General features: G+C 45.3%; 1 protein-coding gene and 1 non-coding gene across 2 annotated transcripts; one reads left to right on the forward strand and one right to left on the reverse strand.

The window, feature by feature from the left end:
• Positions 1 to 25,932: 25,932 nt before the first annotated feature.
• On the reverse strand, positions 25,933 to 112,431 carry kcnh6a (potassium voltage-gated channel, subfamily H (eag-related), member 6a). The gene is made up of 16 exons (XM_056287517.1): positions 112,356 to 112,431; positions 109,968 to 110,198; positions 102,595 to 102,747; positions 102,298 to 102,401; positions 101,779 to 102,088; positions 98,057 to 98,259; positions 40,207 to 40,632; positions 36,027 to 36,444; positions 34,958 to 35,157; positions 31,619 to 31,871; positions 30,560 to 30,753; positions 28,640 to 28,739; positions 28,197 to 28,481; positions 27,711 to 27,894; positions 26,416 to 26,623; positions 25,933 to 26,220 (listed from the first exon to the last, which is right to left on the reverse strand). Exons 1-16 carry the CDS (start codon positions 112,429 to 112,431, stop codon positions 25,933 to 25,935), a joined length of 3,633 nt encoding a protein of 1,210 aa, XP_056143492.1.
• On the forward strand, positions 27,558 to 27,629 carry trnac-gca (transfer RNA cysteine (anticodon GCA)). Its single transcript has one exon. It is a non-coding gene; the product is annotated as a tRNA-Cys (tRNA).
• Positions 112,432 to 144,179: the final 31,748 nt, after the last annotated feature.

Here is a 144,179-nt window from a genome sequence, read left to right on the forward strand (position 1 = left end):
GTCAGAGAGGCATGTTGTGAGATTTGCTATGCTGGTGGATCTGTGGGTTTTAGTGGCATATATAATGTGTCGTCAGTATAAAAATAGTAAAACATCATGATTTTGAATAATCTGGCCAAGAGGCAGCATGTAGATAGAAAACAGAAGGGGGCCCAGAACTGAACCTTGAGGGACACCACAAATCAACTGCGCCACCGAGGAAGTACTTACCCAGAACAGAAAAAAGTTCTGTTGGAGAGGTATGAGCGTAATAACCTAAGAGCTGAGCCCTTGATGCCTACCCAAGTCTCCAAGTGATGTAGTCACATTGTGCATTTTAACTTCTGGAGTGATTCTGAATTGCTGGTTCATCTAGAATAGAGTAAGTATCATCTTTCTTGCTTAACAAGTGGCTATTAGTCTTATTCTAGCTGCTTGAGTATTAGTCCTTTTCTCTATACATCTGCTGCTGGTTCCTAGTGGGAATTAGTGGGATCTTATTCTTGCCGTAGCTGTCTTATTCTAGCTGTAACTGTTTTTCACCTAGTGGGTCCTTAAATATTTCTTGTTGCCTAGCTGTTTTGACTTAGTTATCCTTTTAGCTTATAAATATCTTCCTTGGTAACTTGCTATTTGCAGTTTTAATTGTATTGTGTGATAGAGTTTTACATAAGCGACCAATTTCTGGGCAATAGGCCTATTTTCAGTGTACCTCTTTGGCCAATTGGGTGTTAAGTGGCCAGAGTGTGGCCAGAATATCACAGGGATTTATAAGTCTGGCCTGGTTCAGTTTCAATCCAGTGTGCATTTTCACTTCTGGAGTGATTCTGAATTGCTGGTTCATCTGGAAAAGAGTAAGTATCATCTTTCTTGCTTAACAAGTTGCTATTAGTCTTATTCCAGCTGCTTGAGTATTAGTCCTTTTCTCTATACATCTACTGCTGGTTCCTAGTGGGAAGTAGTGGGATCTTATTCTTGCCGTAGCTGTCTTATTCTAGCTGTAGTTGTTTTTCACCTAGTGTGTCCTTAAATATTTCTTGTTGCCTAGCTGTTTTGACTTAGTTATCCCTTTAGCTTATAAATGTATTCCTAGGTGTTTGCAGTTTTAATTGTATTGTGTGAGGTTTGATAGAGTTTTACATAAGTGACCAATTTCTGGGCAACAGGCCTATTTTCAGTGTACCTCTTTGGCCAATTGGGTGTTAAGTGGCCAGGGTTTGGCCTGCACTCCTGGCAAACAATTAGCAATCAGTGTTCTTTAAATCAATCAAGGTGATGCTTCCAAGCATCAAGCAAACAAGCTGAGGGCAAACAGGTCTAGGTTGAACGAAGGCTAGACTGAACAAAGGCAAGCGCGACTTTTTCAAGCCAATACTTCGTCAAGCAAGGACTGTTCTTTTTAGATCCGATCAGTCATCTGTATTTTGTGTACCTAGTATAGACTATGTGTTTCCTTCGCATTCCTGTCCTTTCCTGTTCCCGGGGCCGGCATAGATGTTAGGTCACTCCTAGGTGCTGCGACCCTACCAATCTCATCTATCCCACTCTCTCCACTCACGTTGAGCAAGTGGTGATGGGAGGGCACTGGAATTGCCAGTCTGCGGTGCCAAAAGCTGAGTTTATCTCAGGCTACGCATCCTTGCCCTCCCTCAACTTTCTTGCTGTAACTGAGACCTGGATCATACCAGAAAACACTACCACACCCACAGCTCTGTCTGATGTGTACTCTTTTTCTCACACGCCCAGAGCTGGGAGGCGAGGTGGTGGTACTGGCCTGCTAATCACCCCGAAATTGAAATACTCTCTTGTTTCCATTCCACAATTTTCTCCGCTGTCTTTTGAATTTCATGCTGTTACTGTCTCTTATCCAGTCAAACTCGCCATTGTGGTTGTGTACTGCCCACCAGGCCCCCTTGGTGAGTTTCTGGAGGAGCTTGACACACTTGTCTCGCACTTCCCTGTTGATGACTTTGCACTTATCCTTCTCGGTTACTTCAACATCCACACCGACAAGCTAGATCCCCTTCTCTCTTTCCTCTCCTTCTTTGACCTTCATCTCTCACCCTCTCCTCCTACCCACAAGGCCGGCAACCAGCTGGACCTTATCTTTACTAGACACTGTCCTATTTTCAATCTCTCTGTTACTCCGCCCCAGCTCTCTGACCACTATTTCATGTCCTACTCTCTCTCCCTCTCTTCACCCCCTCAGCCCCTCCCCCTACCCACATGGTTTCCACCCATAGACACCTTCGCTCTCTCTCCGCCACTGATCTTTCTTCCTCTGTTACCTCTATCCTCACTAGACCTGAATCTTTCTCTCTCCTACCCCCTTACACTGCTACTAATCTTCTTCTCTCTACCCTCTCCTCTTCTCCGGACAATCTCTGTCCCCTCACCTCCAGGCCTGCATGCCCAACTCTACCTGCCCCTTGGCTGTCCGACTCAGTATGTACTGACAGATGGAGCCTAAGAGTGGCAGAGCGCAAATGGAGAAAATGTAAACTCCCTGAGGACCTTCTCAACTTCCAATCTCTTCTTTCCACTTTCTCCTCCTCCCTTTCTGCTGCTAAGGCTGCCTTCTATTGCTCTAAAATCCTACTCTCTGCCTCTAATCCTAAGAAACTCTTTGAAACCTTCTTCAACCCCCACCTCCTCCTCCTCCAACTTCCTCCCTTCTCACTGATGACTTCGCTAACTTCTTTGACAAGAAGGTAAACAACATCAGATCGTCATTTTCTCACCACCCAGTTAATGCTGCTTGCACTATCCCACCCTCTGCACCCTCCGTCACCTCTCCATGTCCCAACCTATCCCACCTCGCTCCCCTCTCCCCCACGAGGTCCTCAACCTCATCACATCCAGTTGCCCCACCACATGCTCCCTTGACCCGGTCCCCTCCCCTCTTCTTCAGTCTATAGCACCTGAACTCCTTCCCTTTCTAACCCACCTCATCAACACCTCCCTTCCAAGCAGGATGCTTTCCATCTGCCTTCAAGACTACTAGAGTCCACCCCACTTCTCAAGAAACCATCACTTAACCCCTCTGACGTCAAAAACTCAGACCGATTTCCCTTCTACCCTTTCTATCCAAAACTTTCGAACGTGCTGCCTTTTTTTTCTAAATTTATTTCTGATTTTTCTCCCAATTTAGTGGCCAATCACTCCCTATTTTAGCTCAAACACCACCCTCGTACGGCATGCGTTCGCCAACTGCATCTCTCCGGCTGGCAATCTTGAAGGAGACGCCTCGCCACTTTCGTGACAAGGCGAATCCAGGCGGAACCACTGCTTTTTCCGACACACACAGAGACGCATTCAAGCTGACTCCACCCCCCTCCCGAAGACAGTGTTGCCAATTATTGCTGCTTCATTGAGTCCGGCCATAGTAGGATCTGACGAAACCGGGGCGCGAACCCCAGTCCCCAGTGGTCAACTGCATTGACACAAAGCCGATGCTTAGACCGCTACACCACCGTGGACCCTTTGAACGTGCTGTCTTTAACCAACATTCTTTGTACCTCCACCAGAACAACCTCCTGGACCCCAACCAGTTTGGGTTCAGGGTGGGTCACTCGACAGAGATGGACCTGTCAGCTGCGTTCGACACAGTGAACCACCAAATCCTGCTCTCTACCCTCGAGGGGCTGGGTATCACAGGCTCTGCACTCTCAATGTTTTCATCCTACCTGACGGGTTGCTCATTCAGTTCAATTCAATTCAATTTATTGTCATTAAAAACAATGTGCAGGCACATGTTAAAAATGAAATGAGGGCTGTGGCTTCACCAAACAGTGCTAGACAGACACAGACAAACACAGCAAACACAATATAAGACATACACACATGAAGACCAGAAGCTAAAAATAAGTTAAAAAAAGAGCTGGAGTACAAAATATCTAAAATATCTACAGACATTCAGTGGGTAGCCAGGTTCAGGTGGGCAACAGCTTGTGGAAAGAAGCTGTTTTTGAGCCTGGTAGTGCAGGCTCTGAGGCTCCTGTAGTGCCTCCAAGAGCGCAGGGGGGAGAACAGTCCATGGTTGGGGTGGGTAGGATCTCTGCTGATGCTCAGACCCCTTCGAAGGCAGCGTTTGTGATAAATGTCTTTTATGGCTGGGAGCTGGGTACCGGTGATGTGCTGGGCCGCCTTGACGATCCGCTGCAGAGCTTTCTGGTCTACTGAGGTGCAGTTGCCGTACCACACTGAGATGCAGATGGTCAGGATGCTCTCTATGGTGCAGTGGTAGAAGTTGGTGAGAATTTTGGGGGGTAGACGGGCGCTCCTCAGCCTCCTCAGGAAATGCAGGCGTTGTTGGGCCTTTTTCACAAGGGCCTGGGTATTTAATGTCCACGAAAGGTCCTCGCTGATGTGGACTCCAAGGAATCTAAAGCTGGAAACATGCTCCACTTCCACCCCATTGATGTGTATGAGGGAGTGGCTGCAGCTTCTAGACCTCCTGAAGTCCACAATCAGCTCCTTTGTCTTCTGCACATTAAGGACAAGATTGTTGGTAGTACACCATGATGTAAGGTGCTCAATCTCATATCTGTAGGCCATCTCGTCATTGTGGGTGATATGGCCAATGACTGTGGTGTCAACTGCAAACTTAACTATAACATTTGGAGGGTGAGTTGGCAGGCAGTCGTGGGTAAAGAGGGAGAAAAGGAGGGGGCTCAGAACACAGCCTTGAGGGGCACCTGTGCTGAGGGTCAGGGTGGAGGAGGTGTGGTCACCTAACCTAACAGACTGAGGTCTGTTGGTCAGGAAGTCAGGGATCCAGTTACAGAGGGAGGGGTTGAGGCCAAGGGAGAGGAGTTTGGTGGTTAGTTTGGCGGGGATGATAGTGTTGAAGGCAGAGCTGTAATCTACACTCACCGGCCACTTTATTAGGCACACCTGTCCAACTGCTCGTTAACGCAAATTTCTAATCAGCCAATCACATGGCAGCAACTCAATGCATTTAGGCATGTAGACATGGTCAAGACGATCTGCTGCAGTTCAAACCGAGCATCACAATGGGGAAGAAAGGTGATTTAAGTGACTTTGAACGTGGCATGGTTGTTTGTGCCAGACAGGCTGGTCTGAGTATTTCAGAAACTGCTGATCTACTGGGATTTTCACGCACAACCATCTCTAGGGTTTACAGAGAATGGTCCGAAAAAGAGAAAATATCCAGTGAGCGGCAGTTCTGTGGGCGAAAATGCCTTGTTGATGCCACAAGTCAGAGGAGAATGGCCAGACTGGTTCGAGCTGACAGAAAGGCAACAGTAACTCAAATAACCACTCATTACAACCGAGGTATGCAGAAGAGCATCTCTGAACGCACAACACGTCGAACCTTGAGGCAGATGGGCTACAGCAGCAGAAGACCACACCGGGTGCCACTCCTGTCAGCTAAGAACAGGAAACTGAGGCTACAATTCGCAGCCTTGTATCAACGGTTCAGGCTGGTGGTGGTGGTGTAATGGTGTGGGGGATATTTTCTTGGCACACTTTGGGCCCCTTAGTACCAACTGAGCATCGTGTCAACGCCACAGCCTACCTGAGTATTGTTGCTGACCATGTCCATCCCTTTATGACCACAGTGTTCCCATCTTCTGATGGCTACTTCCAGCAGGAAAACGCGCCATGTCATAAAGCTCGAATCATCTCAGACTGGTTTCTTGAACATGACAATGAGTTCACTGTACTCAAATGGCCTCCACAGTCACCAGATCTCAATCCAATAGAGCACCTTTGAGATGTGGTGGACCGGGAGATTCGCATCATGGATGTGCAGCCGACAAATCTGCAGCAACTGCGTGATGCTATTGTAACCCACATCATTACATGTACCCTGTGACGTATGTAAGTTCCACGAGTTGCCTCTAGGAGGCACACGAGCTACAGAGTTTAAACCATGCAAACAACCGTCGACAGTAGAGAAGAGAAATACGGATATTTAGAAATACAGACAACTTTGACTATGGATACCTGAATTATTGATATTTGAACTACGGATATTTGAACTACAGGACATTTGAACTACGACAAAAAAGATCCCTCCCACGAAGCTTCCTTGGTGAGCCGCTAGCCAAAGCTAAAAAGTAAACAGCTTTCTGTGTTCCATGTAATCATAGCCATTTACGTAGGATATCTTGATTTTATCCAAAGACAGATGATCTCCTGTTGAAGGAAGAAGGAAGACTCTTTTCTCTTGTGTTTTGTACACTGCTGGAATCCTGGTGAGATAAGAGTTTAAAATCTTGAAATCTAAAGACTGACAATTTTCCATTGGTTGCTAAGCTAAGCTAAACCAGCTAAAACGTATATCTGTGATCCTTAGCAGTTCCCATATGATTCAGAGCTTTAAAACCAGTCAGGACACCCGGTCCATAGGGTTTATTTGATGTAGGAATGTTAGACATTTTAATATAATAATATGCTTGTTGTTAAAAAAAAAACTGTAAGCTCCAGTTGCCACTAGCCACCGAGCCAACTCGGGCTACATGGCATCCATGGAACCCATAGCAGCCAGCTAGACGTGAATTCACGTTGATAGTGCCGCAGCCTGGCTGCGATGACATTGTTTTTAACTGTTCTTACAGCAATAGGCTGTTGTCATTCAGCCGCATATTAGTTATATGTAGGAAATGATTTAATTCTGAGAATTGACTCTAGATTTGGGTATTTTTATTTTGTTTGTAATTGTTTGATAGAGATTGCAATTAATAAGGAATCTGTACAATTTTGTGCAGACTGGTTTTTTTAGTACCCCGAACAACCCCCCTTGCTACACCGTTTGGAACCCTTGGATACCCCCTTTGGATTGCCCCCATCATCGCCCTGGATTTGGATTCATCATCATCGCCTCTACATTAACTTGCCCCTGTGATTGTGGTAGGATCTGGACATTGCACCTTGCACAGATTGGAAGACTGAATCATTCCCCCTTTTCTTTTCTTTATTATTTTCTTTGAGTGCACTCATACTTTATTTTGGATTATTTTCTTTAATTTGTTAGTGTAGAATATGGCTGCATAAGTAATATATTAGAAGGGTATAAAATAGAATATAGATAGATATAGACAATAAATAGAATATTAGGAAGAACTTTTAAAAAGTATAATAGAGTAAAATATATATATATATATAACACATCTAATTTAGTATTGATATAGAAATAACTTTACTTTGAACTGTTGAAATAAATTGGTTTTTTTTTTATTGTAAACTATACCCACGAGTGTGTGTGTTGTCTTTGGGGTGAGTACTAGAATCTGGTCTAGAAAAAAACCTACACCAATCTCCACTGAACTTAGACATTAGACTGTAAACTGTCCCTGCGCAAGCATAGGCCCATTCCCCTGTCGTGCAGGTTACAGAAAGTTGGCGAGCCAGCCAGGAGATTGGTTAATTAGCGTTTCAGGCCATATACTACCCCACTGACCACACCTCTCTATAAAATACTTGATTATATATTTTTTATTTTGAAAATAACACAGTCAATATGGATCTTTGCAATCAGTATAAAGTCCATGGACAAAACTGCTTATTAGTTGAAGGTGTCAATGAAATGACCTCTGCCGAAACGATAATAAGCTTCTTCGAACAACATGGGAAGATCTCATCCTGCATCAGAGTTGCGGATGAGCCCAACCAACCTAATGGTAGGGTATTAATAGAATTTGAGTGTGAAAAGTCAATCACCAGGATAACCCCAGATACCCTTGGCCTTATACCTAGCCCTGTTGATCCAACTACTCTATGGAATGTCAGAACAATTAGACAAATATGTCAAGAGGAAATAGGCAAAGACTTAGCCCAGCAATATCTCGAAGAACTCAGCGCTATTGGTGGTAGTGCCATGTCAGGCTATGCCTCCATCTTAGAAAATGAACTGAGACGCATTCGGTCTACAGCATCACAGAAAACTGACAACACGTCTTTACCGGATCACAGCCCTATGCAGGACACTCAGCCTAACATTGATGTTGAGCACATGCCTAGCATGACCCCAGAATGTAACAGACGGCCATCTATATCTGACATTCACCGTGCTCCAACCACACACTCATCCGTGCGTAATTCAATGAGCCTTGAAGGAGACATCATTAGTCCCCCGAGTATCCAGAACATAGTAGTAGAACATGTTATTAAGAATGAGTCAACACAACCATACAGTAGCCCAAGTAAAATTCGAACCTTCTCAGGTAGGCTTCCAAAGCCAAATGGGGAAGTAGATTATGAAGCTTGGAGAACTCAAGTTGAGCTGCTTCTAAGTGACACCTACGTCACCAATTCACAAAAAATCAGAAAGGTTCTAGAGAGTTTGGTTGGTCCAGCTTCTGACATGGTGAAACCACTTGGTGTCAATGCAAACCCTGTTGCGTACGTAAACCACATCGCATCAGCCTTTGGAGTCGTAGAAGATGGAGAAGAGCTTTTTGCTGCATTCTTGAGTGCAAACCAGAATTCTGGAGAGAAGCCATCTGATTATTTATTCAGACTTCAGACCCTCCTCACTAAAGTCATCTCTAGAGGGGGAGCTTCACTTGTAGATTCAGAAAAACACTTAATAAGACAGTTCTGCAGAGGATGCTGGGACCACTCGTTGATTTTAGGTCTTCAGCTTGAACAGAAAAAAAATAGCCCACCCTCATTTCCTGAATTGCTTCATCAGCTTAGGACAGAAGAAGGCCGTCGTTCAGCTAAACTAGATAGGATGAAGAAACATCTAGGGAGCTCAAAAGCTTCAGTGCATGCCCACACTGTTTATGGAATCGAAGCCCCAGCCGAAAACAAAAATGAAGACACACAGAAACTCCGCGATGAGGTAGCTGAGTTAAAGAAACAAATTGCAACCCTGTCCATCAAGGAAGAACCACAGCCAAACAGAACTCAGATTGAAACCAGCTGCATGGTCACGAATGCCTCCACACCTCGAATTTACACGCCTCGTTTTCCCAAGCCATGGTTCTGCTTTAAATGTGGTGGAGATGGTCACATTGCTGCCCACTGTGTGAGTGCCCCCAACCCCGTTCTTGTCCATCAAAAGAACACCGAGCTGAGACAAAAACGTGAAGCTCACAGGAATACGCATACCTCTAGCTCCATGCCTTTAAACTAGTAGCAGCTCCTGTTTCGGGACGTTCAGGAGCTAAGTACCAGCATAAGAGTCCCAAACCCATTAATGATATTATGAATAGAACCCAGAAAAGAAAAAATAGATACAGACAAAGATACCAAAATAGCCAATCCCTTCCCTGTGAACTTGTAGGGCCACGCTGCACTGCATCTGTCTCCATTGAAGGAATAGAATGTGAATCAATCCTTGACACCGGTTCCCAAGTAACAACCATTTCAGAGACATTCTACTTGAACCACTTATCGTTCCTCCCCATCCAGTCCATTCAGACTCTTTTCCAGATAGAAGGTGCAGGTGGCCAACATGTTCCTTACCAGGGTTATATCCAAGCCCTCATCTCCTTCCCCAGCAGCATCACTGGCGTAGCTGAACAGGTCTCTTCATTAGTTCTCATTGTGCCAAATTGCCATTTTAACACTCAGATTCCCCTATTGATTGGAACCAATGTCCTTGACAGATTATATGAAGGTGGCATAGAAAAGCATGGAAGAGAATTCTTACAAAGGCCCAATATCAATAGTGACTGTATCTTGCTGTTCCAGCATGTTGCCCTAAGTCATCAGGAAGAGATTTCCGCCAATCATGTTAAGTTGCATGGCCGCCATCCTGTCACCATTCCACCAGGAAGAAAAGTGTCTGTCTTTGGAGATGTCAGAGTGAAGAAACATTTCCCACGTTCCCTTTTCGTGGTCGAATCCCCTGAGACCGTTTCCTTACCTGGTGGAGTGTTCGTTGAAAATTCCTTGATAGAAACTCCACTTCGATCTTTAAACAAGATTCCTGTCATTCTCAGAAATGTGACTGATCGTAGTGTCACACTGCATCCAAGGCAGGTGATAGCTGAAATGATGGTAGCACAGTATGTGATGCCGTCTGAATCCCAAAATATGACTGTGCCTGACATCCCTCAGTCTCAGAGTAACACCACCAACTTTGATTTGGAAGATTCCCCCATTCCAGAAGAGTGGAAAAAACGGATCACACACCAGCTGAACAGCATGCCAGAGGTGTTTGCTGTTGATGACTTGTCTCATGGTCATACGACTGCAGTAAAACATCGTATCCGACTCCAGGATGAGGCCCCTTTTAGAGAGCGACCCAGACCCATTCATCCCTCTGACAGAGAAGCTGTCAAACAACATCTAAGAGAGCTGCTAGACGCTGGAATTATTCGCGAGTCAGAGTCTCCATTTGCTTCCCCCATTGTCGTTGTCAAGAAGAAGAATGGTGCAATAAGACTCTGCATAGATTTCAGGAAGCTGAACATGAGAACGATCAAAGATGCCTATGCTCTCCCCAACATCGAAGACACCTTCTCTGCTCTTAGTGGAGCCAAATGGTTTTCTGTCATGGATCTGAAGTCAGGGTACTATCAAGTAGAAGTTGCAGAGGAAGATAAGCACAAGACCGCTTTTGTCTGCCCTCTAGGCTTCTATGAGTTTAATCGTATGCCCCAAGGTGTGACAAATGCACCAAGCACCTTTCAGAGACTGATGGAGAAATGTGTTGGAGACCTGCATCTCAATGAAGTACTAGTATTTCTGGATGACCTGATTGTCTTCTCTGACACACTAGAAGAGCACGAGGCCAGATTGACGAAAGTGTTGAACCGGCTCAAAGACTATGGCCTAAAGTTGTCCCCTGAAAAATGCCATTTTTTCCAGACTTCTGTTAAATACCTTGGCCATGTTGTAGATGCCAATGGAGTCCACACAGATCCAAGCAAAGTCTCTGCTTTGAGAGAATGGCCTCAACCCACCAACAGAAAAGAGCTCAAATGCTTCCTAGGATTTGCTGGATATTACCGACGTTTTGTGGAAGGGTACTCTAAAATAGCAAAGCCATTGAATGCTCTAACTGCTGGCTATGTTGCTCCAAGGAAAAGAGGGAAGATTTACAAGAAGGACAGGGTCAAGACTTCCATCAATCCCACCTTACCTTTTGGAAATGAGTGGACTGAAGAGTGTGATGTTGCTTTTAGAACTCTCATAGATAAACTGACTTCGGCCCCTGTTCTTGCCTTCGCCAATCCCAATCTTCCTTATGTCCTGCATACTGATGCCAGCCGCGATGGTCTCGGTGCTGCGCTTTATCAGGAACACGATGGGAAGCTGAGGGTTGTAGCTTATGCCAGCAGAGGACTATCCAGAAGTGAACAAAACTATCCTGCCCACAAGCAAGAGTACCTCGCCTTGAAATGGGCCATCTGTGAGAAATTCCATGATTACCTCTATGGAACAGAATTTCAGGTTTTAACAGACAATAACCCCCTAACTTATGTGTTGACCACAGCAAAGCTTGATGCAGCAGGACATCGCTGGTTAGCCGCTCTATCAACCTACAGATTCACCATAAAGTATAGGGCTGGGATCAGCAATCAAGACGCCGATGGGTTGTCCAGAAGACCTCAGAGTCTGTCAGAAGAAGATGAGGAGTTCAAGCAGGAGAAAGCGAGGATAGAAGAGCTGAAGCAAAGGGTTTTGGATGGAGAAAGCAAAACTGTTTCTGGTGACATAATGTCTGCTTTATGTCAACGCCACTCTGTGACCACTTTGGCTGACTATTTGCAGCCAGAACTCCCCATTCTTGCTGAATCCTTAGCTTTAGATGCTTCTGCCATCCCTGATGACTTTGTGTTCTCTGGACAAGGCACCCTCCCTGGAATGACTCACAATGACTGGTATCAGTCTCAAAGACAGGATCCATCTATCAGACGTGTGATCAGTTTCATTCAAGGAAACCGAAAACCCACTTTTCAAGAGATGTCCTCTGAACTGTCAGAAGTCAAGCTGCTCCTTAGAGAATGGAATAGACTAGAGCTTATAGATGGAGTACTGTTCAGGAAATGTCTTGATCGTGGGAATCAGATCTATCAGCTGGTGCTGCCTAGTAGCCACAGAGAAAGAGCATTGCAAGGCCTTCATGATGAAGTCGGTCATCTTGGCGCTCAGCGTGTCCTTCATCTTGTTCGTTCCAGATTTTTCTGGCCAAAGATGTTTCAGTCTGTTGAACAGAAGTGTAGGACTTGTGAAAGATGCGTGAGGCGGAAAGCCAATTCCCAGCATGCTGCTCATATGGAGAATATACAGACCAGTTATCCCCTTGAACTGGTGTGTATGGATTACCTCTGTATTGAGCCTGATAGTAAGGACACTAGAAACATCCTCGTCATCACGGATCACTTCACCAAGTTTGCCGTTGCCATCCCCACGAAAGACCAAAAGGCGAATACGGTTGCCAAAACACTGTGGGAAAACTTCATTGTACAGTATGGTTTTCCAAGTCGCCTTCTCAGTGACCAGGGGAGAGATTTTGAATCCCACACCATCAAGGAGTTGTGCTGTCTGATTGGAACCGAAAAGATCAGAACCACGCCATACCATCCACGTGGAAACCCTGTCGAGAGATTTAACAGGACCCTTCTCAGCATGCTTGGGACACTAGAAGACAAGGATAAATATCATTGGAGGGACTTTGTCAAACCGCTAGTCCATGCATACAATTGCACGAAAAATGACACCACAGGCTACTCTCCATATGAATTGTTGTTTGGTAGGCAGCCAAGACTACCCATTGATCTGGTTCTAGGCCTTACACCAGACCAAATTGGATTCAAGTCGCATTCGGAGTATGTTAAACATCTTCGACAGCGCCTCCAAGACAGCTATGCACTTGCTTCTGAAAGCTCTAAGAAGATGGGAGAGAAGAATAAAGCCAGGTTTGATAAAAAGATCAGAGCCGCAGAACTTGTTCCCGGAGATAGAGTCCTGGTGAAGAATGTCAATTTAAGAGGAAAACATAAACTTGCGGACAGATGGGGAAAGGAAGTCCATACTGTGGTGAAGAGGATGGGAGATGGCCCGGTGTATGTCGTCAAGCAAGAACAGGGTGAAGGTCCACACCGTACCCTTCACAGAGACCTTCTTCTGCCCTGCGGCTTTCTACCTGTTACAGATAAAGTCTCAGAACCTGAAACAAACTTACCAACAAGGAGGCTGAGACGCAGGGAAGCAGTCTCGCAGCAGACCAGGCACGACAATATTGTTGACCCAGATATGCCCAGCAGCGACGAGGATGAGGATTGCTATCCACAGATCTCCACAAGGTTTCCCCAAAGCATTAGGACAACCACACAGGCCACCCCTCTAGCACGTGCCACGGAACTGTTGAACCCAGTCGGGTTGAATCCAAGTCCGTCGGAGTTCTCCCAATCTGATAGTCCACTCCTTAATGAAGTACCCCATGCCCCTGAGTCTGTTCACAATCAGTTACTTGAAAAGAAACCAATTGGGTGTGAGACAGAAGTAGTCACAGATGAATTCTCTCAACCTGTTCGAAGACATTTACCTGAGGGAGACCCCGCATCATCTACTACTGTTGTACCTCAATTTGGACCTATTGAAGGACGTTCACCTGAAAACAACCCACTTGAACCCGAGAGTGCACCGCCCACTGGTGTGACAGGCCAGGCTGACCTGTCTGACGGAAACCCGTCTGAGAGCGAACCGATCAGAAGATCTATCAGAGAAAGACATCCCCCTGAGAGACTCTATTATGGTGAACTAGGAAGACCTTTAGTCCTAGCCATGGCCTCAATTTTCGAAAGTTTGGGCAGAAATGTCCCTGATTCTTCTAGAGTGCCCTCTGCAAGACCATACAGTGTTTAGACGCATGCAGAGACTGATGCGGTTTAGAGGGGGAGAATGTAACCCACATGATTACATGTACCCTGTGACGTATGTAAGTTCCACGAGTTGCCTCTAGGAGGCACACGAGCTACAGAGTTTAAACCATGCAAACAACCGTCGACAGTAGAGAAGAGAAATACGGATATTTAGAAATACAGACAACTTTGACTATGGATACCTGAATTATTGATATTTGAACTACGGATATTTGAACTACAGGACATTTGAACTACGACAAAAAAGATCCCTCCCACGAAGCTTCCTTGGTGAGCCGCTAGCCAAAGCTAAAAAGTAAACAGCTTTCTGTGTTCCATGTAATCATAGCCATTTACGTAGGATATCTTGATTTTATCCAAAGACAGATGATCTCCTGTTGAAGGAAGAAGGAAGACTCTTTTCTCTTGTGTTTTGTACACTGCTGGAATCCTGGTGAGATAAGAGTTTAAAATCTTGAAATCTAAAGACTGACAATTTTCCATTGGTTGCTAAGCTAAGCTAACCCAGCTAAAACGTATATCTGTGATCCTTAGCAGTTCCCATATGATTCAGAGCTTTAAAACCAGTCAGGACACCCGGTCCATAGGGTTTATTTGATGTAGGAATGTTAGACATTTTAATATAATAATATGCTTGTTGTTAAAAAAAAAAACTGTAAGCTCCAGTTGCCACTAGCCACCGAGCCAACTCGGGCTACATGGCATCCATGGAACCCATAGCAGCCAGCTAGACGTGAATTCACGTTGATAGTGCCGCAGCCTGGCTGCGATGACATTGTTTTTAACTGTTCTTACAGCAATAGGCTGTTGTCATTCAGCCGCATATTAGTTATATGTAGGAAATGATTTAATTCTGAGAATTGACTCTAGATTTGGGTATTTTTATTTTGTTTGTAATTGTTTGATAGAGATTGCAATTAATAAGGAATCTGTACAATTTTGTGCAGACTGGTTTTTTTAGTACCCCGAACAACCCCCCTTGCTACACCGTTTGGAACCCTTGGATACCCCCTTTGGATTGCCCCCATCATCGCCCTGGATTTGGATTCATCATCATCGCCTCTACATTAACTTGCCCCTGTGATTGTGGTAGGATCTGGACATTGCACCTTGCACAGATTGGAAGACTGAATCATTCCCCCTTTTCTTTTCTTTATTATTTTCTTTGAGTGCACTCATACTTTATTTTGGATTATTTTCTTTAATTTGTTAGTGTAGAATATGGCTGCATAAGTAATATATTAGAAGGGTATAAAATAGAATATAGATACACTACCGTTCAAAAGTTTGGGATCACCCAAACAATTTCGTGTTTTCCATGAAAAGTCACACTTATTCACCACCATATGTTGTGAAATGAATAGAAAATAGAGTCAAGACATTGACAAGGTTAGAAATAATGATTTGTATTTGAAATAAGATTTTTTTTACATCAAACTTTGCTTTCGTCAAAGAATCCTCCATTTGCAGCAATTACAGCATTGCAGACCTTTGGCATTCTAGCTGTTAATTTGTTGAGGTAATCTGGAGAAATTGCACCCCACGCTTCCAGAAGCAGCTCCCACAAGTTGGATTGGTTGGATGGGCACTTCTTTGAGCAGATTGAGTTTCTGGAGCATCACATTTGTGGGGTCAATTAAACGCTCAAAATGGCCAGAAAAAGAGAACTTTCATCTGAAACTCGACAGTCTATTCTTGTTCTTAGAAATGAAGGCTATTCCATGCGAGAAATTGCTAAGAAATTGAAGATTTCCTACACCGGTGTGTACTACTCCCTTCAGAGGACAGCACAAACAGGCTCTAACAGGTACTATTTAATGAAGATGCCAGTTGGGGACCTGTGAGGCGTCTGTTTCTCAAACTAGAGACTCTAATGTACTTATCTTCTTGCTCAGTTGTGCAACGCGGCCTCCCACTTCTTTTTCTACTCTGGTTAGAGCCTGTTTGTGCTGTCCTCTGAAGGGAGTAGTACACACCGGTGTAGGAAATCTTCAATTTCTTAGCAATTTCTCGCATGGAATAGCCTTCATTTCTAAGAACAAGAATAGACTGTCGAGTTTCAGATGAAAGTTCTCTTTTTCTGGCCATTTTGAGCGTTTAATTGACCCCACAAATGTGATGCTCCAGAAACTCAATCTGCTCAAAGAAGTGCCCATCCAACCAATCCAACTTGTGGGAGCTGCTTCTGGAAGCGTGGGGTGCAATTTCTCCAGATTACCTCAACAAATTAACAGCTAGAATGCCAAAGGTCTGCAATGCTGTAATTGCTGCAAATGGAGGATTCTTTGACGAAAGCAAAGTTTGATGTAAAAAAAATCTTATTTCAAATACAAATCATTATTTCTAACCTTGTCAATGTCTTGACTCTATTTTCTATTCATTTCACAACATATGGTGGTGAATAAGTGTGACTTTTCATGGAAAACACAAAATTGTTTGGGTGATCCCAAACTTTTGAACGGTAGTGTAGATATAGACAATAAATAGAATATTAGGAAGAACTTTTAAAAAGTATAATAGAGTAAAATATATATATATAACACATCTAATTTAGTATTGATATAGAAATAACTTTACTTTGAACTGTTGAAATAAATTGGTTTTTTTTATTGTAAACTATACCCACGAGTGTGTGTGTTGCCTTTGGGGTGAGTACTAGAATCTGGTCTAGAAAAAAACCTACACCAATCTCCACTGAACTTAGACATTAGACTGTAAACTGTCCCTGCGCAAGCATAGGCCCATTCCCCTGTCGTGCAGGTTACACTATCATGTCAATATGGACCAAACTCTCTGAGGAATGTTTCCAGTACCTAGTTGAATCTATGCCACGAAGGATTAAGGCAGTTCTGAAGGCAAAAGGGGGTCCAACCCGGTACTAGCAAGGTGTACCTAATAAAGTGGCCGGTGAGTGTATAAACAGCATCCGAATGTACGTATGTGTTGTTAAGTTCAAGGTGGGTCAGAGCAACGTGCAGGGCAGTGGCAATGGCATCCTCAGTAGACCTTTTGGGACGGCAGGCGAACTGATGTGGGTCAAATGTGGGGGGAATAATGTTTTTGATGTGAGCCAGAACCAGTCTCTCAAAGTACTTCATGGCAATGGGGGTGAGTGCTATGGGTCGGTTGTCATTCAGACATGTGGATGTTGGTTTCTTGGGAGACAGGAATGATAGAGGTGGTCTTAAAGCATGCCGGGACTTTAGATTGGGACAGTGAGAGGTTAAATACAGGTGTGAAGACCTCAGCCAGCTGGTCGGCACATTCTCGGTAGACCCAACCCGGTATGCCGTCTGGTCCGGCAGCCTTCCGTGTGATTCTCTGACCTCTGCGACTGATAGAGTGAACACCTGGTTTTCTTGGTGGCTGGGGATTTTTGTGGCTGGGTCAGTATTGTCCTTGTCGAAGCGGGCATAGAAATGATTTAGCTTGTCTAGCAGGGAGGCATCATGGACAGTGGGACTGCGATTAGAGCTTTTGTAGTCTGTGATGGACTGAATGCCTTGCCACATTCGCCGGGGATCAGAGTTATTGTGAAAGTGGTCCTCTATTCATTGGGAATATTTATGTTTGGCTGTTCTGATGCCCCTTTTGAGGTTGGATCTGGCTGCGCTGTATGCCTCACAGTTACCTGACTTGAACGCTGCACCCCAGACTTTCTGCCGGACCTCACTGGTCATCCAGGGTTTCTGGTTTGGAAAGGTGCGGACTGATTTTTTTGTTGTGACACTCTCAGTGCAAAAGTTAATGTAGGCTAGTATGGCAGATGTCTGTTCATTAATGTCTACATGGGAGCCATGGGTAGCTGAATGTGCAAAAATACTCCAGTCTGTGTTTTCAAAACAGTCCTGGAGTTCAGAGACTGCTCCTTCTGGCTGGACAGTGATTGTCTTTACTGCTGGCTTGACCCGTTTTATTAGGGGTTTGTAGGCTGGGACCAGGAAAAGGCAGAGGTGGTCAGAATGCCCCAGATGAGGGCAGGGAGTAGCTTTGTATGAGTCCTTGATGTTTGTATAGAGATGGTCCAGGGTGTTTTGCCCCCGAGTGGGGCAGGAGACATGCTGATGGAATTTGGGCAATACAGCCCTGAGGTTAGCCTGATTAAAATCACCACCTATGATGAAGGCATTGTCCGGGTGTTTGGTCTGTTGTCTGCTGGTGGCACAGTGTAGCTGCTTAAGTGCTTCCTTAGTATTAGCATGTGGGGGGATGTATATAGCGGCGATGGTAGTGGCTGTTAGCTCCCTGGGCAAGTAAAAAGGCCTGCACTGAATCATAAGGAGCTCGAGATCAGCAGAGCAATGCCTTTCAACGATCTTTATATTGTTGCACCAAGAGTTATTGACATAAATACTCAAACCCCCTCCGCGGATCTTGCCGGAGTCCGCTGTCCTGTCGGCATGGAAGGCTGTGCGGCCCGCTAGCTCGACTGCCAAGTCGGCTATGTTGCTGTTGAGCCAAGTCTCCGTAAACATCAGCAGACAGCAGTTCTGCAGCCTTTTCTGAGAGGACAGCCTGAGTCTTATCTCGTCCATTTTGTTAGCTAACGATCGGACATTAGCCATGAAGATGCTGGGGAGGGAAACTGAGAAGGGAGCGCTACTTAGCTTAGCATGTAGCCCGCCTCGTTTCCCCCTCTTCTGTTTACGTTGCCGACAGGGGCAGCGTTTCCACTGCGAGACCGGTGAGCGGATCATATCGATGGGGAAATTGTCCGTGATGGTGGAGGGAAGTGAGTAATCCGTTCTGAGGTTTAAAAGTTCCTGACGGTTGTAGAAGAGCGCATGACCTACACTTGTAAGTAAACTTAAAACTAACGTGTGAATAACAAAGAAAACATAGCACTGAACAGGGAACCGTAGCCGCTGCGTCCAGCGCCGCCATCTTGGAATCCCATACCAGGTGACATGAAGCGGATCTGTGTCGGAGCCTCGCAGACTGACTACAGGCATTCCACAGGGTTCGGTTCTGGGTCCTCTCCTTTTCTCCCTGTACACAACATCCCTGGGTTCTGTTATCCGCTCGTATGACTTCTCTTACCATTGTTATGCTGATGACACCCAGCTTATCTTGTCCTTTCCTCCCTCTGACACACAAACAGAGACACGCATTGCTGCGTGCTTGACTGACATCTCGGAGTGATGGCGACACATCACCTGAAGCTCAATCTGGACAAGACAGAGCTGATATTCCTCCCGGGGAAAGGTTGCCCACACCGAGATCTGGCCATCACCATTGACAACACCATAGTGACGCCAACTCGGACTGCGAGGAATCCTGGACGACCAACTGTCGTTTGCTGCAAACGTTGCATCGATTGCTCGCTCCTGCAGATTTCTCCTCTATAACATCAGGAAGATTCGCCCATTCCTCACCGATGAGATGGCACAGGTGCTCATCCAGGCTCTGGTCATCTCCCGGCTGGATTACGGCAACTCCCTCCTTGCTGGCGCCCCGGCATCAGCCATCAGACCTCTGGAGCTTGTTCAGAAAGCTGCAGCTCGTCTGGTGTTCAACTCCCCTTCTCATGTCCCTACACTGGCTCCCAGTAGTTGCTCGCATCCAGTTTAAGACTCTGGTGCTAGCTTACAGGGCAGAGAAAGGAACAGCTCCTTCCCATCTCCAGGCCATAGTCAAGCCCTACACCCCCACCCGACCACTTCGCTCTGCTGCCTCGGGACGCCTGGTTGCCCCTTAGCTCAGAGGCCCTTGCTGCCGATCGACCCGGTCACGGCTCTTTTCTGTCCTGGCCCCACAGTGGTGGAATGAACTCCCCACTGATGTCAGGACAGCGGAGTCGCTGCCCATCTTTCGGCGCAGGTTGAAAATGAACCTCTTCAATAACGACTACCCTGTTACTTGTTCTTAGCACTTATTGTATTCACTCATTTTAAAAAAAACTCTTTCTTGCGCTTTACTTTAGCACTGGTTTTGCGCCTAGATGCTTGTTTAGATGCACTTATGACCTCTGATGACTAGTAGTTCTCCTGATTTCCTACGTTAAATGCACTTATTGTAAGTCGCTTTGGATAAAAGCGTCTGCTAAATGACTGTAATGTAATGTAATGCAATGTAAGAGGATACTGTGATCGACTGTTGTCAAAGGCAGCACTTTTAAAGAACTAAAATCGAACAGTCACCTCTGTCTGGAGTCAGCAGTAGGTCATTAGTAACCTTAACTAGAGCTGTCTTGGTACTATGAAGTGCTCTAAAGCCAGACTGGAAACTGTTAAAAATGATAGGCTCCAGTATCCCTGCGACCCTGATAGCAGGATAAGCGGTTCAGTTAATGGATGGATGGATGGAGATGAAATTATTTTCTGTCACTAACTGACGTCCACAGGGGCAGATTGCTTTCAATTTTGGTTCTGCAGTAAACCATACTTATTCAAGTCCTTTGTTAGTCCGATCCATCATACTAGTGACTGTCACTCTGCCATACTAATTCCTGTAATAATAAACCATAGACACAGACCCCGTAATCTCATACAGGGATCTAAACAATTTATTGCCAGTTCAGACTTCAATTATCAGTCCCCCAGAAAGCCATGCACTTCGGACAATAAAAATGGCTTTATTGAACATCAGGTTGCTAACTAATTTGTCATTTTTAGTTAATGATCTTATGAGTACCCATAACATGGACTTCACCCTGTCGTATTTTCTATAAAATATGTGCACGTGAGACAACTGTTAACTGAATATCAATACTTTATTTTAGCGTAGCAGCAACATGACCATAGCGTGGTGCAATCTAACTTCATGCCCTGTATAGCCTAACCTTATTCCGACTGGTCCATATCACATAAGGTTTCCTATTGGTCAAAACACATATCAATCAATATATTACGTACTAATGTATAATGATACCACATCTGCCCTTTCCAGAGAACAAAAGGTAGACTGCCTTTGTCTCATCAGACCTTAGAGGAGGATTCTGCCTCTCTTTGAAAGGTCTGTCTCTATCTAAATCCTGTTAAGAAAAACAGCATTAACATTGGCACTTGAGTGATTCTCCAAACTAAACAATTACTGTTTGCTAATTCTCACAGCATTAAAGTGCTCAAAAATAAAACCCATAAACATGAACATAGGCTAGCTTTTCTTTTCTTTTCTGTCTCCATAAAACAGTACCCATACCTTTCACATAGCCTTTTCTTTTCCATAAAAGTTACATCGGTGTTCTTTTTTTCCCCACGTTTTTTTTTCAGCTCTCAAGTTCTCTTTTTTTCAGTTCACATGTTAAGTCTACTGGGTTTAACTTTGGCTTTCCCAGACCTAGTTCTGAGAGTGGGAGACTCTGCAGGTGAGACGTAGGGTGCCACAGCAGGTGACATGGAAGCCTGCTCAGGAGTTAGCTCTAGTGTTTGCTGCTGTGATGAGAACCTCTGTCGTGTGTAGGTGTGTGTAGAGGTATCAGGTGCTGGCGGTTGTGTCTCACCACCCCCTGAAGTAGATCCACCAAGTAGGACCTTGGAGTTGAGTGGTTCTGAAGCACAGTTACAGATGACCTTGCGTTGGTTACCCATACCCGTTCTCCTGGTGACAGGGCACTGAAAGCTTTGGCACGGTGACGCCTGCTGTAGTTTTCAGCATATGATATTCCTTTCTTCTTTTCTTTCAAAGTGAGAATGATGCTGTCAGACAGTGCAGGATCCAGCTGAGAGGGAAGGGTTGGCCCTGTACTGCGAAGATGTCGGCCCATAAGGAGCTGAGCTGGGCTGTATCCACTCTGGAGGGGTATGGCTCTGTAGGCAAGTAGAGCCAAGTAAGGGTCTCCTGCTTTTTTCAAGAGGTTTTTCACAGTCTGGACTGCCCGTTCTGCTTCACCGTTACTCTGCAGAAACCTCGGGCTGCTGGTGATGTGCCTGAATCCATATGAGGCTGCAAAGGAAGTGAAGGCTTGTCCAGAAAACTGTGGCCTATTATCAGACATCAGGACCTCGGGAAAGCCATGGCGGGCAAAAATTGACTTCAGATGAACAATGCCATCAGTGCCTGGTGTTAGATAACTGTGCGAGCTCAACATATCTGGAGAAGTAATCGACGACAAGCAGGTAAGTTTTGCTTTCCAGGACAAACAGGTCCTCCCCCAACTTTTGCTATGGTCTTTCAGGGCGTTCTGATGGCATGAGTGGCTCTTAGTGGTTTTGTCGCTCTTGTACGCATGTCCTGCAGTTGAGCACCATTTCCTTCACTTGCTGGCTGAATCCAAGCCACCACACAGACTGATGAGCACGCTCTTTGCACTTTACCAATCCTTGGTGTCCTTCATGCAGTTTGGCTAGAACATCATTCCGCATTGCTGATGGTATTACAAGCCGTGTGTCTTTCAGCAGTAAGCCATCTTTCACTGTGAGTGTAGCGCGCTCTATCCCGTAGCTTTTCAGCACAGGTTCTTGGTTTTCCTGCGCTGGCCATCCTTCCATGCACAGTGCCATGACATGTGAGCAGACATTGTCAGCTTTTAGCTGCTCTTTCAGGGTTTCCATGTATGTGGGACTGACAGGTAGACTTCCTACGACGCAGTCCGCGTAGATGTCGGTGCTCTCCATCAGCTCTTGTTCCTCTGTAGACATGCATGTTTTCATAAGTCACCGCGACAGTGTGTCTGATGTCCAAAGTGACTTTCCCTGCATGTGCACGATGGAGTATGAGCAGCGCATCAGCCTCATCCTGAAGCGCTGGATTCTTGGTGGCAGTAGATTCAGTGCTTGGGCTCCTAGTAGGCCAAGTAGAGGTTCATGGTTGGTCTCCAGGCAGAACTGTTTTCCTATGAGGAAATCCCAGAACCGTTCGCAGGCCCATGTGAGGTCAAGGGCCTCCTTTTCCACCTGCGCATACCTTTGCTCAGTTGGAGTAAGCGACCGTGACTCGTAAGCCACAGGCTTCCATTCATCCCCCCACCTCTGGAGAAGAACGCCTCCTAGCCCATACAATGATGCATTGGCTGACACTTTGTGCCTCTGTTTGGGTCATACATGGTGAGAACAGGAGGAGAAGACAATGCTTTCTTCAGCGTTTTAAATGCCATCGCCTGGTCAACATCCCAGACCCAGCAGTTTCTCTTCAAGAGAAGGTCACAGAGCAGCTTGTCTTTTTCCGCTAGCTGGGGAATGAACTTTCCCAGCTGATGGACCATCCCGAGAAAACTCCTCAACTCGCCAACGTTTGTGGGCTCCTTCATCTCCATGATGGCATCTGTCTTTCTTGGGTCAGGGCAGATGCCCATGGCTGTGATGATGTGGCCCAAGAAGACTACCTCGCTCGTGGAGAGTTCACATTTATCCACATTCAGTGTGATGCCTGCTTTTTCCAGTCTCTGTAGCATGGCATGGAGTCAACTGTCATGCTCTTACTGGTCCCACCCCCACACCAGTAGGTCCTCGACGCGGCAGACCACATCGATTTTGCTGCTTTTGGATCTCTGATTGTCTTGCCATCTTAATGGCTTTTTCCAGTTCTAGGTCCTTTTCCCTCTGCATGCATTCTGAGAGCCGTGTATCTGCCAGCCCTACCACTATCCTGTCCCTTATTAGCTCGTCATGCAAAGTCCCGTAATTGCAGTGTTCTGCTAATGCATACAGGGCAGTGACAAACGCACACCATTCTAGACTGACTGACCAAATAAAACCCAATATGTGCAATTCAACTAACAATCTATTCTGGCAAGTTGGGCAATTCCCTATATTCTTCATTTTCTTCATTTATATTCTGTATGTGTTCATATATATCTCCCTAGCCTTACTTGGCACATACATGAGTTGCACAGTTGAGAGGTATACTTTGAGGGTGTTAACATTACTTCTACTGTCATATGGTACGTCTCATGTGCAGCACTTGCAGGAAATTGACTCATCAACCTCTGCACCTGGTGTGTTGATGCTGTGTAATGTACATGGACAGATACAAGCAATTTTGACAGTGATTCTGTAGTGTTGTAAATAATCTTTAATCTAAAAAAGATAAATGGTTTCAGAATTTGTGCTTCAAGAAACATTTGACAGAATTATAAATGCTTAAAAAGGCCTACAATTCATCAGATACCTGGAACTGTGACACGTCTCGACAGAGGACGCCAAAGGCGCAGCCTCGCAGTGTCAGCATGTGAATGACAGTCATCATTCACATCACTTGCTGCTCAGCTAGACCGTTAACAAGTCCAGCTGTGTTTCCCCAAACTCTAGGATGGAAAGATCCACTTAAAAATGAAAGATGATTTTGTAAGACCAGGCCCTCTTTTGTTGGCACCTGTTGTTAAACAACAAATTATTCAATGGGCAATTAACAAAGTTACCCGATTAGTTTAAGTACAGCTGTCAACATGAGAATCCGAATCAGAGACACTTTTTGTCATTTCATTTCATGTACTCACACACATGAAGTGAATGAAACATCATTTCCCCCAGCCCACAGCAGTGCAACACAAAGACAAAACACATACCCAAAAACTACAAGAACACACATATCCAAACTACCACATATGTCTAAACTAAACAAAGATTTAAAAAAATCACTGTCCAGGAGAACGAACACCAGCCAGGATGACTGTCAGAACTGCCGGTCTACATGGGCTAGCAGTTAGCTTAGCCTGCCCATTTCCGCATCCTTTCGCATCCTGTCAGACTGTCCTCTTCGGGTGCAGCTCCGGTCAGGGCCGTGGTCCTTGGGCCCACAGGATGCAGCAGACCAAGCTCTCCCAGTCGATCCAGCACCAGCTCTTCCAGCAAGGCACATTCGACACACCTCCTCGCACTCCACACGATGACACTAAAAACAGTCAAGGTTAGGTGAGGCTGCCACCAGACCGCCCTCGGTGTTACCTCTTCGGGCGCAGCTCTGGTCAGGACTGTGGTCCCTGGGCCCACAGGATGCAGCAGACCAAGCTCTCCCAGCCATCAAACGAAGATAAACTTAGACATGGACAAAGACACTGCATGGACGGTACTGGGTGAGGCTGCAGCAAACGTGAATTTGCGCCATCCTCTTCCCACACTGGAAGGGGAAATTTCCAAGAGATGGCCTGATCTTAAAAAAGTATCTTTTGACACATCAATAATAAATATCTAACAGTGGGACCACATAGCTTTGTTAAACAGTTTTAACAAACATACAAACATCCCTTCCTTTGAAAAACAGATGATACTTATTCAAGTGTAACAGCACAGATACAGAGACACAGACATAGGGAAGGAAGAGGAGCAGCTAGGACCAGAACAACGCTGTTCTAATGGTCTGCGAGGGCTCTCCATCAGTCTACCAGGAGCTGTAAGGTCTCTTTTGTTAAAGTGACACAATAACCCAGCAGTCATTTCATGCCCAAGTATCAGAACAGAAAGTACAAGATGAAATTACACTCAAGCGATCAGAGCGCTTTACTGACATGTCATCATCTAGTGTGTGCCACACACATCTAGTCAGTCATGTTGATACAACCCTTCCATTTTCACCAAACAACAATACTAGTTGTGACAGCTATAAGGTTGTACACTCAGAGCTATGGCATTTACTAAACATGTGCCTCCTAATGTAAAATACATATCTAACACAGGAAAAATACAATTTCAAATCCCAAATAAAATTATTACATTTTTCTATTCATCTAAATGTGCGATTCCTTTATACCGTGAATGTAGATAATGCTTCACTCTTGAGAGAAACATAGAGTCAAGTCTGACATTTCAGCTCTCTTCAAGGAAAACTTGGGTGTCATTTTTTGTAGCTTTGAGATCCTGCAATTTTATGACAAATGTGTGCGTACTTTCAACTCAACTGGTCAACAGCGTCCCCCCCGCCCCCGTCAGACAGGAAGGAGCCCTCCACTGCTAAGGATGATTCAAGTGAGGGGATGCTAAACCACAGAAGCTTGAATGAGAAGGGGGCCCTGTGTGTATGTGTGTGTGTGTGTGTGTGTGTGTGTGTGTGTGTGTGTGTGTGTGTGTGTGTGTGTGTGTGTGTGTGTGTGTGTGTGTGTGTCTGTTCAAAAAAGGGGAAGCATGACCTCAAGGCAGCCCATGCTCGTGCAGCAGCATCTCAACAGTTTTTCAGGGGCATTTTGGGGAGGGGTAAGGAAGTGTGTGGAATCGGGGTGGCAACAGTGTTACATCAGACCAGGCTCTCAGGAGTTTGGTGTGCAGTGGCATTAGCTGCCTGGTAGGACAGGGTCAGAGATGTGCCTCTGGATCTCCTGCATCTCTGTGGAGGCCTCCAGGTGCTCCGGAAGAGAAGGGAAGCGCTGGCTGCTACATAGCAGTCCAGGAGCCTGTTGGGTGTTGGAGCAGCACAGCTGAGGAGGAACGAAGCCTACGGAGGGCAGATGAGGTGGCTCAGCTTCTGGGGACATGAACATGGTGTCATCAGAGGCCACCATGAGGTGGATCCCGCTGGACAGGGTGTCCTTGGACTTGTGCTTGAAGTCGGAGTCTGGACTCTAAGAAGAGAGAAATTAAATGAGAGTGGGAGACTGATTACCCACCTCCATTTGAATCCTTCCATTTCCTCAGTGCTTCATCTTCCTCTCATTGAGCAAAGAAATCAACAATTGAGCTCAGACACGAGCCTCTGTGAGAATGGTGTGACACTAAGGCCAATGAGAGGAGAATGACAGCGCAGCAGCAGCACTCACCTGCAGTGGTGAGGAAGTGCTGTCCATCTGTACTGGTGGGATTGGAGCTACTGAGTGGATTGTCGGAGCACCACTACTGTACAGGGTGGTCTGGTGCGGAGGGTGAGGGCTGGGGGACACAGTGCTGTAGGCAGGGGGCACTGGAACAATTTGCCTCTGCAGCAGCTGTAGGATCACATTGATGTCTGCTGTCATTCGGGTCTCCAGTCTGGGCAGGATAAAGAAAGACAACATAATAAGAGATATTGTAAGGAACACAAACTTCTACCACTGCACCATAGAGAGCATCCTGACCAGCTGCATCTCAGTGTGGTGCAGCAACTCCACCTCAGAAGACCAGAAAGCTCTGCAGCGGGTCGTCAAGGCAGCCCAGCACATCACCGGTACCCAGCTCCCAGCCATAAAAGACATTATCACAAACGCTGCCTTCGAAGGGGTCTGAGCATCAGCAGAGATCCCACCCACCCCAACCATGGACTGTTCTCCCCCCTGCGCTCTGGGAGGCACTACAGGAGCCTCAGAGCCCGCACTACCAGGCTCAAAAACAGCTTCTTTCCCCAAGCTGTTGCCCACCTGAACCTGGCCACCCACTGAATGTCTATAAATATGTTTATACTCATGCTCTTTTTTTTACTTTATCTTTAGCTTTTGGTCTTCATCTGTATTTATCTTATACTATGTTTGCTATGTTTGTCTATGTCTGTCTTGCACTGAAGCCACAGCCTTCATTTAATTTTTAACATGTGCCTGCACATTGTTTTTAATGACAATACATAGAATAGAACTGAACATTAAGTAAATGTACAATAACTGTACCGAACAGTTCAGCTAACTTATTGATTGACTTATTAAGCCTCTTTGTCCTGCATTTGTGCTGTAGGCTTCCTTCTCTTTCTCTCAGTCAGGCAAACACACACACGCACACGCACACACACACACACGCACACACAAAAGTTCAATGGTTTTCTCCCTGCTAGGTCTCTGCCTCACACACGAACAGTACAAGCACACGCCTTCCTGTTGGGAAGTGGAAAAGCAAACAGAGCGATGGGAAGGGCCTGCTTTGTAATGAGTACAGGACTCAACGCTGAAACTGCACATGGGCCAGACATAAATGAAAGAGAAACACTTTGGTCTCATGTGGGGGTATAGCTCAGTGGTAGAGCATTTGACTGCAGATCAAGAGGTCCCTGGTTCAAATCCGGGTGCCCCCTAACATTTACTCTTTTTTCCATAAAAACTGAATTGTATCTGTTACTTGTGACCACTTATTCTCAGTTGATAAACCTAGGCACCTGTTGAGCTGGCACTGCAGTAGTTCCAGTCTGGACTCCAGCTCACTGGGCCTGTCTTCGGTGCAAGGTGGAGGGTGGTAGGTGACCCTGACTGAGGATGACCGTCTCTGGCTGTCTGAGAACTGGCTGGCCCTGCGTTCCGGCCAGTAGCCATACAGTCCTGACATGTTGATGGGGGCTGCTACTGCAAGGCACAAAATAGACGGACTGTGAGAAAGTAACATTAATAAAGACATGTTGCTAGGCTTTGGACCATCCTTCCTATGGACCTCAGACTGGCAGTCAGTCCATGCTTCTAAAACACTACATAAACACTGCTTCCACTCTAAGGCCTTCCTGTAATTATTGGAATGTTTAATTTATTCATTTTTTGTTTTTTTGCCATTGTTGAGACTTTTTTTCTCATTGTGTCACTGATGATAATAATAATAATAATAATATCATCACTGGTTAAGTCCTTTATGCCTAAGTTCGGTGACTGTTTACCTGAATAAGGGGGACCGCCTCGGTCTACAGGTGGCCCCATGCCGGCAGAGGGCCTGCTGGGAGGCCGGAGGCTGACCACTGCTGGGGGGTAGTCCCGAATGTCGCCCCCTGAGGGATACAGCTCTCCCTTGCTGTGTCCCAGGGGCTTAATTTCTTCATCGCTGGAATGGGAACAGTTACTGGCACTGCTGCAGAGGTCCTCCCAGGGAGAACTGGGCACAGTGCTCCGGAGAGTTCGCATTGGACAAGACTGGTTAGGGTACAAGTGCTCACGGTCTGTTCCATCTGACAGGACAGACAGGAAATGACAACAGATTCAGACAATCGAGACACATGAAATGTTTCCTCATCTGGAATACATGTAAACTTATAGGCACTGAACTTTTGAGACTCTCATTTGAAAACCCACACACCCACAACCACACACAGTAACACACTCTTACCGGGCTGGTTCCGTCGATGGAGGGAGTTCCTCCTGTGTCTCGTTCGGCGATAGCAGCACTCAGAGTCCTCACTGGGGCTTGGCTGGTTTATTCGGTCCGCCTGATACACATCAGCTTCAGTAATTCAATAACATGCAGTTCACCTTATGCTTACAAATATATATAGTACCCTGCAATTTAGCTCAGAATATGGATTATTTTACAAGGGTCTATATAGAAGATGACAAAGCTGAAACTGAATGCAACCTATTACTGATTTCAACTTCTTTTTTTGGCTTATTCTGTGTTTCTCAGGGGTCACCACAGCGGATTTGACAGTTTCCATCGGTACCCTGTGAGGGCACAGCACCAATGGCGGCTGTTGTTAACCCGGGCCTTGACCGATCCGGTATGGTCTTGTCAAGCCGCATACTGATTTGGCAAAATGTTTACGTTGGATGCCCTTCCTGACACAACCACTAACCCTATGGACGGGGGCACAGGTAAAGCGCTGGATGCCATCCCAGTATTCATGGACTTACACCCATGCTTGTCGCAAGATTGATTTCACTTATTAAAGGTGCTATATATATATATATATATGTGTGTGTGTGTGTGTGTGTGTGTGTGTGTGTGTGTGTGTGTGTGTGTGTGTGTGTGTGTGTGTGTGTGTGTGTGTGTGTGTATGAGTCTGGATGCATGCTCACAGGTGAGGAAATCCCAAAAAGTTGAATCAGTTCATCTGGACACAACGTTTAGTGGGAGATATGTTTCATCACTCAACTAGGTGACTTTGTTAGTCTCAGCTGACTGCAGGAAGTCTCAACCTTATAAACAGTACAGTTGCATCACAACCGAAATGAGCGATCGGATTCATATGTAAATTGCCGTAACCATTAATTAGAGTTAAAATGGCCACGTGTATTATTCACAGAGGATTGGGGAATAGTTGCAATCACAGCATTCCAGAAGTCAATTTGCATATGAAACCCATCATTGGTTTTGGTCGTTATGCAACTGTGCTTTTTATAAGGGTGGGGATACCTGCAGTCAGCTGAGACTGACGAAGTCATTTAGTTGATCGAGGAAACGTATCTCCCACTAAACGGTTTGTCCAGATGAACTGATTCAACTTTCTGGGTGCTATATATGACACTTAGAACATCAATATAGGAGTAAACAACTATTTGCTATGTAAAGAGATTGTGGAGTAGTGGCGTTCTCAGCAGAGAACATCTGAGCTTCTCTGTTCTTAGTTTTGGAAGCCGGTGTTCTGGTGATTTATGCTGCCTGTTCAAAAAATGCTACAGCAGCGCAAATCGATGGCAGTCTAACCCTAACCTCTCCTGCACAGAACCGCTAGGTAGCACATCTTGATAGGTAGCACATCTTGACTGAACACTGGTCTGGCCACACGTAAATGTTAGTGCATTGCGCACGCATGTTAGTGCACGTGTGGTAGCTAACGTTAGCAGCATAACTTGCAAGCTAGTAATTACATTACATAGATTTAGGTCACTCAGCAGGTCGAATAAACAGCTCCTTACAGGGGTGAAAACGTTACTAATGTTAATAAAATAACTCTAAATTGTAAAATCAATATTCCAGCCAATGAAATAAGAGCCAAGAATGCGAAGGGATGGGGGAGGTTTGCTCTGCTCGGGTGTGAGATGCTGGTGCTGAATGTCGTGTATAGCACCTTTAAATCCCCCTCACTCACCAGGCAGAGGCGGTCTTAAGTTAGATTCAGCGGAGGAGTGATTTCAGGAATTTAAAGAAGCATTTTTAGGCCTCGAAACAAATGAGAGCAAAAGCTGCTGATATCATACACATCTAGGGTGTAATATGCACAAAAAGGTAACAGAAACAGCAGATCTGCCACATTATTTAATGCCGAGAGGTTCCAGAGGTGGTCATTTGTCGCCCTCTGGTGGAACTCACATCTCTGAGGCTGAACGTGATCTCCAAGTTGCTCCAAAATGTGTCAGAAAAGTCAGGATACATGTCCAATACTTCCAGAAGGTCGTCCCTCAGGATTTTGTGAAGGTCACAGTAGGTCAAAGCCCTGACGTCAGCGCTGGACTTCCCCGGCCGCCCATACAGACTGATGGGTTCACCGAAGATGTCATTTTTGCCTGTGGATATCAAAGCATCATAGAGTTTCACTGAAACTACAGGTTTTTGAAACAGTTTCATGTAAATTACTCCCTTTTGATAAGATCTTGTGACACCTCAATGTTAAGACTTTTGAAATAGTTCATTTGGTATTAATTCTGTAACTGTCCACACACTATATATAGGGTGATAATAATGGCAAATGTGAAATTACTCATTCTTATGCATTTCCTGTTTAAGATCATTTATAGAAGTTTATATTTTAGCAAAATGAAACAATTTCTGATTTTTCAATGGACGCCTCCCCAACCCCTTCAAGGAGCCCTGGCAGTCAAAAGAGAGTAATGCCAAAAGAGTATCAACTCATAACAGGTGGTGCTCAGGTAGTGCTGTGGTTCTATACACTAGTTTGCTAACACTGAGGCTCATGGCTCAAATCCTGGGATTGCTGCTGGTTTGGCCTGTATGAAAAATGATTAGGAGCCATCGAGGTTTATATACAGCTCTCTCTGTAAGTTGCTTTGAATAGAAATGTCTGCTCAACGAGAAAAGTCCTATCCATTTTGAATAGGACTTAAATTCCTAGAGTTTGCCTGTAGGTTTAGTTATAATAGAAGGAGCGGACGAGTCTGGTGGGATGAAGAAAATCTTAGCAAGGAGAAACATATCAGTGTAACGGTCATCTCAAACACAATCAAAAGAGTGATCAGAGTGAGACAAGCTGACATAGTCAGCGTGGATCTGAGTGCTGGCCCTATCTGTGATCAATGGCTCTGTCAAATAGAAGTGGAGCGGTGCCCAAACACCTCTGGCAAGACTGTACACCACCACAGACAAGTGTGTGTGTGTGTGTGTGTGGGTGTGTTTCCCATTGTTCCAGCTCACCCAGTATGGCCACCACCACGTCGTTACGAAGGATCTCTATTGAGCCTCTGGAGATGAAGTAGAGGGCAGAGAGAACGTCCCCGCTGTGGACCAGGGTGTCTCCTGGGGGGGCGTGGGTGGTCTTGAAGCGCATGGCCAGTGCCCGTAGGCACCCCTTGTTGGCCCCCCGGAAGGCCTTACAGTTCTGAAGCAGGCTACGGTTCAAATGGAGGCAGATGTCAGCTTGCAGGCACTCTGGAAAGCCCTTTAATACCTGGGGGGGGGGGGGTACAGTACACGTAAGTGAACAAGGACTTTGACGCAACCTGGTACTTAGAAGATGGAAAACAGAATGTGTCTGAAAGAAATAAAAAAGAGGAGAAAGGAATGAGATGAGAGGGGGAGAGAGAAGTGTCTAATGCTGACCATTGATTCAGGAGGAAACACAGGAGACTGGCTTTAAGTGAGTAACACTGCTCTGATTCAACTGACAGGCACGCTTGCTGCTCTCTAGTCATGTCATGTTCCTGTGTGGTTGGAGGCCCAGGGCAAGGCTCTCTCTCTTTTCCAAACAACAGCACAGCATCACTAACAAGAGTGTGACGCAAATCAGTGGTCGGATATGCTACCAAGTGTTTAAGATATGCAAGTTTTCACCCGCTAATTTCACTGTTCACAAGAGCCCACATTCACTGAGAAAGTGCATAGCTAATAAAAGAAATGGCTCTTGAAGGGTTGTGTACATACTCTTGGCAGACCATTGCACTCCATATCAGTTTACACTCCACATCAGTTTAAGAGGACAGGGACTAAACAGAATTGAAAAGGGGAAAGTCCGATTGTGAACACAAACACTTCAAATCAAATTTATTTGCATAGCCCAATATCACAAATTACAAATTTGCCTCAGCGGGCTTAACAACAACACAACATCCTGTCCTTAGACCCTCTCATCGGATAAGGAACAACTCCCTAAAAAAACCCTTTAACAGGGAGAAAAAATAGGAAGAAACCTCAGGGAGAGCAACAGAGGAGGGATCTCTCTCCCAAGATGGACAGCGTGCAATGGATGTTGTGTTCACGCAATTTACATAATACAACATTGAAAGAGGATAACAGAATTATAATGGACATATAATTTATGAAGAACATGATGCCCAGGATGCCAAGCAGTGTCCACATGCCAACGGAGCAGTCCAGGACCCAAGCCATGCGACCAGCATCATCATGTAATAAAAGAAAAACTTATATGAGGAGTGGAAGGGCAGGCAGCAGCCAAATGACGACCACCATCACCACAGAGACCCGGGAGGAGAACCGCCTGCACATGCACGCAAGAGAGACTCACATGACACCATTCAAACACAGAAAAAGAGAAAGGAGAAGACATCATTCAGAGGGACAGAAAAGGCATGTTAGAGAAGAGAACAGCTTGCAATAGTCATTAGCCATAATCAATTAAGTCATCAATTAGTCATAATCTATACTCTGTAATCTATACTCAATAATCTCGTCGGCAGAACAGTGGTTGGTAAATTCATTGAGACAGAAAACCACTTAACCACTGAGATAGTGTATAACCCTGCAACATCATCACTATCAGATCCAATTAGATAAGAGGGGCAGTCTATTCCATTGCCTCCCAACACAGGGATCTCCGGTTTGAATCCCCGTGTTACCTCCGGCTTGGTTGGGCGTCCCTACAGACACAATTGGCCGTGTCTGCAGGTAGGAAGTAGGATGTGGGTATGTGTCCTGGTCGCTGCACTAGCGCCTCCCCTGGTCGGTCAGGGTGCCTGTTCAGGGGGGCGGGGGAACTGGGGGGAATCGCGTGATCCTCTCACGCACTACATCCCCCTGGTGAAACTCCTCACTGTCAGGTGAAAAGAAGCGGCTGGTGACTCCACATGTATCGGAGGAGGCATGTGGTAGTCTGCAGCCCTTCCCGGATGGGCAGAGGGGGTGGAGCAGCAATTGGGATGGCTCGGATGAGTGGGGTAATTGGCCAAGTACAACTGGGGAGAAAAGGGGGGTAAAAAATTAGATAAGATGAAATGTGACTTTAGTGATCCCTGTTAGTGAACTGGATCGCTGAATCAACAAGTAAAAGGACACAAGATATGTTGGAGGTGTGTACTAACCAAAGTGTTTTTGCATTGTCTGATGAAAAACCGTACACAGAGGTTGTACCAGTCGTCTTCAGTATTGTACTACTGAGGGTTAAAAGCATGCAGCGTTCTACCTCAACCGAATAAGCCTGCCAGAAAAGCTGACGTCACATCTTCAACCAAGAAGTGACAGGAGATCCCCTACTGTAGAACTGGATTAAAACAAGCCCTTTCTGTTTTACTTCAACACCACTGGCCTCCATTTACATTTAGGATGAAAGGGTGCACCCCAGAGTTGAACTGGGGATCTGTGGTCAGGCTCTCTACCACTGAGCTATGCCCCTCCACACAACACACAGCGTTTTATGTGTACCCACATTTATGTGAGAGAAGAGAAGCACAGAAGGACAGTCAGAATAAGATAAGAAGGCTGGGAGAGCTGGCGTTGGATTGGCTGAGGGAGATTGGTCTGCTGCGTCCTGGGGGTCCAAGGACCACAGCCCTGACCAGAGCTGTGCCTGAAGAGGAAACACCAAGGGCGGTCTGACAGGATGCAGAAGCGGGGCAGGCCAAGCTAACCGCTAGCCCATGCAGACCCGCACTTCCAACTGTCATCCTGGCTGGCGTTCGTTCTCCTGGGCAGTGATTTTTTGCTATTTAGTTTAGTTTAGATATATGTGTTAGTTTGGATATATGTGTTCTTGTAGTTCTTGTAGTTTTTGGATGTGTTTTTGTCTTTGTGTTGTGGGCTGGGGGAAATGATGTTTCATTTCATTTTATATGCGCAAGTGCATGAAATGAAACGACAAGGTGATTCTGATGAAGCTCTTAAATTAGAAGTAAACCTCCTTCCAACACCACACAGCACCCTTACTATATGGCTTCATGGCAGGACCTTAAACTAGGGAAAAATTTCCCTCAATATCTTGGAGTACAGGAGAGGTTCTCAGATTTGGACTGACAAGCTGATGCACAGTCATAAGTTGTTGATGTGTACCTCGTAATATTAACAAGAGCGGAGCACAGTTTTTTAAATAGCTCGCTGACTTTAACGCCAGAAACAGACGGACAAATGTAATGACAGGTTATGCAGAAAAATATAGCCATTAACACTTGTCTCTCCTTTCAAGCAATCATCTTTCATTGTCTCGCAGCCTTTTTACACATTCCCCTAAATCTAATAGAACCCACTTATGGCTGTGTGTGTGTGTGTATAAAAACATACAAGTGTATGAGTGTCTACAAGACTCACAGCATTCATGTCAATGCCATTGGTGTAGGACCAGGCATGCTGGAAGTACTCCTCTAGTCTTTGTCTGAGGCTGCCTGGTATCTGGTGGAAACGGATAAACTCTTTGACCCGCAGCATCTGGGTGTGGTACCGTGCCGTGCCCGAGTACAGTCTCTGAATGATGGCTGAGACATTTCCAAAGATACTGGCATACATCAGCGCTGTACGGAGACAGAGGAGAGAGAGAGAGCAACTGTTGGAACAATCAAAAGATTAACACAGCTGACAAAAGTCCCACCACCTTAACACACTTCTTACTACAACTCAGAACACTGGACACAATCACAGCATGCTTTAAAAAGACAGTACACAATCTAAGTCTTCTGTCAAACTGGGAACACTTATAAAAAGACTTTTTTTTGTGTGATTCCCACCCCCCCCAATTGTCTGGCCAATTACCCCACTCTTCTGAGCCATCCCGGTCGCTGCCACATGCCTCCTCTGATACATGTGGAGTTGCCAGCCGCTTCTTTTCACCTGGCAGTGAGGAGTTTCGCCAGGGGGACATAGCATGTGGGAGGATCACGCTATTCCCCCCAGTTCCTCCTCCCCCCTGAACAGGTGCCCCGACCAACCAGAGGTGGCGCTCTTGCAGCGACCAGGACACATACCCACATCCGGCTTCCCACCCGCAGACACGACCAATTGTGTCTGTAGGGATGCCTGACCAAGCCGGAGGTCACGTAAAAAGAATTTAAGACTTGAAGATCTATCAAGGTAATTATCTTTTCTATTTTTCAAAGTGGGTACAGTTTTCCCCAACCATGGCCCATGAGAGGACCGTCCACCCATCTGATGTAAGTAACCTGGTTGGGCAGCACCACCCACTACTACATCATTTCTAGGGGACACGCTACAATATATTGTGTTGTGGTACAGAAAGTAAAATTTCAGTTTAAAAGCAAAACGCTTTCTCTCTCTCTCAACACACACACACACACACACACACACACACACACACACACACACACACACACACACACACACACACACAACAAAACACATACACACTTATTTCTACTCCACTCACAGCCAATAAGCATGACGCAGATGGAGAAGATCTTCTCTGGGTTGGTGTTGGGGGAGACATTACCAAAGCCTACACTGGTAAGACTGCTGAAGGTGAAGTAGAGAGCTGTAACATATTTGTCCTTGATCGAGGGGCCAGAGCCTGGATCGCTGTCATTGTACTGTTTACCAATCTGGTCGGCCAGGTTGTCCAGCCAGCCGATCTTCATGTCTCCAATGCGGCCAGAGCCATTGCGCTCTACATTGCCAATGGCGTACCAGATACAGGCCAGCCAATGAGCGATGAGGGCAAACGTGCACATGAGGAGGAACAGGACCGCGGCGCCGTACTCTGAATAACGGTCTAGCTTCCTGGCCACACGCACCAATCGGAGCAGTCTCGCTGTCTTCAGCAGTCCAATCAGAGTAGTAGTATGGGGCTGGTTGAAGGAAGTAATGATGCATAATTTTTAGTTGGTCTGCAAATGCAAAGCCATGTCATACAGTAATGCCATGTCATAGAGTGTGGTCTAAAAGTCTGAGTCCACTTCCAGGATCTGCTTATTTTCACAATTTATCAAAAACTAACACGAAATTTTTACTTGTGGTATTTTTAATTCAAGAACATGTCATGTAAAACTGTTGTTTCCATCCATCCATCCATGATCCGAACTGCTTATCCTGCTCTCAGGGTCACGGGGATGCTGGAGCCTATCCCAGCAGGTATTGGGCGGCAGGCGGGGAGACATCATGGACAGACCGCCAGTCCATTGGTCTTGTAAAAATTAATACTGGATACTGACATACTTAATTTTGTCCTCTATGTGTTATTGTCACAACTCGAGATGTTTTCATTTTGAAAAAGGACCTTTGCTTTTCCAGAAGTTTTTGCTGTTGAGGTCAAATTTTTGTCCTGAGTGACGAAGGACTGTCCCAGTGCCAAATTGTTGCTAAATTGAATGTTTCTTAAGTGGCAGCTCAATGCACAGTATAGCGATTTTAAGAAACTATGTCACTTTAATCCGAAGCAAGACCAGACAGACCTCAAGCATCCATACCATCTGAAGACGTTGTAGTGAATTCAGGGGGCAGCTGGGAACCGCCGCAGCCAGGATGCGAACCCGGGTCTTCTGCACCACGGGCGACTACGCTAACTAGTCGACTCAAGGGTTGACTCGTTAACTTAGTCGCCCGTGGTGCGGGAGATCCGGGTTAACATCCCAGCTGCCCCCCAAATTAACTATATTGGTGTCAGAAGTGGGATGGTGAGACCGTGAGGCCATCGGGAGCAGGTATGCCCAGAGGCATGAGGGAGCTAGTATGCCTGAAGGAGGGGAGGAGTGTAATGACCACAGATGACTAGACTCACTAGCCCTAGGCTAACGGGTTGGACACTTTAGTCGACTGGTTAACGTAGTCGCCCATGGTGCGGGAGACACCGGTTCATGTCCCGCGGTTCCCGGCTGCCCCCCGATTCGCTACAATAGAGACCCAACAGCATGACTACATCATAGATTCAAGGGCAATTGAGCAAAGACCGCCCTACCGCAGTTTAAAGTTTTCAGTGGTGATTGTAGGACTTATGTAAACTCCTACAATGAATGAATGATTCATGCAAAAGTGCATAAAACCTACAGTTAATGATACTGGTGGCAACATTCGGGTTGTTTTGCCTAGTCCAAAGCCAGTTACTGTCACATTTATGGGAACATTTGAAAAGTGAAAAGGCAAAACATATTGGAACATGACAACACAACCTCTGGAATACTCTCTCACTGGAATCATTTGGATTCTCAAATCCTGCATAAACTTGAAGAATGATACGGTGACTTGGTTGTTAGTGCTGTTGTTCTCCATCATGAAGGCTCTGGGTTGAAACCCAACAGGGACTATCTGGGGCTTTCTGTGTGGATTCTGCAGGTTTCCCCATGTTCATGCGGGATCCCTCCCACCCATTTGAGTTGCATATTGACCAAGACACTGGTTCAAAAATGCATTGGTCAGTGCAAAAGTCACCCACACAGGAGAAATTCTGGTTTTGTGTAAAAATACACCTGTCAAATGAATTAGCCTATTGAGAATTTTTGACTTCCTGTTTATATTAGCAAAATGTTTTGACTTGTGTTCATAAAGAATTATGTAATTTTACCACAGATATATCAACTGAGTAAGAATGTTGCGTTAGTTTTTGATGAATAATGAAAACAAACAGACCTTGGAAGAGTATTCAGACTTTTGTACCACACAACACACAAAATTATATGCCCGCTAAAACCACTTGCTTGGATCTTAAAGGTCCCATGAAATCACATTGAGAGCACTGCAACCTTTCCCGATTTGATGTATGTCCAAAGGAAACAAAACAGTTGAGTGGGATTTGTTGAGGGGGGGGGGGTTTGATTTGAGTGACACACGACAGTAGCTGGGCATTGTTAAAAGAATTTGGACATTAATATGCTGTTGGCTATGTCTTTATGCATGCTCAATAATCCAGGTAAGGAAATCACAGAAAGGCAAATCAGTTCATCTGGACACAACGTTTATTGAGAGAAACATATCATCGCTCATCTAAGTGACCTCTTCAGTCTCACCTGACTGCAGGTATCCCACCCTTATAAACAATACAGTGGCATGACGACCAAAACCAATGATCGATTTCATATGCAAATTGCAATGACCATTAACTAGAGTTACAATGGCCATGTGTACTATTCACAGAGAGGAGAAGGACAACAGCTGTCTAAGCGTAAACCAGTGGTGATTCCGTATGTGGTGGGGGTGTCAGAACAGTTGAGACGTGTATTTTCCAAACACCACGTCTCAGTTGCTTTCAAACCCCAAAACACACTGCGCCAGAAGTTGGTCCACTCCGGGGGATCAGGTCCCCCGGCACAAACAGAGCAATATAGTGTACGCTGTTAAATGCCAGGAGTATTGTCATGACTTGTACATTTGGGGAAACTAAACAGACACTGGCCAAGAGGATGGCACAACACAGGAGAGTTAACACATCAGGCCAGGACTCCACAGTCTACACCATCTACAGGCCAGTGGCCACTCTTTCAGGGATGAGGATGTGCACATCCTTGATGGGGAAGAATGCTTCTTTGAACGGGGAGTCAAGGAGGCCATCTATGTTAAAAGGGAATGACCATCCCTGAACCGAGGGGGGGCTAAGAGTACATCTGTCACCACCTTACAATGCTGTGATTGTAACTATTCCCTAATCCGCTGTGAATAGTACACATGGCCATTGTAACTCTAGTTAATTGTCACACATATTTGCACATGAAACTGATTGTTAGTTTGGTCGTTATGCTGCTGTAATGTTTATATGGGTGGGATACCTGAAGTCAGTTGAGACTGAAGAGATCACCTAAGCCCTTTTTCCACTTCACGGTACCAGCTTGATTTGACTGTTTAATTTTCCATTACTGGAAAGTACCAGCATTTGGTAACTGTTACCACTTTTCTGGTACCACCTTTGTCGAGGTTCCAAAAAAACTGGAGTGGGTACCAAAATCAATGCAGACCAGCTACACTGAGGGGGTAATGTTATGGTAATGGAAAACGACACTCTGTGAGTCGAGTTGAGTTGAGCTGGTATCATGTAGTGAAAAAGGGGCATTAGATGAGTGATGCAACATTTCTCTCAATAAATGTTGCGTCCAGATGAACTGATTCACCTTTCTGTGATGCTGTTGGCTAGTTTAAATTTGGTGGTAGAAGATTTCTACTCTTTTCTGAACATCACATCCAATCATTGGACTTTTTTTTTTTAGTCCAAGAGCAGGGTGACAAAGAAATTATTGTATTTTCAGGAAGAGAAAAACGTTATTCTTATAAATCACAAAATTAACTGTAGATAAAAGAGGTATCAAGAAAAAATATACTTTTAATTTCATGGGACTTTGAACAATTGTTGCATTTTATATTTGACTTTTTTTTTTTTTACAGTATGTTTGCGGAAATTGCGGTGCAAAATGTGAGCAAGTACTCAAACTCCATCCAAAGCTGAATTTCAACTAACTACCACCAAGCTACTGCAAAATATATTTAAATAATTATTTCAATTATATGTGGGGAAACTACTCCACAATGCAACCACTGTGTAAAACCGGAATATGAGAAGTTTTTTTGGAAATCTAAACAGTTACAAAATAACCACTTTCAACAGCTCTCCCCCTTCCTCCCCTTCTTACCTCATCAGAACCAGACCGGAATATCAGCAGGTCAAAGGGGATGGCGGCCACAATGTCGATGAGAAACCACCCCTTAAAGTAGTGCTGCGCGATGTGGCCTGGCTGGCTGACCACCTCGTCATTGTGGTTGACGTAGGTGGTTCTGAAGTTGATGAGGATGTCCACGATGAACATGACATCCACCACCAGGTCCACCACGTTTAGCGGGTTGCAAGTGTAGCCACAGGTGCGCCGACGGTCTTCCTCCACCTCGCTGAGCAGGAAGGCGGCGGAGTATGGTGTGAAGATGGCTGTGTAGATGACCAACAGCAGAATAAGCCAGTCCCACACCGCCTTGAAGGGGCTGTAGTGCAGGATGGTCCATTTGTGAATGCGTGGGGCCTGGAGTTTGTACTCGGGCAGCACGTCAGCACCCAACGACAGTACCTTGCCAAAGGAGTAACAGAATGCTGAAGATGTTAGATGTTATCATGGGAGTGATAGGTACTCTGTAATGTCTAGTGACTATATAGAGTTCATAGCTAGGAGGATAGACCTCACCTTGCATTGCTCTATTTGCCAAAAAAAAAAAAACACTGCATGGAGCTCAAAGAAAGTCGAATCAGTTCCTCTGGATACAACATTTATTGACAGAAACGTTTCATCATTCAACTAAGTGACATCTTCAGTATAAACTGACTGCAAGTATCCCCACCCTTATAAACAACACAGTACAATACATGTTTATGTCAATAAACGTCGTATCCAGAGGAACTGATTCAACCTTCTTTGATTTTCTTACCTGGATTATTGAGCATGCATCAAGACACTTCATGGATCATTCATTTCAAGTTATTTCACAACATTCTGACAAGTGAAGACATTGATTGTGAATTTAAGTGGAGCCAGATCAAAATATGTAAAACTTCATCATACTGTAGTTGGATTTTTTTCCCCCATCTTTTTAAGAAGTCTGACAGCTTCTAACTAGCTGAACTGGAGCTGCTTTTACAGGTCCCATTAAGGCAACACAAGGCCTCATTAGACCATCATGGGATACAGATTCACCCTTATGGGAAAAAGAGCATGCTTAAACAGGACTTTTGTTCCCTCTGCCGTTGAGGCACTGAACTAAACTCTCTTATGACCCACACTTGTGACTAAGACTGAATTACAATTGAACTGACTGGGCCCTGTGTTGTTGCATATGTACATTTTATGTGGGTTTATTATGTGGGTCTACCTGCATTGTTTGCTTATGATAACTGCATATCACCCGATGGCGTTATTTATAGACTGTCGACCAAGCGTTGCTAAGTGACACGCAAGGTAGGTACCTTTCAGCGTCTGTATAGATAGGCGACAGGTGTTCCACAAACTCCAATGTGAAACTTTTGGCCTCAATTCTGAATATTAATGACAGGTTAGGAAGTGGTTAAGTTTACGGTTAAGGTTAGGTAGTGATTAACTCACCTCGTCTCATATGGATGCAGAAGCTGTTAACCTACTGTGTCGCATGGCACTTGATGCATGTCAACAGCATCAATGTACGACGCCATGAGATGAAAATGGACTCGTGAATCAGTGCTGTTACTTATGTGAATGCAGCAGGGTTTATCAGTTGGCTGTAGTCATGTTCATCTCTTCTGTATTTGTGTTGTGTGCTGTGTTTAGGTATGCTGTGTTTTAAATTCTACCAGATGTATTCTGTGTAATATACACTGGTCGTGAAACAAATGTCCTCCCTGAGAACAACAAATTATCACTTTATCTACTTACATGTCAGTGTCCCACGCCTGATTTTGTTTTCATAAAAATGACCAGAAAAACGTAAAAAAAAAATAGTATGCTGGGTGCCAGAAATTAAGGTGTTGCTCTCATAAAACTATCAAATCTGTCACCAAGGCAGTGAAATATCACCATCTCCTCTTAAAGAACCACTAAAACATCCACCCATCCATCCATTATCCAAAACTGCTTATCCTGCTCTCAGGGTTGCGGGGATGCTGGAGCCTATCCCAGCAGTAATTGGGTGGCAGGTGGGGAGACACCCTGGACAGGCCGCCAGGCCATCACAGCCCCCCTCCCCACCCACACCCACACCCACACCCACACACACACACACACACACACACACATACCCCCTAGGGACAATTTAGTATGGCCGATTCACCTGACCTACATGTCTTTGGACTGTGGGAGGAAACCGGAGCCCTGAAGGAAACCCACTTAGACACGGGGAGAACATGCAAACTCCAAATAGAGGACGACCCGGGATGACCCCCAAGGTTGGACTACTCCGGGGCTCAAACCCAGGACCTTCTTGCTGTGAGGTGACTGTGCTAACCACTGCACCACTGTGCCACCCCTACAAAAACATTTTGTGGTTAATTCAACAAAGTGTGTATATGTGAGGCTAAATCAGTGGCTTGCACACATGCCTTGAATGTGAACATTTTTATGCTTGACTTGTTTTGAGATAGTGTTAAAAAAAATCACACTTCATTACAGCCATTCAAGTGCTAATGAATAATGTTCTGGGCTTTAGGGTAAGCAAAACTTTCACCAAAAAGATTTCCATCAAATCTAGTGAGGGAAAAAAAAGCCAAGTCCGTCACAACCAAGATGTCTGTAGACAACACCAGTTTCTCAATATTTAACACTTTCAGTGTTGTAAAATGAACTCAAGCAGCTGCGGCCACTGTTAACACACCAAATAAGAACATAATGCAAATCAAAACTGCCTCTAAAGTTAATTTAATGTCAATGAAAGGTAGACTACAACAAAGTAATCACTAAAGTTCGACTGACTTGACCAAAAAAGTGATGAATAACTGTATCCCACTGACCGGCATGACAATCAGAGCCTCCATGTCCAGATTCCCAAGCTCATCTTGATAAGAGAGCAGGCCTGTGGCTTGACTCCTCAGAGCCCTCAAAAGCCGTTCCTGTCTCCCATCGAAGGGCCATCTCCCCTCTTGCATTACTTTCAGAAAGAACGCCTGACCTTGCTTGGCAGAAAAACAATAGATCAGCTCTGACTGGCTTACAGACCCTCTAACTATTCCCCAACTCTAGATTCACTCCACTGACCCAAACCCCTAACTAGGGCTTTTACAGACCTTGCTTCAGCTTCACCTGCCTCTGCATGTGACTCCCCATTTCCTCTAGACCACGTGGACCCCATTTCAGTGTTCCAGTCAATGGTTGGGTAGAAATACAGGTCAATGGTGGGTCAGAGTAAATGCACTGACACATGCTGTAATCGACCGCACTCCTGTGCACAGAAGAGCAAGTTTAAATCATTTTCTTTTTTTGAATAATCTTTTTATTTGGAGATGTTAACAAGCGCAAAATACAATAGGCATGAAATTAGACTATCTCCATTTTTCTTTTACAAAAAACACCCCAACCACCCACCCTTCCCACCCACCAAACATGGGTTGCACCTGCCTAGAGAAGCAGAGAAAGAAAATAAGATAATAACATATACACAATAATAATAATAATAATAGATACATTTACATGTGAAAGAGGTCACATTTAGCCATGTTCAATGTCACTGTGTACATACATATTCACGATTGCAGTCATACATGCCTTCATCAGTCCAAGGCAGAAACAATTTCGATATCATTTAAATACAATATCCACAATATGTATATCCCTAGAATATACAATCTCTGGTAACTGGTATATAAGAAAAAAAAATAAAGACATGGGGAAGGAAAAATAAATGAATATGTTTAAACACTATTTGTGAAATGTTATATAGGCCTACTGTGGTCTGTGGTGACTAAATATCTTAGGTCATCAGGCAAAGTTTTCAGTTTGTTTAGATATGTCAAAATCGGTCCCCAGATGGAGAAAAATTTGTCACTGGACCCCCTAAGAGTGTACTTAATCTTCTCTAACTGTATGAAATGCATCAGATCACTCAACCACATAGACACTTTAGGTGGGTGTTTTGATTTCCAGTGTAATAAAATACTTCTGCGAGCAAGCAGTGTCGTGAAAGCAATGATAGTTTTATGGCTTTTCCTCATTACAGAGTGTTCCCCATCTGTGATTCCAAATATAGCTGCTGCTGCTGCTGCATTGGGTTGGAAATCAATATCAAGTGCTTCCAACAGTGATTTAAAAATCATAGACCAGTAAGTTGTCAGAGCCGGGCATGACCAAAACATATAGGTTAAGTTGGCAGGGGTGTTAGGGCACCTGTCACAACTTGCGTCTGAATTAGGGTAAATCTTAGCTAGTCTTGCTTTAGAAAAATGAGCACGATGTAGGACTTTGAACTGTATTATACTTAGTCTTGCACAGGAAGTACTATCATTCACTTTTTGTAAAGCACAGTTCCAGTTGTCCTCATCCATGTCCTCTCCAAGCTCAGCTGCCCAGTCTGCCCTAATCTTAGCAAGAGTTATGTTTTTAAGAGAAGCTATACAATCATGTACCCTTGAAATTAGTCCTTCAGAATTAAAACGGATCTCTAGCATACCATCTAAACCTAAGACTGAAGATAAGTTTGGAAAGTTGGGGTCATGGCTCTGAAGGAAGTGGTGGACTTGAAAATATTGAAATAAGCTAGACCAAGGGAGCCCAAATTTGTGTGATAAGTCATCAAAGCTTGCAAATACACCATTTATGTACATATCTTGAAATTTGGAAATACCTTGTCTTTGCCAAAAAAAGAATGCAGAGTCTAATCTAGCTAGGGGAAAAAGATGATTATTGCATATAGGACTCATGCTAAGACAATGTTTGAACCCAAAGTTCTGTCTAAATTGAAACCATATCTTGAGGGTATTGATGACGACTGGGTTGTTAGTAAAGTGTGTAATAGAAAGAGGAGAGTTGGAAGTGACCAGGGGCTGTGAGAGATGATGAGATACAAGATGTAGCCTCAAAGTCACACCAGTCTGTATCTGGCAAGTGAAGCCAATACACAATTTTTTTAACATTTGCAGTCCAATAGTAATAGCAAAATGAGAAAAAGAGAACAAATCTCTCTGACCAAGGCACTCCGCGTAATTAAAATGTCTTTATTGAAACTTAGACATATCCAAAAAGGACCTAAAAATGCCCACGCGTAGCGGCCTGTAAACTTTCTAGACTTATCTATTTCTATTGATGGGAGTGGCTCTCTACAAACCACAATATATAGAAAGAGTACAGACAGGAACACTTTACTCAGATCTGACAGTTTCCATGCCAAGGGACTTAAAGACAACATTCCCTTTGGACAGTTTCAGCGTTTGAAACGCATTTGCAGCAATGATTCAGATTTTGAAAAACAGGCCAAAGACATGAAATTGAGATTTTGTGAAAGGGGTTATTCCCCAATTTTGATTGATGGTGCAGTAAAAAAAAAAGCCCAGTTCCAAAATCGGTCTGACCTCTTAACGAAAAAGAAGAAAACTAATATGGTTAAAAACAATCCCAGACCATGCTTCATCACACAATACAGCCGCTGTGCCTCCAGGATGAAACAAATAATCAGGTCCAATTGGAAAATGATTAATAGTGATCCACTTCTAAAGGAAATTTTCCCAAATCCACCTATGACAGTGTTCAGAAAAGTACCTTCTATAAAAGACAAACTTGTCAGGAGTTACCTGCCAGGCTCAACAGAAAAAACATGGTTGCATAAAGACCTTTGGGGAACTTATAAGTGCGGGTCATGTAAACACTGTGTGGGTGTCATTCAGTGCAAGACATTCCTTGACCTGAAAACCCAAAAAGAATACAAAACCAATGGCTTTATTAATTGTAATTCTGAGTTTGTTGTAAATCGCCTACAGTGCCCATGTGGGTGCTTTTACGTAGGTAGGACAAAGAGGAAATTAAAAGAACGTTTTTCTGAACACAAATATGCAATAAGGATCAACAATGAAGATTATCCAATGGCCAAACACTATAGAGAAATGCACCATAGCGACCCTTCATCCGTAAGAGTCCAGGGTATTGAGATGATAAGGAAATCTGTACGCGGGGGGGATAGATTGAAAAAGTTGCTGCAGCAGGAAACTTTTTGGATCTGGAATTTTAAGGCAATGGAATATCCAGGTTTGAATGAGGAGATAGACTATAGGCCTTTTTTGTAAAAATGTCTAATTTATAGTCTACTGTCTTTCCAAGTCACTGTGAAGATGTACCTTTATTGTGATATAGTTGTGTGTGTGTGTACACTTAATCTGTGTTTTTGTTTTCTTTTTACAAAGAACTGTGTTTGGCATGTGATTGCTCTCTAGGATCTGTGTGAGGGGCGGGTCTTAGTAATTGGTTGCCCTAGATCCAATCAAGCAACTAACACCTGTGCTCTGTGCCTGCACAAAAACCATTCACTCCTGTTTTGTCTCACTATGCCCTGAAGAAGGCCCGAGCCGCTACGCGTGGGCATTTTTAGGTCCTTTTTGGATATTAAGTTTCAATAAAGACATTTTAATTACACGGAGTGCCTTGGTCAGAGAGATTTGTTCTCTTTTTCTCATCTGAAACTACTAACCTTGGACCAAAGAGCACCCAGCAAATATATTACTTAACTACAGAGAGGACTGAGCATGCCACTGACTCCAAACATATGCAGTAATAGCAAAGATTTGGAAGAGCTAAGCCACCCTGTAATTTAGGCCTTTGTGGTAATTCTATACATATTCTATGGATCTTATTGCTCCATATGAATGAAATGAAAGCCTTATCAATGGATTTAAAAAAGGATTTAGGAAAATAAAGTGGGATACATTGAAACAAATAAAGGAATTTGGGGAGTACATTCACTTTAATACAATTCACTTTTCCTGCCAAGGACAAGTGAGGTGACTTACACTTTTACAGGTCTAGTCTGACTTTCTCAAATAAAGGAGAAAGTTTTCCTGACAAAGACTTTGCATGTCTCTCATGATATTAATGCCCAAATATTTAAAGCCATTTCTAGACATTTGGAACGGTAAGGCATTATCTTGTATTTGAAGAGCCAAGCCATTAACAGGCTAACATTCAATTTTGCCAAAGTTGACTTTGTACCCAGAGAATGTACTGAAGCTCTCCAAAGCATGGATAAGGTGAGGTGTGCTTAGAACTGGATCTGAAACATACAATAATAAATCATCAGCATATAAAGACAACCTATGCTCTATTCCTCCTCTATGAATTCCACTTATAGAAGGTAACGATTTAAGTGTAGCTAAAGCAAATAATAATGGACTGAGTGGGCAACCCGACGGGTCGCTCTTGACAGCTGGAAGTATTGTGATTGTTTACCGTTTGTAACAACTGAGGCTTTGGGTGAGGTATACAAAAGCTTAATCCATGAAATAAAATTAGGACCATACCCAAATTTTTTTTAAACAAGTGAATAAAAATTCCCATTCGACTCTGTCAAAAGCTTTCTCTGCATCCAGTGAGATGACCACCTCTGGTACCTCACTGGATGCAGGAGAGTGAATAATATTCAAAAGCTGACAGATATTTGTGAATGAATGTCATCCCGAAATGAAGCCGGTTTGGTCAACAGATATCACTTCATGCATTGTGGTTTCTAAGCGTAGGGCAAGAGCTTTGGCTAGGATATTCACATCACAGTTTAGGAGAGAAATGGGTCTATATGAACCACATTCTGTGTTATCTTTACCTGGCTTAAGCAGGAGAGTAATTGATGCTTTGGTCAGTGTTTGTGGCAGCGACCCATGAGACAGAGAATCATTAAACATATTGAGTAAAATTATAGACAATTTGTTAGAAAATGTTTTAAAGAACTCTATTGGGTACCCATCCAGGCCAGGCGTTTTACCACTTTGCATCGCTATTATTGCGTTAATGATTTCTGTCTGTTGTAGCGGGAGTTCAGTCTCAGTCCTATGAATTGCATTGATAGAGCCATTGATAGAGCCTGGAGATTATCAAAAAAATGTTCCATATTAATACTGTCACTTGTTGCTTCTGACGTATATAGGTTTGAGTAATATGAGGCAAATGTTTCATTAATTTCTCCTGGGTTAATAGTTTACTCCCCATTTGGTTTCCTAACTTGTGGAATCTGTTGAGCAACCACTTGGCACTTAACCTGTTGTGCTAAGAGACGACCAGCCTTCTCACCACGCTCATAGACATATCCACGTGATTTTAGTAAGAGTCGTTCTCTCTTTCTAGTTGATAAGTTACATTGGGTTTGGGGGTCGCACTTCCTTTTAAAGAGCTCAGGGGAAGGGGCAGTAGAGTACAGAGCACCCACTGTATCTATAGATTTAATGAGCTGGTCCTGTTTAAGCCTTTGCATCTTATTGAATCTAGCTGAATATGACATAATCTTGCCCCTGATTACAGCTTTCAATGTTTCCCAAAGCAACAGTGGGGAAATATAATCTTTTTTATTGAATTCGATAGTCATCAATTTTTTTTTAGATATCAATACACAAAAGGCTTTATCAGCCGATAAAGTTTTGTCTAATTTCCAAGGAGAGCGTTCCAAATTGTTAAGAGGAAATGTGATATCTAGTAATACAGGGGCATGATCTGACTCAATTATAGTCATATATTCAGTTTTAGTGACATAGGGGAGAAGCGTTCTATCATGAAGAAAAAGTCTATTCTACTATACGATTGATGAACTGGGGAAAAGGAGAAGGATTGATTTTGTGGAAATAAGGAACGCCAAGGGTTGACAGCTCCTATCTGATCCATAAAGAGTGATAGTAATTTGGCCATTTTTGAAGGGGTTGTGGATTTAGGATTAGAACGGTCTAGTACTGGATTAATTACACAGTTCAGACCACCACCAAAGATCAATTGTTGCGAGTTCAAATCTGGTATTAATGACGTGACTCTTTCTATAAATTTATCATCATCCCAATTTGGGGTGTAAACATTAACCAAAATGACAGGTTTGTGGAAAAGGAACCCAGACACCATAATGTAGCATCCCTGTGGATCTGAAATAACAGTGGATGCATTGAACTGAATTTTTTTATGTATCAATATAGCTGTTCCATGTGTTCTGGAATTTAAATTCAAGTGAAACACATGTCCCACCCAACCTTTTCTTAGTCTGACTTGATCTTTAACCAATAGCTGAGTTTCTTGAAGAAATGTAATTTCACAATTTAAATATTTAAGGTGACTGAATATTCTAGCTCTTTTTACAGGCCCGTTTAAACCTTTTGCATTCCAGCTGATGAACCGTACACCAGCCTTACTAGTTCTATTTTCCATATTTAACCAGGAATGGCAGAGTAACAGTGATGACAGTGACAAGATAAGTAAGTGGTTGTAATAGAATGCACAGCCTCATGAATAACCTCTCTAAGGAAAACAAAAGAGAATACACATTGTAAAAAAAAAAAAACGAGGGGTACCCCATCCCATAACCCTGTCCCTCATCCCAAACCAGAACGGAACTAAAACTAAGCCTATACTTGTTCCTCTCTCTGAGGCAAGCTGCAGGCTACATAGCCCTATTCCCAAGTCCTTCCGGTAATAAAACCTGACTCTTTCAACAAAAGAAGGCTCCCAGCAATGAAATATTAAGAGCTTATCTGTCTGTGAATGTTCTCATTCATCCAGGTCATGGTTATCCAAAGGAGTTGAATCAAGTGCAACTGGACTTGGTATATATCCGTGAAGACGTTTCGCCTCTCATCCAAGAGGCTTCCTCAGTTCATGCCTTTCTGACTAGACCAAGCTAGTAGTCTGACTGGCTGGTGATGAGACGGGCGCGGCTGGACATCGGAGCACAGGAGAGCCACGCATATCAATAGCTCCGATAACGACGGGCGCGGCCAAACATCGGTGCACAAAAGAGTCACTCATATCTATGGCTCTTTTAGCGACGGGCATTGGTAAACATCGGAACACAAAGAGCCACGCATATCATTAGCTCTGACAACGACTCCAAAGAGGATAAATTCTGAGTCTCATCACCAGCCAGTCAGACTAGCTTGGTCTAGTCAGAAAGGCACGAACTGAGGAAGCCTCTTGGATGAGAGGCGAAACGTCTTCACGGATATATACCAAGTCCAGTTGCACTTGATTCAACTCCTTTGGATTAAGAGTTTATCATACTCAAGGAAAAAAAATAAATTAAAGATTGAACCGAACAACATCTGTAGGCCAGGTGAACAATCAATACACGTATGAAGGCACCACCTATGATGGCAATACAAAAAAAGAAAAGAGAGAAAAAAGAAAAAAAGGGGTAGGCAGCGTCTCTATAATGAGTAAGTTGAACAGAAATGAGTTAACATAGCCCAGCAATAATACAGCGAGAGTGACCATACCTTCAGTCCCAGGGCTGTTCAAATGGTAAACATAGCCCTACACATTTTCAAATCAGTCCAGGTAATCAACAATCTCCAACCGGTGTGGTTCAAAACAGCCGTTTTGCTAGCCTACTTTTTAAGCTATCTTCTGATCATAAAACTTCTGAGCTTCATCAGGGGAGTCAAAGGTGTGCGAGTCGTCTCCGTACATCACGCACAGCCGGGCCAGGTACAGTAGGTAGAACAGCACATTGTTTGGTACAGAGCTTGTTTGATGCCATTAAATGCGGCTCGCTTATTAGCGAGTGCCATGCTGAGGTCTTGATATACCCTTATAACTGCTCCTTGGTACTTCAGCTCGTGGTTCCTGGCCCAGTGCAATGCAGCTTCCTTCTTTTTTTTATAAATTTATTTCTGATTTTTCCCTTTTTTCTCCCAATTTAGTGGCCAATCAATCCCTATTTTAATTCAAACACCACCCTCGTACTGCATGCATTCGCCAACTGCATCTCTCCGGCCGGCAGTCTCGAAGGAGACCGCCTCCCCACTTTCGTGACAAGGCGACTCCAGGCCGAACCACTGTTTTTTCCGACACACACAGAGACGCATTCACGCGACGAACACAAGCCGACTCCACCCCCCTCCCGAAGACAGTGTTGCCAATGACTGCTGCTTCATTGAGTCCGGCCATAGTCGGATCTGACGAGACCGGGGCGCGAACCCCAGTCCCCGGTGGGCAACTGCATCGACACAAAGCCGATGCTTAGGCCGCTACACCACCGCGGACTATGCAGCTTCCTTCTGCTGGAATCTTGGAAAGCAAACCAGGAACGTGCGGGGGGATGTTCCTCGGCCGGACTTGAAGGTCGGGGTCCGGTGTGCTCTTTCCATCTCAGGCGGTGCAGAAAAGACATCAGGACCCATTATTTGCATCAGCGTCTCTGACATGAACTTCACCGGATCTGTACCATCCTCACTGCCTTCAGGAATGTTCAGTACATGGAGATTGGCCCTCTGAGATCGGTTCTTGAGGTCGTCGATCTGGTCCTGCAGAGACAGGTTTTGGGTTCAGAGTGTTTTGATGGTGGACTCGGCTGCAGTTAAATGTTCAAAGTTGTCACTGGTTAAAGACTCCACAGAAGTAAGGCACGTTTGGATTGAGTTCACTGTCGCCTGCAAGGAGTCCAGTGAGGCTTGCAGGGGTTTAGTGGACTCTTGGATCAGGGAAGAAACATCATCTCTAAGTGACCTCCTCTGCTTTTCGAATTCTGCAGACAGTTGAACCATGGAAATGAGCATATCAGCTGTGGTATCTCCGGTTTCGAAGGGTTGTTAACAAACGCTGCTAGCTTCTCGGCTGCGTTCTTGGAAACGTTAGCATATGCACGGTTAGCACTAGCTGGAGTTTTGTCAATGCTACTTGTTGGTTTGGCGCGTTTACAGTCGCTCATTTCGCAAGATATTGCTAAAGTAAGTCTTACGAGGCCTTATTTGTCAAAGTCTCCAAGGAAAAGCTAGGTAAAAAAAGTTTTGTCAAAAAGTAGACTGGGAGCCCTCAGCCGTACATCTTCTACCTACATCGCATAACCGGAAGTCTCCAAGTTTAAATCATTTTCATTAACACTTTTCACAAGAGGTGTGAGGTTAGTACTCATTTTGGTTGATCCAGCAGTCAGAGCTGGTGTGGAAGTGCTCCTGGCTTGCATGGCAGTAGCTAGTATGTGTTTAGGATGTACTGCTGTTGACTTATGTATCCACATTAAGCAAAAAGCCTATAGTGAAACGCTTTTCACTGTTGTTACTGCACTGCTGTCTTTCCATCGCCTAGCATGTGGCTGGCAGAACCTTTAAACACCCTTTTACATTTAACTTTGTGTTACTACAAAATAGACACCATGATGAAAGAATATGGAACAACACAGCCAACTTTTAGCTTCACACATACAACCTAAATCTTGCGAACTTAGTTTTCAATATGCAAGATGTGTACAATGAGTGAAGTGAAATTTGTGTTCTGGCATTACGACGATAGACAACTGCCAAGAGCAATGGCAGCAGTTTCTTCAATGTTTCCACCAAGCCCACAAAGGATTCAATAGGTAAAACAGTTGTGACAGATCACCTGTCATAAATACCATCTGCCACTACTACTACATTCGGTTGCTCCTGTTAGGGGTTGCCACAGCGTATCATCTGTTTTAATCTCTTCCTGTCCTCTGCATCTTCCTCTGTCACGTCAGTCACCTGCATATCCTCCCTCACCACATCCATAAACCTCTTCTTTGGCCTTCCTCTTTTCCTCGTTTGGCAGCTCCATCGTCAGCATCTTTCTCCAAGTATACCCAGCATTTCTCCTCCACACGCCCAAACCATCTCAATCTTGCCTTTCTTGCTTTGTCTCTAAACCGCCCAACCCGAGCTATCCTTCTTATACACTCATTCCTACTCCTGTCCTTCTTCGTCACTCCTAACAAAAATCTTAACATCTTCCACTCTGCCACCTCCAGCCCCACTTCCTCTCTTTTCATCAGTGCCCCATCTCCAAACCATACACATAGCTTGTTTCACTACCATTGTTTAAACCTTCCCTTTAACTCTTGTTGCAAATCCCCCCTGACACTCTTCTCCACCCACTCCACCCTGCCTGCATTCTCTTCTTCACCTTTCTTCTGCACACCCCATTACTTTGAACAGTTGACCCCAAGTATTTATACTCATCCATCTTCGTCACCTCTACTCCTTGCATCCTCACCATTGTGCTGTCCTCCCTCTCATTCACGCATATGTATTCCGTCTTGCTCCTACTGATTTCTATTTCTCTTCTCTGCAGTGCATACCTCCACCTTTCAAGGCTGTCCTCAATCTCAGTACAGATCACAATATCATCTGCAAACATCATCGTTCAAGGAGACTCCTGCCTGATCTCATCCATCAACCTGTCCATCACCATTGCAAACAAGACAGGGCTCAGAGTCGATCCTTGATGTAATCCCACCTCCACCTTGAATCCATACGTTATTCCTACCCCACACCTCATACATATCCTGCACCAGTCTTACATATGTCTCTGCCACTTCTGACTCCCTCATACAATACCACACCTCCTCTCTCGGCACCCTGTCATATACTTTTTCTAAATCCACAAAGACACAATGCAACTCCTTCTGATCTTTTCTATACTTCTCCATCAACATTCTCAAAGCAAACATCACATCTGTAGTGCTCTTTCATGGCATGACACCATATTGCTACTCGCTAATCATCACCTCTCTTCTTAATCTAGCTTCCACTGCTCTTTTCCATATCTTCATGCTGTGGCTGATCAACTTTATACCTCTATGGTTACGACAGCTCTCCAAGCACAATTGGGGAGAAAAAGTGGGGAAAATCCCCCCCCCCAAAAAGAAAAACTTGAGACATTCCACATTCTGAGGACCAATCTGCGATGCCGGAAGTCGGCACGCCCTGGTCCCTCCTTTTACCTGCCGCCAGGCCAGCAGTGCACCCTATCCCAATGCTCTTCCCCTCGTGTGGTGGGTCCAGACCGCCTTTGGTGTTCCCTCTTCAGGCGCGGCTCCAGGCAGGGCCGTGGTCCTTCGGCCCATCGGCTGCAGCAGAGCAGGCTCCCCCTGTCGATCCAACGCCAGCTCTCCCAGCCAGACAGCCTTGAAACACCTCCCCGCACTCCACACAACGACATCAAAAACACAGTCAACGCAAGGCGAGGCTGCCGCCAGACTGCCCTCGGTGTTATTGGAACTGCCGGTCTGCATGGTCTAGCAGTTAGCTTAGGCTGCCCTGCTTCTGCGTGCTGTCAACCCGCCCTTGGCGTTTCCTCTTCGGGCGCAGCTCCAGGCAGGGCCATGGTCCCTGAGCCCACAGGATGCAGCAGACCAAGCTCTCCCAGCTGATCCAGCGCCAGTTCTCCCAGCCATCAGACAAAGACACAAACTAAGACGCAGATGTGGACAAAGACACTTTATGGACGGTACTGGGTGAGGCTGCTGCAAACGTAAGGTCATGCCGCCATCTTTCCACACCGGTACTGGGTGAGGCTGCTGCAAATGTGAATTCACGCTGCCATCTTCCCACACCAGAAGCAGAAAACCATCACATCTTGAAGTTTGTTGACAATACAGTCATAGTGAGCCTGCTAAACAGCCAAGAAATTTCCCATGGTCCTGGTGTTGACTATTTTTCAAATTGAAGTCATGATTTGTTTTTAGTACTGAATGGGTCAAAGACTTAGGATATGTGTATTGATTTTAGATGTTCTTACTCCTCTCCTGTCAGTACAAGGATTGATGGCCAGAATATAGAAATAGACAACAAACTGACATTTGAGAGTAATATTGACATGGTGTCCAAGAAAAGCCAGCAGTTTCTCTTTTGTCTCAAGAAACTCTCAAAATTCCAGGTTGATCGGACCCCGGTGACAATGTTTTCTCAACCTTTTACTGAGTCTGTGCTCACGTTCACCTTTATCTGCTGGCATAAATCTCTCAAAGCAAAACACAAAAATGTACATAATAAGGTGATTAATGTCTGCAGCAAAGTAAATGGGACTGCACAGAAGTCTCTGCAGGAGTTACATAAGAAAGCAGAACCCAGCCACCGAGGATGCACAAGCCAATGCATTCTTAGTGCTGGTCCCAAACCCGGATAAATTGGGGGGGGGGGCATCAGGAAGGGCATCCGGTGTTAAACCTTAGCCAAATCAAATATGTGGATCATAAATCAGATTTTCATACTGGATCGGCCGAGGCCCGGGTTGCCAATGACCGCCATTGGTACTGTTGGCCAGCAGGGTGTTGGTGGAAACTATGTTACTGTTGTATTTATGCATACTCAATTATCCAGGTAAGGAAACACAGAAAGTTGAATCAGTTCATCTGGACAGGTTTATTGAGATAAACGTTTCTTAAGTCATCTAAGTGACTTCTTCAGTCTCAACTAACTGCAGGTATCCCCACCCTTATCAACAATACAGTGGCATAACAACTGAAAATAACAATCAGTTTCATATGCAAATTACCGTGACCATAACTAGAATTACAATGGCCATGTGTACTATTCACAGAGGATTGGGGAATAATTGCAATCACAGCATTGTAAGATGGCGACAGATGTACATCCTTCTGGTGAACAAAGGTAGATATATTGTTGTATTAAACCAGACTATCATGAGAAAGTTATGATGTTACTTAGCGACATAAATACTTATGAGCCCCTGAAACGAGGTCCAGGCTGTGGTTACAAGAAAAAGGTAATAGATTGTCCGAAGCTGTTAGAACAGGACAACGCTATTGACAGAATTTTGTACCATATATTATACCCAGGGGAAGCTACACCTAGTCTGTATGGTTTACCTAAGATACATAAACAGGATGTGTCATTACGGCCTATTGTTTGTATGGTTAACTCAGTGACCTATAACGTCTCTAAGTTTCTGGCATCTATTCTAAACCCGTTGGTAGGCAGTAATAAACATCACATTCAGAACATTATGGAGTTTGTGGATAAGGTGAGGGACATCATTATGGAGAGGGATGGTCTCTTATGATGTTATGTCCCTCTGCTTTCCTATTGATGAAACAGTGGAGGTAGTACATATAAAATTATAAGATGACCCCAACCTTAGCAGTAGAACCACCCTTAACACTGACCAAGTGTGTCTGCTCCTGAAGCTGTGTCTTCAGTTCACGTACTTCACATACAGGGGGCAGTACTACAGGCAGAGGCATGGGTGTGCTATGAGTTCCTTAGTTTCACCTATAGTGGCCAACTTGTACACGGAAGAAGTGGAAAAGAGGGCTCGGATGTCCTATCCAGGGACACCACCTAGCTATTGATTCAGATTTGTGGATGACACCTGGGTAAAAATTAAATCTCAAGATGTACCACACTTCACCGACCACATTAACCATGTGGACAACCATATCAAGTTCACTAGGGAGGATGTGAAAAATGACAGGTTCGCCTTCTTAAACTGAAATTGCAATTTGTGATGGGGGACATTTGATGTTCACCGTAAACCAATACATATTGAGCAGTACTTAAGGTTTGACTCTCATCATCCACTGGAACACAAACTAGGAGTCATCAGGACGCTGTACCACTGAGCTGACAATGTCCCCACTGACACAGCGGCCGGGAGAGGGGAGAAATCCCACATTAAATGGGCCCTGGTTAAGTGTGGTTATCCTAACTGGGCGTTTGTCAAAGCCAGGAAGACACCCAAACAGGGCAGCAGCCGATCGAAGAGAGAAGGAGAACAGCTGCCTAAGCGTAAACCAGTGGTGATTCTGTGTGTGGTGGGAGTGTCAGAACAGTTGAGACGTGTATTTTCCAAACCCTGCGTCTCAGTTGCTTTCAAACCCCAAAACATGCAGTGTCAGAAATTGGTTCACCTCAAGGATTGGGTCCCCCGGCACAAACAAAGCAATATAGTGTATGCTGTTAAGTGCCGGGAGGTTTGCCGTGACTTGTACATCGGCGAAACCAAACATGAGTCAGGTGATGTGATGAAGTGATCTGTAGTGAGAGTAGGGAGCAGGCTGAGGAGAGCCTGGAAGGATGGAGGTATGTACTGGAGAGAAGAGGAATCAAAGTCAGTAGGAGCAAGACGAAACACATATGCATGAACGAGAGGGAGGACAGTGCAATGGTGAGGATGCAGGGAAGAGGTGATGAAGATGGATGAGTTTAAATACTTGTGTTCAACTGTTAAAAGTAACAGGGAGTGCAGAAGAGAGGTGACGAAGAGAGTGCAGGCAGGATGGAGTGGATGGAGAGAGTGTCTGGAGGGATTTGCGAGAGAAGGGTACCAAAAAGAGTGAAAGGGAAGGTTTACAAAATAGTAGTGAGACCAGCTATGTTATATGGTTTGGAGACAGTGGCACTGATGAAAAGGCAGGAGGCAGCGCTGGAGGCGACAGAGTTGAAGATGCTAAGATATTCATCGGGCGAGATAAAGGAGGACAGGATTAGGAACGATTATATTAGAGGGACCGCTCAAGTTGGACGTTTTGGAGACAAAGCAAGAGAGGCAAGATTGAGGTGGTTTAGACATGTGTGGAGGAGAGATGCTGGGTATATTGGGAGAAAGATGCTGAATATGAAGCTGCCAGGGAAGAGGAAAAGAGGAAGGCCAAAGAGGGGGTTTATGGATGTGGTGAGGGAGGACATGAAGGTGGCTGGCATGATAGAGGAAGATGCAGAGGAGAGGAAGAGGTGGAAATGGATGATCCACTGTGGTGACCCCTAACGGGAGCAGCCAAAAGTAGTAGTAGTAGAGTTACGCAAGAAAGCAGAATAACTCACGTCTAATTGTTCCCATTACATCCGCAGTTTCAGTTTCTGCCACCTGGTACCCTCCTTGGACTTTCACTAGCTAAAACCAAGAGCTATAAACACTCCTTTATACTCTCTGCCATCTCTCTCCTGCACTCTAAGAGGAGAAGGTAGTTATTTGTGTTATGTTTTAACTTACTGTTTTTTTTTAAAAATTTACTGAGTATTTTCCTGTGTACTTACGTTTTTTGGTCTTAGTGTTGTATTTATGTGCCCTGTGTTTAATGTGTGCTAAATGTATGTGTCCCAGTGCTGCATAACCAACTGCCCCACCCGGGACAAATAAAGTTATTGATTGATATCCTCATTGTTCTCGTCTGTTCTTATACAAGTTCAACACCAATTTCTGTTCTTGAAAAATTGTTCTTGAAAAACAACAAGACTAACCCATCTGTAATTAAACCTCATGGTAAGTAAATTAAAGGGTCAAAGGGTAACATGGTAAAGGCTTTACAGCAAGGTTGTCAGAGGACAGCAATCAGTATGTGACAAGTATCCACCTATTTTACCATGAATATCAGCTAGCTTAACCATAAACAGATAAGATGTGGTTTATGTGCTCTGGATGATATGGTGAGAGACACACACAGAGAGCGGTAGCGAGAGAGAAAGTGAGGGAGAGAGAGACAGAGAGAGACAGAGAGAGAGAGAGAGAGAGAGAGAGAGAGAGAGAGAGAGAGAGAGAGAGAGAGAGAGAGAGAGAGGGAGAGTGAGAGAGAGTGTGTGTCTGTGAGAGAGACAGCAGGTCAGGGACCATGCAAAGCAGAAAGGTGAGAGATGAGAGCGTGAGAGGTGAGTACTCACAGGCTGAAGTTTCTGTTTGAGGCTCATGTTGAAGAGTGTCACAGATCAACAACAGGAAAATACTAAGAGAGGGAGAAGGTAATAACTCTCCCTCCCTTTCTCTCTCTCTCTTTTTTCTACCCATCCCCCCCCCTTAGCCCAATCCTCCCACCTCCCTCACAGATCCCTTCACAGACATTAGTAAATGGTCCAGGTTCAGGTTCATCAGGAGCTAAGAGTCAGGGGGGCTGCTCTACATTCACCTCATTGCTTATCATACGTATGAAACATACGCAACAAAGGAGTCTGGTGGAGCCTGTTTCATGCCATAAGCAATCAACAGCTGATGATTGCTTATGGCATGAAACAGGCTTGTACTGTCTCATAAAGAATTTACTTGACTCACTGGATTATTTTGCTCCTTATTTTTTGAGCACTTTCCCTACTGTTGAGTGTTTCTTTTAGCAAAGTGATATAACTTTGTTTATGAGACAGTACAAGCCTGTTTCATGCCATAAGCAATCATCAGCTGTCAATAAAGCTACTTGTGAAAGAACATACCGTTTACTGCCTCATCATGCACATCACGTGTCCAACGTCCAATGGGGAAGGGAGAGGTGCGACATTAAAAAATTCAAAAACACGTGATCGCTAACGGTCCAATGGGGGGGGGGGGTATTTGTCTATTGACATGATTTCTTTATAATTACAAAATAGGTGCTTATATTTATGTCTGCAACTGCTGGCCAATTCATTCCTGTTATTCAATGTGGACATTTCTGGTTTGCAAATGATAAAATATTTTTCAGTTAGACATAGATTGCACATTTTACTGCTGGTTGAATATGCCCTGTTCTTTGAGAGGATTTTCCAGGTGGTTGAATAATTAATGTTTCTGTCCGCCAATGACTATATATATAACGGCTTAAAGATGTTACATTCTTTAAACTGTTTTTTCTAAAGCTACACATGTGTGCATTAAACCTCTTTTTGAATGTTCCCTCTGTTAGACCGACGTATGTCTATATTTTGCCGTTGTCATCTCTCGTCACCGTAGCTTGGTAGATAACTCCTTTCGTCTGGCATTTTCCCTCGAGGGGGTATGAGTCGTTCCCCCAACAGTTGCAGTTGGGGGAGTCCGGTTCTGATGAAGGTGTCATTAATTTGTTGACGATTCTTGTGTTGTGGGACAATACTATTTGTTGAATGTTAGGCATACAGCTGTAACTAATTTTGATGGTATTCTTATTGAATATCTTCCTCAGTTGATGGTCCGGGGTAAAGCACTTATCCAAAAGTTAAAAAAAACTGCTTACCGATGTTTGTGGCCACGGTGTCACTGTAGGTGGGTTGTACCAAGTGATGTTTCGTTTTCTGCCACGTTTGTTGATTTGTTGGCAGTCAGTGTTTAATGGTGGATTGTACTTGTGCTTAAAATTGTAGCCGCACTTTTGTAATGCATCTTGGTATGGGGGTGTAGCTTCATTGAAAATGGACTCACTAGATGATAATTTTGAGAGTCTTCTATCAATGCTTTCTGGGATGTTCTTCAAGATGGCCGAGCGGAATAAACCGCCGTTCTTGCAATCTGCTCATCATGTGGCTGGGAGGTTCGTATCCCAGACTTGCCGTAACCGATCACGGCCAGAGCGTCCACAGGGTAAGGCATTCATTAGGCCACCCTTACCCGAGGGATAGTGGGTGTAGATCAGTGTAGTGTTCGGGGACTCGTCGTTCTCCAGCGACCCCTCTGGCCCATCCGGGTGCCTGCAGCCAAGCAACCGAAAGCATTCTCCCTACGTCTCCTTTGCGGTCTGAAGGTAATTCAATCCATGCGAGGCTTCAGCGTGTAAAATAGCGAGAGCAGCCGACACGAGTTTGAAGGAAGCTGGTGTTATAACTATCTCCTTCCTGTAGAAACATGAGCCAGGGGAGTTATTCGACAAGAGTTCCGGCCACATGCCATTGGGTTAATCAGGTGGGATAAGAGAAAAACTAGAAATAAATCTACAATAAAAAAAAGAAGATGGAGGGTGGGTGGTTGCTTTCTCTATGAACATACTGCAGCGTGTTGTTGGGCTTAATGTACGGCTTGTATGTGCTGTTCCTAAAGTCCATTGAGATGTCCAAAAAGTCAATTTGTTTTTTGTTTGCTTCAACTGTGATTGAAGCAAAGAGCGCCACAGATGCGATGTTTGCTTTGAAAATGTTGATTGAGAAGTATAGAGAAGTCCAGTAGGAGTTACACTGTGTCTTTAATCAAAGCATATGACAGGGTGCCGAGAGAGGATGTGTGGTATTGTACGAGGAAGTCGGGAGTTGCAGAGAAGTATGTAGGAGTGGTATAGGATATGTACGAGGGAAGTGTGACAATGGTGAGGTGCGCGGTTGGAATGACAGATGGGTTCAAGGTGGAGGTGGGATTACATCAAGGATCGGCTCTGAGCCCTTTCTTGTTTACAATGGTGATGGACAGGTTGACGGACAAGATCAGGCAGAAGTCTCAATGGACTATGATGTTCATGGATGACATTGTGATTTGTAGCGAGAGTAGGGTGCAGGTTGAGGAGAGCCTGGAGAGGTGGAGGTATGCACTGGAGAGAAGAGGAATGAAAGTCAGTAGGAGCAAGACAGAATACATATGCATGAATGAGAGGGAGGATAGTGGAATGGTGAGGATGCAAGGAGTAGAGGTGACAAAGGCATATGAGTTTAAATACTTGGGGTCAACTGTTAAAAGTAACGGGGAGTGCAGAAGAGAGGTGAAGAGGAGAGTGCAGGCAGGGTGGAGTGGGTGGAGAAGAGTGTCAGGAGTGATTTGCGAGAGAAGGGTACCAGCAAGAGTTAAAGGGACAGTTTACAGGATGGTTGTGAGACCAGCTATGTTATATGGTTTGGAGACAGTGGCACTGACGAAAAGACAGGAGGCAGAGCTGGAGGTGGCAGAGTTGAAGATGCTAAGATTTTCACTGGGAGTGATGAAGAAGGACAGGATTAGGAATGATTATATTGGAGGGACCGCTCAAGTTGGACAGTTTGGAGACAAAGCAAGAGAGGCAAGATCGAGATGGCTTGGACATGTGTGGAGGAGAGATGCTGGGTATATTGGGAGAAGGATGCTGAATATGGAGCTGCCAGGGAAGAGGAAAAGAGGAAGGCCAAAGAGGAGGTTTATGGATGTGGTGAGAGAGGACATGCAGGTGGCTGCTGTGACAGAGGAAGATGCAGAAGACAGGAAGAGATGGAAACGGATGATCTACTGCGGTGACCCCCAACGGGAGAAGCCGAAAGTAGTAGTAATAGATATAAGAATAAAAGCCTTAGCATTTACCACACACACACACACACACACACACACACACACACACACACACACACACACACACACACACACACACACACACACACACACACACTTCCCTTGGACAGTGATTTTTTTGTTGTTGTTTAGTTTATATGTGTTAGTTTGGATATATTATGTGTGCTTGTAGTTTTTGTTTTGTCTTTGTGTTGCACTGCTGTGGGCAGGGGGAAATGATATGTCATTTCATTTCATGTACTTGCGTACATAAAATGAAATGACAAACAAAGTGCTTCTGATTCCTGACAATACATCTGTGGTGAAGTGTGAGCATACATGTGCACAGGTGCAAACACAGGGATGTGGACATGAATATGTGTATGTACACCACTACAGGCATATGGGTACGCACATATACTACAATGAGTATGTAGGAGCCCTCGTGTAGCCACAAATGACCATGCAAACACAAATGCTCCATTCCTGCAAATTCAAAGAGCACTACTATGCATCTTCTTAGTCAATTCAAGTCAAACTTTATTTAAACAGCACATTTCATACACAGGCAACACAATGTGCTTTACATAAAGTGACAATACAATCGAAACAATCATAAAAGTGCAAAGGTAAAAAATAAATATGCACATCAACAGGTGTTAGTGCAGTTATACAGGAATCGGAGCACAATATACAAATATTAAAATATACAAAATACACACACACACACACACACACACACACACACACACACACACACACACACACACACACACACACACACACACACACACACACACACACACACACACACACCAAGAACGTAGCCATAGGCTGTTGTGAAAAGTAAGGTTTTTAACCTGCTTTTAAAAGTGTTCAGTGTGGGGGCCTCTCTCAGGTCCTCAGACAGGGCATTTCATCTACATGGGCATAATTACAAAAGGCAGCTTAGTGTGAGCTCATTCAAAGCCAGGGGGCGCTGGCTTTGAATGAGCTCTCTCTCTCTCATACATACATACACACACACACACACACACACACACACACACACACACACACACACACACACACACACAAACACACACACACACACAAAACCACTAGTCACATCACTAGTACTGGGGCTTTGCTTCAGCTACCTATCAATCTTCTACGCACTGCAGGCCAATTAATCACATAGTGTGCTTCATGTTATGCAGACAAATCAATATGAGTAAAAATCAATTACAGCCTTCATGTTCCTCTTTCTGCAAAGCACCAATCGAAATGCAATTATAAGGGCGGGATAACCAAGAAGTTAATTGTGTAATTGGATGTAACCAAAGCACAAGGTATGTGCATGCACTATGATACTAGGAAAAACTGAAATATGTAAATTCCATGTTGCTTATAAACTGAGCATTCATCCTCCATGGAAAGACAGCTCACGGCTTACAGTTTGGTCTCATGGCCGGAAGTGATGGTGTTAATGATTAGTATGACCTAAAACTTGACCTTGAGCGCCTGACACTAGTCTCTGAACTCATGACTATGATACAACAGATGATTCCATACAAGCATTTTGGAATAGGGGGAGGTCAATGAGAATGGACATCACACCAAAATAAGGACAGCATGAGTAGGGTGGGGCTTTCCTGAGGGCTCTGGTGCGATTTAAAGAAAAGGGACTGAACCGAGCTGGTGACAGAAAAAGGGAGACAGAGACAAAAAGAGTGTACCCAAGCCTGTGTTGCCCTCTACTTCCATTAGCCCTGGAGGCCAAGGTCATTGACAGCATCAACCCACCAAGAGCCGCTCGATAGCCGCTCCAACTCCCTGCCCAGCCCAACTTCAGCACCACAGTTCATAATTACATCTCCCTGTAATAATGATAATAATAATAAGCGGTTTGGATAATGGATGGATGGATGGATAATAATAATAATACATTTTATTTATAGAGCGCTTTTCAGAGTACTCAAAGTCAAGTCAAATCAAGTCAGTTTTATTTGTATAGCCCAATATCACAAATTACAAATTTGCCTCAGGGGGCTTTACAGCAACACGATATCCTGTCCTTAGACCCCTGCATCAGATAAGGAACAACTCCCTAAAACTCAAAGACGCTTTACATAAGTTAAAATTAACATAAAAGCAACACATAAAAAACATAAAACACAAAACATTAATCACACATTAAAAGCAATTCTGAAAAGGTGAGTTTTGATTAATGATTTGAACATGGACAGATCGGTGCAGTCTCTGATCTGTTTGGGGAGAGAGCTCCAGAGGAAGGGGGCAGTGAAGGAGAAGGCTCTGTCGCCCCAGATCCCGTGCTTGGTCCTGTGTGGTGGAGACAGGAGGTTGGCATCGGATGAGCAAAGGCAGGAAGGAGTAGGGTAGTGGAACAGATCAGTGAGGTTAGTCCATGGGCCAGATGATATTTCGGTACACTCAAGGTGGCAAAACTTACTTATAATTTTTGAAAGGATCCATATCTGTAGATGATATTTTGGTATGATAACCATTCCTGAGTGGCAGCTGTATCACAGTTATCAGCTCATGAAGTTAACCACCCGCTAAACTAAATTGCATTTTAGACGCTGGTGCATATCCTGGTTTAGCCTCATGGTCAGGACATTTTTCAATGTTCTATAATATTGTGTTTGGTATCATTTTAAAGGGGACCTTCTTAGCTTTCATTCAAGCCCTGTTGTGGATATTTCTCACAAATATAGAGGTCACTTGAGCTCTTCAACCCGTCAATAACACACATCTTTCTGCAATTTTCGCCTAAACTATATACTTTCTTTTAGCCCTGTGGCATCTAGGAATATCAGGGACACAAAACACAAAAACTGGAATACTCACAGGACTGTAAAGATTCAGGAAATGTATAATATACCCATACTATTTCATTGTGTGAGGTGATTGTGAGCCTTAAATGAGAACTAGACCAAAGCCAGTTAGGTCTCTATACATTTGTTTAAATACACAATCAAAATACATGATAAAAAGGAATACCATAGTGAGGTAATGAACTATTTTAATATTTTAAACAATATTGACATTTACATATACTTAGTCAATGATACATGTAATCCCATATCATTAGTGGGTATATGTAATGGTAATGGGTATATGTGAATATGGTTACATTATTGTTATCAAGCTCTGGGTAACCAAGTCCAGAATCAACATCCTGTGCATCAATAGACTACTACCACAGTAATACCATCAGAATCATCACACTGTCATTCATCAAACTGCTCGTTTCTCTCATCTGACTCCCCAAGTTCAAAGTCCAGTTCTGGACCATCCTGCTGTTTTTGGTTACTGCAGGTCTGTAACCTGCACATGTCTGTGCATGGAAGTCCATTTGACAGGCACATGCAACTTGGCAATTTGCATGAATGCACACACTTGCATGTTAGCATTTCCAAGACCACATCTGGTGCAGGTGGGGAGCGCATCCAGTAAATGGCCAGCTTGCCTTCATCGTCTGTCCATCCATACTCAGTAGGGCTTGGCACCACAGGGTTAGCCTGCAGACAGCACTTCCATATTGCTGCCTGATAGTTGGCTCGTTGAACATGCATAAAGAGACAGTCTCTACATGGTGGCAGCTGGCTGGACTCAACCTCTCCCCTTTTGGTGCAGAAGAGCTGGTAACGCAGTTTGTTCACCTCAGCAGTGCTGCTATTAGCAACATACATCCGACAGGTGAACTGCTCAATTTTCTGGAACAGCTCATCACTCACATTCCATGTCTGTCCCAGTTGACTAAAAGTCTCTTGGCAGGAAGTGTGCTTTCTCACTATCTTCAGGGCATTCAGCTTCCCTCGACCAGCGAATGCACTGACAGTGTCGCAGCCTGTGAAGGCATGTAAGCCAATTAGGCTGTCACAGATGCTGTCTCCAAGTGAACTTGCCAGTTTGGTGATGTCGACAAACCGTGTGCGGTTCTGAGTCCCACACTTCTGGTAGATGGGACAGGTGATGTCCTTCTGGAAGCCAAGACAAAGCACCATGACATCAGTGTCCTCAGCTGTGATGATAACTGACTTTGAGCCCGCATTTGCTGCATGCAATGCATGCAGGAGCAGACAGGTGTCAGCTTCTTCATGTGTGGAGTGCAGTTCTGCTGCTTCCTCACACCCATCTTCTGTCAACTTGTAGCAGGTTTCCTCACAGGTCATGTACAACACCTTGCCATGCAGCATAGCTCTGTATCGTGGGAGTTTCCACTCTTCCACCAGAAACTTGATGAGACTGGTCTTGTTGGAGGAACTGCACAGAAATTTTCTCCACTGCTGGACGTGGTGTCCCCCTGCAAGATTCTTGTACTGGAGAGTGATGTCTCCACCCCGGTTCAGTCGTTCAGCATCTTTGATCGAAGTCTGGTGATAGACATCAAAAACAACATCAATCCTCCCACTCTGTGCTCCCTCATGGAGGACCTGGGTCAAGGCTGACTCTGCCACCTGTGCAAAGGTTTTGTTGTTGCCATTCATTTTTTGGACCAGGCTCATCCCATCAATGATGGAAGTAGATGGGATTGGGATGTCTTCTGCAGGAGATACATTCTTTTCAAGCTCTCTGGCAAGTGCAGCCTTGTTTGTTTTTCGTAAGGACCCATCAGCATTTGCCAGTGCCCATGGTAGTGGGCCCAATGGGTAGGCAAGGACATCCTTCAGATTCACCTTCCTGCTTTCAGCCACCAGGATCATGTGAATGAAAAGGTTTCTATCTGCCTTCAGAACCACATCCTGTGCTTTCTTTCCATGAGCTTGTTTTGTGCTGACATTGGAGAATGTTTTCAGACTTTGCTTGGTCATCTTGTCGTGGAATTTCACAGGTGGTGGGTCTGCATCTAACCTTGTTTGCTGGAATGCTTGGTAGGCTTCTTCTCCTTTCTCAAGAGCTCTCAAGAGATCTATGGTCACATCAGGTGGAGCCATGTTGCCAGTGGAGAGGCTAACCAAATCAATCTCATCAGGGGACATAGGATTGAGCCCGTTATTCTCCATAAGGTCCATGAGAGACTGGACATCTGCTTCATCTCTCTTGATCCTTGGACTCTGTAGATCTGGATGAGACCATTTGCACCTGCCTTGACCTGTCAGGTCTCTCAGCTGTCTGAGGTACATGCTTCTATACTCAGCTGTGAGATAATATTTGGTCACAGCTCCTGGCTTCAAGCTGAATCCCTTTGTCCCTCCAGCTGTTTGGGTGTCTTTGTTCACCGTTTCTTCTATAGCTTGGTCAACAGGGATTCGGCCAAAGGGATTGGTGGAGCCCAGTTGGACTGAAGCCTCCTTCCATGAATTCTGTGTACACATCTGGGTGTGTGATGGGCAGCTCAGACATCTGGGCGTAGTAGTAGGGGAGGTAGCGTGCATAATTCATCCTGTCATAAGCAAAGCACCATGGGATCATTGCTCGAATGCTAGCCAAGTGTAGCATCCAGTCTCCCTCTCTGGATGCTCGGATGAGCCCCAACAACATTTCAACCGTGTCCAAATAGGACATCCAGAAGTTCGAGAGGCTGCCGTTTCCACCTGTAAGGAACTCACGGTAGACTTCAAATAGATCCATGATGCATGTACAAGAGCTGTTCTCGAGGACCTCCTTCAAAGGATGTTGTGAGACTTCTTTCCCAAGGCTGTCAATGGTCTTCAGTGTCTCATTCAGGTGAACCATGTCATTCCTGTGAGTTTCTTCCAACCAGGACAGGAAACCATTCAAGGTCAGTCGCATGAGAGCCTCATACAGGAGCTTGTGTAGTCGCACTGCCCTGTTGTACTTGCGGCCATCCATAACACCAGCAATTGAGCCTTCTGCAATCATGCCAGACTCAATGCAGAGGTCTTTGAGTCCAGCATCTTGGAAATGCTTTCCTATTATTGCCAGCAGTGTGCAGATGGTGTGGAATACCCCAAGCCTTCGCATACAGGGCTTGGTCAAAGACACAGACAATCTTCCTCAGGCCTAAGCACTGCATGATGCTCAGTGACTGGTTAAGCACCTCGTTGACAGTAGACATTTGTGTCGCTGGAGCATTGATGGTAGGCAGATAGCCTATATTGTCGGGGATGACCGTCATCTCTCCTCGAGTCAGGATGTTGAAGCCTGTCCAGCTGCTGACTGACTGTTCTTCTTGTTGTGACATGCGTGCTAGGACCCAAAGAAGGTTTTTCTCTCTGGCAAGCTTAGTATTGGCTGCAGTATCGGCATCTGACTTTTTGCTTTGTGGTGGCCCTACCCGTTGTCCAGCATTGTAAGTTGGTAACATTGGTGGGGGTCCATCAATGCTTCTCTTCTTTGTTTTGGGAACAGTGGGCATGGGTTGGACAGGAAGTGGGTTGACTGGCTTTGCTTGCACAGCAATCCCATTGACTCTGTGAGATGTTCCCTCACCACTGACAGTTTCTTCAAGACGGTCGATATTGTCCCAGGCTAAAGTTGTGAATATGCCAGGATGGATGTTAGCTGGAAGGGCAATGCCACTCCCTGATGATGAGAGTTTCTGGAGACACAGGGCAGTGTTGATCTCTTCCATCTGTGAATAGGACAGACTGTGACCAAGTCGGTTGAGGATGTTTATCAACTCTACATTTCCTGTCAACGACTTGACACTGAATGGCAGAACAATGTGCTTGGAAGGCTTGGTATTTCCACATGTCACTGCATATACTATGTCATGGCCAAATGACTGCAGAAGGCACTGCACTCTCTGGGATGCATGATCAGGATCATTTGAGCCTGTGAGTAGAGAGTACAGGAAGATAATGAGCGACTCTGGAATGGTAGGACATTCTGCCTCTGGTTTGACTTCAGGCGGCCAGGTTTGAGGAACATCTTGACTTTTAATGTCTGCTCTCAATTTGATGGCTGCTTTGGCTATAACATCTTGTGCACTGACACTTTTCAGGGTCTGCAGCTCCCTTTTGAGAGACTGATTTTCTTTGGCAAGTTCCCTCATGGACAAGTTATCGGGATAGAGGAGGAATTTTCCTTTCTCATCAGGGAATATCTGCAAGGCTCCAGCAAACTCACTCTCCAGGTTTCGCCTTATGTGCTTCTTGGTTGATTCCTTGACTTGGGCAATGCCTTGGGAGTTCATTGAAGCTACCAGTCTAGAAGAGAGATCAGTCATTTTCATCACTTGAGGATTGCCAAAAAGCTCCATCCTGATGAAGAGGAACAGCTCACTGTATGCCTTATTCACAGCAGCTTCATACTGGGCTGCAGCATCACCATCTTCATTGCTGGCAACCTCTCCTTTGGAAACCTCTTCTTTGGTGTAAAGTCTATAGCATGACCTGTGGTAGTGCCCTTCAGCTGCTACAAGGTCTCTACTCACAATGGCAAGGATTCTGCTGTCCCTTTTCTTTGTGGCTGCACTCCAGATCTTTGCATCAGCTCGCAGTTCTCGACGCTGCACCAGTACTTCTCTCGTATTCTGTCTCTTGGAATATTTGCTGTTTTTTCTGACAAAATATGCACTCTGCATCATAATGTAGATGTACTTGGAGCATGTCGAGCTACTCTCTTAGATTGTTTCTCTTCAGCAGAGACACAACTTTTCTTTTCTTTTGCAAGGAGGCCATCAAGAATTTGCTTCATAGTGAAGATACTGCGACACTTTCTGTGGTAGTAGATTGCTGGAATCTGTCCCTCAGGAATGTCTTTTGCCAGTTTCAAAACTGGTGCATGATTTCGTATCTGAGCTGCCCTGAGCAGAGTTCTCCATGAGTCGACACTTTGTAGTGAAACCAGCTTATCTGTATCATCAGAACAGTGGATAATGCACTCCACCCGTGGGTGCTTTGGTATTGGGTAAAAACTTGCTTGTTCACCAGTGGCCATATTCAGTCAGTTTTCACCTGCCACATACAAACAAATACATGTAACTTAGGTGTATGAACACTACTAAAACAAAGTTTACTTTGCTTCACCAGCGTCATATTCCCATTATTTATCTTACATAGCCACAAATAGATACATTACCTAGTTGCTATGCAACAGCTGTATTTTGTCCACATGAGGCCGCTAAAATCAACACAAGATGAAAGTTCCTCGTAGCCACTTTAACTAATCATATTAACATATACATTAAAAGAACATGCTAACATTATGGGAAATTAGCTTACAATCTTCTCCAGAGTGAGACAAGAAGATAGATACCAGTTTCCTCTATATGTGTTTAGTAGAAAGCTATCTGGCTGCACGTTAGCCTAGCTTAGCACAATGAATGGAAGTACACAGTACTGGTTATCCTTGGTTGTTGGCCAACTAAGAACTGTCCCAGAGTTTAAGCTAGGCTAATCAGTACCAGGGGTGTTGAAATGCTATATTTGTAAAAATCTGGGCAAATACACAATCGTGAGAGGCACAGAAACAGGTTTCCTGAAAGAAAAATGAAATAGCTGCTCATTTGGAAAGGTTATCATGTATTATTTTACTTCTGTTAGTGTACCAAATAAAATGGCACCAGTGAAGTTGTGTCACCCTTGGGTGATATCGATATCTGGTCTGACCCATGGACTAACTGGCTTTGGTCTAGTTAGTTTCTTAGTAATAATGCCCTTCTAATTTAAGGTTCACAATCACCTCACACAATGAAATAGTATGGGTATATTATACATTTCCTGAATCTTTACAGTCCTGTGAGTATTCCAGTTTTTGTGTTTTGTGTCCCTGATATTCCTAGATGCCACAGGGCTAAAAGAAAGTATATAGTTTAGGCGAACATTGCAGAAAGATGTGTGTTATTGACGGGTTGAAGAGCTCAAGTGACCTCTATATTTGTGAGAAATATCCACAACAGGGCTTGAATGAAAGCTAAGAAGGTCCCCTTTAAAATGATACCAAACACAATATTATAGAACATTGAAAAATGTCCTGACCATGAGGCTAAACCAGGATATGCACCAGCGTCTAAAATGCAATTTACTTTAGGGGGTGGTTAACTTCATGAGCTGATAACTGTGATACAGCTGCCACTCAGGAATGGTTATCATACCAAAATATCATCTACAGACATGGATCCTTTCAAAAATTATAAGTAAGTTTTGCCACCTTGAGTGTACCGAAATAGGAAATTTTGGGCTCTGGCCCATGGACTAGGTAGGAGGGGGCCTGGTTATGGAGGAATTTGTGAGTGAGGAGAAGGACTTTGAATTGGATCCATTGTGGGACAGGCAGCCAGTGGAAGTTCTGGAGGACAGGGGTGATGTGGTCATGGGAGTGGGAATGGAGCACGAGCAGCAGAGTTCTGGATGTACTGGAGTTTGTTTAGGACTTTGGATGATGAGTCGTAGAGAATGCTGTTATAGCAGTCAATTCTGAATGTGATAAAGGCATGGATCAAAGTTTCGGCAGCAGAGAAGGCAAGTGATGGGTGGAGATGAGCTATGTTTTTAGGTGGAAAAAGGCAGTTGTGAATTGATTGATGTGGAGTTGAAAGGGTACGTTGTTGCTGAAAATGATTCCGAGGTTACGAATGTGTGGGGAGGGAGAGAAGTGGCGTTACAGTTGAGGCTGAAGTTATGAGAAGTTTTGGTGATTTGGAACTGATGATGATCATGTCAGAATTTAGTTTGAGGAAGGTGGCATGCATCCATGATTTAATTTCAGTGAGGCAGTTCGGTCAAAGGGGAGTGAGTTGCAGTGGAGATGGATTTAGTGGAAATGTAGAGTCGGACATCATTGGCATAGCAGTGGAAGAGAAGACCATGGCTATGTATGATGCTACCAAGGGAGGGCATGTAAAGGATGAACAGGAGAAGACCAAGCACCGAACCTTGGGTGATGCTTTGGGACAGAGGAGCAGTGAAGGAGGTGCAGCTGTTGATGCTGATGAACTGTTGTCTGTTTGTAAGATTTGTGTTTAGCAGGGGAGGGCAGTACCGATGATGTTGAGGGAGAATTCAAAGCGGGAGAGATGAACTGTGTGGTTGATGGTGCCAAAAGCTGCAGTGAGGTTGAGGAGAATGAGAACGCTGTGAGATGGCCTGAGTCTGACAAGAGGAGGAGGTCATTGGTGACTTTAAGGAGAGCCGTTTCCGTGATGTGCCATGAGTGGAAACCAGATCAAAATGGTATGAACGGGTTGTTGGAAATGAGGTGAACTTTGAGTTGGGAGGCAACAACACATTCCAGTATTTTTGACAGAAAGGAGAGTTTGGAGATGGGCCAGAAATTGCTTATGATATCAGGGTTGAGTCCGTTTTTTTGAGGATGGGGTACAGCAGACAGTTTAAATGTATGGGGGACTGAACAGGAGCTGAAGGAGGATCCAGAAGACAAGTGGAGTTTGTCATTCCTACTGTAAGGTTGGACAGCACCATTGGGGACAACACAGGGGAGAACTTTGACAGGGGCTTAGTGGTGGGGGGGGGGTGTGGAGCACACGGGGGAGGTGGTCAGGTTGCTATAGATGGTGTCAATTTTAGTTTGGAAAAATGAAAGGAAAGAGTTGCAGTTGTTAACTGTGAAGGAATTGTAGGTATTATCACTGAACTTGAGATGTTTGCATATTGTAGAAAAGAACACCAACGTTGAGGTCGTGGAGCCAGAGTGTATGAGGTGTGAGTAGTAGGTAGAACGGGCTGTGATGAGATTGTCTTTGTATTGTTGAGGGTAGTCGGTGTAGGCTTTGAGATGCACTATTAAACCATTTTTTTTGTAGTCTTTCGAGTGGGCACTTACGGGATTTCATTTGATGGAATTCAGGAGTATACAGGGGAGCTAAGTTTGTGAATAAGACTATTTTGGTTTTGGTAGGGGCTAGCTGATCAAGACAGGAGGAGAGGAGAGTGTGTCATCATGATAACTGACAAGATTGGAGGGATTATCAGACCGTGGGGGAAAGGAGGCAGATATTTTTCAAGAGAGGCATAAAGAGCTGAGGGGGAGATAGATTTGAGATTTCTAAAGGATATTATGCGTTTGACTTTTGGGATGGGGATAGGGATGTCAATGTCCACGGTGATTTCCAGCTGGTCAGAGATATTGCGGTTGAGGCTGGAGAGTTGATTTATTTTGAGACTAGTTGAGCAGACCAAATCCAGGATGTGACCATGGCTGTGAGTGGGGAAGTTGATATGCTGTGTGAAGTTGAAGCATTGAAGCAGTTCCAGGAATTCTGAGGCAGCTGTACAGTCAGTGTCATCAATATGGATATTAAAATCCACCAGGAGGAGAACGGAAGGTGGGGTGGCACATAGCTGGGTCAGAAAATCAGAGAAGTCAGAGAGAAAGGAGGGGTTCGGCTTGGGGGGGGGGTAGATAACGGCGGGGACCAAGGTGACCAGAGAGTTTGAAGGCAAGGTGTTTAAAACAACCACCACCATTTCTATTCCTGCCGCTCATTCTTTCAATGCCCTTCCTGTAAACAGCAGCAACACCACCTCCTCACCGCTCAAGACAAGGTTTATCAGTGTATGTGAATCCTGTGGGTGTGGTCTGGTTTGGTGAGAAATAGTCCAGATTGTTATGCCAGGTTTCAGTGAAGCAGAGGAAATCAAGGTTACTATCAGTTATACATTCATTCAGAATGAGGCTTTTGTTATTGAGTGAACAAGTGTTGAACAAAACCAGTTTCAGATGCAATTGCTTTGTGATAGGTTGTGAAGATTACGGAGATTGGACTGAGTCACGTGCCGTTTGTTTTGGTGACGGTGAGGGTAATGATGTCTGTTAGTAATACGGTCAGTGGAAGAGGTCGAACAGAAGTGTGATCATACCATAAGGCAGTGTTTCTCAACCCAGTACTCAAGGAACCCCTATCCTGCAGATTTTCATTGTAACCCTGCATAGGTAGCCCTGCTTGTACTTACTCGACCAATCATCTCGCAGCACTTAATTATGCAAGGTGTGCAACATCTGACAAAATTCATTGCTGATTGGTTGAATAACTACAAACAGGTACCTATTCAGGGTTGCAAAGAAAATATGCAGGATAGGGGTTCCTTGAGGACTGGGTTGAGAAACACTGCCATAAGGGGAAGCTGTTGTGAGTGAAGGATGCAACAGTCATTGTTGTGGGCAAAGGGGAAGAAGGGGCTTTCAGGAAGGCACGTGTGTGATGTAAATAGTCAAGTCACGCGTGGAGGACCGAACAGTGTGCTGCAAATTAGCAACAGGCATGCGGCTAGCATATTCAGGTGAAGACCGTCTCTCCTATACAGAGAGGAGCACTCCCAAAACAAGTCAAAGTTGTGAATAAAACAAATGTTGTGCGCTATACTCACGGACTGGAGCATAAAGGCGGAAAATTCTACTACAGTGCCCCATACCATGACCCAGTGTGGAAATTGGGCCAGAAATAAAAGTGGTTTTTCCACAACTGTTGAGGAGATTAAATAGATGGATAAAATCACCTTCTGTCAGCTTGGACTGCTGACGGGCAGTGTCTTTGGAGCCGACGTGGACTATTATATTCGTAATTGTTGGAAATTAATTCCAGGAGTCCTAGAATTTTCTCTAGGATGTCAGGGGATGTAGCTCCAGGAAACAAGCGCATGACCACAATTACAAAATGGATGTTTCAGACTATGTCCCCATTGATCAAGGTAGTGGGGGGAATAGAGTGGGTGACTGATTGACAGCACAGTCAGGGACAGTCTTGGGAGGGGCTGAATGTTTTTGGACTGAGGAAGAAGCATTGGGACTGGGAGTGACCAAACTGTTCCAACGCTGGGGAGGACGGTGCAGGGGGACCCTTGCAGGAGGACCCGCAGTGGCAGAGGTGGGTTGGCCACTGCAGCAAGAACAGCCGTTGTAGCAGAAGTAATCCCAGCTGGATCAAGGACTGATTCCACATGGGAAGGAGCAACATTGGTCACAGGAACAGTATCGGTTATTGGGGCATAGACAGGGTGAACTGTGAACCATGGCATCAGTCATATCATGCTATAGCATGGTAAAATGGGGTGAGAGGTTTATGGGTGGAGGCAAGGCACCTTGTAGTCTTTTTGTCTTGCCACATCTGACTACCACCTACAACTAGGTAACCTATGACCTGGGAGTGGAGCAAGAGTAGCGCCGCCAACGAAATGATGGGTCCCAGAAGAGGGTAACAGACATGGCTGAGTTCATAACTGAGATCGTTTTGGACTGTGATGTAAATAAAATCAGATAAAAGAGAGTGTAATGATTAAATCGGGGGGCATCCAATACAGAAATCAAATACAAATCAATAGCTCCGATAACGACGGGCGCGGCCAAACATCGGTACACAAAAGAGCCACTCATATCTATGGCTCTGTTAGCGACGGGTGTTGGTAAACAACGGGACACAAAGAGCCATGGACATCTATAGCCCTGACAACGACTCCAAAGAGGATAAATTCTGAGTCTCATCACCAGCCAGTCAGACTAGCTTGGTCTAGTCAGAAAGGCACGAACTGAGGAAGCCTCTTGGATGAGAGGCGAAACGTCTTCACGGATATATACCAAGTCCAGTTGCACTTGATTCAACTCCTTTGGATAACCATGACCTGGATGAATGAGAACATTCACAGACATCCAATACAGACCGCACACGGAGTTTAGTTAAGTTCATAAGCTTGGAAGTTTATTTAATACTTCAGCTACTTACAAGGAACTACTCTAATGGGCTGCTCACCACTAATGTTAGGAACCGACCACTGAAGAGGCTTGCTTGCTCCCGTCTGACTCCTTCCGGAATTCGTTTTTCTTCTTCTGTGTTTCGTGTCCTAATTGCTGCTTCAAAATAAAAGTCACTGCACATTTTTAGTGCTACAAAATACTCCCATGCCCCAAAAGAAATGTCCTCATTTCAAAAAGAGAAGGAAAAAAATCAAACAGAGAGCACTGGTTTTGAAGTAAATATAACAGATTATGACATGAGCTGGTTAGAAATGCATAAACTAACCCATAGAATAACATTCATGAAGGTAAGCAGCCAAAAAAAACCAAACAAACCAATACATTGCATGGGAAAACAACATGAAAAACTGGCTTGTGTACATGTCTATTATGATAACTCAAGTCCTGAAGGTGAGCAGGCGAACACCTTGCCCACCTGGGGAGTGAACGCATGGCCACCTGCATGTCCAATGACGAGGGGGGATTCGATGGCCCGGGGGGGCAGGCATGGATGGGGGCCCAGCAGCAGGGGCTGAGTCATCAGTGGGTGCATGTAAGGGGGGGAAGTGGTGTGGATGGATGTACTGGAGGTTGTTGGGGAACAGTTGGTGTGGCTGGCAACCTAGGACATGGTAGAAGCCCTGATAGAGTGATCAGAGGGGGGGAGGGTGTGAGAGGGTGTAATGCATTGTAGGGGCTGAGAAGGATCAGTGATGAATGGTTTGGTGCGGTTGTAATGGATGACTTTGTGTTTGGCATTAGAGCGTGAGATATTACGCACCAAAAAGGGGACAGGGGGCAACTTATCAGAGGGTGCCAGGGGCTGAAAAACTTGGTATGGGCCGATCCAGCGTAGGCCAATTTGTTGCGTTGGTGAGCTGGATCATCCAGTAAAATCAGATCTCCCGTTTTGCATAGAATGAATTTCAGGTGACAATCATAGTAATGACGTTGTCACTTCTGAGCTTTGTTCCTAAATGTAGAGGCTGACTTATAAGCACTGGCAAGGTACTGACATAGACGATTAGCATATGCAGCTGGAGTTCCTCCAGCGGCTGAAGTGTGAGAGACTTCCTGTGTAAGCAAACTATCCAGAGGTATACGAGCTTCATGTCCATGAGCTAAAAAGAAAGGTGTGAACCCTGTGCTTGTATGTGTGGTTGTGTTATAAGCCAGTGCAATCTGGGGAAGATGGTCGTCCCATTCGTGCCCAACTTCCAGCAGGTATTTGGAGAGCTGTTCTTTCAGGGTGCGATTGTAATGTGCCACTGCTCCGTCACACTGTGAGTGATAGGGCAAAGTGCGAATTTTGTGAATAAACAGTAGATTGCAAAGCTGTTTCACAAGATCTGACTCGAACTGTCGGCCTTGATCAGAATGCAGTGTGTCTGGAACTCCATGCTGTAGTATGTACTGTTCAAAGAGGTAGTGTTCAACCGAAACAGCCGTTTGGTCTTTTAAGGGATAGAGGTTGACAAACCGTGTATAAATCCATCCTGACTAGAACATAACGGTGTCCTTTGGTTGACATGGGCAATTCTGTTATGTTGGCAGCAACAATTTGGAATGGGCAATCAGGGGAGATGGGGACAAGAGGTGCTTGAAGACAGGGCAAAGGGGAGCGCCGTGACTGGCAGGCTATACACTGGGGGCAATGTTTGGAAATGTCAGAGGACATATAAGGCCAATAAAACGAGCGTTGTGCCCTGTCCAGTGTCTTGGCTAAGCCATATTTACCAGCAGCAGGATGGCCGTAGATGTGACGTAGTATGTCGGGGATGAGTGATGTAGGGATCACTACCTGATCTGTTCCATGAGGGGAGAGTGTACATCGAACTAGCAGTCCATTGGTCACAGTGAGGCGACTGAACTGAGACCACATTTTCCTGAGGTAGGCAGAGGCACCTCATAACTTCCATAATGATGGTCGTCGGCCGGCTGTAATCCATGAGAAGACCACGGTGAGGTCTGGGTCTACCTGCTGTTGCTCTGCGATGTCCCACTCAGTCTCAATTTGTACGTGGTTAGCAGTCATGTAACTGAAGACTGAGCTTGGTGGCTGGATGAGTATAGCAAAGGATGGCAGCGAGACGTTAACAGTCTGAGTTGCAGCATTCGAACGCGGTGGAGGTGTGAGCTGAGAGGGGCTAGGACTTTCAGATGAGTCATTAGACAGGTGTCGAGACATGACATCAGCACTGAGATGTTTGTCACCCTCCCAGTGAACTATGCACCAATCATAGAGGTCCGGTTCCATTGACCAGCAGGCTCTCCGTCCAGTGGGATCTTGGTCCAATGGCAGCTTCCTGAGACCGACCAAAGGCTTATGGCCCGTTATTATGGTCAGAGGACGAGAAGTAAGGTAATGGCGAAAATGACGAACGGCCCACACAATGGCTCACAGCTCACAGTCAAACGTAGACCATTTTCTCTCTGAAGTTGAAAGCAGATGATTGGCGTATGCAATTACGTGTTCTTTGCCATCGAGCCGCTGTGACAGCACTGAGCCAATAGCATAGAGTGAGGCGTCCGTACAGAGAAGGAAGGGTACTGAGAGATTGGGAAAAGCCATAATTGGTGGTGATGTTCATGCCCGTTTCAATGTCGAGAAAGCCTCATCTGCCTCTGATGACCAATGACCTTCGATCCCTCAGGCGGCACTGCATTAAAAACCGACATCATTCTGTAAAGAATATTACCACGTGGGCTCAGGAACACTTCGGAAAACCATTGTCAGTTAACACAGTTCGTCGCTACATTTACAAGTGCAAGTTAAAACTCTATCATGCAAAGCGAAAGCCATATATCAACAAAACCCAGAAACGCCACCGGCTTCTCTGGGCCCGAGCTCATCTGAGATGGACTGATGCAAAGTGGAAAAGTGTGCTGTGGTCTGACAAATCCACATTTCAAATTGTTTTTGGAAATCATGGACGTTGTGTCCTCTGGGCTAAAGAGGAAAAGGACCATCCAGATTGTTATCAGTGCAAAGTTCAAAAGCCAGCATCTGTGATGGTATGGGGGTGTGTTAGTGCCCATGGCATGGGTAACTTGCATATCTGTGAAGGCACCATTAACGCTGAAAGGTACATACAGGTTTTGGAGCAACATATGCTGCCATCCAAGCGACGTCTTTCTCAGGGACATCCCTGCTTATTTCAGCAAGACAATGCCAAGCCACATTCTGCACATCTTACAACAGCGTGGCTTCATAGTAAAAGAGTGCGGGTACTAGACTGGCCTGCCTGCAGTCCACACCTGTCTCCCATTGAAAATGTGTGGCGCATTATGAAGTGCAAAATACGACAACGGAGAGCCCGACTGTTGAGCAACTGAAGTCGTACATCAAGCAAGAATGGGAAAGAATTCCTATAAAGCTTCAACAATTAGTGTCCTCAGTTCCCAAATGCTTATTGAGTGTTGTTAATAGGAAAGGTGATGTAACACAGCTGTAAACATGCCCCTGTCCCAGCTTTTTTGGAACGTGTTGCAGGCATCAAATTCAAAATGAGTGAATATTTGCAAAAAAACAATAACGTTTATCAGTTTGAACATTAAATATCTTGTCTTTGTAGTGTATTCAATTGAATATAGGTCGAAAAGGACTTGCAAATCATTGTATTCTGTTTTTATTTACGTTTTACACAACATCCCAACTTCATTGGAATTGGGGTTTGTAGTATCAGTGCGCAGTACTATATACTACATCCTCCTTTCTCAACATGGCTGTTGCAGCTAGAAAGCGCTATATAAAATGCAACTTGATTGACTGATTAAACATTGCTATAATGAAGATCTGTTTAGGACTGAACTTTGTGTGTCATTACTGTTATTGTCTAACTCACACATTTGCTTTAACATAAGAAAAAAATGAACTTGCTGCTAAAATTGTCTAACATTTCAAATCATGTCATCCTGAACAATTTTTTCCCCTAATGAGCATATTTGGAGCACGATTGTCACCACCGGCTTATCAGAAAGTCTTTGTAGCTCTCAGGTGGTCAAATAACTCAACCACCCCTGGTTTAAGCTGGTCTTGACGAGGATGAGAGCTTGATGTCAGCACTCTCTGATGTACCTGCATCTGGTGTGTTGGTTTGCCCCTCATCTGTTAAGTCTGTTTTTGAGTTCATCTGAGTGCTGGGTGGTGTTTTCCTCAGATGGTATCTGTTGCGTCTGTAGTGCTGACCTGAAGCTGTCACTATGTCATAGGACCATGGTTCACCTCTCTGTGCTGTGACCACAGCTGGGCGCCAACCTTGTGCTGTCTTCATGTGAACAGTACTACCTGGGTGCAGTTCTTGAAGCCGCTTTGCTCCTCTGTTGTAGTACTACTGCTGTCTTTTCTGCAGATTTTGGACAGTTGAGTGTACATCTTTGTTTGGGCACTGCTGGACGGAGAACTGTGCTGGAGCTTGGTACAGTACTTCTGAGGAATCTGCCCATGAGCATTTGTGCTGGGGAGTACTCCATGCCTGTTACAGGTGTGTTCCTCATGGTGAGAGGTGCGAGATGGGGGTCTGTGTTTGTTTGTCGTGCTTTCTTCAGCATAAGTTTCATGGTTTTCACTGTTCTCTCAGCTAGGCCATTTGACTGTGCACAACCTGGACTGGAGTGAATGAGTTTTATGCCCCATGACGCTGCAAAGTTTCTCATTTCCTGACTTGCAAATGGAACATGTTCACACACTCTCTTTTGGTATTCGTAGAGAAGACCAATTTCATCTTGCTGATCACAGTGTGTGATGTCTTGTCCTTAATGTTCAGTACCTCTGGGTATTTAGAGAGGTAGTCTACTATCAAGAGTAATGACTGACCTTCTATTTCAAAGATGTCAGCCCCAACTTTGAGCCAAGGAAGCTCAGGGATGTCATGTGGCTCCTTCTGGTTCTGGACTGGAACTGCTGGCATGTCCCACATGACTCAACCATTTGTTCTATATCTCGTCATTCCTGGCCAGTACCAGTGCTTTCTGGCCAGTGTTTTAGTCCGCTGCATCCCTTGATGAGCTATATGTAGCTTTTGTAGCATTTCTGTTCTCATTGTGCTTGGGAGGATTATCCTGCCTCCAGCGAACATTATTCCTTCTCTCACAGCCACTGTGTCTGATAGGCCAGTATAGTGTCACTCTTGAATCTGCCTGCTTCCTGTGTCGGGGCCAACCATCTCTGTCTATGACTTGCAACAGCTGCAGTGTTTCATCTTTCTTTGTTTCACCCTTGAGCTGCTCAAGAGTCTCTGTACTCAAGGCATCTGTGGGCTCCAAAGCATAAACAACTTTCTCATCCATGATGTCATATGCTGACGTGTGCTGTTCTTGTATGACAGCTTGTGAGAGTGTGTGTGCGATCAGTAGATCTTTACCAGGTGTGTAGGTGACATTTAACTCATATCGCTGCAGCTGAAGCAGCATTCGCTGCAGTCTGGAAGAAGCTGTTCCAAGTGGCTTTCTCAGGATGTTTTCCAATGGTTTGTGGTCTGACTGAACATTCACCCTCACCCCATACAAATACTGGTAGAATTTTTTGACAGAGAAGACAATAGCTAAGAGTTCCTTCTTAATTTGTGCATAGTTCTTTTTGGTCTCAGTAAGTGCCTTTGATGCATATGCTATTGGGTGAACCTCTTGTAAGAGACATGCCCCCAGCCCGTCTTTAGATGTGTCAGCCTGTATTATGAGCTGTTTCTCTGGATCGAAGAACCTGAGCACATGAGCATTTGTGAGGGCATGTTTCAGTTTGTTGACTGCATCATCATGTTCATGTTGCCACTGCCACACATTGTCCTTCTGTAGCAGCTATCTTAGTGGCGCTGTTATGGTGGCTTCACCAGGGATATACTGCGCTAGGTATTTTATCGTGCCAAACATTCGCTGTAGTCCTGTTTTGCCAGCAGGTGGCGGCATCTCAGAAATGGTCTTAACTTTTGCTTCATCTGCCTTAACACCCTCTGCAGTGAAAATGTGGCCCATGTAGTTTACACTGCTTACCTTATACTGTATTTTCTCTTTGTTGAATTTCATGTTGACCTCTCGCTCTGGCCATCCCCTTCTGTATTATCTCATCATGTTCTTTCTCTGTAGATGCAGCGATGATCAGGTCGTCAGCTATGATATGAACTCCTTGGATGTCTCTGAATGTCTCACAGTTGCGCTGCTCAAAGACTTCACTCACTGACTTTATTCCAAATGGTAGGCATTTTAACCGATATCTCCCCCATGATGTGTTAAATGTGCACAGTAGTGATGACTTCTTGTCTAGCTTTACTTGCCAGTTGCCATCCTTTTTGTCGAGCACTGTGAATATTTTCTTACCAGCAAGTTTGCTTAAAACTTCATCAGCTATAGGAATTGAATAATGCTGTCTTAGTATTACTTTGTTCAAATTACTGGGGTCCAAGCAAACCTGTAACTTCTTTTTGTCCTTCTTTTCAGCGACTACAAGGCTATTCACCCATGGTGTTGGTTCAGCTACCTGTGCAATCACATCAGCTTGTAACAGATTGTTCAGAGTGGCTTTGAGTCTGTCCATTACAGCCAGTGGTATTTTTCTGCAGCCATGTATGACTGGTGTAGCCTTGGGTCCGTGTGGATGTGATACTCTCCAGAGAACTCCCCCAGACCTTCAAAAACAGTTGGGTACTGAGCTATAAGCTGCTCTTTTGTTGTTGGATGTTTCACGTCCAGTGTGTCAATGTCCACCCTTTTTACTAGATGCAAATCTTCACACACCTCCCTCCCTAGGATGGGTATGGAGGAGTGCTTGGATACATAAAATGGTAGACTTGCTTGAGCCTTGGGTGTGAAGCACTTGAGAGTGAGTTTCCCTTCTGGCCTCAGTCTCATTCCTCCATATGCCACCAGCACTTTTCTTGCGGGCTGTAGTAGTAGGTGTGCTCTCCATTCACGCCTAGCCTTCCTTTTCATGGACTTAAGCATCCTCAGTGGCAGGACATTGGCCTCTACCCCCGTTTCCAAGTTGAACTTGACAGACATATTGCCTACATTTACCTCAGAGTACCATCATTTGTCAACTTTAGGGTCTAGCTGATTAATGTTCACTGTTTCAATAAACAGGGCATCTATTTCAGGATTCACTTCATGTACTATCTTTCCATGCTGTGCTTTGCCTGACATGCACATCTTTGCAGAGTGGTTCTGCTTTCCACACTTGCGACAGGATGCACCATATGCTGGCCATTGCCTTGACTTGTGTGATTTTCCAACATTTATCATATGTGCGCCCTTGTCCCTTGTTCTGTGTGTATTGAACTGGCTGTTTTTGTCCTTTATTCCATGGTTGACTGTCCTTTTGTTTTCTGTTTTTATGCCCTGCATGTACAGCTCTCTCCTGGGATGCTATACCCATTGCTTGTATTTGTGCTTTAGCAGTCTCAGCAGCACGACGTGCGTCTATGGCCTTTTCTAATGTAAGATTTGGTTCTCTTAAAAGTCTCTCTTTCAGGCGATGGTCATTCATACTGAACACAACCTTGTCTCTGATCTTGTCATTTTCCAAGATGCCAAATTCACAGTTTTTACTCTTTTGTCTGAGCTCAGTCACATATTTCTCTATCGTGATAGATTCTGACATAGGGTGCACCCAAAACTGATGTCTTTCAACAACAGGCTCTGAAAGCTGCTAGAATTTCTTCAGCAGTCTCTTCTTCATCATAGTCAATATCAAGTCTGCTATACACTTCGAGAGCTTCCTCGCCTAGTGCGTGCAGTAAAATGGCTACTTTTACCTTTTCTTCCTTACGATCTGCACCACTTGCAGTCATATATATTTGGAAGCACAGTTCCCATCGTCTCCAATTTTCTCCGAAGTTGCCTGTCAGCACTAGCGGCAACGGTAATGTAAACTGGTCCATCTTCAGATTGTGGCTCATTTTTCGTTGTCTATATAATGTATGCGCTAGCTTAGCTTTTAGCTAGTAGAAAACTCCGTTCTCTCGACTCAACTGTGGCAAAATGATGAACTGGACCAACTTCTGACACCATGTTATGGATTTACATGACCGGGAGACTCGACTTGGCTGATGAATATACAGAGACTTGACTTTGACTGCATGAAATGATTTTATTAATGACAGCCTGTGCTGCATACATACATACATACATACATACATACATACATACATACATACATACATACATACATACATACATACATACATACATACATACATACATACATACATACATACATACATACATACATACATACATACATACATACATACATACATACATACACTGAACGATTGGCTGGACCAATCAGTACCAGAATTACTCCTCCTCCACATCAACTTCCCTATTAGTATCAGTGCGCGGCACTATCAGATGGTTGCAATGTCTGTGTTTTACTCCGTAAGAGAAAAAGAAATATCACAGCCTTCCAAAACAGGAGAACACAGGCCCTCTAATGTAATGCTAATGCAAAGGGAGGTGTCCTTGTCATCTAAGGGTAAATTATGTCAATGGAGTCAGGATAACTTGTAGAGTATCCATTATGGAATTGAGGAGGAGTCAGTTTAGGGAGGCTACGGTTGGTCTAATTGTTTTTCCGCATTGTGCTATGCAATAGAGCAGGCTGTCAATACTGCTCTTCCTCTCAGTCAGAAGTTAGATCTCCGAGCTGCAATAGCACTGAGTCCCGCCACAGTTCATTCATATGCAAAACAACAATAATTAAAACTTTAAAGAACCATTTGGAATGTGTGTGTGTGTGAGGAGAGAGAGGGAGACAGAGAGAGAGAAGGTAGTCTGTCAGGATGTTCTGGTGTTACGACAGGTGATGTCAGGTGGCAGTGAAGGGTCTCTGGTCCCGCTGCCATAGACATCACACCTAAGGTGAGATCTTTTATTCCCTACATTTGCAATATGACTGCAGCTCCCAAAAATCCATCTACTATATACAGCTAGGTGCCCTCCCTCTTTACCAATTTTGGATTCATGCTTTTGAAATGACAGCTTCATCTCATCTGTAGTATAGACACCATCTCTTTCTTAGAGTATTGAAATATACTGTTGCAATGACATGTGGTCAGGGTAGGGTGATAATTTAATCAAAATAACCATACAACAAATTCATAAAAACATATCAAAATCTCACTCTACTTACAAGTGTGCTGTGTTATAATGTATTTTTAATATTTTATGTACATCTCCTTTTTAAGTCCTTAAACTTCTAAGAACGAAAGTTGGTATAGCACACAAGCTCTCCTACTTTGTCAATGGGAAGGGTAGGCTCTGCTTTTTTCAGGATTGCATTTAACGTTGTGAATTTCAGAGTTTGTGGATGCGTATTTCGCAGTTTAAGGTGAAATCAATGGACGAGGAAAGACACTGCTTATGTTGGGAGTGCAAGCCAATCAGAGCCATCAATGTCACATCACGTCAAGTCATGGAGACATTTGTGAAGAAAGACAGGCGAATGGACTTCATCCTCAAGTGAAGGTAAGACATTGATTTTGCACTTTTATGCTCGTGGCAGTGTTAAAATAAAGTAATCTGTTAAGGTCATTTTCATGTAGTGTGGCTGTGTTGGACATGTTGTAAGTCGCTTTGGATAAAAGCGTCAGCTAAATGACTGTAATGTAATGTTAACATATAAATATGATTTCTAATTTGATTTTATTCTCTAAATTTTGACTTTTTTTTTGATAGAATACTGTCCTGCATCAGACAACCATTGCTGAAACGCCTTCCCTATCAGCTGCACACACTCGTTATGTCACATCCTTATTATTAATAGTTTGTGGAAATTGCAGAAAAGTAGAAATCGACAATTTTTCTCATTGACTACAAGAACACATTTATTCTTCTGTACAAAATCATCTCTGAGCAACATGGCACTGCCCTAACCATCCTAGTCCTCGCTCCGCCCTCTCAACCTGGAGACCCTCTCTTAAAGGGCCCGTGTCTACCAATTATGGTGAATTGTGCCCATATAGTCCGCGACATATGTCCCCCCAGAATTCATCATAATAAAAAAAAGTAAACGTGTGTGTGGGGGGGCGGGGGTGGTGTGGCCCAGCTGCAATGGCTTCACCGAACAGGTGTGGAGAACGGGGTGCCTACAGGAAGGGCCTTAAGGACCCTGCAGCAGCGTGGGGGTAGGGAGGGTGGTGGAGGAACCTTAAGGGCCTTGCTGGGGGGTGGGGGCAGGGTAGGAGGGCACAGGTCGGTCCAAGTCCAGGTGAGCCGGTTTGAGGCGATCTACTGAAATGCGCTCCGGCTTGTTGCCGACTTCCACGACAAAGTGCTTGTTTACGGTCTCCAGGACATGGAACGGCCCATCGTAGGGAGGCTGCAGGGGTCCACGGTTGGCGTCATGGCGGATAAAAACATATTCTGCCAACTGCAGACTTGCAGGGATGTGAGACTGTGGGAGTCTGTGTTGCGAAGTGGGGACCGGTGCGAAAGCTCTGGCGTCATCCAGGAGCATGGTCCATTGATGGGCTACAGCCCAGGGAGCTGTGGTGTTGGGGACGAAATCCCCTGGGACCCGCAGCGGCTGTCCGTAAACCAGTTCAGTGGAGGAGGACTGGAGGTCCTCCTTAGGGGCAGTCCTGAGGCCCAGCGTGACCCACGGGAGCCTGTCAACCCAGCTGCTATCCTTGAGGCTGACCCAAAGAGCGGCCTTCGCAGAGCAATGAAACCACTCGCACAACCCGTTGGCCTGCGGTTGGTACATGGTGGTGCGGTGGAGCTTCACCCCTATGCTCTCTGTGACTGCGTTCCAGAGCTCAGACGCAAACTGTGAGCCCCGGTCCAAGGAGAGGTCAGATGGGGTGCCGAACCGGGCAACCCAGGTCCCGATGAACGCCCAGGCTACATCGGTGGACATCGTCGATGACAGTGGGATGGCTTCTGACCATCGAGTGGTCCTGTCCACCATGGTGAGGAGGTAAATAAAACCCCGGGAGGGAGGCAGAGGGCCCACTAGGTCCACATTTACGTAGTCGAACCTCCTTTCCGGCACCTGGAACCATGCCGGGGGGGGGGGCCTCTGGTATGGAGGTGCACTTTAGAGCGCTGACACTGCATGCAGGTGTCAGCCCAGTCTCTCACATCTTTTTTGAGCCCGTGGCAGATGAACTTGGCTGCCACTAGTCTTTGAGGCGGCTTTTTGCCAGGGCAGGAGAGGCGATGGACAGCGTCAAAAACATGCTGCCTCCAGCGAGTGGGAATGACGGGCCAGGGCTGACTCATGGAGATGTCACACAGAAGCGTGGTGCCAGTGTCGTAGAAAGCCACGTCCTCTAACTGTAGCCCTGTGATAGCCGTCCTGAAAGCCTGCACGTCTGGGTTGGCGGCCTGGTCAGCTGCCATGCAGGCATAGTCGAGACCCAAGTGGACGGCCCCCGCAATGGCCCGGGAGAGGCAGTCGGCGAGGAGATTGGTTTGGCCAGCAACATGTTGTATGTCCGTGGTGAACTCTGAGATGTAGGAGAGCTGTCGTTGCTGGCAAGCGGCCCATGGCTCAGCCACCTTGGCCATGGCAAACGTCAGAGGTTTGTGGTCCACAAACGCAGTGAACCGGTGGGCCTCCAGCAGGGAATGGAAGTGTCGAATGGCAAGGTAGAGAGCGAGGAGTTCCCGATCGAAGGTGCTATACTTCCGTTCGCTGGGGTGTAACCGTCGGCTGAAGAAAGTGAGTGGCTGCCAAGCGCCATTCACCCACTGCTCATGCACAACCGTGACTGCGTAGTCTGAAGCGTCTGTAGTAATGGTGATTGGAGCCTGAGGTGACAGGTGAGCCAGCATTGTTGCATCAGCCAGAGCAGCCTTAGTGTCCACAAATGCTTTTTCCCTCTGCGCAGGCCAGTCCACAGTGTGCTTGGTGGCCCTGCCTTTCAGGGCCTCATACAGGGGTCGCATGAGTTGAGCAGCTCAGGGGATAAAGGGGTGGTAAAAGTTCACCATGCTGAGGAACTCCTGTAGGGACTTGACCGGTAGCAGTAAGTTCTTGATGGCGTCCACCTTTGGCGGGAGGGGTACCACCCTGTCTTTGGTGACTCGGTGTCCGAGGAAATCGATGGTTGTCAGCCCAAACTGGCCCCTTGGCTGGATTGACAATCAGCCCGTGCAGGCTGAGCCACTCGAAAAGAGTCCAGAGGTGGGACAAGTGTTCCGCTTTGGAGGTGCTGGTAATGAGGATGGCATCTAGATAGACGAAAACAAAAGGCAGGTCCCGTAGCACCGAATCCATGAGGCGCTGTAATGTCTGCGCGGCGTTGTTGAGGCCGAACAGCATGTGCAGGAACTTGAACAGTCCGAATGGGGTGATCACCGCCGTTTTGGGGACATCCAGTGGGTGGACTGGCACCTGATGGTCTCCATGGATGAGGACCACTTTGGAAAAGATGACTTTTCCAGCCAGGTGGGTGGAAAAATCCTGGATGTGTGGGACTGGGTAGCGGTTCCAGCGATATTATATTGGTGAGCCGGGGGTAATCACGTAAAAAAGCCCGTAATCACGGGCACCACCCTTCACCAGGCTTCGGGATGATGTGGAGGGTTGAAGCCCACGGGCTACTGGAGCAACGAATGAAGCCGAGACGCTCCATATCCTCAAACTCCTCCCTGGCAGCGGTGAGCTTGGCCGGGTCGAGGGCGCAGAGTCCGAGCATAGACTGGTGGGCCAGCGGTGGCGATGCGGTGCTCCACTCCATGCTTGGAATTGGAAGATGAGAAGGTGGGCTGCATGAGAACCGTAAACTCAGCAAGAAGCCGGAGAAAATCGTCTACGGCGGACAGCATTCTAGACAGTCTGATGGAGTCCGCTCCGCTGAGTGTACACACATATGAGCAGAAAGTGACAGCGTCAATCAAGCGGAGGTTTTTGACATCCACCAGCAGCCCATTGGTGCATAGAAAATCTGCACCAAGGAGGGGAACGGCCACTTTTGCCGTGACAAAGTCCCCTCCGAACCGCTGTCCTCCGAAACACAGCTCCACGTCCCTAGTGCCATAAGTGCGGATGGGGCTGCCGTTAGCGACTTCCATGGGGGGGGGGATATCTGCAGGACAGGATGTCTACTCTCGATGCGGGCAGGATGCTTCTCTGCGTGCCCGTGTTGCACAGGAACCGCCATCCAGAAATGGAGTCTTTGATGAAAAGCAGCCTGCCAGTTCGGCCAACGCACATGGCCACTACTGAGCACCGGCCCTGGTGTTTCCTGCCGTGCTTGGCCTTGGGTCCAAACTTTGCGTGGTAAAAACACCGGCTGTGATCCTGCCACTGTTGAGGAGCTGCTGCTGCTGCGGTGGCAACTGTTTTGTCTCCAGGCAGTGATGAAAATGTTTGGGCAGGAAGAAAAAAAAAAAAAAAAAGACGGCCGCGCAGTGCTGTTGACCAGCCAGGAAATTTTATCAGGCTCCTCAGCCAGAGCATGACAGTCAGTGATGGCGGTGTTTGCTAAAGCAGCCCATACCTAAGAAGGCAGCTGTCGCAGAAACAGTTGGATGAAGAGGAAGCCGGGCTTGTGTTTTCCCAGGAGACCCAGCATCCTGTCCATAAGTTCAGACAGTTTACTGTCACTGAGGCCCGCTCAATGTCAGAAACTTGAAAGTTTTCAACAGGTAAGCCTTGAGTGTCTCGTATTTATCCTGCTGCAGAGGACTTTTGAGGAGGCTCACCACTCTGGTTGCTGTTGAACTGCCGAGAGCTGACACCAAATAATAGTATTTTGTGGTGTCCACGGTGATTTCCCACAATGCGAACTTCGCTTTTGGCTGGGCCAGGCGTGGCTAACCATTTGCGATGGTGAGCCATGTGTATGCAGGTTTTCATTCCAGCTGGACTCACCTGGTGTGGAGTTGGATTGGAATAAAAACGTACATACACATGGCTCTCCATGGCACATGGTTAGCCACTGCTTGTCTGGACGAACCAAGTCGAGGCTGATGACTTCCAGAACTCCGGCAGTTTGAGAGAAACCGCATTAGTCGTCATGTTCATAAAGAGTTATCTCTTGGAACATCCAGCAAACAAATATTGGGGTCACCAATGTGGAAATTACAGGAAAGTACAGACGGACAATTTCTCACATGGACTGCACGAATGCGTGTGTAATTTATTCTTCCGTACAAAATCCTCTCTGAGCAACATGGCGCTGCTCCAACCATCCTAGTCCTCGGTCTGCCCTCTCAACCCGGAAACCCTTTCTTAAAGGGCCCATGTCTACTAATTATGGTGAATTGTGCCAATATAGTCTGCTACAACCTCTTTATATAATTATTTTGTAGATATGTTTTGATTTAAGTTTCATTGTTCATTTTTACAAATGTATACAAATGTACAGTTCACAGAGGTATGCCACGGTTTGTGTTAGCTTTAATGGATAATAATAATAAATCAAACTTATATAGTGCTTTCCTAATACTCAGAGTTGCTTTACAATAAACAGGGTGAAACAAGACAACAGATAAACATACAGGGCTGGATGGGAAGGGGGGCTACGAGAGGGAGAAGTGGCAGCCACAAACGATGCCAGTAGTACTCTGGCGTTGTGTATGTATGTGTATTGATGCTTACATGCCTGCTTTGCAGCCAGTATCCTTTATTATGCTTTTGTCACTTTGTGTTTTCTAAGATACTGGCTAAATGTGAAATTAAGTATTGTGAATGACATGAGTACATGGGTAATATATGGCTTCCCAAGTCACACTCTTTTTTCTTTTTTTTTTTTACTTGTAGTTTTGCCATGTGTTTTTTCAGGCTGGCTCAAGGCATCATGCCACATTTTCTTTTCACTGATTGACAGTTCGTCTCCCACTAATACATCAGAGACAGCCCTGAAAGTTGTCAGCCATTTTGAAATTTACAGATTTGTGCAAGTCATCTCAGTTTGTCTTCCATTTTTACATATCAGTGCATCCATCCATCCATTATCCAAACCACTTATCCTGCTCTCTCAGGGTCGCGTTGATGATGGAGCCTATCCCAGCAGTCATTGGGCGGCAGGCGGGGGGACACCCTGGACAGGCCACCAGGCCATCACAGGGCCCACACACATGCACACACGCACACACACACACGCACACACACACTCACACCTAGGGACAATTTAGTATGGCCGATTCACCTGACCTACATGTCTTTGGACTGTGGGAGGAAACCGGAGCACCCGGAGGAAACCCACACCGACACGGGGAGAACATGCAAAGTCCACACAGAGGATGAACCGGGATGACCCTCAGGGCTGGACTTCCCCAAGGCTCGAACCCAGGACCATTTTGCTGTGAGGCGACCACACTACCACTGTGCCATCCAAATCAATGCAATTCCTCATAAAAAATGTTTACTGTTCACTTTCACTATACAATGTTTAACCCAGCCACTGAGGATGCACAAGCCAGTGCACTCTTAGTGCCGGTCCCAAGCCCGGATGAATGGGGAGGGTTGCGTCAGGAAGGGCATCTGGCGTAAAATCTTTGCTAAATCAAATATGCGGATCATAAATAAGATTTCCATACCGGATCGGTCGAGGACCGGGTTACCAACGACCGCCACCGGTACTGTTAACCAGCAGGGTGCCGGTGGAAACTATGCTACTGTTGGGCGAAGGAGAAGGAGAGGGGGAAGGCATGTCCAAAGGCAGCGAGAGAGGAGGTAGGGTAGGAGTGTGGAGGTGAGAGTCGGAACTTTGAATGCTGGCACCATGACTGGCAAAGGGAGAGAGCTGGCTGATATGATGGAAAGAAGAAAGGTAGGCATACTGTATGTGCAAGAGACCAGGTAGAAGGGGAGTAAGGCCATGAGTATCGGAGGTGGGTTCAAACTCTTCTACCATGGTGCGAATGGGAGGAGAAATGGCGTAGGGGTAATTCTGAAGGAAGAGTATGTCAACAGTGTGCTGGAGGTGAAGAGAGTGTCAGACAGAGTGATGAGTATGAAGCTGGAAATCGAAAGTGTATTGCTGAATGTCATCAGCACATATGCTCCGCAAGTTGTGTGTGAGATGGAAGAGAAAGAAGAATTCTGGAGTGAGTTGGATGACGTGGTGGAGAGGGTACCCAAGGAGGAGAGAGTGGTGATTGGAGCGGACTCCAATGGACATGTTGGTGAAGGGAACAGAGGTGATGAGGAGGTGATGGGTAGGTATGGTGTCAAGGAGAGAAATTTGGAAGGACAGATGGTGGTGGATTTTGCGAAAAGGATGGAAATGGCTGTGGTGAATACATATTTCAAGAAGAGGGAGGAACACAGGGTGATGTACAAGAGTGGAGGAAAGTGCACACAGGTGGACTTTATCTTATGTAGAAGGCGCGATCTAAAAGGGATTGGACACTGCAAGATGGTGACAGGGGAGAACGTAGTTAGGCAGCATCGGATGGTGGTCTGTAGGATGACTTTGGAGACCAAGAAGAGGAAGAGAGTGAAGGCAGAGCCGAAGGTCAAATGGTGGAAGTTGAAGAAGGAAGACTGTTGTGTGGAGTTCAGCCAGGAATTAAGTGAAGAGTGAAGAGTTGCCGGATGGCTGGGCAACCACTGCAGAAACAGTGAGGGAGACAGCTAGGAAGGTACTTGGTGTGTCATCAGGACAGAGGAAGGAAGACAAGGAGACTTGGTGGTGGAATGAGGAAGTACAACAAATTATATAGAGGAAGAGGCTGGCAAAGAAAAAGTGGGATAGTCAGAGAGATGAAGAAAATAGACAGGAGTACAAGCAGACAGCGTAAAGCGAAGAGAAAGGGGGCAAAGGAAAAGGAAAAGTCGTATGGTGAGTTGTATGACAGGTTAGACACTAAGGAAGGAGAAAAGGACTTGTACCGATTGGCTAGACAGAGGGACCGAGCTGCAAAGGATGTGCAACAAGTTAGGGCGAGCAAGGATAGAGATGGAAATGTGTTGACAAGTGAGGAGAGTGTGCTGAGAAGGTGAAAAGAGTACTTTGAGGGGCTGGTGAATGAAGAAAATGAGAAAAAGAGAGAGAGAGAGAGAGAGAGAGAGAAGGTTGGATGATGTAGGGTAAGTGAAGCAAGAAGTACAGTGGATTAGCAAGGAGGAAGTGAGGGCAGCTATGAAGAGGATGAAGAGTGGAAAGGCAGTTGGTGCTGATGACATACCTGTGGAGGCATGGAGATGTTTAGGAGAGATGGCAGTGGAATTTTTAACTAGATTGTTGGAATCTTGGAAAGTGAGAGGATGCCCGAGGAGTGGAGAAGAAGCATACTGGTACCGATTTTCAAGAACAAGGGCGATGTGCAGAACTGTAGCAACTACAGAGGTATAAAGTTGATCAGCCACATCATGAAGATATGGGAAAGAGTAATAGAAGCTAGGTTAAGAGGAGAGATGACAATTAGCGAGCAGCAGTATGGTTTCATGCCACGAAAGAGCACCACAGATGCGATGTTTGCTTTGAGAATGTTGATCGAGAAGTATAGAGAAGGCCAGAAGGAGTTACATTGGGCTTTTGTAGCTTTATAGAAAGCATACGACAGGGTGCCGAGAGAGGAGGTGTGGTATTGTATGAGGAAGTCGGGAATTGCAGAGAAGTATGTAGGAGTGGTACAGGATATGTACGAGGGAAGTGTGACAATGGTGAGGTGTGCGGTTGGAATGACAGATGGGTTCAAGGTGGAGGTGGGATCACATCAAGGATCGGCTCTGAGCCCATTCTTGTTTGAGTGGTGACGGACAAGATCAGTCAGGAATCTCCATGGATGATGATGTTCGCGGATGACATTGTGATCTGTAGTGAGAGTAGGGTGCAGGTTGAGGAGAGCCTGGAGAGGTGGAGGTATGCACTGGAGAGAAGAGGAATGAAAGTCAGTAGGAGCAAGACGGAATACCTATGCATGAATGAGAGGGAGGACAGTGGAATGGTCAGGATGCAAGGAGTGGAGGTGACGAAGGCATACGAGTTGAAATACTTGGGGTCAACTGTCCCAAGTAACGAGGAGTGCAGGAGAGAGGTGACAGGAGGTGGAGCTGGTGGTGGCAGAGCTGAAGATGCTAAGATTTTCACTGGGAGTGACGAAGAAGGACAGGATTAGGAATGATTATATTAGAGAGACCACTTAAGTTGGACAGTTTGGAGACAAAGCAAGAGAGGCAAGATTGAGATGGCTTGGACATGTGTGGAAGAAAGATGCTGGGTATATTGGGAGAAGAATGCTGAATATGGAGCTGCCAGGGAAGAGGAAAAGAGGAAGGCCAAAGAGGAGGTTTATGGATGTGGTGAGGGAAGACATGCAGGTGGCTGGTGTGTCAGAGGAAGATGCAGAAGACAGGAAGAAATGGATGATCCCCTGTGGCGACCCCTAACGGGAGCAGCCAAAAGCAGTGGTAATAGTTTCACTATACAATGTTTGTGATTATGTTGATTCACTTTTAAAAAGGTTTACAAGTTGTTACATGATGTAGTTGAACTGAACTGGGATCTAATTGCACAAGAGAAGCATTAATGATGGGATACATGCTACTATAGGTTTACCTTCTCACTATTTGTCACCTAATATGCTGATGTCACTTTGTATCTTATAAGTTTGCTTCTAAATCGTTTTGGGTAAAAGCATGCCCTAAGTGACTAACTGCTATTTTCATACGTATTACCCAAAAACGAGTGTTTTTAATTGATCTATTGGTGACCTCAATACATATGATCTCAACGTTCTGCCACCTCAGCACCTGGTTTATTTGTATGAATTCAATCTCAGTTCTGCTATCAGTCATTTTATTATACATCATAATACTGGAAATGAATTAATGAAATGGTACATAATTTAAAAATAGGTATTTGAAGATTTTACATATATATATATATATATATATATATATACCACAAATGTTGTTTCTTTGTGTTGTGTTTGTGTGATTTTCAGGTAATGTTTCAACAATATTTACTAATAGTATCTCATAACTGCTGTTTGTAGTGACCGCAATGAAATCCACAATGGTTTGGGAGCTCTAAGAAAGGCAATGGCGTTACTTAGTCATTTCACAGCTATCAAAAACCATATAAAACAAGAAAAAAAGTACTTCATATATACTTTGACAATATTTTTGTTTAGGTTTTCATTTGGGATTTAGTTCAGCCAGGGGGGCATAACATTCTAGAATTCTGTGGCAGTTGGGAGAATGAAAAAGGATCAGATTGTTATAAAACATTAGAGGGCACAAAAGGATGTGATTTGGACTGTGAATGCCCACTGCCTACCAAGCCACTGACCTCACCACACGTCACTGCACTGTTGTCAGCCTGAAATGTTAAAACATGAGACTCAGTGGGGTAGAAAGCATGAAGGAAAGGAGGAGGTATCTCTGTGCATTTTCAGCAGCTGAGCCACTTGTTAAGCCTTTGCTATTAAGAGAGGCATTGAGTGTCATGCACCTTTGTGCCACTACAGGGTTCAGGCCATTAATGTTTGACCTACAAGCTGGGCCTGTAGGGGAATGGGGTATGGAGCTGTAGTGGGGAAAGAGAGACGTGTTGCAATGTTGTCTTTATTTATTTATTTATTTTAACCTGTGCTGTCAGCAGGCTTGGCATACAACACAGGAAATGTGTATGCTAATATGCCCTTGACAGAGATAATCTGCAAGTGGAGTTCAAGTTCTCCACCTACAAGGGCAATCTTTACGAATTATCAAGAACCGCTTATAATAACTCCATCCTGTGGATGATCTGTGGGATGACAAGAGTTTAGGGTTTTTGTTATACATTTATAGCCATGACCGGTCCTCCTCTTCAGCATGTTTGATCAGCTAAACAACCAATCAGCATCACTTCTCCAAGAGGGGGACAATCACCACAAGTGAGACTCCTTGTCTCACTTGTGGTGATTGTCCCCCTCTTGGAGAAGCGAACTTAAGACACAAAAAATGACAACATGTATCTGATAAGATATAAACAAAGAAACAGATGCTGACATGTGTTCGACAAAACAATTAAACCATTCTTATCCATATGAAATTAAGAAAAAAGTTATACTGATAAAGGAGAAGACAGAAAAAAGGAAAGAAAGGGCAGAAAGGACTATGAAGAAGGATGTAATCAGGAGAGTGTTCAGAGAGTGTGTGAAGCAGATGCTAGCAGTGTGCAGTATGTGCATGTGATGACCTGTGAGTGCATATGATTAATCCCAATACATTTTGGTGTCTGAGATCTGTGACTTATCGTAGTGCCTCCGAGCAGCAGACATTCTCTGACGCCACCCACAGGCCCTGCAGACATGCAGACACCTCACGACCAAGAGAACAACAGCTAGAACCCAAAGCATCAGAATCCCAGAGGAACAGAGCCCACAGGGGGCCCAAGAGCCCACAGAGCCACAGCTCCTTATGCCCCCGAGGAGCACAAACTAGTTCCCTAAAAGCACAAGCCAGATCCACATCTCCTAGGCACACCCTCAACGTCAACCCCCAGGCACAGGCACAGGCTGCACCTGCAGGTATGGGGCCTGAGTTGCAGACGGCAAGCACAGACCACCGGTCTGGAGCCGGGCCCCACAACAGACAAACCGACATCCCGCCGGGATGGGTTCCTATGCCCATCCATGCCTGGTGCTGGGGCGGGGCCCACCGCATCGCCACCAGCTAGGCATCCTATCTGGTCACACACACCAAGCATACACCCATGTAACCAAATACATCTGACCCAGGTCATCCAACAGCAACCCCTCTCCAGGATGGACAGGGCCCCGCCAGCGCTCATAGACAGCCAGACATGCGATCCCCACCACCAAGCCCACCCGTGGTGCCCATCAGAGAAATAACATGCAGCGGGAGCAAGTCCGACAGCTACTCCCCACCCCTTAGCCCACACTCATGATGACGAGCCACCACCCTGGGGTCTGGGAAAGCATCTGGCAGTGCTCACCACAGCCCTGCCAGAACGCAGCAGGCAGGACACCATCCGGCACTGAGGACAGAGCAATTCCCCTGGGCAGGAGGCCCTCAAGCCTGCCTCCTGTCCGACTACCCATGCCGACGTCCCATCCATTCCCATAGTCCCAGTGCTCAATGTGCGCTGCTGTCGTGTATGGAGTTGAAATGGTGGGGTGTTGGCATATGAGTTGTCCAGGCTCATCAGACCCGAACCACTCACACTCCTACTACCCAGCCGACCCTGACCTGGTAGTGGGTTTTGTTTGGGGTATGGTTCTTGTGAATGTGTACTAAACTAGAGTGATTGGGATTAAGTTTTAAAATTTGAGGACATTGTTGAGGTGCAAGCAGGGGTAGGGGCACCGCACGCAAGATCTCAACCACCCACCTCACCTCCACCCAAATGGCTTGCACCTCACCTGTCCCACAAACACGTTGCCAATCATTTGGTGTACGTGTGTGCTACATATACATTCCAGAACTGGGACAGAAGGACGAGGCACACCAAGATCAGCGCAGGTGTGCAGCCGGCTGGACAGCGGCCAAGAAGACATCCCCCACTCGGCCACCCGACATCCCCCCACCCAATGAGAAGCACCCCCATGTGCCAAGAGCAGCGAGGAGAACACGCCCAGGCAGCTCAAGATGACAACGGGGCCCTGCGATCACCCTGGCCAGGATCAAATGCAATGCAGGCAAGCACAAACAGTCCTGCCCACCGACTACGAGGCTCAACCCTGACCTGGTGACCCACACCCGCCGCCCCCCGACCCAAGCCCCAAATCCATGTATGTACCTTGTAAACCAGCTATAGGTGCCCCCTGAAACCACAGACCTTCCCACGCCTCCTTTTCTGGGCCTCCGAAGTAGGTGTTGTTTACATTACGCAAAAAAAAAAAAAAAAAAATAGTCGAGCTAATTAAAAACTTATTCATTTGCCAAGGCTTTATCATGACCACTGTCATGGAATCCCAATCTTGGTTGTAAACTACAGCTGAGCAAGTAACAATATACAAAGAAAACACCACTTTCATCATCGTGAAAGCTGTCAGAAAAAAAACGGTTATCACCCCTTTTCCTCTTACAGGAACATGTGTAGCCACTGCACATATCTTTCCTCACCAAAAAATGAGAGCTGGAAAGGTAGCCAAGGAATTTTTTTTTTGTATAGCGATTCCTACCTGTTCACTTTCAATTGATGAGGCCAGGGAAAATGGGATTTTATGCCTTAAGCCATTTGAGTAATTGTGTTATGGAAATGCTGAACGAATGTCCAGAGGTGACATATTTCACCATATAGAAGCCATTCAAACAAGTTTAAAGCAAGGAAATCTGTGATTTAGGGTTGGTTTTTACTTTGGATATATCTCTGTATGTGTTGATTTTGACATAGTAGGTTATAAGAGCCTGACAAGCACCAGCAAACAGCCAATACTGTCATTATGTTGGATAAAAGCATTGTGGGATGGGGGTCTGTTTTTTTACTTTCCCAGTTTTGAATATGTCTAAAAGGGACAACTGATTTTCATATATATTTTGCTATATTAGCTGTTGCTATAAAATTAGATTGGTTTGGTAGGCTTTTAACAAACAGAGAACCTGAGTTAAAGTCCTAAGCACCCACCTCCCAGAGGTGTCCTTTAACAAGACACTGAATTTCTGCCAGCTGCATTTTCCCTCTCTTTCTGGCTGTCTCGTTTGTCTTCCCCTCTTATTTTAGTCACATTTCATTCATACCTGTGTGACCTGGGTGACTTTCTCCGTGACGTTCTGGGTGCGGTCCTTAATCTTGCTCGGCGCAATGATCTCTATTTCTGTTGGGGAGGGGGGTTTCATCCGATCAGAGCCAAAGGCGAGAGTGACCTGGGGAATGCGGCTGATAGTCCGGTGTCGCATCAGGTCCGAGTCAGACGTGGAGTTCAGAGCGTTGGGCTTCAGATCTGTGGCACACAGCAGTACTTATCAGTACACACACTCAACCAAGGCACAAAAATCAGTTCAAGGAATGAAACTGGAAACTGAAAAAATGGGACCGAACAAAAAATAAACAGAAATTACAACAAACACAAATCATAATAAACACAAAAAAAGTTATATTACAAAAAAACACTCAAAAACTACTTGCGTTTTTTTCCCTCAGTTTTCAGCAAAGAATTGTCTGCACGAGGCGGCCATTTTGACCGTTTTGGATTTTTCAAAGTTTAATAACTTTTTGAAAGAAAAAAAAAGATACAAACCTGCCGCTCTCTGAATGCTCCTAAAATGGCATATTTGCAGTAAAATCAGTTTAAAATCAACTACACAACAAAAAAAGATATGATAAGCTCTACCTAAAATGGCCATGACTGGTCAAAATGACGGCGCGTAATTTGTGCGTCATCGGCGCCTTTTATGACGTATATTGGTCACGTTTCCTTCACGAAGTTCATTGCTCTGTCCGCACAACAACAACAAAAAAGTAACAAAACCATTAAGCCGTACAAGGATATTTTCAGAGGAATTATGTCACGTTTCTTTTTTTTCCTCTTTTATTTATTTTCTTTCTTTCTGTTTGTATGAGTTGTTTTCTCATTTTTATAATCCCTAGCAGATTTGTTTTGTAATTATTATTTATTCAAAGTCCTTTCTTACTGTACCATTTTCTGGAGTACGGGTCGCGAATTTACGAATCCTACTATGGCTACGCCAAGACCCGCCCTACTCTGTCTGTGATTGGCTAACCCTATCCCTAACCCCACCCTAACCCTAACCTTAACCAACCTAACCAGCGGAGACAACGAGTACTAGCCAATCAGAGGCATCGGGTCTTGGCGTGGCCATAGTAGGATTCGTAAATTCGCATCCGGGGAGGGCTGCAGACTACTACCACATGCCTCCTCCGGGCCGCTTCTTTTCACCTGACAGTGAGGAGTTTCACCGGGGGGATGCAGCGCATGGGATTCCCCCCATTCCCCTGCCCCCCTGAGCAGGGGCGGAAAAGCAATGAACTTTTTCTTCTTTTTTTTACATTTTAATAAACGTAATTGCAAAACATTGATATGTGCAAATATAGCAGACCCGTACGCGAATTTACGAATCCTACTATGGCCACGCCAAGACCCAGAATCCTACTATGGCCACGCCAAGACCCGATGCCTCTGATTGGCTAGTACTCGTTGTCTCCGTTGGTTAGGTTGGTTAAGGTTAGGGTTAGGGTGGGGTTAGGGATAGGGTTAGCCAATCACAGACAGAGTAGGGCGGGTCTTGGCGTAGCCATAGTAGGATTCGTAAATTCGCTCCCCGGATCGGCAGAAGGGGTGGAGCAGCGACCGGGACAGCTCGGAAGAGTGGGATAATTGGCCAAGTACAATTGGGGACAAAAAGGGGGGAAAAATCAAAAAGAAAAAAAGAAAAAAGAAAAAGAAGTTCATTGCTGTGTCCTAGAAACACACTAGCATCCTCCAGTGCAGAGTAATAGTCTAGGCTTGATTTTTTATTATTGCCAACATGCCTGGTTACAGACGCCGTTTCAGACGCACCATGACTACCACCGAGGCGTTGCAGTATTTACAGGCGTTGGACAGCGGCGATTTTAAATTGTTTGAAAAAAACGTATTAAAGTTGTTAAAATGTAAATTTTGGTGCCAATTAGTTTCATAACAGACATACTAACATATGTAATACATTAATATATCAACTGGGGATTTATCTTGACAGAATATAGAGTTTAAAAACCATTGCGGTCATTTTGACGGCCAATGGTCGTTCTAGTAGTTTTTAAGTTCCGGTCGTTGCTTGGGACTGTCTCAATATTTATCTTCAGTTCTTTTTTTTTACATTTCACGTTTTATAGGCCTTGTTACGTTTGTTAAATTAGCAATATATGTTTTCCGTTTTATTTTTCAGGCAATATTTTCAATTTTTCAATTTTGCTATTCAAGTTCGACCATGTTTCTGAAGTTTAAATTGTTTAAAAATAGCATTACAGTTGTTAAAATGTTAATTTTGGTGTCAGTCGTTTCCTAACAGACATACTAACATATGTAATGCATTAATATCTCAATTGGGTATTTATCTTGACAGAATGTAGAATTTAAAAACTGGCTGTCATTTTGACCACCCATGGTCATTTTAGGTAGGAGAGAACTTTGGTTCTTAGCCATGTGTTATCAAGAGCCATATGTCTGCAAATTCAAATCAAACACTATGCCTTCTTGCTTAACCAATTCCTTCATTGGTTGAAGCTGAGCTAATCGGTGAAATCACCTGCTGGACAGTATGCTTCAAAACGAAGATCTGCATGACATGGTGCTAAGTGGCATATACGTGGTTGTTGTTGACTACTAGTATAAACATACTCATTAAAAAAGCCAAAATTTGTTTGTAAAAAAACAACAACAACAAAACATACTGTTCAACTGAATTATGGGAGCCCTGAACTTCTTTTTACTGCCTATTATTCCTCATCCATCTTGCCATGACTACAACACACAAAAAAGCTCTTACCATCCACCAGCCCCTCAAACACAAGGATTGCAAACAGTGTAATACAGGATAAAGATGTAGTTTTACACAAGCCCGAATCTAGGCCAATATTACCAAGTTGTTTAGGAATATGTTCATTTTATGACAACTAAAATGTCAAAAGAGTTTATTTTGTCTCCTGCAAATTCCTTACATTTGAAAAGGGGACTCAAACAGATCAATTCATTTACCGTAAGTAGTAAAACTCACAGATAAATATACAAATGAATGCTAAAGCCCCCAAAAATGTGTGTGAGAGAAAACTCAGGAACTGCAGAAGAGACGTTATGAGTCAAAAATGTGTCCTGTAAATAAATCGTTCTATCACAAAGCAACTCCCCGGAGAGAAGAGAGGCAGATGTGTTTGGAAAGCTTGGCATGTAATTTTAACAGAAGGGAAAGCTATCCCTCACCCCTGTCACACATGAACGAGCACACACACACACACACACACACACACACACACACACACACACACACACACACACGTGCACACACACACGCACGCATGCATGCACGCACGCACGCACACACATACGCACACGCACACGCAACACAAACACATACAACACATACACACCCAAGCAACACACACAAGGACACATTCACACACAAAAACAAACACATACTCATGCAAACATGCACAAATGAATGTGTTGGTATGCACTCTCAAACACACAAAAGAGACACAGACACACAAACACCCACACTGCAGATGTGGTGTTGAAAGATTAATTAGCGTGTCCCCGTTGAGACAATCATCAGGCTTCTTTCTGCACATGCTTAGGCCGATGTGCTTGATGTCAGGAGATATGGGAATGTTGGGGGGGGGGTCTGTGATATGTCACTCAAGTCAAATGAGTAATGATTCTTTCAACCGACTGTGGTCAAAATCCTTTACAGTTAGTTTTGTGAACAACTGACCAAGACACTCAGTCAAACATGGCAACACTCACTGCCTTGAGCGTGGGGGTCTCCCGGTCGAATGTTCCACTCAGCCCTCATGCCATCGATGTCATCCAAGGATGATGCTCGTCGGAGGCTGTGGACGCTGTCTCTGGAGCAGCTGTGAATCAGAGTCCCACGGGAAAAGGCCACATTGGGATCCAGTCGGTCAGTCAACAGGGACAAGCGCTTTGGGGAGGACTGAGCCATTGGGGAAGACGGCTCCAGGTCCTGCTCTATCAGGGCCTCTGTCTCAGACTGCATGCAACTCTCCTTGGATGGGATACGGAACTCTTTCAGGGGGAGTTCCTCACTGTTGGGCTGCAGCGGTAACAAGAGTGAGAGGACATAGATGTTGTTTGTAAGTATTATGAGATGCTGTACATCTACATGCATGCAAACACTATGTTGTCTCTGGTAGGGCTGTACATGTGTAAAAAAGAGGGCAAGGAACGAAAGATTTGTGAATGTGTTGATGTAGGTATGTGTTATATAACGGTGTGTGTGTATATGCATATGTACCAGCTTACCTGCAGGTAGTCCACCACCACGCCTTCAAACTGATCTTTGGAGAGCGAGGGCCGTCTCATGGAGCGCAGAGTTGGCAGCCTCATCTTTAACCTGCGATTCTGACCTGCTGTGAAAAAAAGCAAATAACACAAACATACAACCGTGGCTCACAGGTAGAAAACTGTCAAACAGACCAGACCACCTTATAAAGATCCCAGGCCTTCGATATAGACAAGGTGATTATGCAAAAAAACATAAATTTAAAAAAAAACATAAAAATACATATAAACATATAAGCACAATGTATTCATAATGACCTGCCCACACCCATCCTTGGGATATTCTCTGTCTAAGTCCTGCTTTCTTGAGGGTTGGGTCAATCAACTCCTGGAAGTTGAGGATGAACATGATGACCATCCCTTCTTCATTTTTTACAGGAACAACATCAACCAAACATGGTCTGCATGTGCCTGTTTGTTAAATAGAGGCAGAGAGAGAGACAGAGAGACAGCGAGAGAGAGAGAGAGAGAGAGAGAGAGAGAGAGAGAGAGAGAGAGAGAGAGAGAGAGAGAGAGAGAGAGAGAGAGAGAGAGAGAGAGAGAGAGAGAGAGATAACATCAAATAAGGGGCATCTCGATTTGAATCAGTGTTGCTGTTATTTATGGTCCGTTACTATACTCATTGGCCAGGATTGAATATGAAGAATGTATATATTGAAACTCGGTATCTAGAATAATGACCCTCTGGTGTGCTCCAATTATCACATAGCTCAGCCTCCATAGGGAAAGTCTACTCTAGGGTGCTGGAAAGGAGGCTCTGACCGATTGTCGAACCTCGGATCCAGTAGGAACAATGCGGATTCCATCCTGGCCCAACTCTTTACCCTTGCGGAAGTGCTGTGGGAGGCATGGGAGTTTGACCAGCCAGTCTACATGTCTTTTGTGGACTTGGAGAAGGCTTACGACCGTATACCCTGTGGCACTCTGTGGCGGGAGTATGGGGTAAGGCAGTGCTCCAAACTATCTGGTCCTTGTATAACCAAAGTGAGAGCGGTGTCTGCATTTTCGGCACAAAGTCAAACACGTTTTCGGTGGGTGTCGGACTCCGCCAAGGTTGTCCTTTGTCTCCGATTCTGTTTGTGATATTCATGGAAAGGATCTCAAGGCGCAGCCAAGGCGAGGAGTGTGTCCGTTTAGGAACATCACTGCTGTATTAACACCGCCCCGAGCTGCCTCCCCGGCACGTTCAAGCCACTCCCCCAGCTCGGACGTGCCGGAAACATCCGAGCTCTCGGCTGCACAGTCTGCACCAGGTGTTTGCCATCATCCATCAGGCACAACTGCGGCAATCAGGCAGCCCCTCTACAAGAAGTCTCCCAGAACACCACTCCGTGCTTCGACGCACTGAACCCTGCGGTGAAGCTCTGACAAGCCCTCCAGCGTTCCTTACTCTCTTACAATTCTGTTTATTCCCCAGTGTCTTATATTCGTGTCTCTCTGTTTCCTCCCAAGACTCCCCCTCCGCGATTTCCACGGCTCCCCGCACCTCCCTCGTCCCCAGCGACCGTTACGTTTTTCCCCGGCCCTCTCCAGCAATCTCCCCTCGTGTCCCTCTACCTGGACCCCTCCTTTCGGACTCGACTTCCCGGATCTCGGACCCGGACTTCCTCGGACAAACCCTTTTGGATCACGGACTGGACTTTCTTGCCAGGTGCACGCACATTATTCAACACCTCCTGGTCATTTACATACCGCACCACACATAGGCTAAAAACACTCACACATAGTTATACACGCAAACCACGGGACACCACACAGTTTATTCACACATCCCACTAACAGAACGTTTTTCGCACCATACATTCCCCCCACTCTATTCCATTTATTATTTGGCGGCAGTATTTGTTATCTCCCCTCCTTGTTATTCCCCCTCCCCCAGTAAAACCGCCTTTTTGGATTTTGAAGTCATCCTGTGTCTGTCTGCCTTGGGTTTCGCCACATGGGTCAGGTTCTGGTGCGCGAGCATAGCAATTGCATCTCTGCTCTTCGCAGATGATGTGGTTGTGTTGGCTTCATCAGAACGCGACATCCAACGCGCACTGGTTTGGTTTGCAGCTGGGTGTGAAATGGCCGGGATGAGAGTCAGCAACTCCAAGTCTGAGTCCATGGTTCTCTACCAGAAACTTGTGGATTGCTCCCTCCGGGTTGGGGATGAGTTGTTGCCTCAAGTGAAGTAGTTCAGGTATCTTGGGGTCCTGTTCACGAGTGAGGGTAGGGTGGAGCGGGAGATTGACAGGTCGATTGGTGCAGCATCAGCAGTAATACCGACGTTGTACTGGACCGTTGTGGTGAAGAGGGAGCTGAGCCGGAAGACAAAGCTCTCAATTTACCAGTCAATCTTCGTTCCAACCCTCACCTATGGTCGTGAGCTTTGGGTAGTGACCGAAAGGGTGAGATCACAGAAATTAGTTTCCTCCAAAGGGTGTCTGGGCTCCGCCTTAGAGATAGGGTGAGGAGCTGGGACATCCGGAGTGAGCTTGGAGTAGAGCCGCTGCTCCTTCGCGTCGAAAGGAGCCAAATGAGGTGGTTCGGGCATCTGATTAGGATGCCTTCTGAGCGCCTTCCTTTGGAGGTTTTCCGGGCACGTCAAACTGGGAGGAGACCCCAGGGTAGACCCAGAACTCGTTGGAGGGACTACGTGTCCAATCTGGTCTGGGAACGCCTTGGGATCCCCCAGGAGAAGCTGGAGGGCGTTGCTGGGGAGAGGGACGTCTGGTGTGACCTACCTAGCTTGCTGCCACCGCCACCCGACCGCTGAGAAGCGCCTGCTGATGAGATGAGTTGAGAGAGTTCTCCTTGAGGGTGAACGGTCCAGCAGCGTCCTGATGTGCGGCTGTGGTATTTGTTTTAAAATACCAGGTTGTGTTCTTGATGGGTTGATCTGATTATTTTAGATCATTTTAGCCCGCTGTGGCTTTTGAACAGCAGCAATTCTTTAACTTTCTCTAAACTGTTTCCCAAAAGTATTCATAAATCCGTGCTTTTTGGGAAGCTATTATAAAGTGTTTCTGGAGGTGGGTTGGGTGGGTAGAGAATCAATTTTTCTCTTAAAATGTAATAATTGTAATAACATCACAACAAACTTGTAATGAGTTAAACAGGATTAGTTTTATTATTATCCTCCCCGGACCCTTTTAGGACGTTGCACAGGGAGTAAATGAGTTGTATTAGTCAGTCTATTGGTGTGTGCCATTAGGGCTCGCGGATTGTTAGTGCACCGCAATTCGGCCCATTCAGTTAAGTAAAGCTTTCTTATTGGGGGTATATGTGTCGTTCAAGTTGCTCTGAAACTACCATACAAAACCATCTTTTCAGGCAAGCCTTTTATAGATTCCCACCCCTGATTTCTGTTTTGTTTCATCGCTAGCTTGGTCTGTTACTCCCGATGCCATGTTTTTATATTCATTCAATTTATTTGATGTATTGAGTGTGAAGCACTTTAACTCTGTTTTTAAAATTGCTATATAAATAACATTTTGCTTTCTTGCTTGCTTACTTTAAGACATTGGAAATTGGGACCACTGTGGCAAGATGACGGCACAGACTCACGTTTGCAGTGGCTTAACCAGTACCGACTATGCAGTGTCCATGTCTGCGTCTAAGTTTATGCCATCGTGTGAAGTTTTTATTTTTCTTAGAGTTAATGGCTGGGAGAGCTGGTGTTGAATCGACTGAGAGCTTGTTCTGCCGTGTACTGTGGGCCCAGGGACCACGGCCCTGCTTGGAGCTGCGCCCGAGAGAAAACACCAAGACGGTCTGGCGGCGGCCTCACCTTGCGTCGGCTGTGCAGTGTTTTTATCTGCGTCTGCGTTTGCATCGTCGTGCGGGGAAGTGTGTCGAAGGTGTCTGGCTGGGAGAGCTGGCGTTGGATCGGCTGAGGGAGCCAGGTCTGCTGCGTCCGGTGGGCCCACGGAGCATGGCCTTGCCTGGAGCTGCGCCCGAGGAGGAAGCACCGAGGGTGGTCTGACGGGACGCGGAAGCGGGGCAGGCTAAGCTAACTGCTAGCCCATGCAGACCGGAAGTTCCGACAGTCATCCTGGTTGTTTGTTCTCTTGGACAGTGGGATTTTTGGACTGTGTTGCATTGAATAGACTGTGTTAACTGTGCCCCCCCCCCTTCGTCCTCTGTTTTTGGTGGTGTCGTTTTTGGAAATTTTGGATATGTGTTTTTATATCTTTGGTGTTGCACTGATGTGGGCTTGGTGAAACGAAATTTCGTTTCTTTTGTGTATGCAAGTACATGATAGAAATGACAAATTGTTCCGGATTCCTGATTTCCAACTTCAACAAGCTGTACGACAGCAAAAACATATGGTAATTTAAGAAGGGGGGAATATAGCACGTACAGGTGCAAAACTGACTGCTTCTCATGAACTAAGGAACATACAATGACAAGTAAATATCAAAGGACTTGATCCTTTGTTCCCTGTTCTTTGATGTGTATCACATGTCCCATTTGAATGTGAGAGGGCTCCTGTCAAAATATATGTCGTTTTTTCTTCTAATGATTAATTCCACCTGTACTTTGTTGTTTTGACAGTAATGTTATTCAAACATTTATGCCTATTAAGTATATTGAAACTGAACAGAAAGAAAGATAGAGCTTGGAACATGAGAGAGAGAGGAAGAGGGAGGAAGAAAGAGAGCGGTAGAGAGACAGAGAAAGGAGAGTGATGAAGAGAGAGAGACAGAGGGAGAGAGTGAGGATACAGCACAGAGAATATAAGAAAGAAAGGTAGAAACAGACAAAGACATTGAAATGAAGGAGATGGAGAGTAAAAATGTGCTCTGGCTATATTGAAAGTGAGAAGGGACAACTTGCTGCAGTGCCTCAAGGTCTCACTTCAAACTGACTTGAGCATAGACTAAAAATAGAAACACACACGTACGTACACACACACACACACACGTAAATGTGATCGAACCCATTAACATATCCAAACTGGGAAAGTCAGAGCAGAGTTTAATTTCAGGCAGAAGAAGGATGATCTTGTTACGAGTCACTGTGTAAAGAAAAGCTGACCAGGCCAGTTCACTCTGTGTATGACTTAAAGTAGCAAGTCAAGCTGTTTGCAGTATTTCCCCAGCCGTTTGTCCCTGTATGGTGGGCCACTCAGCTAAGGTAATCGACCAACCAGCCAAGGCAAATGAAAAACTAAATAAAATTGCTAATAAGCAAGTCATTGTTTATGTGTACCAGCACCTGTTTCTTTAGGTAGCTGAAAAGAAATCTAGGGGAAACACTGGTCTGTATAGGCAAGAGGACACTAAATAAATAGATGCTCAGTGGATTTGATCTGGCACACTGATTGCATTTCCATGACAACAGCAGTCAAGACTGTATGCCTCAGGCCAAAATGGCCAAAGTAACAAAAGAAAGGGATGCGTATGTAAGCATCACTATGTGCCCGTGTGTATCTCTGCGTGTGTATGTGTGTGTGTGTGTAGATATACCCATTATGTTTACAATGTGTATTTGTAACTCTCCTACAGCTCGGTGTGCTTGCCTCCTTCCAGTCTCGACCTGCCTCACATGGTCATATAATCCTGCCTCAGTGCTCTACGTGCATATGATAGAATCCAGGAGCCGAAAGGAGAACCGAGGAGGAATTACCATGTTACAGGTGAAAGAGCCCCAGATGCTGACCTCTCCTTTGTCCACAGACCTTCACACAGGTCGTCTCCAGTGATTGCACATTGGTAAGATAGGCATAGCAATGAGGCTGTGAAATCAAATACAACTTCTAGTGACGTATGACTGCACTGACATTTTCTAACTGGCGGCGTTCAAATATAAAGGTCTCTGTCCTGAGATATTTCAGTGTAAGTCCTTATCCAACTCTCCCATGACTCTTTAAATAACAATTTTCTTCTCTAAACCCCTGCCATAGTGACCCTATTCTCTTCCCATGGCGTCATATATTGACGCTGTTAAAGTGTTAATATATGACGTGCAAGGTCCTCTTCAGCTTCTGTATGAGATGCAGCGGGTAAACCACTATACCTAACCTTAATCCTAAAATTAATTGCTTCCTAACCTGTATGTCTTTAATATTCATAAATCAGGATGGAAGTTTAATACTGGAGTCTATGGAACACCCACAACATCTCTGTACAGACGCCAAAGGGTACCTTATCAACACTTGTTTTTGATTTTTCTTTTTTCTTTTTTTTATTATTGAATGCCAATAGCATCAACTACACTGATGAGCCAAAACATTATGACCAGTCACAGGTGAACAAAATAACGTTGATAATCTCCAGACAAGGGCACATGTCAAGGTCTGGGTAGGTTAGATGGTAATCAAACAATCAGTTCTTGTAGTCAATGTGTTGGATGCAGGAGAAATGAGCAGGAGTAAAGATCTGAGTGAGTTTGACAAGGGCCAAATTGTTATGGCCAGACAACATGGTAAGAGCATCTTTGAAACGGCAAGGCTTGTGAGGTGCTCCTGGTCAGCAGTGGTGAGTACCTATCATCAACAGTGGTCCGAGGAGGGACAAACCACAAACAGGTGACAGGGTGTTGGGCGCCCAAGGCTCATCGATAAGTGAGGGCATCTGGTCCCAACTGACACAAGGTGTTCCTTATCTGATGCGAGGGTCTAAGGACAGGATGTTGTGTTGCTGTAAAGCCCCTTGAGGCAACTTTGTAATTTGTGATATTGGGCTATATAAACAAAATTGACTTGACTTGACTACTGTGGCACAAGTCACAAAAAAATCAGACAGTTATGGGAGCAATGTGTCACAAAACACAGTGCATCGCACCATGCTGCGTTTGGAGCTGCATAGCTGCAGACTGGTCAGAGTGTCCATGATGACCCCTGTCCACCGTTGAAAGTGCATACAATGGGCACGTGAGCGTCGGAACTGGACCTTGGAGCAGTGGAAGAAGGTCGCCTGTTGGGATGAGTCCCATTTTCTTTTAGATCACATAGATGGCTGTGTATGTGTGCACCCGTTTACCTGGGGAAGTGATTGCACTAGGATGCACAGTGAGATGACGACAAGCTGGTGGAGGCAGTGTGATGCTCTGGGCAATGTTCTGCTGGGAAACCCTGGGTCCAGCCATTCATGTGGACATCAATTAGACAAGTGCCACATAACTAAATATTATCACAGACCAGGTACACCCTTTCATGGCAATGGTATTCCCTGATGGCAGTTGCCTCTTTCAGCAGGATAATGTGCCCTGCCACACTGCACACATTGTTCGGGAATGGTTTGAGGAAGATGATGAAATGTTCAATGTGTTGCCCTGGCCTCCAAATTCTCCAGATCTCAATCCAATTGAGCATATGTGGGATGTGCTGGACCGACAAGTCCGATCCATGGTGGCTCCACCTCGCAACTTACAGGACTTGAAGGATCTGCTGCTAATATTTTGGTGCCAGATACAACAGGACACCTTCGTGGGTCTTGTAGAGTCCATGGATTAGCGGGTCAGGGCTGTTTTGGCGGCACACAGAGGACTAAAAGCATATTGGGCAGGTGGTCATCAGTGTATGACACCACAGGATGAGAATGAGTAGCCGTAACAGTTTTCATCTCTTGAACTCACTGCCTTACTGATTGTCCATCTTTCTACCTCCTTTTCTTTCCTGCTTTATTTCCCACCTAGTGTCTTACCTTCTTTAGCATAGTATAGGATCTCCACCTTCCGCTCCTCAGAGCCCAGGAGGGCCTGCGCCAGCTGTGCCAGGGCACTCTTCAAGGTGCCAGGCCCCACCAGGAACTGGCAGGTGCAGGGCTGCTGCATGATTTCTGCCCTGGTGAAGCCAAACATCTGGCAGAAGCCCTCGTTACAGTAGATGATCCCGCAGTTCTTCATCTGGGCATTGGCGATCAAAAACTTGCGATCTGTGATGGGGAGGTCAGCAGAAGTTTGCAGAGGTGCAGAGGTTATGGATGCAACAACAGATCATTTTTTTCAAGTTTACAATTTATACTTGAAGGTGTGGAATTCTGGGAGTAACTTGAGATGAAACAAAACCTACTACAGTTGTTTGCTTGCTTTTTATTTCTGACAAGAGAGAATCTATTTGAGGAATAATGTCATTTGGATAATGCATTACCTCAGCAGGGTGTCTCAATAAAAGATCTAAAGCCCATAATTGTCTCTTATTCCTCTCAACAATCAGCTAAAGTAGAACAAATGCAGCCCATCTTTGTTGGGGCTGATTGTATTAGTAGGTAGGATTTTCTCAAGAGGCTGAGAAGAGCAGATCTTTCTTGTCATTTTAAAGGTTTTTAAAACCTGTCGTTCGGGGTCCTTATCTGTCAACAGTAACTATTGTCCAGATAACATGGGTGGCGATTATAATCTGCACAACACTCACAACAACCACAGGGGCACTCTGAAATCACTGTGCAACACTGGCATTGTATGAGACCAGTTTTGTTGGAAGGCTGTTGATGGCAGAGTCCAACAGGGTGAAGAAAAAGTCCATCACTTCTACCTCAAGCTGTTTCATTTATAAGCCTCTAATGAAACTCAGTTTTACATGCATTACTGCTTGCTATATAAACAAATGAGTGAAGAGGACTTGGGCCCTTTCCCTGAAAAGGTGACCCTCTTTTCATTCCCATTCCTCTCCAGTCCCTTTTTTGAAGGAAATAGGTGAAGTCCTGTAGTGAAAAGCACATCTCATCCAAAGTCATTATCTGGGGCTCCTAGTGGGGACACTGATCGTCAGTCACACTGTTGCTAAGCAGCACTGCTATGGCACGTGCCTCACCTGGTCATGCACATGTACACTTCTGCACGGGCAAACATGTAGCGTCACACAAACATGTTTTGGCCTTACATAATAAACCTTTGTAAGGTCTCTTTCAAGAAGAGTTTAAAGATCCAGATTAAAAACTGTCAAACTGTTGAGTCAAAGACAGACAGTTGGTTAATTCCTTTATCAAGAGAGCAGGGTACATACACTTTCCCCTTCTATAATCAGATTCCTATGTCAATGACGGGGTTATTTTTGGTCCTACTGCCATTGTCAACAGGCTGCTTTCATGCTGTGAGTGGAACACAGCAGGAAACAGGTACACCGAGCTGCATTGGAGTTTATGATAAATGAGCTATGGAGACTGTCGTTGCCTGAAGAGCAAGATTTTCCTCAGTTCAACCTGATTAGATGTATTTCTCACGCAAACCACACAGTTATTTTAACTGATGTTTTTCAGAATACAACCAAGGCTGCTTTAGACTGCCATGTGAACTGTTCACTTGCATTGCAGGAAATAAGGTGATATACGCTTTTGGCTAGGCCAGCCCAGTGTCAAAAATGACACACACACACACACACACACACACACACACACACACACACACACACACACACACACACACACACACACACACACACACACACACACACACACACACACAAAGGTTCAGTACTCACAGTAACACACACTGAAAATTAGGCCTATTCTTTCTGTATCTGCAACCTAGCCTAGTCTTTTTTTGCATTGAGCGAGTGGAACATGTGAGGTCATGGAACATAATCTATTGCACCATGTGAGCGCACACGAATAAACAGATATGCAGGTGCAGTAACCGTCAGATACAGAGAGTACTGAGGGAGCCAGGTGAGTATCTGAGTCAATCTAAATTAAGAACCCGAGTTTTGTGGGAGTCGCTATATTATGTTGTCATTACTGTACCAAGAGTTTGCATCAAGCCTTTTAAGATAATATATTAAGCCCTGCAGGCCTAAGTAATTGACAATTATGATTCTAGCCATCACTGACAGTAACTCACTAAAACTGGACAACATCGAAATTTCAAATTTCGCTCTATGAAACAAAAGACGGCCCTAACGTCACCCCCATATTAAGGAACAAACCTGCTATTTTGACCTGACGACAGTGGTTATCGTAGTAAACCTTCATTTGACACAAAGCCATTGTCAAATTCTGAGTTATGAATGGTGGTGACGTCGTAATATGTGTATTTACAACTCGTTCATTTGCTCTGAAGAAAGGAAAGAAAAGTGAAAAATTACGTCCACTTACTTTGCCCGTCGAATTTCCTGATAATGGTGTCCAGGTAGGTGTTTTGGAGCGCAACGTGACCACGTCTGACAGGCATATTTCTTGTTATTGCTGAGACAAAACACTTTTCCTCCGACACGTGAAGCAGGTTCAGCTTAAAGACAAATAAAGGCAAATAAGAGCGCGAGCAGCGGCTCGGGGCAGAGCATCAGCGCCATACTGACACGGTCTCACAGTCCAACACCGCGGTCCGCGGGCGGCGCGAGGAGCGGTTGCCACGGCAATAGCAGAGGCGCGCACCACGAAGATGTTGAGCTTGTCGAACGCCGCGCACTGTTCCCAGTACGCAGACCAGTAGGAAGCCCGAACCGGGTTTGGACCTGACAATTCAATCTAGGAACTGGGGGGAAAAGGGTGCACATAAACCGTACGAAGCTGCCCGCAAAGTCGCGATATCACCCGATGCGAGAAGGGCGACAAAACTGTCACGCCAACATGAAGTTGTGAGCGTAGAAGAGTCTCGCTTAATCACAGCCGGTCCCGGAGTGGAACTGAGGAAGAAGGACGGCGGGAACCAGTTCCTATCTGCCCCGCCGCTGCCCTCCTCCCCCACCGCCCCGTTTACAAGTGTCACCCCGCGGCGGGCAGACACGCTGACAGAGTGCAGACTCCGTCCGTCCACAGCCCCCTCGGCTCTAAATAGCGTTCTGCTGCTCTGTGTGCTTTACTTCTTTATCTAAATAACTGGCACTCACAACTTTCGGGTGATGGACTGACTGTGCGCATGTAAAGCTGGAGGTCTGAATCTGCATGTGCACATACTCCAACACGGCGCGTGCGGACGTCCCTCTACAAAATGAACACTGCAGAGCCAAACAAATCTGGATGTGGACAGACGCACAAAATGCTGATTTGTTCAAAGAGAAAAAAACCTATGATTATTTTATCGCGTTTAAACGCAATTATGATGAGCGTATTAGAGGTGCATGGATGCATGCATGGATGGACGGGTGGACACCAGCCACTACTCCGCTCATGTCTGTTCTCTCTCTTTCCATCGAAAAAACGTCACCGGAGCATCACATTACACACCACCCGTCTCAGTAATAGTTTCTTTCCACAGGCAGTCAGGCTGCTGAACAGCTGATGCACCTTACATTGTTGTGTTATCGTGTGCTTTTCTATATTGTGTATATGATGCATGAATTCTGTGTATGTAGGTCTGAAGAGTGTTTTTATGTCCTTTGTGTTAAGGCAAACAGCCAGAGCATAAGAATTTCATTGTATTCCAATACACATGACAATAAAGTTGAACTTGAACTTAAACTGGGATGGATGGACGGACGGATGGATGGATGGGAGGGAGAGAGATCGCTTGAAAGGCCGGTGCAGATCTTTGGTTCTTTCGTGGTCTTAGTATTCAAAACGTCTCCTGGATCACCACCTTGCCGTGGTGGAGAAGCTTGCGTGTACCAATGATCCCAAGAGCTATGCCGTCCTGAGCTTGGCTCCTGGTAGGGTCACCCAAGGCGGATAGGTCAAGGGGAAGATTCCAGATGAAGCGTGATCCAACAAAGACATCAAAGGCAGAACTGGCGAAAGATGTCTCCACGTCACAAGGGCAGTAAAGGTGGATGAAAGCTGCAACAGAGGGTGGTCCCCAATCGTCTTAGTTCTCCATGCCATTGGACTCTGGCCACACCCTGCCAACGACCGTATGGTGACTGCAGGCGCATCAGCCACTCCGCGTAAAAAGCTGTCACGCACATGCGTCCTCCCATTATGTGGCTCCAGGATCGGCCTCTACGCCCACCTGAGGACCCATGGAGGACGGTCATACTCGACCCCGAGTGACCGCCGATGATGACTGTCCAAAAGTATGTTTTGCTACTTACTAATGGAATCTGCTTGAACAAAGGAAGGCGCGGGGGGGGGGTTAAAACTGACCGAGCTGATTTCTTCAGAATCGTAACCTGACTTATAGTTCTTTGCTCACTCATTTGTGTCTAGCAGGTATGCGCTTCACATCAATCCACACATGCACAGAGACCGAAAAACAGCTTCATTCCAAAAGCTGTGGCACTAATGAACTCAGACATTTCCTCGGTCTGACGGAATGATGTGCTGCCACCACTGGGCGCGTGCAGTATTTACTCACATGTCACATTAAGCCACTTCATATCTGTCCACTGCACCTTAACTGCATTTTTTGCTGATGTTTTTCCACTCGTAAGTTGTATTTTATCATTAACCGTATTGTATTTTATAGCTTATACTGCTTATATTTTGAACTTATATTGTTAAGACTTTGTACCTTTCATTGCTGATAATCTACATTTCTTATCTCTTATGTATGCACCGTATTGCGGTTGACACACCTGCAGTTTCGTTGTGCTTGGCAGAATGACAATAATTTTCTTCTTCTTCTACTTCTTCTTCGTCTTCTTCTTATCTACGGCATAGTTTTGTCAAAAAATTTGGATTTTTTATCTGATATAAACTGGGCGATAGTCTTCGTAATTTTCAAGACAAATGTTAAGTTTTGCATATCGGTGCAGAATGCATTTATTTATTTTTGGCACGGTCCATAAAATCAGATTATGCTTTACATAGCCTACTTTTATTTTTTTCTATTTTTGCAAAAGTTTCAGCTTGAATGATGAATTGATAGTGATGCCTTGAAAAAAAACAAACCCAAAACCAAAAACAAAAAATCTATTTTGTTTTACCATGATATGCAAATTAGTTTGCATTTGTTTAATGTAATGATTTTAGAGATGAATCCCACATTATCCTTGTGGTGTCAGAAATTATTTTTTTTTACTGTTCATTCGTCATTTCTTCAAACATTTGGCAAGTTATTAAAATCTTTTGTGTATAGTACTATTTAGATGAAGACATATATATGTGGACTTGAGTTTTGAACACTGCCATAACCTTCCCCAACTTTTCATACCTCGAGACAAAAGACTCCATAGATCCATTTTGGAGGTGTTCTCACCAGAAATGTGAAAGCTGAAGTTCGTTAGTTCTGTACTTCATGAAAAATATAGTGATGGGTCCCTTTATTGACTCCAGGGTGCAGTGAGTCAAAGTTTCTTCACATATTGACTCTAAAGTGCTCTGAAATGTTCAGCTACTTAGTGTATGCTGTTGTTTTTTTTACAAATAGTTGAAGTTTTGATTTTAATACTTATGGAGAATTGATAATTACATAATAAGCCATGCCTTATTTCACCAATCATGGCCAAGCTTCATGTCGAACGGAAAATGATCCTGGAGAACATAAACACATTTTCACACAAAAAGCAATTATGCCACCAGTTATGATAAACTGCGTAAACATTTCACATTTGTGGATAGACGAGGACGACGGCACGGTGGCGCAGTGGTTAGCGCGGTCGCGTCACAGCAAGAAGGTCCTGGGTTCGAGCCCCGGGGTAGTCCAACCTTGGGGGTCATATACTGGGTCGTCTTCTGTGTGGAGTTTGCATGTTCTCCCAGTGTCTGCGTGGGTTTCCTCCGGGGGCTCTGGTTTCCTCCCACAGTCCAAACACATGTAGGTGAATTGGCCGTACTAAATTGTCCCTAGGTGTGCGTGTGCGTGTGTGCGGGCGCGCCTGTGATGGCCTGTCCATGGTGTCTCCCCGCCTGCCGCCCAATGACTGCTGGGATAGGCTCCTGAGAGCAGGATAAGCGGTTTGGATAACGGAGTGGATGGATAGACTAGAACAGATAGGATTCAAAACACTTGTGGACATACTCAATTAGTAAGACAAGACTGATTCAATGTTTGATTTGTTAGACGAAGGGTCACCGAGTTAATGGTCAAATTTAAGTTGTATGAAATCATCTTTTTTAATTCATTCATCATCAGCCGCTTCTCCGGGGTCGGGTCGCGGTGGCAACAAGCTAAGTAGGGCACTCCAGACGTCCCTCTGCCCAGCAACGCCCTCCAGCTCCTCCTGGTGGATCCCAAGGCGTTCCCAGGCCAGATTGGACATATAGTCCCTCCAGCGAGTTCTGGGTGTAGGGTCTCCCCCCCAGTTGGATGTGCCCGGAAAACCTCCAAAGAATGGCGCCCAGGAGGCATCCTAATCAGATGCCCGAACCACCTCAACTGGCTCCTTTCGACGCGAAGGAGCAGTGGCTCTACTCCGAGCTCCCTTCGGATGTCCGAGCTCCTCGGGGTGAGAAGTCTCCCTACGGAGGAAACTCATTTCAGCCGCTTGTATCCGCGATCTCACCCTTTCGGTCACTACCCAAAGCTCATGACCATAGGTGAGGGTTGGAACCAGGGGAGGTAGGGAGCTGTAGGGAGAAGGAGCTGCAGGCAGGAGGAGCACCCCTACTGCAGCCTGCAATTTTTTTGTTAAGTATATATATTAAAACGATATAATAAATAAGTTTGCTTTGGGGAAGAAAACAGATGTTAAAAATCAAAACGTGTTTGTTAGTTTTAGTGATCACAGATCTACGGGTTCACGGCGGGGTCACGTTGATGTTGATACAAACGCTCAGTCACGAGGCATCGATTGGCCGAGGTAATTTTACTTAACAACATGTCTGTGAATGTTCTCATTCATCCATGTCATGGTTATCCAAAGGAGTTGAATCAAGTGCAACTGGACTTGATATATATCCGTGAAGACGTTTCGCCTCTCATCCAAGAGGCTTCCTCAGTTCGTGCCTTTCTGACTAGAACTAAAAATGCGAAAACGGCAACGACGACCGAGTTAGAAGATGCAGCATCTAGGCTTACTTCTACTGTCCCCACTGACGATCACTAGGAGGATATTAGCAGTGCGGACAGTGTAGCTAGTGGGTCAGCGGCTGCTAACACCCAAGAGCTAACGTTAGCAAACACAGACCGGCAGGACTCAGCAGGCTCAGCAGCTACATGCCGCCCAGCTAACGTGAGTGTGAGAGGATTTGACGAGCCTTGTCGACCAGACATGCGTTTTCCTGAGAAAGAAGGGATAAAGACATCACGATAGAAAGACAAGTTCGTTGTGTAGTTGGTTCGATATCAGACATCAACACACAAAGCAGAGGAACAGGGGAGCATGTACTTTATTTAGCACTGTTTTTCCATCAACACGTTTTACTTCTTCTACTCCTTCTACACATGCGTAACTCACAGTACGTGGAACATATAAACCATAGTAGTGCCACCTAGCGGTCTCCAACGTAAACAGCATTAACAGAACACAATGCATCACTATGTATGTATATGGACACAACATCTTCCCCTTTTGAACAAAGAATACTTCTAGTACCTTAGATTAGAACTGACAGTATTACACTCAGAATAATGTATGTAACCCAATAACATCATTCTTTTTTTACATTTTCTTTTCCCTCTCCACATTAGTCAGCAGTATTAGTCAGCTAGGTGGATTTCTAATCCTGGTAAACCTGAGCTGGTTATCAGAGTTAGAGTCAGGTGGTTTATCAGTCTCTGGTTTAGTACAGTCCATTGCTCTGTCAGAGTCAGTATCCGGGATCAACTCTGGCAGTGCAGATAAGCGTGAGGCATTCCAGATCCTTCCATCATCCAGCAAGTAAGTGTTTGGTCCTTTCTTTGTCACAACAGTCCTTGGTTTTGTGAACCTCAGTTCTCCTTTCTTTACTTTCCATGGCTTCCTAATATGTACTTTGTCACCGGACTGGAAGTCAGTTGATTTAGCGTGTCTGTGAGCATCTGTGTATTCTTTCGTCTTCACTCGTTTTTGCTTCACTCTTTCATGCACAGCGTGTCCATCTTTTGGAGGTACAGGCATCTCCATCACCTGTAGCTTTGTTCTCGTTCGTCGACCATGGAGCAGTTCTGAAGGGGATACTCCAGTCATAGAATGAGGCGTTGCTCTGTAATCCATCAGGTAAATTCCCAGGAATTATTTCCAGGGTTCTCTTTGGATTGATACCGTCTGTAGGCAGTCTTTAAGGCTTCTGTTGAATCTCTCAACTTCTCCATTAGCTCTTGGATAATAAACTGAAGATCTAAGGTGTCTGATTTCCCTCTTTTTGAGAAAGTCAGAGAACTCAAAGGAGAGGAATTCAGGTCCATTATCACTGACCAGTTCTTTTGGATTCCCTTCTCGAGAGAAAACTGTGGTCAGGAACTAGATGACAGTAGCTGTGTCAGCACGGGGAGCAAAGGCTACTTCAGACCATTTACTATAGTAGTCTACCAGTGTTATGGCATATCTGCAATCAGCAGGTGTTATCTCAAATGGACCTACAATGTCCACGGAAACCTTTTCCCAGGCAGCAGCTGGTAGGGGAATGGTTTGGAGTGGAGCATCATGTGTTACAGTCGACTTATTATTCCGTCTGCAGGTTGTACAGTTCTTAATCAATATCTCTATCTGAGAGTTTATTTTGGGCCACCAATACAGTTCTCTGAGGCATTGTTTAGTGCGCACAATGCCTTGGTGGGTTTCATGAGCGATATCAATGAGTCTTTTCTGCAATGACTCAGGCACCAGCAACCACTGAGTACCTCTGACAATACAGTCATCCATGACTGCAAGCTCATGGTGGATCAGGAAGAATGGCTGTAAGTCAGGCTCAGTTGCTTTCTTTCGTGAAGGCCAGCCCTTCCGTATCTGTGCACGGAGCTTTGTGAGCACTGGGCAGGCACATCACTCAGACTGGAAGTCATCCACAGACACAGCACTCAGATCAGTGAGAATGGTTGCAACGGATTCCACATTCTCTGCACATGCAGTGTGTGTCTCGGGAAGTGGGAGTCTAGATAGACAGTCAGCAACATAGTTCAAAGATCCAGTTCTGTATCCAACATCATAGTCAAACTCCAGCAGGCGAGCAGACCATCTGGCTACCCAGAGACCAGCGCGGTTATTGCATTTGGTAGTCAGGAGTGTTGTAAGTGCTTGATAATCGGTGTGTAACAGGAATTTTCTTCCCCAGAGCCATGTACGCCATTTCTCAGCAGACCAGACGCAGGCCAGCGCTTCCTTCTCGACAATGGAATATTTTCTCTCAGCGCCTGACAGACTGCGAGATGCAAAAGCAATAGTCTGTTCCTCACCAGTACTGTCCAGCTGAGTCAAGTTGGCCCCTAGCCCATAGTCTGAAGCGTCTGTAGAGACTATGGTAGGCTTGTTGGGGTCGAACAGCACTAGAGCAGGGCTATTCACGATCATCTTCTTGACTCGGTCAAATGCTGCTTGAGCATCATTCCACTGGAAAGAACTGTCCTTTCACAGCAGAGCTCTCATAGGTTCAACAACAGTTGCGTAGTTTGGCACAAACTTGCTGTACCATGCACTCAGACCAAGAAATGAGCGAGGGTTGCAGGATCAGTAGGAGGCGGGGCATTCAGGATACCAGTGACATGAGAGTCATCTGGCTGCAGACCTTCTGTACTGATCTTTTGGCCAAGAAAGCTCAGAGTAGTTTGACGGAGCTGACATTTGTCAACATTGAGTTTCAGTCCCGCTTCACTGATTTTGTGAGGCACAGCACAGAGATTGGCCTCATGTTCAGCTTCTGAGGATCCGTAGATGATTACATCATCGAGGTAACATTGCACCCCAATGAGGCCACTGAGGATCATTGTCATCATCTTCTGAAATGTAGCAGGGGCAGAACTCGGTCCATAAGAAACTCTGCAGTATTGGTACAGGCCTTCATGCGTAATGAAAGCAGTGAGCCCTCTGCTGTCTTCATGCAGCTTCAGTTGATAGTATGCAGATTTGAGATCCAGGATAGAGAACATGACAGATCCACGCAGCTCAGACAGTATGTCCTCAATCAGTGGTAAGGGATGGCTGTCAATGACTACTGCTTTGTTAGGTTCCCTCAAATCGACACACATGCGTATGCCACCTGTCTTCTTCTTAGTGACTACAATTGGGGATACCCATTCAGATGCATCAACTTTCTCAATAATCCCATTTTCCTCCAGGTTCTTGAGTTCATCGGAAACGGCATCACGGACTGAAAGTGGTAAGCGTCAAAGCTTTTGTTGTACCGGCTTCACTTCTGGCCGTACCTTCACTTTGTGTACAAACTCCTTTGCACATCCAAACGTAGCTGAAGTCTCACTTTTCTGTTTGCTGGCAGTGGGCGGAGCTTCGGTTTGGTCGCATGTCGCACAGACATTGGCAGTCTCAGGTATTAACTGTCCTCCTTTGATCTGTAGCTGGAAAGCAGTCACCAGGTCCATACTTAGTATAGGTGTCCCTGTTTTCACTATGTAAAAGTCTGTGGAGGCACTCTTGTCATAGTACGTAATGTCAGCTTTAAGGCATCCTAGCACATTCAACGTCTCTCTGGAATATGTAACAAGCTGCACTCTAGGTTCACTTAGCTTACTTGAACCAAAATATTTACTGTAAACATTCTCAGGCAGTATAGAAACACTAGACCCTGTATCAACAAGTAATTCAACAGTGCATGCCTGTGCAGTAGTAGGTGCAGTAATAGTAGCAGTACACATTAGCTTAGCAGCTGTTTCAGTAGTAGAACTAACAGTTAAGACAGTAATATCAGGCACAGTCACTTCATTAACAGACTTTTGGGAGGATTTGCACACTCTAGAAAAATGTCCCATCTTACCACATGTTTTACATTTGCAGTCCTTCGCAGGGCAGGATTTATTGTTGGCTAGGTGGTCAGCTGAACCACAACGATAGCATGTGTGGGTTGCATCCGTTTTCTGAACGGTCTTGTATTTTGGCTTGCGCGCCTTCTTTTGCACTTGAACGGCGGCGACGTGCTTTGTGTCACCATCAGCAATGACTTTTGCATCAGCTATAGCAGCTTCAGTACGCCTAGCTACTTCCAAAGCTCTATCAAGTGTCAGGTCCCCCTCCATTAACAGTCTCTCACGTATATGAGGATTATTTGTCTTCTCTACGATCTGATCACGCAGCATTTCACTTTCCATGTTGCCAAACTTACATTTTTTTCACGAGCTCCCGCAGCGCTGCCACATAGTGATCCGTTGACTCACCCACATCTTGAGCTCGTTGCCTAAAGCGGTACCTCCCGGCGACAACGTTCAGTTTCGGGGTGAAATACGCCTCCAAAGCCTGCACAGATCCATCGTAGGTATCAGCCGTGAGCGGCAAGGTGCTGTAGATTCTTTGCCCCTCTGTTCCTAAGCAGTAAACTAGCAAGGCTCTCTTTCTCTCGGCAGGAAAGTCCCTTCCCCCGATAGCAAGCAGGTAATTGTCGAACAACTTTTTCCACGCAGCAAATGCGGTTTTCTGTTCACCTGGACACTCCAGGAACACGGCATGAGGTTGCAAGGAGAGCAAAGCCATCTCTTCGTCACTACTACTCTCGTCGCCACTTTGTTGTGTAGTTGGTTCAGTATCAGACATCAAAACACGAAGCAGAGGAACAGGGGAGCATGTACTTTACTTAGCACTGTTTTTCGTCAATACGTTTTACTTCTTCTACTCCTAGACATGCGTAACTCACAGTACCTGGAACATATAAACCATAGTAGTGCCACCTAGCGGTCTCCAACGTAAATAGCATTAACAGAACACTGCATCACTATGTATGTACACTCACCGGCCACTTTATTAGGCACACCTGTCCAACTGCTCGTTAACGCAAATTTCTAATCAGCCAATCACATGGCAGCAACTCAATGCATTTAGGCATGTAGACATGGTCAAGACGATCTGCTGCAGTTCAAACCGAGCATCAGAATGGGGAAGAAAGGTGATTTAAGTGACTTTGAACGTGGCATGGTTGTTGGTGCCAGACGGGCTGGTCTGAGTATTTCAGAAACTGCTGATCTACTGGGATTTTCACGCACAACCATCTCTAGGGTTTACAGAGAATGGTCCGAAAAAGAGAAAATATCCAGTGAGCGGCAGTTCTGTGGGCGAAAATGCCTTGTTGATGCCAGAGGTCAGAGGAGAATGGCCAGACTGGTTCGAGCTGACAGAAAGGCAACAGTAACTCAAATAACCACTCATTACAACCGAGGTATGCAGAAGAGCATCTCTGAACGCACAACACGTCGAACCTTGAGGCAGATGGGCTACAGCAGCAGAAGACCACACCGGGTGCCACTCCTGTCAGCTAAGAACAGGAAACTGAGGCTACAATTCGCACAGGCTCACCAAAATTGGACAATAGAAGATTGGAAAAACGTTGCCTGGTCTGAGGAGTCTCGATTTCTGCTGCGACATTCGGATGGTAGGGTCAGAATTTGGCGTCAACAACATGAAAGCATGGATCCATCCTGCCTTGTATCAACGGTTCAGGCTGGTGGTGGTGGTGTAATGGTGTGGGGGATATTTTCTTGGCACACTTTGGGCCCCTTAGTACCAACTGAGCATCGTGTCAACGCCACAGCCTACCTGAGTATTGTTGCTGACCATGTCCATCCCTTTATGACCACAGTGTTCCCATCTTCTGATGGCTACTTCCAGCAGGATAACGCGCCATGTCATAAAGCTCGAATCATCTCAGACTGGTTTCTTGAACATGACAATGAGTTCACTGTACTCAAATGGCCTCCACAGTCACCAGATCTCAATCCAATAGAGCACCTTTGGGATGTGGTGGACCGGGAGATTCGCATCATGGATGTGCAGCCGACAAATCTGCAGCAACTGCGTGATGCTATCATGTCAATATGGACCAAACTCTCTGAGGAATGTTTCCAGTACCTTGTTGAATCTATGCCACGAAGGATTAAGGCAGTTCTGAAGGCAAAAGGGGGTCCAACCCGGAACTAGCAAGGTGTACCTAATAAAGTGGCCAGTGAGTGTATATGGACGCAACAAAGTTCATTCACAGTAGGAGGCTTTTGTAACTGCCGTAAAGCAACCACAAAGTTTAGCCAGTACGAGATGTCAGACAGACATTCAGAATCAGTGAGAATGCTTGCTTCGCTCAACAACACTCCAATTAATGCTCTACTGTCGGACAGTGTTGAGAAAGAGCAACTGCCAGAACTGTCTTAGAACTGATATTTAGATCGATAAGATTCCTCGGCAGTGAAGGGCTTCCGTTAAGAAGCCATAATAATCGAAATGGAGTGCTTTGGAAACTAATGATGGAGAGGACATATGATTTGCCTAACTCCCGCGAGTGGCTACAGCGAAGAGACAACTGGATGTCGGACACAATTCAAAATGAAATACTGGAAATATTTGTCCATGCCCATGAGATCAGTGCTGCACAGCTCCCCGATCAGATTGACAAATCTTGTCTACATATGCAACTCACATTGATGGGTGAGCTCTCCAAGACAAAAGGACTCATACATTCTGACCTCAAACATCATGACACAAGAAAGCTGATGGAATCGTTGTCCAACTTGAGGAAGGCTAGGCATTAACATCTCAAACTTTGGTTTGGCAGTTGCTCTACTAAAACAGCATCACATTTAGAGCCGTTACATATGTATGTTCAATCACAATACTTATTTGTATAAGAAACTGATACATACCAGATATCAAATGTTCTGCGGAAATCTTCGTGTTTGATATTTGCCCTTCTGACCACATCTTCCAGTCCTCCTGATGGTTCATATGAATCCACACCTGTCGTCTTCGTTTTTCGATTGGAGTTTTCCCCTTCGGTATGCAATAAAAATGCAGATGCTCGTTTTTACCATCTTACGATTTGTATAAACTGATAGCACAACAACTGTGACGCGTTTCGTTTTAAATCAGTTGATCTGTATTGATCTCTTCGAAATGAACGTAGTAATTTTGGCCCCTTTTTGCCTCACAATCTGCGCACACACATTTGGCGCATGTAAATAATGGAAAACGGCTATGGCCCCATGGGGAAGGGTTATTAATTATTGTAGCAGAATTACTTTCCATTCTAATAAGAAATGATAACATTGAGGGCCTAGAGGCATTGGGCAATAAGTTATTGATAAGCCAACTTGCGGATGTCACCACACTTTTCTTAAAGAATGCCTCCCAGATCCCTTTGGCCCTTAAATCAGTTGAGCTCTTTACCAAAGCATCAGGTTTAACTCTGAATATAAGCAAATTTGAACTTCTGGCGATACAGCATCATTCTAGCTCTTTATTTGGTGTCCCTGTTAAAATTGAGGGTAAATATTTAGGAATTAACTTAAGGAAAAACCTTGAATCAAGAGAAGAAATGAATGTTCAGAATAACATTACAAAGTGTAAAGCTATATTAAACAGCTGGTTACAGAGGGAAATTACTCTGTTTGGGAGGATTCTTCTCACCAAGATGGAGAGTCTCTCTAGATTTATTTATCCTGCTTACTCATTGGCTATTTCATCAAGAATGATTAAATCCATAAACCAACCTAATTTCAATTTTATTTGGAAAAACAAGTGTCATTATATCAGGAAAAGTGACCTCTTGAAAAGTTGTGAAAACGGGGGGTTGAATGCCATTGATTTTGACATTATGAATGGTATGATTAAACTGAAGTGGCTAAAAGCCTTTGTCATAGATGAGACTGTGTTTTGGCATGCAATTCCTAATGCAATCTTTAAAAAGTTGGGAGGGATTGCTTTTCTTTTGAACTGTGATTTTGAATTGTCCAAGACACCATTACGTTTATAAACAAGTTTTGCAATATTGGAAACTGTTGTTTAAACACAACTTTACACCCCATGCAGTTCCAGTTTGGAATAATAGATGTATCCTGTTTAAGGGAAAATCTTTGTTTTTGGAAGAGTGGTGGAAGAAGGGTATTTGGTCCATTACACACATCATGGATGACAGAGGCAATCTATTGAATTATAATGAGCTGTGTTTGAAATATAGTTTATCCTCCTCTGTAAAGGTCTATGACCTATGATATAGGTGTGATCCCTATACAACTCAAGATGATAGTCTCAGTGTCTTATTTACTCCTCTGTCAGCCCCACACTTCGCCCCTTAATGATTGACAACTTAAACTTTGTCGACAGAACCTGCAATAATGTCTTTATCAGAAACTCTCTGTTGAAGATATGCTATCCTGACCCTTTAAGAAGGAATTATATTTTAGACATGTACTCAAATTTGAATGCCCATAAAATTAGAAAAATATACATTTCATTCCCTATCCCTCCCAAAGCCAAAGTGGTTCACTTCAAGATAATTAATGATATTTACCCCTCCAGTGAATTTATAAGTTTAAAATTTAATGCAGACTGTAATTTCTGTCAATTCTACAAGACAGACATAGAATTAACGGCTCATTTATTTTGCCACTGTAACATTACTCACAAGTTTTGGTATAATTTGTATGTATGGATGAAATCTAGTATTGGTGCTCTACCGCCATTTCTACTAGTAAGTGTCAAATTTGGAATGTTTATGGAGGATAGAAATATAGAATTATTGTTGAATAATGTAATTATTTTGGCAAAATGTTTAATACACAAATATAAATATAGCAAAACGCATCCCTGTTTAGCAGCCTTTAAAACCGAATTAGTAACTTTGTCCAAATCTCAAAAATGTATGAAAAACAGAAATGCCCAAAAATTATTCTTTGCATTTGAACGATTTAATGTAATTTAACCCCACGAATATTGTATTGTGCTATTTTATTTTATTTATCCTTTTAATTTACTATTTCTGTTTCCTTGTTTTGTTCTCATTGTCCTTGACATGTTTGATGTACTGTTCTTAGCCTACTCTGTTGTTTTAGAGTATACTGGCTTTGTTTGATGTGTTTGTATATCTGTAGTCTTGATTAAAAAAAACTATGGGGAAGGGCAGAATAAAGGTGCACTCCTGGGGTCGTGCGGTGTATGGGACACAGGAGCTGCCATTTTAAAATGCATCCTTGCCTGTGGCCTTTCCTTTCCCGTCAGTTCCGTTCGGTTCTGACGAGGTGTTAAAATTAAATAGTACACGAGAGATCCGCGTGACGTAACAACAACAAACAACCTTCTTCCGGGTGGCTAGCTTCGCGGAGTGCAATGTTTACAAAACACAGAAGGCAGAATCGAAACGCGTCTGTAGCAAGGGGTCTGTAAGGTTTGTCCCATGTGTGTCTGAAATAAAGAGCATAATAAAGTAATTTTGAGTGCAGATTAAACTATTGTTTTTGTGTTCATTTTATCTTCAACTTGCTGTGAATAACGTGTGTAAACATCAATACAAAAGTTTGTTGGATTATGCTCTCTAGCCTAGCTAACGTTATTTGTGTTGGAGCCTAGTCCAACAGTGGGACATTCAGCTCAAACCGGTCTCGAGGCATAATATGCCTATGGCCCGTCTCGAGACATATCTCTCGAGACATTTGTCCACCTCTGGACGTTTTGCTCCTGTAGCGCTATCTATCCTTTTTAACTGTCAAGGACAACGCTCCTGAGTTCTCTATACAACTCGGTATCCAATAAACTATTGAAGTATGTTAACTTCGCTTTTTATGTGTTTAAAGTATGTTCTAAAGGCTCTAAATGTCTTACAGTGTCATCTGGTAACTCCAACTAAAAAGGTTGACTACCCCTTTAAGGCAATCTAACATGGTCTAGACACCTCAATGTGTCACCGAGTAACTTATATTAAAATGGTGGACTAGCCCTTTAAGGTTGTCTCAACATGTCACTTACCATAGCCTAGACACCACAGGAATAAACACACATGAATAATCCACACTCACACAGGTACATAGAATTATATATACAAATGTATTATGAGTAATAATTATTAGAATGAATGAAAGTGATAAGCCTCAATGGCTAACAAGTGTCTGCATTCAGATATACACAAATTAATCAGACTAACACATTAGCATACAGCTCAATAACCCTATAACTAAGCCGGCAATAAAATAAAAGAAAGTCAACCCCCAGTTGCAGGCCTGTTTCTTTATCGGGTACGTTGGGACCCTAAACAGCCCTCTTCGCTCCCCTTGGAAGCCCGCACATCCAGCTTGTACTCACAAAGAATGAATGCTCCTCTTCGTCTCGCGTTTCCCACCGCAGCGAATGTCAGGCCGGCAGCCCTCCTAGCTAACTGGCTAGTTAGCCGTTAGCCGTTAGCACCATCTCACGGTCGAACCGTGCGATCGCCTCGGCAGCCCAACACGGCAACAGACGACTCCTTCTGCGTTCCTCGATGGTCGCATGAACCCACCACTACACTGTACTGATAACGTTACTTCGCTAAACTAGAAGACGGCCCGACTCACTGAAGGGAGAGCCCCTTACCGCATCCAGTCCATTCGCGCGTCTTGCTGTGCTAGCAACGAACACCGACTGGCTAGCTCGCTCCGTAACGTAGCTGGGTACACATATGGGACTGACGAGTAGTCAGTTTGTCTCCACAATCCACACAAACAGTTCCCAGGATGGGTCTCGGTCAGACACCCGCACACATCACTGTTCACTAAACTTCAATTACATTTCTCTCACCGCAAAATAGCATATAACAACTCGACATCAAACTGCTCCGTTTGGCTCACACAAGGGACGAGAGACCTCCTTTCTCTCCCCGTTCAGTCTGCTCGCGCTGACGTTCCCCGCTGCCCTCTCAACCAATCACATTCAAGGTAAGTTATTTTCTCCACAGCCAACCAATCACAACAATGGTAAGTTTTCAACAATAAAGTAAATGCATTTCACATTGGTAAACAACTGTTTTGCAGAACAATATCAACAATATAATATATTCATATTCAAAAGGTATACAAAATAACAAACATAGGCCAAACTCTTATCTAATAGTGCAATGTAATATATCTAAGGCCTATAATTTAACCACAGGATTACACCCTCCCCCTACTGAACGTGTGAATGCCCTCATTCACCTAAATCTAACTATTAAGGTCTCTGAACATCTGAGGGTAAAAACTAAGTGTGGTGCACTAACTCTTTCCTATCCTGATAGTGAAACCTCTGTGTACTATAGTTATAGGCGTATCTCTGGCTTTTCTTGGCTCATCATAGGTAAGTCTTACGACTGGCTTTACTAATCTCTTCGGCCTACCTACTGGTTGTCTTTGGGGACTACCTTCCTCATCTAAGCTGCTAGCTTGGCCCTCATCTATGTCCGACTCTGACTCTTGAGCTAACTCTTCTTCAGACTCATTCTCCCTCTCTTCTTCTTCTTCACTTTGGTCTTCGTCATTGTTGTCATCATTTGGGTCTTCGTCATTATTCTCTTCAGTTCTAGCACCCGGAGGTTCCTCTTCCTCCTGAGGGATAACTGCTTGTTCCCGTGCAGCTCTACGCTTGTTCAGGACATCTTCCAGGTAAGTGCTGTAGGGTCTTGGTATCGGTCTCTCGTACTCAGACTCTGTAGATGAGTCGGTCGAGCCCTCTTCACTATCCTCTTCTTCTGTACTGACTGTTTGAGACTGTTTGGTTTGTTGCTTCTTTCTTGTGTCGGCTCTTGTCTTTGGCTTTGGTGGTGGTCTGTGGTCGCTCTCTTCTCTTTGCATTCTGACTTGTTGCCCGATAGGTAAGAGATGATCTCGGTGCAATGTTCTGATTCCTCCGTTTCCATCCTCCTGCTTCACTCTGTAGACAGGTAAGTTTGGCATCTGACTCACAACCACATGAGGAATCTCTTTCCATCGGCTTTTGAGTTTGTGCTGGCCTTTGAGTCCGAGATTCTTCACCAACACTCTGTCGCCGGGTTCCAGGGTTTGTGATCCCACCCTGCTGTCATAGGCTCTCTTGTTCCTCTGGTGTGTTTTGTCGGCTGTGGCAGAGGCCAGTTGGTATGCCTTCTGCAGATCTTCTTTGAGTCTAGCCACATAGCGTGAGTGGTGACCGACATCATAGCCATCGGGAGACGTCCCGAAACACACATCCATGGCCAGCCTTGCCTCTCTCCCATATAGTAAGTAGTATGGTGAGTAGCCGGTTGCATCAGACCTACTGGCATTGTAGGCATGCACAACATGGGGCACTTGCTCACTCCACCGCCTCCTCTTCTCTGGATTCAGTGTGCCTAGCATGGACAGCAGGGTACGGTTGAACAGTTCTGGTTGTGGATCTCCTTGTGGGTGGTAGGGAGAGGTCCTGGACTTTCGTATCCCCATCACTTTCAGCATTTCTCTGATTGTCTGGCTTTCGAAGTCTCGGCCTTGGTCTGAATGGATCCTTACTGGCAAACCATAGTTTACGAAGAACTTCTCGTTGAGAACTTTGGCGACTGTGAGTGCCTTCTGGTTCTTCGTTGGGTAGGCTTGTGCATAGCGGGTAAAGTGATCAGTGACCACTAGCACGTTGCCAATACCCTTGCAGTCTGGCTCCACGGAGAGGAAGTCTATACAGACTAAGTCCATTGGCCCATTGCTCCGGATCTGGTGGAGTGGCGCAGCTCTCTGACAGGGACTCTTCCGTGAGACACACTTCCCGCAGTTTTTGACATACTGCTCTTTCTCTCCTGCCATTCTCGGCCAGTAGAATCTTGCCTTCAGCAGGTCAGTTGTTCTCTCGATGCCTAGATGTCCCATATCATCGTGTAAGGACTTTAGCACGACACCTCTGAACACGGCAGGCAGCACCAGCTGAGAGGACTCTTCTCCTGATGATCTCTTGCTAATGCGATGGAGTAGGCCATCTCTCAGTTGTAGTCTTCCCAGCTCCCTTTTCATCTGGCTCACATCTGGATTGGCTTCCAGATCGTCTGGCCATTGGCCGTGTTTCAGAGCTTGGATCGTCAGTCCTATCACAGGATCCTCTTTCTGTGCGGCTTTAAGCTCGGACCTGGACATCTGTCCTACCGCACTCACATCCACGTGCGTGGGGAAGGCGTAGAGCTCAGGGACACTTTCAGGACGAGCTCCTAGCTGTTCAGCATACCTCGGAGATGTCTTTGGGGAGCTCAGAACGCTTACTTGTCGACAGATTGACTGCACTCCAGCTTGTGAGATGGTCTCCCAGTCTCTTTGCCTCTCTTCACTCCTCTCTTGCCTCGACAGCAGGTCGGCGTCGATGTTGCTTTTCCCAGGTCGGTAGCGGATGTCGAACTCATAGGTAGACAGATCGGCCAGCCATCGATGCCCTGTGGCGTTGAGCTTGGCTGTAGTGAGTACGTACGTGAGGGGATTGTTATCAGTTCGTACTGTGAATCTGGCTCCGTAAAGGTAATCATGGAACTTGTTTACCACTGCCCATTTGAGGGACAGGAACTCCAGTTGATGGATGGGATAGTTCATCTCAGATGCGGACAGCTTCCTGCTGGCAAACGCCACCGGCCTCAACCCCTCTGGGTACTCCTGGTACAGGACGGCTCCCAATCCCGTTAGACTGGCGTCCACATGAAGGACATAGGGCTTGTTGGGATCAGCAAACGCCAAGACGGGCGCATGGGTGAGACAAGTGATGATCTGGTGGAATGCTGCAGTGCAGGCCAGGTCCCATCGCTCTCCGAAGGGTTCAGACTCCTTCAGGTAGACTTTCTTGGAGTCCTTCGCAGCTCTCTTTCCGTGCTGTTTTGGGGCGTATCCTTTTGTCAGCTCAGTCAGGGGCCTGACGATGGAGGAGTAGTTGGCGATGAACCGTCTGTAGTATCCGCAGAAGCCGAGGAAGGATCGCAGCGTCTTCAGGTCAGTAGGCTGGGGCCAGGTGGTGACTGTTTCGATCTTGGCTGGATCAGTGGCGACACCGTTAGCAGATACGATGTGCCCGACGTACTTGACTTTGCTCTGGCCAAACTGACACTTGTCCAGAGAGATCTTCAGCCCCGCCTCTTGCAGCCTGTCGAGGACTTTGACGAGCCTCTCCTCATGTTCCTCCAAGGTCCTTCCGAAGACTATCAAATCATCGAGGTAGACGAGCACTTCCAGGAGATTCATGTCACCCACGGCTTTCTCCATGAGCCGCTGGAACGTGGCTGGAGCTCCGGTGATCCCCTGGGGCATTCTCTCGAATTGGTAGAACCCCAGTGGGCAGATGAACGCCGTCTTCTCCTTGTCTTCCTCCTTCATGGCGATTTGATAGTATCCGCTTCTTAGATCCAGTACGCTGAACCACTGGCTTCCGGACAGGCAGTCCAGTGCGTCGTCAATACGAGGGGTTGTGTACTGATCGGGGAGGGTTCGACTGTTCAAGGTGCGGTAGTCGATGCACATCCTCACTTTCCCATTCTTCTTCCGCGCGATCACTATGGGTGATGCGTAGGGGCTTCGGGACTCCTTGATAATGCCTGCTGCTATCAGCTCTTGCATATGTCGTCTCACGTCATCAATGTCCGCTGGGGCGAGGCGTCTGGACCGCTCACGGAAGGGTCGCTCATCCGACATCCTGATACTGTGCTCCACGCCTTTGGCCAAGCCAACATCCCATTCGTGTAGGGAGAAGACATCCGCACGTTGTGTGAGCTTCGTGCGGAGTCGCTCCTTCCACTCCTGAGGTAGTGGCGAGTCCCCGAAGTCAATCTCGCTGGCATCCCACTCCACTGAATTTGGTTCTTTTTTGTGGGTGGAGGTAACGACATCTGTGGCATACACGTGACCCAGTACTGCTCCAGCAGTTATGATGGCTTCTTTGAGTGACTCATTCTGCAGCAGGACTGTGAACTGTTTGGGGTCAACATCATAGCTGGGCACTACTATTGACGTCAGTAGCACGCCGGCAGGGAGGGGTTTGGTAGGAGAGTCATCCATCATCAGGATCTCTTTCTCCACTGGCTGGGTGAACTCTACTTTGCAGCTGGCCGCACGGCTGGCCCCAGGCGGTAGAATGAGCGAGCCTGGACCTAGCCACTTCACATATCCCACTCCCTCGTCTCCATCTTCCGTATCGTGTAGCGAGAGGTTTGGTCCGGTCTTTGTCCCAGCATCCATCTTCTTGACTCCAATGGTTTGGGCAAGGTGCACACCCACCATTTCTCCATACAGACGTGCGAGACGCTTAGGTAGATTGGCCTTGGCGTTGGTCCCCACAATGATTGGTGTTTGCTCTGGGCCTCTCGGCGTCGGGCAGATCAGGGCGAGCACGGAGATCGTCTCAGGGGCACCAGTGACTTTCTGTGGGAATTCCATCTCCACCACAACATATCCTCTGTAGGGGTAGCTGGACTCACTCAAACCCCAGATGTCTAGGCCGTCTACTGGGTAGATGGGTACATCAGGTATGTACTTCTTGTACCAGCCTTCAAAGATTATGGTGACCTGAGAGCCACTGTCGAGTAGGGCAGTAGACAGATGTCCGTTCACCTTCACTGGCTCGAAGGATGGGGCTCCGATTAAGCCTGTTGGCAGGTTTGGGCCTCGCTGTACATCAACAGCACTTTTCTTGGACGTGACAGTCACATTACTAGTAGAACTATCACTGGGAGGCTTCTGGCTCGTGACTTGGCCTCTCTTCCGTGACTGGATCAGCTTCTGAATCACCTTGCCCTGGTTCTCAGCGTTTCGACATTTAACAGCGAAGCGGCCGCTTTCACCACAGCGGTAACAGAAGTGTTCATCGGAGCCACTGCGAGGTCCTTGGGGCCTGTGACGTACAGGGCGTGTCGTCTCCACTGTCATAACTGCTGCTTGGTTCTCTAGGGGACTGACTTGTCGGTGTGAGAGTTTATGCTGCAGCTGCTTGACTTGCTTCTTTAGGGCTGACACTTCAGGGTCCTGCCAGTGTTCCTGTTTGGCTCTGGCGACGTTAACCTCTTCAGCGACAGAGGGGCCCTTTGTTGACATGGTAGCGAACATTGACCTTAGCTCCTTGATCTCGGCTTTCAGGTTCTGGATCTCGTCCTGCTTGCTATTATCATGTTTGGCGTGGATAGTCTGCACTGAGGGGTTCAGTTTACTCCGAGAGGCTTCATACTCTTCCTCACTGCGGATTTCGCTGAGCAGATCCACGAAGTTGAGAGGCTTGTCCGTCCTTTCTCTCAGTCTGAGCCGGATGAGCATCAGATCAGCCTCGATCCCGCCTCGAAGTAGCTGCTCTACACAGGCACGGTCAGCCCGGTCGGCTGGAAGTCCACCCTTCTGCACTACTTTGGTGAGGGAACTCTCCAGGCGTCTCAGGAACTCGGACAGCTTCTCTCTGGGTTTCTGCTGTAGTAAGCGGAAGGAGAAATACAGATCTTCCCCTGACTCTGCTGTTCCGAACGCACGCTCCAGCGCTTCCAGGCACATTGCAGGACTCATGTTGGGGTCGGACACTCGCACAGCTTTGACTGTCTCCAAGGCTGGCCCTTTGAGGCTTTCCATGATCCGTCGCCTTTTCTCCTTGCCACTACAGTCACTCTCTTCAACCATGAGTTGGGCTTGCTCTAGCCAGTGATCAAATGGCTCTTCACCAGCTGGAGTGGGTAGGTTTCCTGAGAAGATCCGTAGTCGCCGGAAGCCACCACTGTCTGAGGAAGGCTTGGAGGTTTTATCGAGTAGGTCGCCGACCATTCGTAGGAGGGCTTCAGTGGCTGATAGGGGTTCGGCTGCGGGTGGAGTAGTGGCGACGAAAGCCTGCAGGTCCTCTTCTGTCTTCCCCTCAGCTCGCAGTAAGGCTCTCAATTTACTATTGAAGTCTTCAACTGTAGCTTCGGGCTCCCCTACCATGACGATGGGCCACGCCTCTTGTCCTTCGATAGGTAGCACTTCAGGGGGGACGGTCTCTGACCTGACGCTCTCTCGACACTCACACAGCACCATAAGCTTCCTTAGCTTCGTACTGAACCTCCTTCCTCTAACTCGTACTCTTCCCAAACACTTGATGGTTTCCATGGCTTCTTCAACTTTGACAGTTTCGGTATCTTCAGGTGCTAGAACCATTACGGCATGGTCCTCTTGCAGGCCCTCACCTCTGCACCAGCTCTTTAGATCACTAACTAATTCCATGTTTGCTTGTTGTCTTGTATCTCTATGTAAACTTACTAATAAAGACTCAATTCTAATTTCTTGGCTCAGGTAACTGACTAATGACTAATTTAATGACTTGGACTTAAATGTACTGGTCTTACATACAGCTAAACACATAAAAAGATCCCAGCGGTGCCTCCATTTATGTAGCGCCATCTATCCTTTTTAACTGTCAAGGACAACGCTCCTGAGTTCTCTATACAACTCGGTATCCAATAAACTATTGAAGTATGTTAACTTCGCTTTTTATGTGTTTAAAGTATGTTCTAAAGGCTCTAAATGTCTTACAGTGTCATCTGGTAACTCCAACTAAAAAGGTTGACTACCCCTTTAAGGCAATCTAACATGGTCTAGACACCTCAATGTGTCACCGAGTAACTTATATTAAAATGGTGGACTAGCCCTTTAAGGTTGTCTCAACATGTCACTTACCATAGCCTAGACACCACAGGAATAAACACACGTGAATAATCCACACTCACACAGGTACATAGAATTATATATACAAATGTATTATGAGTAATAATTATTAGAATGAATGAAAGGGATAAGCCTCAATGGCTAACAAGTGTCTGCATTCAGATATACACAAATTAATCAGACTAACACATTGGCATACAGCTCAATAACCCTATAACTAAGCCGGCAATAAAATAAAAGAAAGTCAACCCCCAGTTGCAGGCCTGTTTCTTTATCGGGTACGTTGGGACCCTAAACAGCCCTCTTCGCTCCCCTTGGAAGCCCGCACATCCAGCTTGTACTCACAAAGAATGTTGTGACTTATTTGGTCACATGATTGAGATGAATAGTAGTTCAATAATTAGTTCATGAAAACAAGTGAATTGTGTTGTTTATTTGATTGATTATCCTATTGAATACATGATTAGAGATATGATTGATTACTATATGTGATACATGATTACAGAAATATTATTTGTGATGTTAAAAAGAATAGATCGAATGTTCAGATCGCACAGTTCAAATTAGAAAAGCCTACTGTATTTCGTAATGTAAAACTCAAACTCCCAGCAGGCTTAGCGACAAGGAAACAGGAAGTTGATTCGGTTGTCAGTCGAGACTCGTGCGAGAGCAGTGCGCTCAGAGATTAGCAAGAAAAACGTTACCATTAGCTTTGTCGAATGTATGTCTGCAACCATTTTCATATAAAGAAGCTTCGTTTTACAATCCGGTTTTTGTGGTCTTTGCTGTTCGAGAAGGGAATATAATTCCTACATTTTTTGGTGCCGAAACCCGGGAGATATGGACATTGAGAACCCCGACGAGAACGCAGCTCAGGCTGCTGAAATGGCGGACCAAGAACTCCGGAGCGATATGGAAAAAATGAAACGAAAGCGCGGTACCATACGAGGTGGTGCTACAAGAATTCTGAACCAGATTGACATGGAAATGGTAAAAGAAGACCCAGACATTGATCACTTGACAACTTTATTGGATGCTATGGGCGTTAAAGAAGACAGTTTGTTCAAACTGGACAGAGGAATAGAACAGCTAACAGAGATGGACGACTTGGAGGCTGAGATTGAAACTGCGGAGCAGTACAGGGAGCGCGTGGTCATGACAAGAAGCCGCGCGCAACGGATGATAAGAAAAAATGAAGAACAGAACCAAGCAGCAAGACCACAGCGGGTGAGTGATGCTAACTCAAATGACTCAGCCAGATCCTCACAGAGACAATCAGTAAAACTACCGAGGCTGGTCATTGAAAGATACAATGGAGATGTTAGCATGTGGCAAGAGTTCTGGAGCCAGTATGAGACTGCTATTCACAACAATGATGCACTTTGCAAACAAGAGAAGTTTACCTACCTGAAAACTTACCTCACAGGACCGGCTGCAAAGGCAATAGCAGGACTGACTTTAACAAATGACAACTATGATGCTGCAGTCACCTTGCTACAAAGCAGATTTGGAAGAAGAGATCTAGTGATCAGCGCTCACATGTCAAAGCTCCTGAATCTAACTCCTGTGAAGAAATCCTCCGACGTGAATGCACTGAGGCAGCTATATGATGAATGTAACATTCAAATAAGGAGCTTGGAGTCACTGGGTGTAGTGTCAGAAACCTACGGAAGCCTGCTATGCCCAATCCTGCTACAGATGATTCCAGATGACGTAGCTCTTGAATATAGTCGTCAGAGGGGAGTGGATGATGAATGGAAGGTCTCTGAAATAGTGACATTCCTACAGAAGGAGGTTCAGAGCAGAGAACGAGCACTACAGATGACAAAGTCAACGACGCCCAGCCCACAGAAATCAGAGAGCAAGCCATGGAAGCAAGCATGCTCATCCAGCGAGGCCAAAGTGAAGAGACCCAGCATGCAGTCCGCCGCTGCTCTGCACACAGCCAGTCAGAAGACACACAACTGTATATTCTGTGACAGTGCAGAACATAGATAAGAACAGTGCCCAGACCACAACGTTGCGGAAAGAAAAGAAAAGATCAAGAAAATGGGAAGATGCTTTGTATGCTTGGGACAGAAACACATCGCTAAGAACTGTAAGGAGAAGGATGTGTCATGTGCAACGTGTGGGAGAAGACATCACATTGCTGTATGCTTGGGCAAGAAAGAAGATGTGGGGGCAGTGGTGCAGCCCACCGCTACCTCTGGAGGCACTCTAGCCTCTGCCTGCTCAGTCATTCCTCAGTCAGTGAAGATGAAACCAGATGGACAGAACACTGTGCTTCTGCAAACAGCTAAAGCATGGGTGGAAGGCCCAGAGGGCAAGAAGATAGCTCGTTGCTTACTAGACGGGGGCAGTCAGAGAAGCTTCATACATGAGACACTGGTGAAGAGCCTGAAGTTACCAGTAATCAGACAAGAGACACTAACCCTTCACACATTTGGCTCCTCTGCCCCAACCGTGTCACAACGCAACACAGTGAAAGTCATCTTGGGGAACGTCTGGGACAGCCAGCAGAAAATTGAAATTGAGGCCATCGAAACACCCCAGGTGTGCTCAGCAGTGATGAAGGTTCCGGGAGATCATATCCAACAGGAACTGGAGAGAAAGGGACTGAAACTAGCAGACTTCCCAGAAAATGAAGATGGTCCTGAGCTCTCCATCCTCATAGGAGCAGATTACTACTGGCAAATAGTATCGGGACGAGTGGAGAGACTGACGGAGACTTTGGTTGCTCAGGAGAGCACCTTTGGATGGTCTGTCCAGGGACCAGTGTCGATGTCGAGCATCTCCGAGGCAACATCCATGTTCATCCACACAGATGAAGACACACTTGTCTCCACGCAGCTGAAGGCATTCTGGGAAATGGAGTCTCTGGGTATCACAAGCGAGAAACAACAGAACCCAGAAGAAGAAGAGGCTCTACAGATGTTCGAGAGAACAACAACCTTCAAACAGGGGCGATACCAGGTGGAGTTGCCATGGAGACAAGAAAGCACAGAACTCCAGGACAACTACAGAATCGCCAAGAAAAGATTTGAAGGCCTGAAGAAAAGACTAAAGAAGGACGTGACATTGTACAGCAGGTACAACGAAGTAGTGGAGGACTACTTACAACAGGACATGGCGGAGGACGTGCCAAAGGACGACACAACACACAATGTGAAATACTACTTACCTCACCATGCAGTACTCCGAGAGGACAAAGCGACGACGAAACTGCGAGTAGTGTTTGACGCTTCCTCCCATGAAGATGGCAGTCCGTCTCTAAACGACTGTCTACTCACCGGACCCAATCTGAACCTAGACATCCTCGACGTCCTGATTAAGTTCAGACAACATGGGATTGCCTACATGGCTGACATAAAGAAGGCTTTCCTACAGATCTCCATAGCAGAGAAGGACAGAGACGCTGTGAGATTCCTGTGGCTCACCGGGCCACCAAAAGGAGAAGAGGATGCGGAGCCACGAATGCTGAGGATGACCCGAGTGGTGTTCGGAGCTTCCCCGAGCCCATTCTTTCTCGCCGCCACAATCAGGAAGCACCTGAAACAATATGAAACGGAACATCCCCAAGTTGCAGAGACATTGAGTGAGTCACTTTATGTAGACGATTTTATTGCAAGTTCACACAATGTTGGTGAGGCCTACTCTGTGACAACAACCGCCAAGCAAATGCTGTCCACAGCAGGCATGGAACTCTGCAAGTGGATGACCAATTCTCCTGAGCTGAAAAGGAAATGGGAGGAGAACGAAACTGGCCACACGATGGTGCCAGAGGGGCACGCAGCCGTGCTGAAGGTGTTGGGCTTGGTATGGAGACCAGAGACTGATGACTTCACGTTCGACCCACAGCCTCTGGTGGACATTCTGAAACGAAAAGAGAATACGAAGAGGAGTGTTCTGCAGTCGTCTGCTCGCATCTATGACCCGCTAGGGTTCCTGACTCCCTTCACAGTCAGAGTCAAGTGCATCTTTCAAGAAATGTGGGAAAGAGGACTCTCCTGTGATGAGGAGCTACCGCCGGACCTGACTCGAGAATGGCAGCAGTGGTGTTCAGAGCTACCTCAGCTTCATCTGCTCACCATTCCACGGTGGTACAGCATAGACATGCATCCGCAGAACAGCGACATCGTGAAACTACATGTGTTCTGTGATGCCAGTGAAAAGGCTTACAGCGCTGTAGCTTACCTGCAAGGTACAACACGAGACGGAGAACTTACCTCGAGCTTGGTCGCATCCAAATCCAGGGTAGCCCCTCTCAAGAAGATGACGCTGCCACGCCTGGAGCTCATGGGAGCTGTGATTGGAGCGAGACTAGCCTGCCACCTGATGACCACACTGAACATGGAACAGAAACAGGTCAGAATGTGGACAGATTCCATGATAACGCTGCACTGGATCTGCAGCTCAGCTCAGAAGTGGAAACAGTTTGTCGCAAACAGAGTGACCGAGATCCAGTCCTTGACCAACCCAGAGTCATGGTCACACGTCGCAGGGAAGATGAATCCAGCCGACCTCCCGACCCGCGGACAGACTGTTCGAAACCTGACACAGAGCCAGCTATGGTGGAGCGGGCCTGGTTTCCTGACGTCACCTGGTCAGCTACAGGAGACTGACGAGGGCCAGGTTCCAGAAGAGGTGAACACAGAACTCAAGTCCAGTCAGCAGGTCACCGTACAACTCACAGCAAACGACACAGCGCTCACTGAACCCGTGCTGGAGCTGGAAAAATACAGCAACCTGAGAAGAGTATTCAGAGTGACCGCCTGGATGAAGAGGTTTATAGCCAATGCTCGTACAAGAACAAAGACACAAGGAGGACTGACTGCTGATGAGCTCTTCGAGGCAGAAAAATACTGGATTAAAGTAACACAAGAACAGAGCTTCAATGAGGAGATCACTCGAAGATGGAAGTACCGACAAAGGCTCACTACCAGCTTCTGGAACAGCTGGCGAAGGGACTACCTACTAGATCTGAAGTCCGCACACCGCTGTGACACACCGCCGCCCACCCCTCTGACAGTGGGTGACGTTGTGCTGATTGGAGAAGACAACACCCCCAGACAAACCTGGAAACTGGGGAGAATCAAGGAACTGTTTCCAGGCCGTGATGGTCTGGTCAGGTCGTGCATGGTGCGCACTACTTCAGGGACTTTGTTGAGGAGACCTATCCAGTTACTGTATAGTCTGGAGATTTAGATGAACTTAGTAGTTCATCGGGGGGGAGAATGTTGTGACTTATTTGGTCACATGATTGAGATGAATAGTAGTTCAATAATTAGTTCATGAAAACAAGTGAATTGTATTGTTTATTTGATTGATTATCCTATTGAATACATGATTAGAGATATGATTGATTACTATATGTGATACATGATTACAGAAATATTATTTGTGATGTTAAAAAGAATAGATCGAATGTTCAGATCGCACAGTTCAAATTAGAAAAGCCTACTGTATTTCGTAATGTAAAACTCAAACTCCCAGCAGGCTTAGCGACAAGGAAACAGGAAGTTGATTCGGTTGTCAGTCGAGACTCGTGCGAGAGCAGTGCGCTCAGAGATTAGCAAGAAAAACGTTACCATTAGCTTTGTCGAATGTATGTCTGCAACCATTTTCATATAAAGAAGCTTCGTTTTACAATCCGGTTTTTGTGGTCTTTGCTGTTCGAGAAGGGAATATAATTCCTACAAAGAATGAATGCTCCTCTTCGTCTCGCGTTTCCCACCGCAGCGAATGTCAGGCCGGCAGCCCTCCTAGCTAACTGGCTAGATAGCCGTTAGCCGTTAGCACCATCTCACGGTCGAACCGTGCGATCGCCTCGGCAGCCCAACACGGCAACAGACGACTCCTTCTACGTTCCTCGATGGTCGCATGAACCCACCACTACACTGTACTGATAACGTTACTTCGCTAAACTAGAAGACGGCCCGACTCACTGTGGGGAGAGCCCCTCACCGCATCCAGTCCATTCGCGCGTCTTGCTGTGCTAGCAACGAACACCGACTGCCTAGCTCGCTCCGTAACGTAGCTGGGTACACATATGGGACTGACGAGTAGTCAGTTTGTCTCCACAATCCACACAAACAGTTCCTAGGATGGGTCTCGTTCAGACACCCGCACACATCACTGTTCACTAAACTTCAATTACATTTCTCTCACCGCAAAATAGCATATAACAACTCGACATCAAACTGCTCCGTTTTGCTCACACAAGGGACGAGAGACCTCCTTTCTCTCCCCGTTCAGTCTGCTCGCGCTGACGTTCCCCGCTGCCCTCTCAACCAATCACATTCAAGGTAAGTTATTCTCTCCACAGCCAACCAATCACAACAATAGTAAGTTTTCAACAATAAAAGTAAATGCATTTCACATTGGTAAACAACTGTTTTGCAGAACAATATCAACAATATAATATATTCATATTCAAAAGGTATACAACATAACAAACATAGGCCAAACTCTTATCTAATAGTGCAACGTAATATATCTAAGGCCTATAATTTAACCACAGGGTTACACCATTCAGCTCAAACCGGTCTCGAGGCATAATATGCCTATGTCCCGTCTCGAGACATATCTCTCAAGACATTTGTCCACCTCTGGACGTTTTGCTCCTAACGGACATTTGGGACATTTTTGTATCGCCTAGCTGAATGAGAAGGTAAGGAAGTGTTCGCGACTAATTAATTAATAATTCTGTTGAAACAAAAATAAAGTAGTAGGCCTAGCTATAGAAAGCTGGGTGTTTCATGAACAATATTGTATGTTGCTTTCATTAGTAATGACGCGATCGGGGATTTACGTTACTTTGACTGATGTAAAATGTGGTTAACGTTAGCTAGCGGGTGAAACGGATACACAATCTCCCACTACACCACGGCAACAATGTTAACTTTTACCTGTAATAAAATGTCTCCCACAAATCCGGTTATGAATGGATGGTTTCCATCCTCCTCCCAGTTCAGCACAAGCAAGTCTTCCTGGCAATTTCACTAACTTTGTAACGTTAGCAGTGCTCTTCGTCCGTTTTACCCTCTGTACCCACAGACTTCGCTGGGTAGATTTAGATTTATCTGATGGAAAACGGAAAAACTAAAAAGCCTTGGGTGATGGGGTCACCGGGGACGACTGACCCCTCACGTGGGGGCTATGTAGCGACTGGGGGAGGTGGTCGCTCCGACCGTCAGCGAGTCCGTGCTGGGGGAGTGCAGTGGCTCATGGGACTGTTAATGTTTGTCGAAATTATTGATTTGTATTTAAATGATGTGTTCATGTTCTTATTGTTGTGTTGTTGTTCGACTCGGACTGGGTAGACGACCGGGTTGACTGACTAACTGTAGGACCGTGACTGAGACTTGTGTGTTGAATGATGAGGTTGTTTCGATAAGCCACTGTTCAGCAACCATGTGGAGGGGCGGAATAAAGGGGTCCTGCAGTATATGGGACACAGTAGCTGCCATTCTAAAATGCATCCTTGCTACTTGCCTCTCCTTTCCCGTCAGTTACGTTCGGTTCTGACGGGGTGTTAAAATGTAATAGCACTCTTGGGGTCGTGCAGTGTATGAGACACGAGAGTTGCGAATGAGAGATCTCTATCTCCATTCTTCCACACCGGCTTGCTACATTATGTTTTAAGCCATGCAAGATTTGCTGTCAAGTTAAGGAGGAATATGGCCCATTATAAAAAGAGTAGAGTTGAGGTGTGGAGGGTTTTTTAAGAGTATAATGGAAAGTAATGTAAATATGTTGTATAGTTATGTCAGGGAAGTAGAGTTTATTGGGGGTTTTGTGGAGGGGAGCACTTTTGTGATTGAGGAAGAAGGGAAGATGATGTTAGATTTTGATGAAATGGTGTAGTGTGTGAGATAAGGTGTATTGGGGGATGGTATGGTATATGTGTATTTTTTTCCCCCGATTTCCTTGATTTGGTGGGGGGCCTGTGGACTGGAAGCCATGCAAATACCTGCAGGTTACCTTATTATTTTTCTGTCTTGTCTATCTGTGTTTCTAATTTGATTTCTTTGATTTGGTGGGGGGCCTTGTAGGCTATAAGCCAGGCTAGAGCCTACAAGTTACCTCTTTTTGGTCTCATCTATCTGTGTTTTAAAATTTGGTTGAATATCTTGTATCTTGCTTTTTCTTCCTTTCTAATGATTATGTACATATCTGTGTAAATATGTTAAAAATGTGTTTTGTCATATTTTCATAATAAAAGAAAAAAAAAGAGCATATACCACATAAGGCTGAGTCCTTACCACAGCGGCCTGGGTTTGAATCCGGCCCTGGCCCTTTGCTGCATGTCATCCCCTCTCTCTCTTCTGCCTTTCCTGTCTCTCTCTACCATCACTATCAAATAAAAGTGAAAAAATGCCAAAAAATAATATTAAAAAAGAAAGGGAATTCATGCTTGTACCACTAATACACAAAATAGAGCAAGAGAACAAAACCCTATTGTGTTGTGTTGTTTGCCATTTCATTCCGTGTTGAGGTCTGAGTGTATGTTCTTTTGTCATTGCTTCTGTTTGTTTTCATGTGATGTCACGCTAGAAGACAGCCTTTGCTGCTCAGCCAGGAAGTATTGGAAATGCTTGTGGTCCAGCTGACATGGTCGATCCGCTCTTGAGATTTTGGAGGTGTGCACGTATGCAACACTGGGAGCCCTTGCAAGCCAAGGTCACCCAGAAACCCATTTTCTGCACCACTGTGAAGAAATGTTCCTGTGCACCAATGCAGATACATGTATTGTCCTTACGGTAGTTGAATATGCATTCATTTAGTTTTAGTGGGTCATGGAATCCTTTTCCCCCCACTTTTTTGAAGCCCCAAAATTCATTCCTCATGCATGCATGGTATCACTGTGGGAAAAAAAACTCCTAAATGTATTCTAATAAATGAAACAAAATTTACTATTCAAATTCTCTCGAGATTTTGGAGGCATGCACATATCCAACGCTGCAAGCCCTTGCAAGCCAAGGTCACCCAGAAACCCAATTTCTGCACCACTATGAAGAAATGTTCATGTGAGTCTATGCAGAAAGATGTATTGTCCTTACGGTAGTTAAATATGTTTTCATTTAGTGGCTCATTGGATCCTTTTTCTCCCGCTTGTTAAGTCCCAAAATTCATTCCTCATGCATGCATGGTATTACTGTGTAGAAAACCCCAATATATATCAACACGGATACAGTAAAAAAGATTTTAAATCAGTGCGAGATGCACGAAACAGGCCTGCACTGCTATGCATTAAAATCTTTTTTTTACTGTATCCGTGTTGATATTCCGCTCCTCATTAGTCGAGCACTCAACACCATTGACGGTTTCGGAAAGAAAAACTATATCTACTCATATATTTTCGGGAATGTGTGTGTGTGTGGTGTTAGTGTAGATAGCGGGACCGAAAACTAAAGCACTTATGATCCTAATTCTTTTTGGAGGTGGTAGGTATTGTCTCAGAGAGTAAGGGAAAAATCCCAGACAATTAAAATCATACATAATTATGCATAAATATGCATTTTTCTAAAAATGGCTAAAAACCACTTTTCTCGGCATTTCAGATGATTCTGAGCATCTCTGATTTTTTCACCTATGTAAAAAAAAAATTCTGGGACTTAGAAATGTTTTGGCATCACTGGTCAACACAATTTTTCTTGCATGGGGTTTTT

The sequence above is a fragment of the Lampris incognitus genome, chromosome 10 (assembly GCF_029633865.1).
Source record: "Lampris incognitus isolate fLamInc1 chromosome 10, fLamInc1.hap2, whole genome shotgun sequence".
Classification (NCBI taxonomy): domain Eukaryota; kingdom Metazoa; phylum Chordata; class Actinopteri; order Lampriformes; family Lampridae; genus Lampris; species Lampris incognitus.

Excerpts from the sequence above, each read along its gene's own strand:
- kcnh6a (XM_056287517.1), bottom strand. The coding sequence starts at position 112,431 with ATGCCTGTCAGACGTGGTCACGTTGCGCTCCAAAACACCTACCTGGAC. Across the intron at positions 98,260-101,778 it reads AGACCCCCACGCTCAAGGCA|ATCTGAAGCCCAACGCTCTG; the intron begins GTGAGTGTTGCC and ends TGTGTGCCACAG. Across the intron at positions 36,445-40,206 it reads TCCGGTCTGGTTCTGATGAG|CCCCATACTACTACTCTGAT; the intron begins GTAAGAAGGGGA and ends TCCTTCAACCAG.